Source organism: Carassius carassius, chromosome 12, assembly GCF_963082965.1.
Source record: "Carassius carassius chromosome 12, fCarCar2.1, whole genome shotgun sequence".
NCBI lineage: Eukaryota > Metazoa > Chordata > Actinopteri > Cypriniformes > Cyprinidae > Carassius > Carassius carassius.
In genome coordinates this window covers 18,236,930-18,381,108 of record NC_081766.1, presented here as the reverse complement: position 1 = coordinate 18,381,108, position 144,179 = coordinate 18,236,930, and the positions used below count along the sequence as shown (strand labels likewise).

The window sequence follows — 144,179 nt, the reverse complement described above, 5'->3', positions numbered from 1 at the left end:
GAGGGACAAAAGCACTGATCCACAAGTCTAGGCATTTTCTGTACAATTGATCAAGGGGAATGCAAAATTTAATTACAATTTTAAAAAATATTATTAAATTAATAATCATATTTTAAAGTGTATTTAATGAATGAATGAATGAATGAATGAAGTAAGTAATGGTGTTTAATTTCCCATGCCCATGGCAATTCTGACACACACACACACACACACACACACACACACACACACACACACACACACACACACACACACACACACACAAACACACAACCACTGATCGGTGTACTAACATTAGAAGTAATTTTTTTTTCAATGATCTCATGATCACCATGAATGCATTTTGATCAAAACATTAATGTTGTGAAATACTAAAATTAAAATACCTCTTTTCCCTTTGAATATGTTTTCAAATGTAATTTATTCCTGTTATGGTAAAGCTGAATTTACTCCAGTCTTCAGGGTCACATGATCCTTCAGAAATCCCATAACATGCTGATTTGGAGGTCAAAAAACATTACTTATTAATGCAAATGTTGTAATAGTTGTGCTACTTAATATTATTGTGGAAATCATGATACTTTTTTCTTTTATGAATAGACATATTAAAAATAGAATGCATTTGAAATAGAAATGTATCAATGTAATGTGTCCTTGCTAAATAAAAGTGTTTCATTTTTAAACTGGCCTCAACTTCACTGTAATATATTAAGTCATCTGCAAAGTTATTGTTTTGTGGAAATCTAATTATGCGCGTATAGTGAGCAGAATAACAGTAAGAGTGGAATAGAAGATCATTACTATTTCCTAATGCTGAATCTTCATCTATGATGTTAAGTGGGCAATAGTTTCCTAATTCTCTAAAGAATCAGCTTCTGATAATAAATGGATATTCACAATGAAGCATCTGACTGAGTCAGTGGAATATGAGGTAGAAATGTCAGAATGACAGATGAGAGTTGCACACATAACAATTAGGAAAAGAAGCATTTACTAACTGACTTTAGTTCATTTGACCAAATTGAGTGCAACAATGCTCCAAAGGTCCTTGTGAGAGTTTAGTGGATAATTAATGTTGGTGTGGTTTGTGAAGACCTTCCCTTTTAGGTATGAGCAAAACTGAGCGAATGACACCACAGAGACACAACTGCTATTTAATATTATATATTATCCCATGCGTCATTTATCACACAGTACAGGTCTTCCCAAGTGTCTAAATTGTTTCTGTCCCACAAATGCAGATTTGGAATGAAAATTTAATAAGGTTGTCCTAACAGTGGACACTCCCCTTGTTAATAATTTATGACAACAATTTACAATAAGTGATACTCCCAGAGATTAATCCTAGATATTACTGCGCATGAGGGATGAAAGATATCACTGCATATGCGGGATGAAATATATCACTGCGCATACTTGTGGTGCTGTCACTGGTTTGAGTTTGGAGCTCTGTCAAATTAATAGTTAATCCTCTGTTTAAACTAAACTATAACCTGCTCTTTCCTTATTTTAGCATGGTCCCTGGCTACCGTTTGTCTTGTTTACAAACTTTTTTACTCAGATAATGTTATTTGTTTTAATGGTGAACGTGTCTGATGTGTGTCAGATACGCAATCTGGAGAAGCAGGCTCAGCAACGAGAGCATACAGAGAACAGTGCTTGAGACAACCCATGCTGATGCTCACAAATCTGCAGTAAGCTTCCTGAATTACAGTATGTTAATACTCCTATCACCTCTGCTCCGTGTGTTTCTCTACTCAGTGCCCGTGCACCCAGGACACGATCGTCCCAGGTCACTTTCACTCTGGCGCTGGGACACCATGGATCCTGGGTGCTTTAGCAGCAGAAGACCGAGCCAAGCTCCAGGTGAGGACCTCCCCCCTCCGCCACCCCCAATTTTAGAGATCTCCACCTGGAACCGCTTCACCCCACTTCGCGGCTTGTAACACTACACTGTTGTCATCGGTGATTGATCGTCTGGAATGTCCATGCTACCTCAGTTTAAGATAAGGCACACGTTCATTGTTTTCTGGTGCTTGTTTTCTCGATGTTGCTGGTTCTATCGAGGTACCCGCGATCCTGAAGTGCGATGAGAACATCGGACCTGTTGTGCTGCATGCGGGGGTGAATGACATCAGGCTGCGGCAAATGGAGGTCCTAAAGCAAGACTTAAGAAGCCTGATCGAGACAGTGAGCAACACATCACCCATGACAAGGATCATCGTTTCTGGACCACTTTCGAGGGAGAGTGTTTTCAACAGAACCACATGTCACGTAACTTTTTTTAACACCATGTCTAATGATGATTTCTCCCAAGGGTAACATGTAAAGTGTGAAAAGCAACAGTCCTAGTACTGTGCCTTGTGGTACTCCATATTGTACTTATGATCGATATGATACCTTTTCATTCACTGCTACGAATTGATGATGGCCAGATAAGTGATTTGAACCATGCAAATGCAATTCCTCTAATGCGACATTATTTTCTAGTCTATTCAAAATAATGGTGTAGTTGATAGTGTCAAATGCAGTGCTAAAATCCAGCAGCACTAATAGATAGATAGATACAACCATGATCAGATGATAAGAGCAGGTCATTTGTAACTCTGATGAGAGTCTCAGTACTGTGATAAGGTCTCAATCTTGACTGGAAATCCTCACAGATAACATTCTTCTCTAATAAGGAAGATGGTTGTGTTGATACTGCCTTTTCTAGTATCGTTGATAGAAAATGGAGATTTGAGATTGGTCTGAAATTAACTAATTCTCTAGGAGTTTTTTTATTTTTTAAATGAGAGACTTAATAACAGCCAGTTTGAAGGTTTTTGCTAAATCCTAATGACAGTGATGAATTAATAATATGAACTAGTATGAACTACTTGAATTGTCTGGATTCAGTCAGATTTACTGAATACAAAGTTTGCCACTGTGTGTAGAAATTGCAGATGTATTCCTTTAAAATGTGGGTGAGCAATTCCAATCTAGTTTTTTTATATTGGTTCGTAATGGTAATGAATGTATTTCTAGTACATTTTTAATTTACTTTCTGCTGTGTTCAGCATGATATTTGTGGCAAAAATAGGCTCAAAATCAGAAATAAATGCGCTGATTAGACATGCAGTGATAAACAGGCTAATTCATGCTGCTGTTTGTTGAGCTCATCTTATCAAGTTTCATTCATTCTGTAAATTGTTATACAATTTTACATACAGGTAAATTGTAGAAACTTATTGTAACAAATTAAAAACTCCATAATCATCGGGAAGAAGGAGGCTGGAACCGGCGGACAATCAATTAAATACTTTAATAATCAAAATAAACACAAAACAGCACAAATAAAAAGTAAACACAACTAAAACCCAGGCCTGGTCCTCTCTCGTCCTTCACTGTCGTCGCTCCTGTTTTATATCCTTCCATCTCCTCCGTGGGACTCGAGACCGGTGGGTCGAGCAGGTGTCGCTCATCTCCAATCACTCCACCGGCCTCGCTCCTGTTCCCACGGCTCTCGGCCCAGCTCCACTCGTCACATACCCCCATCGCCCCTCGCAGGCCGGGGGGTACCCTCGAGACTGCGCTCTACCCCCCCCCCCTCCCTCCGGGGGGGACCGATCACAGTGACCTGCGGGAACCTGGGGGTAGGACAGACGAGGCGAGAGAAAAGGAGATGGAAGGAGGAGCGACAGAGATGAGAGAAGAGAAAAAAAAATCTGGTTCCCAGACGCACTGCTGCTCGGCCCTCCACCAGCTGGGTGATCTCCTCCGCGGTGCCTGGCAGTGGCACTAGACGGCCCTCGGCGGACGGCACGACACTCCTCCGCCGCCCGGTGGACGGCGACGGCTACTCCGGTTTTGGGCAGCCGGCAGGAGTCCCCCGTTCCCTGCTCCTCCCCATTCAGGCGGACGGCAGCAGGCTCCGGCTCTCTGGCGCCGACTCCTCCACTCCCTCACGGACGGCAGCCGCCCCTCCACATCACGGGCGGTCGGCAGCGAGCTCGCCCGTCCCCGGCAACTCACTCCAGCCCACCCCCTCGAGCGTCCATGGCGGCACACTTCCTCGCCTGCTCGATGGCACCGCGGATTCACCACAGCGGCGAAGGATCTTCAGCAGCGCGTCCCTCCTTCTCCCGGGTTTTGGCACCACTGTAACAAGTTAAAAACTCCATAATCATCAGGAAGAAGGAGGCGGAAACCGGCGGACAATCAAACGGAAACTTTAATAATCAAAATAAACAAAAAAACAGTGCGTCAGCCCCTCACGGACGACTGACACGCACAAATAAAAAGCAAACACAACTAAAACCCAGGCCTGGTCCTCTATCGTCCTTCACTGTCGTCGCTCCTTTTTTATATCCTTCCATCTCCTCCGTGGGACTCGAGACCGGTGGGTCGAGCAGGTGTCGCTCATCTCCAATCACTCCACCGGCCTCGCTCCTGTTCCCACGGCTCTCAGCCCCGCCCCACTCGTCACACTTATATTCAAAGACTGTAGAAGAGTATTTTTTACCTTGGCTGCATTGAATGAAAGTGTATTCATGAAAAGCAAAATGAATGCTTTACTACATATTGCAACATTAAGTGTGACTGAAGAATATTCATTTAATCGACATAGCTGAAGTGACTTAAATTTGGTGTGATGTATATCATAAATCTCTGAATTTCTCTAAACTGTTGGTCTTTAAAGCACATAAATATAAAATGCACAGACAGAAGTACAGACATATACATTCACACAGAGAGCAATAAAAGGACACATTGAGCACATTGGTGTTTGAGCCCCTTTTGGAAAACATCCAGTGGCACTAATTAACCAAACTGAAATATCCCAATTCTGCTGTGGATGAACTGTGTGACCACAGACCTGTCAACCCTTGCACTTGGGTCAGCACGTGTGGACCCACATTTTCTTCACCAGCAGCTTCTTTGTCTCTGTAATCAATGAATAAAAAAGAGTTGACAGAACTCCTGTCCTGTTTGGAATGAAAGGTTTTAATTAAAAAAAAAACTGTCACCTATTCACTGCCATCTGAACCTCTTTTTGGCATTCATTTGTTCTGTCCATTACTTCAAATGGGCAACGAGCCAGACGCATTAATGAACCAGTGCTAAGTATGTCTCCACTTACTAATTCTCATTCTTTACACTGAATTTGGCTGAATAAATGAAGGGGTGGGTGTAACTAACTCTAAAGAAAGAGTAAATTAATAATTACTTTCGAACTTTATTTTATTAGTCTCCTCTGTTAATGTGGCGAGTCCTTTATTTCCGTCTCCATAGTGGAACGTTAATTTTGCATCTAGAAAGGTGGGACTTGTTAGAGAGACGCACACACGGAAGGAAAGGAGAAAAAATCTCATGTTGCTCTAAAACACTCTGAAGTCGAAAACACTAAAGAAAAGGAGGGTATAATTAAGCACCTAGCTGGAACGGGAACAAGGTATTGTGTTTGGTTTGTTTAATGTTTGTTTGCATTAATATGTAGGATAATTTATTCGACTTGAAGTGTTTAAATGTGTATCCGCTTATGTTATGTGAAGTTATGCTAACATAAACCTTTCAGCATTGTTAATACTGACTGAGGTAATGTCATAAAAGGGTTTTTATGAATGGCTATTTGTAATGTTGTTATATATTGTTATATAATATACAATATATTGTTGAATGTGGCCTTTGGCTATGTTTGAGTTCGTAAGAGCTAATTTTATGTTATTTATCTGTCCTAGCTCTTACGGTGTTTCAAGGAGAAAAAAGGTTTAAGAAAATAAAGACTTTTTGAAATATCAGTAAGCTTCACCATTGTCTGGCTGGGGTTTAGCTACAGTAAGAGCTTGACCCGCATCGATACTGACGACGTGTTGTCTACGACGGGCCACGGAGGATCTTCAAAGCGCCGGCTACAGTTTCTGCTACATCGTGTCAGCATGGACGCATCAAGCTGCATCTTCACGCCTCGCGCCTGACCTACGTTGGACAGCGGTCTCACAGATTCGGTGCAATGGTCAAGTACAGCCTCATTCACGGACATTGATGCAGGACTGTGAGTATTAACCCACTATTATACAGTCTATAGTACAGTAATAAGGCGAACAACGGATTAACGGCTTCTTGGACTGAACATTTAATACTTACCGACTCAGCAACGAGAGCAACAAAAAGCTGTGGTTACATTTGCACTCATGCCTGCGTGCATCCACATGGACTCTTTCTAATTAAGGACACATAGACATTTTTTTATATTTTATTTTTTGGACTTTGCGTTTATCCACTTAATTAACTGTGTTTTTTGAGGTCTTCACATTTTCATTTCTTGCATTTTGGATTTAAGAACTTTGATAACTTTGTTTATTGTGGTATTTTCACTGTCAGTTATTACAGTTATTTGAGTGTCTATATGTAAATGCATATGTGCTAACCACTTTAAACTGATGTTCTGATATTTTATGTTCATACAGTTCATAACGAGGGCTTTATTACATCTGCTAAGGGGTCTTCTGCCGTTAGAGTTTAAAATTTTAGGTGATAATGTCAGAGTCAGGTAATGAGATAGAGGTGGAGGAGCAGATGGCTGGTTATCAGCATGAAGATTTACAAGGTGAAGCCGACATAATGGTAGACTCTTCAGAGAGACCGTGTCTGAAGGAAACAAATGAAGCTAAACAACAAAGTTTAACTGATCTCCAAGGCAAGCTTAACAAGGATGACAATGCTCATGAAGGTCCAAGACGCTCTGAACGCACACGCCATCCTACAGAGAAGATGCGCGCACATCAATATGAAGAGGCCAAGAAAAAAGAGAAAAGGCTGTATGTCATGTACGAGCTATGGAAGCTCCACACACGGAAGGCAAGAGATCAGCTAAAGACTTATATGTCAGAGAGTCAGCTCTGGCCTCTCATTGAAGAGCTTAAGAAAGATAAAGAAGATGTAATGAACATTTATTATGAAATTCGAAATCTCACTACACCCTCCACCGACATAAGAAGAAGAGTTGATACGTGTGAATCGGTGACCACAGAAATCATCAACATTGCCTACAGCAGAGCTATAGATGATGAAAGCGGGTTTGATGAGCAGCAGGAAAGACAACGCCTTCATGAACTGCTCCGCCATGACTATGCAAAGTCTGTCTATGGATCCGCGGCTTCTTTTATAAGTCACAGCCAGTCTGACCACTACTCCATAACTTCAGTTATGACAGCAAAACGTGCAGATGCTGCTGCTGAACTAGCAGTGAAAGAAGCAAATTATCAGATGCTGCTAGAGGAAGAAAGGCAAAAGGAATCCATAAGAGAGTTAGAGGAACAACAACGCAAGGCTCTAGAGGTTCAAAGGCGTGAGTTGGAGCGACTGCAGGCAGAGAAAGAGATACGGGCAGCTCAAGCCAAGTTGAGGATCTATGAAAAGGAGACAGAACACAAGGATGCTAACTATGTTAAAAAGGAAAGGAACATGGAAGCAAAGAATGTGCCTGTAACTACAGTGCCCCTCTCTCAAGTTGCATCGCCCCGTTGTACAGACATTTCCTCTCTCGCTCAGATCCTTCAAGACAACATAGCCTTAAATAGGCTTCCTGTTCCTGAGCCATTTGTCTTTAATGGCGATCCCATACAATTTATTGAATGGAAGTCAGCATTCACCTCACTCATTGATCAAAGGGCAATCACACCAGCTGAAAAACTATATTACCTGAAAAAATACGTTGGTGGCCCAGCACGGCAGGTTTTAGATGGCAACTTCTACCGAAATGACAATGAAGCATACCAAGACGCATGGGACAAACTGAACCATCGCTTTGGTCAGCCATTCACCATTCAGAGAGCATTCAGAGAGAAGCTTACCAACTGGCCGAGAATTCCATCAAAGGATGCTGAAGGACTGAGACGCTTCTCAGATTTTCTAAATGCTTGTCAAGATGCCATGCCTTATGTCAAGGGTCTCGACATATTAAATGACTGGGAGGAGAATCGGAAGCTGGTTCACAAATTACCAGACTGGGCAGCTTTAAGCTGGAACCGACAAGTCACGCAAAGCCTAAATGAAAATCAAGAATTTCCAAGTTTCAAGGAGTTTGCTAGATTCACGTCAAACGAAGCTGAGATTGCCTGCAATCCCATTACGTCCTTTCATGCCCTTCGTTTATCAGATTCTATCACTGAGAAGAGAAATCTCAAAGACGTAAAGAAAAACAAGGCTAGTGTTCTTACCACTCAAACAGTCACTGACAATGAGAACCATAAGTCAGAACAGAGGAAGGTTAAGATTTTATGTATTCTTTGTCAAGATAATAGACACCAGCTTCATGCATGCTCCAAGTTCACTGAGATGGTGTTGGTTGAGCGACGCAACTACATAAAGGAGAAGAAACTCTGCTATGGATGCCTGAAATCCGGCCACAGCGTGAGAGAATGCTGTCATCGTCATTTTTGTGACCACTGTAAGGGAAAGCATCCTACAGCCCTGCATGATGACAACTATAAAAGAGAAAGGTCTACAACAGAACCAGAGACAAATCGAGGCGCTGCTGCAACGTCACTCAGTGTAGCAGGTGAAGGCTCATCCAACACATCAATGGTGATACCGGTCTGGGTTTCATCTAAAAATGATCCAACGACTGAGAAACTTGTCTATGCACTACTCGACACTCAAAGCGACACTACGTTTATTGACCAAGAAGTGAGTGATGGTCTTAATGCTGACAAGTATCCAGTGAAACTGAAGTTGACGACTATGAGTGGTAAGGATACAGTGCTCACAAGCGAAGGTGTTTCTGGACTTCGTGTTAGAGGATATAGTTCCGCAGTTCAAGTTGATCTTCCGGTCGCCTATACAAAGGACTGCATACCTGTTAACCGCTCTCACATTCCCACTTGTGAGACCGCTAAACAATGGAGTCATCTTGCAGAAATAGTGGATGAAATCCAACCACTGAAGGACTGTGTAGTAGGTCTTTTGATCGGCTACAACTGCTCAAGAGCTATGGCACCAAGACAAGTCCTTTTAGGAGAAGACGAGGAACCCTACGCTGTAAGGACGGATTTAGGATGGAGTATTGTAGGGCGCTCACTACAGACCCATGATGCGTTGAGCACACATCATTTGTGTCACAGAATTACAGTTAAGGAGCTACCTCCGATAACTCCTACTGACGTCATTCGCATTTTTGAGTCTGACTTCAAAGATGGCAGTGACGGCAGCAAAATTGTGTCACAAGACGACATCAAATTCCTCAACATACTGGATGAGGGAATAAGGAAAAATATACATGGCCATTATGAGATGCCTCTGCCCTTCAAAACCAGACCCAGTTTGCCTGACAACAAAGGCTCAGCTATGACACGCCTCCTTCACCTTAAAAGGAAATTGCAACGGGATGAAAGGTATAAGAAGCATTATGTTGAGTTCATGGAGGAGGTCATCGGAAACGGAGATGCTGAGCAGGTCAAGGATGGTGGGAGTGAAGGCGAGAGATGGTACATTCCCCATCATGGTGTGCACCATGCGAAGAAGCCAGATAAACTTCGTGTAGTGTTCGATTGCTCTGCCAGATACAAAGGAACAAGCTTGAATGATCACCTCCTCTCTGGGCCTGACATGTTGAACAACTTAAGTGGAGTTCTCATCCGTTTCAGACAGCACCCCGTTGCATTGATGTGCGACATTCAGAAGATGTTCCATCAGTTTCACGTGGTCGAAGCTGATCGCAACTTCCTGCGCTTTCTTTGGTGGAAGCAAGGAGATTTAAACTCACAGCCCAGCGAGTTTCGCATGAAAGTGCATCTGTTCGGTGCAGCTTCCTCTCCAGGATGTGCAAATTATGGGATGAAACATCTAGCTAAGGAGAATCGTGACATATACACTCAAGGCTCGAGATTTGTTATGAGGAACTTTTATGTAGATGATGGGCTCGCAAGTGTTGAAAACACTGAAGATGCTATTCAGCTTGCCAGGGAAGCTCGTGAACTCTGTGCCATGGGTGGGCTCCGTCTACATAAGTTTGTGTCTAACGACAGAAAGGTATTAGAGAGTATACCACAATCCGAACGAGCAACCAATGTGAAGGATATGGATCTCGCATTTTATGATTTGCCACTTGAGAGAGCTCTCGGGATTCAATGGGATGTGGAGTCTGACTGCTTCAGGCTTAACGTCAGCCTCAAAGAACAGCCTGCAACTCGACGCGGCATTTTATCTACAGTGGCTTCTCTGTACGATCCTCTTGGGTTTGTGGCGCCAGTCGTCCTCAGAGCGAAGATCATTCTTCAGGAGATGTGCAGACGGGGTACTGGCTGGGACGATCCTCTCACTGACGAGCTTCGCCCAAAATGGGAACAATGGAGAAGTGATCTAGCCCACTTAGATAATTTCACCATATCCCGTACCTACTCACCTGCTGGATTTGGAAGGGTCTCAAAGACAGAGCTGCATCACTTTTCTGATGCCAGTATGAAGGGTTATGGCCAGTGCTCATACCTGCGACTCCAAAACGAAGAGGGTGATATTCATTGTGCCTTAGTTGTAGGAAAATCACGTGTCTCTCCAACCAAGGTCACAACCATCCCAAGATTAGAATTAACAGCAGCAGTTGTTTCAGTGAAGATAAGCAACATGCTTAAGGAGGAATTGGGATGTATTAATGCCGAGGAGTTCTTCTGGACCGACTCTAAAGTGGTCTTAGGTTATATAAGAAACGAAGCACGACGATTTCACACGTTTGTGGCTAACCGGGTTCAGAAGATTCAGCTCAGCTCAGCCCCACAACAGTGGCGAGATGTCCCAACAAATGAGAATCCTGCTGACCATGCTTCTCGGGGCTTAACTGCCAGTGAGTTTTTGTCATCCACGTGGCTCACTGGGCCCAAGTTCCTATGGAACAAGGAAATAAAGCTGGTTACAGATGAAATACCAGAGTTAACCGTCGGAGATCCAGAGGTCAGGAGTGTTCTAGCGCTCAGTACCAAAACCACTGAATGCGTGAACCTAGTTGATCGCTTGTCTAAGTTCTCATCATGGTCGCTAGCTACGCGAGCAGTTGCACGCATTCTCAGGCGTATAAGCAAGAACAGATCAAACAGTCTCACCACTGTAACAGAACGAGAAGAGGCAGAACATTGCTTAATCAAAGATCTGCAGAAAAATGTGTATCAAGAAGAGTTGAAACTGCTGAGCAAAGGGATCCCTCTACCACATCACAATCCGTTACATGCTCTTGACGCTTTTCTCCACGACGACGGTGTCCTCAGGGTGGGAGGGAGGCTGTGCAATTCCTCTCTTCCCAACTTCATCAAGCACCCTGCAATCATTCCCAAAGATCATCACATCACGAGGATGATTATTGCCTATCACCACGAGAAGATGAAACATCAAGGTAAAGGTCTTACCATTAATGAAATAAGGCGCAGCGGCTACTGGATTACAGGAATCAACCGGGCAGTTGCATCCTACATTCGTCAATGTGTCACCTGTAGACGGCAACGCAAACCTATGGAAGAGCAAAGGATGGCCGATCTACCCCCTGAACGGTTGGAGCCATCACCTCCCTTCACTTTCTGCGGCATGGACTGCTTCGGGCCATTCCTTACAAAACAAGGAAGAAAAGAGAACAAAAGGTACGGTCTTCTTTTCACTTGCCTTAGTTCCCGTGCTGTTCATATTGAGGTTCTTGAAGACATGTCGACAAATGCCTTCATAAATGGCCTTCGATGTTTCATCGCCATACGTGGTGCTGTTCGTCAGATCAAGTCTGATCAAGGAAGCAACTTCGTAGGAGCCAAAAATGAGTTTAGAGAAGCTTTAAGGGAAGTCGATGCAGACCGTCTGGCTGTATTTCTTGCAGAAAAGCAGTGCGACTTCAGCATGAATGCACCCCATTCTAGCCATGCCGGAGGAGTGTGGGAAAGACAAATAAGGACAGTGAGAAGCGTTCTAAGGTCCACTCTTGCCCTTTCCTCTGGTAGACTAAATGATGCTTCACTACGGGCCTTTTTCTATGAGGCTATGGCTATAGCCAATAGTCGTCCTCTGACTGTTGACAATCTCAGTGACCCCCATAGCCTCGAACCACTCACCCCTAATCATCTTCTGACGATGAAATCTGTCCAAGCCTTGCCTCCTCCTGGTGAATTCGTCAGAGAAGATGTGTATGGCAAGAAAAGGTGGAGACATGTTCAATATCTCGCAGAACAGTTCTGGAGTCGATGGCGAAAGGAATACCTTGCCAACATTGCTCTCAGACAACGCTGGCATGCTCCAAGAAGAAATTTACAAGTAGGAGATATTGTAATCATGAAAGGAGAGGATGTGCACAGGAATGAGTGGAGATTGGGTAGAGTTTCAGAAACCACTACTGACAAAGATGGACTTGTACGGAGAGTTAAAATTCAGCTTGGTGACAGTAAGCTTGGCAAGAAAGGTGAGCGTCTTCACAAGGTGTCCGAAGTTGAGCGCCCAGTCCAGAAGCTTGTTCTGCTGCTGGAGACTAACTAAATCTGCTCCTTCCCTCCATAGCGCATAATATTACATAGTTATAGTTAAGTTTCCAACTTTGGCATAAGTTGTCTTTGTTCTTATACGGCTTAGGGAAGGCAATTTTCAGTTAAAATCATTCGTGCCTAATGTAATCTGTGTACCGTTCCATTATTCACTCATGATTGGTGGGAGTGTAACTAACTCTAAAGAAAGAGTAAATTAATAATTACTTTCGAACTTTATTTTATTAGTCTCCTCTGTTAATGTGGCGAGTCCTTTATTTCCGTCTCCATAGTGGAACGTTAATTTTGCATCTAGAAAGGTGGGACTTGTTAGAGAGACGCACACACGGAAGGAAAGGAGAAAAAATCTCATGTTGCTCTAAAACACTCTGAAGTCGAAAACACTAAAGAAAAGGAGGGTATAATTAAGCACCTAGCTGGAACGGGAACAAGGTATTGTGTTTGGTTTGTTTAATGTTTGTTTGCATTAATATGTAGGATAATTTATTCGACTTGAAGTGTTTAAATGTGTATCCGCTTATGTTATGTGAAGTTATGCTAACATAAACCTTTCAGCATTGTTAATACTGACTGAGGTAATGTCATAAAAGGGTTTTTATGAATGGCTATTTGTAATGTTGTTATATATTGTTATATAATATACAATATATTGTTGAATGTGGCCTTTGGCTATGTTTGAGTTCGTAAGAGCTAATTTTATGTTATTTATCTGTCCTAGCTCTTACGGTGTTTCAAGGAGAAAAAAGGTTTAAGAAAATAAAGACTTTTTGAAATATCAGTAAGCTTCACCATTGTCTGGCTGGGGTTTAGCTACAGTGGGCAATGCTCAATCAAGTGTATACTGAAACAAAGAGGGCAGAAGCTGTGATAAATAGCCTTTTTTACAGAAAAAATATAGTCTTATTGACCTCTTTTCATTTACCAAATTTTTGTTGCAAACCCATTCTATCATTTGGATAACACTGACATTCAGCCTTTCCTGAGTTATTATGTGCTCTGGGCTCTCATTTCTGTCAAAGTGGCCTGTAGGAGCCGTCCTAAGAACAGCATCTCTCCGGGATCACTCAAGTCCTCAGTTAACCTCTAGCCTGCCCCAGTTCCCTGCTCTCCTTCAGAAGCATCTTTTGAACAAGGAATGACATAACAAAAAATGTCTGAATGTTATAGTGTCTCCCTGCTTATATAGACATATAGATCACAGTTGATTGGCTAAAGGGGTTGATCAAATTGTTAATTTTTAATTAACTGGATGCTGCATAACTGGATGCTGTTGCATCTGAATGTTTAGTGAGAGCATCTTTAAGGTGAGGATCTCTTTTCTATATGTTTATATATATATAAACACTATATATATATATAAATATATATATATATATATATATAGAGAGAGAGAGAGAGAGAGAGAAATAAAATCACAGTATTTTACTTGTATTGTGAAATATGCTTTGCATAGAACACAATGTTTTAGGGTGAAGGACATCATAAAAATTACAGAAAATGTGCTGGTAATTTACTAATAGGACATGTTGACAAACATATTGGTCAAATGGTTTTGAATGTTTAAGGTATTTTAATGTTTTTAAAAGAAGTCTCTTATGCTCACCAAAGCTGCATTTATTTGATTAAAAATAGAGAAATATTATTACAATTTCAAATTGTTTTCTATTGTAATATATCTGTAATATTTTTAAACAAATTAATTAATATCTTGATTTGTGTTCCAAAGATGAATGAGGGTTTTACGGGTTTGGAACGAAATGATGGTGAGTAATTAATTATTTTATTATTATTATTTTTTTCATTTTATATATATATATATATATATATATATATATATATATATATATATATATATATATGCATTTTTTGTTTGTTTGTTTTTGATTCTTTGATGAATAGAAAAGAACAGTATTTATTTTAAATATAAACATTTTGTAAAATTATACGTCTTTATTGTTAATAAATTGAATGCATTCTTGGTGAATAAAAGTTTTTTATTTATTTTTTTTATCTTACTTACCCTAAACATTTAAATGGTGTATATTGTGGTTTCCACAAAAATATTAAGCAGCACGCTGTTAATAAGAAGACATATTTTTTGAGCACCAAACCAGCATATTAGAATGATTTCTGAAGAATGATGTGGCTTATTTGTCATTTAATATCTAAAATATTTTATATTAAATATTAAACATGTTTATTGATTCCAAAACAAATTTATTAATGAAAATTTGGGAAAGATTTTTTTAAGCTATTATTACCACTTATTTGGGCAGTTGTTATTCATCAGATTCATTGTCTGTAATTGCAGGCTTCATTCACAGATCTTCAGGACTTGAGCGGAAGGATTCATAGCCATGAGATATGAAGGGGTGAGTCTTCCAAAGCATCAGGAAATAAAATACACAATTTTATAGTTGTCCCATGGCAAATTGTGTTAAAACAATTGATGCTATTGATAATATACACATTTTGGATGACATACAACTTTAGAGAAACCTACATTTAAAAGTCTCCAAACTGCAATTCCTGCAGTCACGAACTGGAGAACTGGAAGAGAGCCAGAGGGAAGAGATTTATGGTTTTGGCCTCAGGTATGTGGGAGCCGCTTTGTAGTTAGTATGTTTTTTCCCCCAGGAGGTGCTGTATCTGTGTAAAGATGACCACATTTCTTCCATGAAAACCACACAATTTATTCTGCCATTGTAAAAGCCTTAATTTGCATGCACTCATTATTTAAATCTCTTGATTACCTAATCACAACAATGAGCCTGAATGAGAGAGAGAATATCCTGGGATGTTTTACTGTTTACTTTGTTTAAATATATTTTCACACCTCACATCCTCTAACATTTCACCTTTTGTCTTGAAATTGAAAAGACCTGATACCGTGAAGTGTTTCTGTACAGATCAGCAGCACAGGAAAAGAGCGTAACCATTTCCAGGGGCGGACTGGCACCAAAAAGTGGCCCTGGACTTTCTGGCCCACAGCAGCCCACCACATCAAAACGCAAACGCCCCTGTTTTGATGTAATTTATTTATTTGATATTTAAGTATACTGTTTGGGGATTTTAACCAATAGGGCAACTGATCCTCCATTGAGAAAAAAAAAAAAAAAGATAACCTGCGTGCTGCAGCTGTTCATTTAGCGACTCCTAGTGAGCGATACATGTTCATCACGAGACAAACATTCTCCTAGAACTCACACTTTGCATTCAGATGCATGAATATATGCGGTAATATAAGTTCATGATCCGATTCGTGAACAGATTATTCTCTTGAGTAAATCTTTTAAAATAATCATTTATTTTGTTTAACGAAAACATTGTGGAAACCAGTGGTTCACAAACTGGATAGATCTGAGGTTCAGGGCTCGCAAAATCGCTAGCCCGATGTCCAGGGGCTATTGTGTTTTGCAGTCGGGCTCCAAAATGTATCACTGCTCTTCCCGACGGGCTATCGTGAATAGTCATGGGCGTCAGTTTGGTTTGAAATGTGGTGGGGACAGAGACGCATTCAGAAGTGCATTTTCAGAAGTGCTGGGTACAATGATGCATTTTTTTTTCTCTTTCGCGCAGGTCATGTTTTAAAGACGTCCTGTATCTTATTAATGTAAATAAATAAAAATGTATACAAAAATGTGATGTCCGACTCGTTTTATGAAGAAGAAAGCCGTACAAAGCATTAGACATATGATATATGACCCACTAATCTGCTTCATATCATCATATAAGTACCATGTTGACAATATGACATGGCCATGACGTGGTTTAATGTACCTAAACAATGATTACCAAATTTCTCTTTCATGTTGCTTTGTTATAACCACTGAAAACGGGGAAAAAAATCTAACCCAAAATCGGGCCTCGCTCTACATTATCCCGCTTATTACATGGCTACCCACCAAATAAATCAATAATTTGACACAAAATATTGATTTAAAAAAATAGTTGATTGATTTAAACACGATTGTATTGCTTCCGCTAAAGAAAATAGTTCCGTCTCTACGATTAGAATCCTGCCGCGTCCAAAGCAACGCTCTGTTTTTCATGGCAACGGTGTTATTATCAAGAAATAACAGACTTTATTCTACAGTGGAATTCAACCAAGCCATGTAATAATTTGATTTAATTCCCAGTACAATTTACCATATCTACACACAACACAACTTAAGCACTACAAATTTTATCAAGATTGAAAAAACAAAAATACGTGTAGCACAGATGAACACTATTGACTATCACACCATGATCTGACTGCTCTCAATTCACAACAACATGCATCCATCCAATCTACATAAGGCATTTTGACTAAAACTTGATCCATTCCTCATCATCATCATCATCATCATCACAACTTTCCAGAATTCATTCCAGAATTCAGCAATAGATTCAAGCATTAATTAAACAAGATACTGACTACTCAACAATCATCTCCCCCAATACTTGCTGTATGAACGCAAACCGTAACTAGCTAATTAAGTTGGTGGCTAAGGAAGTCTAACGTAACATTAATTGCAAGAGAAGAATTAAAACAGCCGATCCCTTGTGTGCAAATGCACAAGACCTAGCCATAATACCAGCAAATCTTAATAAACATAAGTTATCGCGTCTTACCTTTGTGTCAATGGTCTGCAGACCCATGCTGTGTGTACAACAACGTCCATTTGTTCTACAAGTTATCACTTTGATATGTTATAGTCCATGGCACTAGGATGCAACCTTGTGATATTGTATGAAGGCTAAATGACTTGCTCGTCTATGATACATTCACCAGAAATTCTGGCCAATCCCAGCAAAGACTAGGTAGCCTCGTTCCCGCTCGTTCACTGTCCATTCCAAACTGTCAACTCATTTGAAAAACATTCTTTAAAAAAAAGAAGCGCGATAGTCATATAGAGAAAATAATAACAGCATTATGTCAAAAAGAAGTGGACAGGACATCAGAGCTTTTTTTAAAGCCAAGCAGACATGCACAGTAAGTGCCGGTATCTTATCGGCTAAATGAATAACCCATTCTGTCACTCTTTTTGACAAACAATGTTATTAGCTAGCTAGCTAGCTAGCAGTTACGCACGTCAGCTGAGCTGCACCTGCCTCAGTGACACGATGACTCCCCCTACCCCAATCTAGAACGTATCCCAAAGTTACAGTTGTTGCAGTTTTAATGAACAGAAAAGCGTGTAGCCAGCGCAGCAGCAGAACGGCTAAATTGAACTCGAGGTTTTAAAAAAAAAAAAAAAAAGTGGTGGGTACAAAATGACTCATGACGAAATCTGGGGGGGACGCGTCCCCACCGCCCCCCCCGAAATCGACGCCTATGTGAATAGTGATTTAAAATTCGCGTTGTTCACTCGCTTGGAGGGGTGAAATGTATCGTAGTTGATCGTTTTCACTTGTTTCTAAATCTTGCTGATTCAACTTTATTAAACAATTTGCGCGCGTTCGAAGCTTGCGCGCACTCGTTCAAAGCACGCGCTGTGAGCAGCATTTCAGACAATGCGCGTACAAAGAATTAATTCATCTTTTGGGTATCCTAACTTCTGAATGAACAAATAAACACACAATTATTTCAAAATAATTGTCTCTGCAAGTATTCTCGTAAACACAGTCGGTTATGTTTTAAGTGAACGTATACAGTGGCCTGCTGCTCAGAGAAATTCGCTGTACCAGATGAATCTGTCTCTCTCTAAATTAGACGAAAACGCGCTTGTTGGCGGTGCGATCGACTCACTCATCCATTTGCGTAGAAAAGAGATGTAATAATATGATTTCTGTCAATTAAAAAAAAAAAAAAAAAAAAAAAAATATATATATATATATATATATATATATATATATATATATATATTGTGTACCGGGTGGGCCGGCCCACATTGGCTAGCGGCTCACCGGGAAAAGTCCCGGTGCTCCAGATGGCCAGTCCGCCCCTGACCATTTCTGTTAGCTGTTGAAACTTTTTTCACTTAGATCTCCCTGTGAATTTGAGCGGTTTTCCAGGGATCTGAAAATTGGCTGCTGTAAAGCTGTAGAAATCCCCTCTCACGTACACTTATATTTTCTCATTCGCTGACTTTTCTCTTGTTAACTTTTCTCTTTTTGACAGGAAACAAGGTGTTGGTCATTCATAACTGCATATCACATCACTACAAAATTGTCACAGTGTCTGGGTTGTGTTCCCTGGGTTTCCACTAGATGTCCTCCTTTCCCATGGTGTCTGTCACTTTATGAACTGTCTGTTCCCTTATTTGGTCACCTTCCTCCTTGTTTGGGTTAATTGATTAGTCCCCACCTGTCTCCAGTTCCCTCATTACCTTCTGTGTATTTATACCCGGTCTGTCTGAGTATGTGTCACGGAGTCCTTGTTTAATGTTGAAAGTTTATTCATGTCCGTCGCCTTGCCTTGCCTTGCCTTGCCTTGCCTTGCCTTGCCTTGCCTTGCCTTGCCTTGCCTTGCCTTGCCTTGCCTTGCCTTTGTGTCTTGTTTATGTTTGGATTTGGATATTCTGGTTTTGACCCTGCCTGGACTGTTTACCCCTTTTGGATTACCCTTTAATAAATGACTTACCTGCGATTGGTTCCTTCTCCTGTGTTTTCTGTAACACCGATCGTGACAGAAGGACTCCGTCACAGTAGGAACCAGCGGTATGTCATTTTTCCGTTCCCCAGCCAAGATGGCGGAGCGGCGAACCAAGTACCTTCGGTTGATCGCCCTCCGCCAAGAGGGCAATGAAGTGGGTGCCCTGGCTCAGGTGTTCTGGTCCCTGGCCGAGGGCATGGGCTACAATGATGCGGCCCTCAAGGACTATTTCAATGGCGGGCTGGATGATCCAGTGTCTCAGGAGAAGATGGCGCAGTTAGAGACACTGGAATTCTGGGAATTCGTGCGCTACCTGCAGCATCGGCTTCGGTGGGATGCCCCAGCCACTTCTGTCTCTTCCGGCGGGGTGGTCGTCAGCCCACCACCACTGCCCAGGATGGCAACCAGCCAAGCGCCACAACCCAAGATGGCCGCCAGTCCAGCACCACTGCCCAGGATTGCTACCAGCCAAGCGCCACAACCCAAGATGGCCGCCAGTCCAGCACCACTGCCCAGGATGGCTACCAGCCAAGCGCCACAGCACAAGATGGCCGCTAACCCAGCGCCAATGCCCAAATTGGCCACCGTTCCAGCGCCACAGCCCAAGATGGCTGCCAGCCCAGCACCAATTCCCAAATTGGCCACCGGTTCAGTGCCACAGCCCAAGATGGCCGTCAGCCTAGCGCCACATCACAAGATGGCCGTCAGTCCAGCGCCACAGCACAAGATGGCCGCTAACCCAGTGCCAATGCCCAGATTGGCCACCGGTCCAGCGCCACAGTACAAGATGGCCGCCAGCCCAGCGCCAATGCCCAAATTGGCCACCGGTTCAGCGCCACAGCACAAGATGGCCGTCAGCCTAGCGCCACAGCACAAGATGGCCGTCAGTCCAGCGCCACAGCACAAGATGGCCGTCAGTCCAGCGCCACAGCACAGGATGGCCGTCAGTCCAGCGCCACAGCACAAGATGGCCGCTAGCCCAGCGCCAATGCCCAAATTGGCAACCGGTCCAGCGCCACAGTACAAGATGGCCGCCAGCCCAGCACCACAGTACAAGAGGGCCGCCTGTCCAGAGTCATGGCCCAAGATGGCTGCTTGCCCAGCGCTGCTGCACAGGATGAGAGTCTCAGTTGACCCTCCGGAGTCGAGTCAGGTTCCAGTTGACCCTCCGGAGTCGAGTCAGGTTCCAGTTGACCCTCCGGAGTCGAGTCAGGTGCCAGTGAACTCTCCAGAGTCGAATCAGGTGCCAGTGAACTCTCCAGAGTCGAGTCAGGTGCCAGTGAACTCTCCAGAGTCGAGTCAGGTGCCAGTGAACTCTCCAGAGTCAGGGCTAGTCACCGCTGATCCTCCAGAGTCAGGGCTAGTCACCGCTGATCCTCCAGAGTCAGGGCTAGTCACCGCTGACCCTCCAGAGTCAGGGCTAGTCACCGCTGACCCTCCAGAGTCAGGGCTAGTCACCGCTGACCCTCCAGAGTCAGGGCTAGTCACCGCTGACCCTCCAGAGTCAGGGCTAGTCACCGCTGACCCTCCAGAGTCAGGGCTAGTCACCGCTGATCTTCAAGGACTGAGTCAAGTCACCGGTGATCTTCAAGGACTGAGTCAAGTCACCGGTGATCTTCAAGGACTGAGTCAAGTCACCAGTGATCTTCAAGGACTGAGTCAAGTCACCGGTGAACTTCAAGGACTGAGTCAAGTCACCGGTGATCTTCAAGGACTGAGTCAAGTCACCGGTGATCTTCAAGGACTGAGTCAAGTCACCGGTGATCTTCAATGACTGAGTCAAGTCACCGGTGATCTTCAAGGACTGAGTCAAGTCACCGGTGATCTTCAAGGACTGAGTCAAGTCACCGGTGATCTTCAAGGACTGAGTCAAGTCACCGGTGATCTTCAAGGACTGAGTCAAGTCACCGGTGATCTTCAAGGACTGAGTCAAGTCACCGGTGATCTTCAAGGACTGAGTCAAGTCACCGGTGATCTTCATGAGCAGTGTCAGGCCAGCACCAATCTTCTGGAGTCCAGTAAGGACACCAGGGAATTACCAGAGTTTCGTCGTTCCGTTGGTCCAGCCACACGGAGGTCTGCTCCGCCTTGGGGGGCTCTGGTCCTGACCACATGGCTGTGGTGGTCTTCTGCTCCGCCCTGGGGGCCTTCTGCCCTGACCACACGGCTGTGGGGGTCTTCCGCTCCGCCCTGGAGGACTCTGGCTTCGTCCACAAGGACGTGGTGGTCTTCTTCTCCGCCCTGGGGGGCTTCCATCCTGACCACACGGTTGTGGTGGTCTTCTGCTCCGCCCTGGTGGGCTTCCGTCCTGACCACACGGTTGTGGTGGTCTTCTGCTCCGCCCTGGAGGGTTTCCGCCTTGACCACAGGGGTGGGGTGGTCCTCTGCTCCGCCCTGGGGGGCTTGTGCCCTGACCCCACGGTTGTGGTGGTCTTCTGTTCCGCCCTGGTGGGCGCCACGTGATGTCCTTATGGACTTATTTTTTGTGTTTCTTGTTTCCTGTTGTGTTTTCTGTCGGTTCCCCTCTGTTAGTCTGGCCCTCCGTCCCTCCTCCTGGACCTCCTCCGGTCCTCCTCGCTCCTGGTCTCCCTGTTTTGTGTTTACACTTCTGGTGTCTGTGTCCCATGTTTCCTTTCTGGCCCTCCGTCCCTCCCCCTGAGCCTCCACCTGTCCGCCTCCCTCCTGGTCTCTGTTTTGTGTCTTGTCGTGGAGCGTCTGGGAGCCGCTCCGTAGAGGGGGGGTACTGTCACAGTGTCTGGGTTGTGTTCCCTGGGTTTCCACTAGATGTCCTCCTTTCCCATGGTGTCTGTCACTTTATGAACTGTCTGTTCCCTTATTTGGTCACCTTCCTCCTTGTTTGGGTTAATTGATTAGTCCCCACCTGTCTCCAGTTCCCTCATTACCTTCTGTGTATTTATACCCGGTCTGTCTGAGTATGTGTCACGGAGTCCTTGTTTAATGTTGAAAGTTTATTCATGTCCGTCGCCTTGCCTTGCCTTGCCTTGCCTTGCCTTGCCTTTGTGTCTTGTTTATGTTTGGATTTGGATATTCTGTTTTTGACCCTGCCTGGACTGTTTACCCCTTTTGGATTACCCTTTAATAAATGACTTACCTGCGATTGGTTCCTTCTCCTGTGTTTTCTGTAACACCGATCGTGACAAAAATATAAAATTTTTTAGGAACAGAAGTTTGGGGTATCTCCTGAACATTATGCAATTCTTTTGGCTGAAACTTTTCGGCCAGTTAAAGAAATAGTTTACCCAAAAATGAAAATTTGCTAAATATTTACTCATCCTCCAGTCCATCATTTAATGTCTTATAAAGTGAAAAGCAGCAGGATTGTAAAAAACAAATCCATCATTCGACTTCAAACTCTTGCTTCCTCTGCTTTCTCCTGTGAAAAAGTAATCTTGTTGTGGCGAGTGGGGCGGGGCCAAGGGACGTGGGAACAAGGAGGGAGGCCGGCAATGATTGGGAAATCAGTGACACCTGCGACCCACTGCCGGTCTCGAGTCCCACGGAGGAGATGGAAGGATATAAAACTGGAGCGACGACAGTGAAGGACGAGAGAGGACCAGGCCTGGGCTTTTAGTTGTGTTTTGGTTTTATTTTGTGCGCATCAGTCGTCCGTGAGGGGCTGGTGCGCTGTTTTGTGTTTATTTTGTATTATTAAAATGTTTTTTGATTGTCCGCCAGTTCCCGCCTCCTTCTTCCGGATGAATATGAAGGTTTAACTCATTACACTTGTCTAAATTAGGAGAGAAACATGCACAGATCAAGCACCGTTTACTTCATAGTAAGAAGGCCCAGGGTTTTGTAGGACATGACAGAAATGAAAGCAGTTTGCAGTTGATAAGTTTAACAAGATCAAATGTAGGTTCAAGCTCATGCTATCAGTTTACTAGTTAATTGTATCCATCTGTCACATAAAAAACACATACAGATCTAAAATCTTTTAATCTATTCAAATCCCAGTCTGTGAATGATTAAAATGCAGATGTATGTGGCACAGTTGCTAATTCTGTAACTGATTCTGTGTCATGTGAGTTCTGTCTTCATCAGATGTTCTTACATTGATCACATAAAGAGCTTCTCAAGTCAAGTCAAGTCTGCTTTATTGTCAATTCTTCTACATGTACAGCACATGCATACAGAAAACTGAAATTGCGTTACTCTCAGACCCTTGGTGCATAGAGATAACATATAAAATATGTGAACATAAACATAAAACAGAACATAAAATACAGTTAAAATATAAAATACAACTACACAAATATGCAAATAAGGTAATGTAAAAAAATAAATTAAAAAAAGATAATTATAGAAGCACATGGCAGATAGAGTGCAAAACCAGTGAAGTAAACAAACAATGCAGATATAATGACTGTAGTGCAAAACAGCTTATTCAGACTGATTAAAGTGACAAAAAGTTCAGAAAGTATTTATTTAAAGGAAAACGCCACCGTTTTTCCATATTCCAATATGTTCTTCCCTCAACTTAGATGAGTTTATATGCTCTCCCGTCTCAGTTTGTGCTCTTATTCAGTGTAGCGTGTGTCACCACTATGTTAGCGTTTAGCTTAGCACCACTCCCCCTCCCCCTCCCTCTCCCTCTCCCTGTCCCTGCACACCTGCACTATTGGTAGTAGTTTGGGGGAGTTTTCAGAAGTGATGATATTACTGCACCAAGGTCGAAGTGCTGCAAAGTGCTCTTCCACCATACATTATAATTATCATTTTTTATCCGCTTAGAAAATCACCATGTTTTATTTGGCTTCTAAATTCATCCCTGTTTGGATCCTAAGGAATGAATGGTGCTAAACTAAATGCTTACATAGTGGCGCCACGCGCTACAGCGATTGAGTGCATGCACTGAGACGGTAGAGGTACGTATCAACTCGTCTAAGTTGAGGGTAGAACATAGTGGAATATGGAAAAACGGTGGCGTTTTCCATTAAACTGAAAGAAGATGTAGTTGAATGAGGTCAGTTAAATACTGAATGAGGCAGTGAGCAGACCAATGCTGCACAAATTGTCTGGAGCAGGTCACAGTTTGTTAGTAGGATAGGGGAGTGGGGGGGGGGGGGGTGTCTAAGCTTCAGAGTTCAGTGGTGCACTAAAAAGCTGTGTTGGGTGGGTGGGATCACCTGCGATGCAGAGGGCTTTACACATTTAAACATTACATATTTAAAATTAGGACTTAATTTATCCATGTTTTTCAAGACCTGGATGAATTTTTCCAAAAAAATAAAAAAATAAAAAAGCAGTTTTTGAAGGAGGAATTAATATAGGTCTTGTTTAGTTCTGTCTGGCAATTCCGAGCGGTTTTCCCTGTGTTTGTTCCTTCCGTGTTTGACTTTGGATTGTGTATACCGACTTTGATTCTCTGCTGCCTGCCCGACCTCTGCTTGTTACTGTTGCTGATTCTGGATATCCCTGACATTGTTTTCTCCAATCATTGCCTGTTTGACCATTCTTAATAAACTACTGCATATGGATCTGAACATCTCTGACTCCATGTTACAATAGGAAATTTCTAGATTTTTGAGGCAGACTTTAGGGCCCTGGCCCCCGAGTTAAGAACCACTGGTCGAAATAAATTTTGTATAAAATGCTTTTCTTTTTCATATATATTGGTATATATTACATTTTAAAAAGTATGACTTTTGTCATTAAAAATATAATGCAGTACAAGTATTTAGTGTCTGTATTACTTGGGTAAAGTTCAAATTTAGCTCAATTTAATACACCCCGATTCCATTTAACCAAAAACCATCTGTCATATTATCCTCCAGCATTAGGGATCAGTATATTTCTCCCTTAAACACGTTTCCAGAGGTCAGGCATCACATGTTGTTTTAATGATTTTGTCTCTGTAATGTCCACAAGACTATATAATAAGAAAAAAAGGAACAATACAGCACATAAATACTGCATTTGTTACAATTTGCCAATCATAATAGAATCATAAGAGACATCAACTGTTGACTGCAAGGGGGAAGAGTTGAAGCTGGGAATGAGTTTTCTCAACAAAGAGAAGTAAAGAGGACTTTTCAAGAGTGGACAATGTGCATACTTTCAAACTTGACTGAAACCACATGTCTGAAGCTCCATCAAATGGAAATGTTTTCACATCTGTTGCTTGGAAAAAGCCTGTGAAAATGAATTAGGATCTAGCAGATTTTCAGTTCTTGTGATAGATGTACATGCAACAAGCAAGTCAATGAGAAATTGAAGTCACTGTATGTTCTGAAAGTTATTTCTTACATTTCTTACTGCATGATTAAACAAGTTAAAATCATCATGAAATCAAAATGAACAATTAAGAATATTGCAGTATTAAGAATGTCTTCATGATAGATTTGTTGTTTTCTCTTCATAAGGCATTCACAAGATGGATGGACTGGAATTGTATGAAGAACTTGTGAATTATTGTGATGTTTTTATCAGCTGTTTGGACTCTGATTCTGACGGCACCCATTCAATGCAGAGAATCCATTGGTGAGCAAGTGATGAAATATGAAATTCTCCAAATCTGTTCCAGTACTCATCTTCATCTTACATTGCCTATGAGTGAGTAAATTTTCAGCAAATGTTTATTTTTGGGTTAACTATTCCTTTAACAGTATCAATTTAGTTTCTATGCTATGCATTAGCATAAAAAAGACACAGCATCACAGATGTCCAAGAGTTGCACTGCTTTGTCACCATCATGACGAACTAAACACCAGGGAGCAGCTGTTTGTGTCCCAGAGGTCACCTTGATCTAGAGATCAGGAGGCTGGTGGACGTCAACATCCCACCACATGAAAAAGCCTATTGATTGAAGAAGCTACCTCTGATGCCTCTATGACTCATCCATAGGAAAGGAGCGATAGGAGCCACAGAAGATCAAGGGGAATGAAAACACTGCATTAAACATGGAGTTTTTCCTGTTAATTCTGCTTCATTTTGTGTCGCTCTCCTGTTGTACCACTAAAACCTAGAGCATTACTCTGATTTTCATGTGAAAGTTTGTTTACTTATCACATCAAAGCATATGAAATAATTGTCACATGGGATACACATTAGCCTATCATCTTGCTGACACAGCCTACTGATCTGGAACCACTGAGGAAATTAGCTTGTTTATGACTTGCATTTACATTGCTTAGTGCATGTGGCCAGCACATTTTCTCCAAATGGCTGCAAGTATATGCTCTTTTTCTGAGGTCATACAGTTGTGTTTTGGATATGGCATAAGCGTTGTGAGCGTGTAACTTCACACTTCTCTGTAGCAGGTTTCCAGACTCCAGAGGGAGCAGCATGGATTAATGCACTTTCAGGGTGAAGACTCTTCTCCTCTCTTCTTGTCAGCTGTGGCTATCGCTGCTTTGGTAAGACACACGTTTTATACAGAGGTAATGAAACGTTTACAGAAAACAGGTGGACATTAAATGAGTTCCACAGTGTCAATCTCAACTGTGTCCCATTGTGTGTGAGTTAAAACATCCAAGACATCTGAACACATGAGCTCCTAGTAAAATGTCTCTTCATTGATTTACGTTAAGTCATGGTGTCTGTATCCCTTACTACAAATATACCAAAGTTTTGTTTGTTTCATTATGAACAAGTCACTAATTAGTGGACTAATTAGTTTTTTTAGTTTTTTTATTATTATTTTCTTTTTTTGAGTTTATCAGTTGCACTCGAGCTAAATTAAAATAATGATTTGGTATATTGTGAACTTGTGAAAGGAAAATGTGATGAGGAAGAACATTTGAAATCAGACATTGCCTTACCATGGAAATGGTACTTTAACCCCTTTTAGTGGGCTCCTCCCCCTAGTGTGCGGTGGCAAGTGTCATATTACAGAATTAAAACAATATTTCATAATCGAAATTTTTTTTTTCTAATCTCGACAAAACACATATTGTTGGATAGGTCTGAATCTTAAGTTATTTATTTATGACCATATTTATGAATATTTTGTGATATAAATAATATTGAAATAATATTGTGACCAAAATTTATGACTGAAAATGCATTAAAATTAGTTGAGTTTGAGTGTCAATCAGTAGGTATTTTTGGTATGCCATCTAAACAAATTCTCACAGTAACCTCAATTTTTGTGATATCAACTTCATATTTGGAACATAACTAGTTAGACATATGGTTTTGAGTTTATTAGGTTCCAAAATATTTAGTCGAATATTTGTTGTACAGTACATCTTCTTTACAGTAAACTAAAACTTCAATAGCTTTTTTACACATTCTTTTTTTTCTGATTGTCTTCTTTAAAAATAGATAAACCGTAGGTCTGTATTGCAAAGCATTAATGAATTTAGTCATTTGAATTCTGATACATTTTCAAATCTATGTTCAAAAAGTGGGGCAGGGGAGTGACAGTTAAGTGGCTAATAATCTTGCAATACACATAATAGCAGTGTTTGTATGTTTTTTAATGTATGTTCAGTGTACTTGGACACAATACAACTGGTGACTTATTAATGATTATGACCACATCAGATTAATGCTTTGACCATTGAATGTAATGACATCTGGTCTTTAGAATTTAGAATTAAGTCCAAATAATTTCTTAGGAGGACTTTCACAGGAACTTGTTCTTCATGTACTTGCGTTGTACAAATTACCTCCTGAAACAAAGAACTTCATGCTAAAAAAGAAACTGATGTCATTCTATTCTTGATATCATCCAGAACCTTCACTGTGACGTCACAGCTCAGAGAAGAGTAACACCTCCCACCCCATGCTTTTTTTTTCTTTCTTTTTTTTTTACAGCGGTGCGAGAGCAAAGTTGTGAAAGAGACTGCACAGAAGGAATCCCCTCTTACCTCACTTTATCTCTTTCCCACAGATGAATAATTATTGACACAGTGAGATGTGTGGGCAGCTCAGTTAGAGGATGTCTGCATACGTGGGTGTTTGTGTATGTGTGTTTATACCGTTTTGCGTCCATAACGTCCCCTTTTGAGCATGCACGAACACGTCTGTGTGCATCTCACTTCTATGTGGCTAGATGTAATGGATGAAACATTACTTGACCACACTATGTGGGCACTATCAGCATCATTATCATCATCCCTGAGACATGGAATGGACGGCAGGGTGTAGGTACACACAGTGTGAGGGCCACTAATATGAGAATGACACCTCTCTGCCCACACATGGCCTGTTCCTCACCAATCAGAGTCACTCACAGAGGCATGCAGGGTGGGCGGTCGTATCACGCAGGCTAAGTAATGAAGGTGTTGATGGAGAACACCACCGTTTTCACACGTCACGCCGGGCAGATTGGTCATATGGTGAAAATAAAATGACCCGTGTCATCAGTACACATATACAGAAATAGATCACATGAAATGGTACCATTTTAATTAATCAACATGCTCCCCGAAGGCTGCCTACCGGTGTCCACAAGGTCCATTTTTATGATTAAGCCTGTATTTCTATAATGATTACACCCGCTCCCAAAACACACACACACACAGAACCACATGCCCAATTACTAGGTCTCTTATTAGCTTTAGATTAATGATCCCCTGAGGCTTCTCTTGTGTGAAAGTGCGCAGCCCTACCAACCCACACACTGCTCACACACATGGGCATTTTAATTGGCAGCAAAATCCAACCATAGTAATGCTCTTACAAGTCTGAGTCATCCTCACAGAAATGTAAAACACAGCACTATTAACTTTCAAGTGCATTTGTGTGTTGATAGTTAAATATTCTTTGTAATGTGAGGATCAATAAGGACAAATGACTTGTTTTTAATGATAAGTAACTTGGTATGGACCATCTCTGAAAAAGAGTAATGTTATGACAAGTGCAAATTTCCATTAACTCTTTAATTGGACCTGTAACCAGCCTTCCAGGCTCTCTATCGCCATCTCTGGATGAAACAAAAAATTGTAAGTTACTTCCTTTGCTTTTGGACATTAGGTAAACACGTGAGCACGAAGGATGAAGATAAATTTAACCTGACAGGTCGGAGTATGAATTATTATTGTAGGCTTACGGTAGAGATTTGCAAAGCAAGTAGGTAGGAAAGCAATTCTAACATGTTTTGAAAAATTAAACAACAGTTTAAAGGCTTATTTATACTTCTGCGATGGACTCCCTTATGCCGTAGCCTGACGTGCACCTCTCCAAAATTCTAACAGCACGTCAATTCTAGGCGGACCATAAGCGATGTGATTGGTCTGCTAGAATCCCTCCCTCCATATGTGCTTGAGTTTTGTCTGTGTTTATGTGCACTTTAATATATTGTAATGTTACAACTTTTTATATAAAATAAAACAAAGCAAAGAACAAGTGTCTTATCATTTATTATACTACAAAGCATTATAGATCAGTAGTTGTCCCCAACAAACAGTGTTGATCTGCCGTGGTACAAGTCCTTGTGGAGATTGAAAGAATGCCATCTTCTCCTGTTCTGATCTCCTTTTGTAGTTTTAAATAATGATTTAATGATTTGATATTTATTTCTCCAGCAGCAGCTTCTTCTTCGACTTTTGTCATGGTACTGCAGGTTACACCATCAACATGCCAGTGGACACTGCAGACTAGCGGTCTGTATGTGTACTGCACGTCAACGCGGACAACGACGCAGAAGTATAAATGAAAACTGATGCATAGCCTACGGCGTAAAGGCTACGGTGTAGTTCCGACGCAGAAGTATAAATCAGTCTTAACTTTTTAGGAAAATAAGTGTTTAAAAAAACAGCTTCTAACTGTATATTTATGCTAATATATGTATGCCGAATATTTATGCTAGTATACCAAGTTACATGAGCTACCAAAATCTTACCTGATCTACCTTCATAAAAATACAGGTGGTTCAATAGAAAAACACATGATGAATCAGTGTTCATCGTAAATGATCGCCTGTCACTTTAATAAAATATAATTTATGTAATGTGTCACACTTTCACTGTTTTTCACTGTAAATTACATAATTTATAGTTTTTAATCTCTAAAAATGTACGTTTACATTTACATTTAATCATTTAGCAGACCTCATTTATCCAAAGCGACTTACAAATGAGAACATTAGAAGCAGTCAGGTCAACAAGAAAACAACAACAGTATACAAGGGCCATGACAAGTCTCAGTTAGTCTAGTACAGAACGCATAGCCAGGATTTTTTTTTTTAAATAAATGAAAAGACAAGAAAAGAAAACAAGGAAAAGTGCTAGTATTAGTTGCTTAAGTGCTGGCGAAAAAGATGAGTCTTTAGATGTTTCTTGAAAATGAGTAAAGACTCAAATTGAGATTGGGAGGTCATTCCACCAGCTGGGGACAGTCCAGGAAAAGGTCTGTGAGAGTGATTTTGAACTTCTTTGGGATGGCACCAAAAAGCGTCGTTCACTTGCAGAGCGCAAACTTCTGGAGGGCACATAAGATTTAACCAGTGGGTTTAGGTATGTTGGTGCAGTGCCAGTGGTCGTCTTGTAGGTAAGCATCAGTACCTTGAATTTGATGCGGCTACTGGTAGCCAGTGTAACCTGATGAGGAGAGGAGTAACGTGAGCTTTTTTTGGCTCATTGAAGACAACCCTCGCTGCTGCATTCTGGATCAATTACAGAGTCTTGACAGTACATGCAGGAAGGCCCGCCAGGAGAGCATTACAATAGTCCAGTCTGGAGAGAACAAGAGCTTGGACAAGAAGTTGGGTGGCTTGCTCTGACAGGAAGGGTCTAATCTTCCTAATGTTGTATAAGGCAAATCTGCATGACCGGGTCGTTGTAGCAATGTGGTCTGTAAAGCTTAACTGATGATCCATCACAACTCCTAGGTTTCTAGGTTTCCTTGAATGAGTAATGGTAGACGAACCCAGCTGTATAGAGAAGTTGTGATGAAGTAATGGGTTAGCTGGAATCACCAGGAGTTCTGTCTTCGTAAGGTTAAGCTGAAGGTGATGGTCATTCATCCAGCTAGAAATGTCACTCAGACATGCTGAAATGCGAGCAGCTACCGTCGGGTCATCCGGTTGGAATGAGAAGTAGAGTTGAGTGTCATCAGCGTAGCAGTGATAAGAAAAGCCATGCTTCTGAATGACAGATCCTAATGACGTAATGTAGATGGAGAAGATAAGTGGTCCAAGTACTGAGCCTTGAGGAACCCCAGTAGCAAGGTGTTGTGACTTAGAAACATCACCCCTCCAAGACACACTGAAGGATCTGTCAGAGATGTAGGACGTAACTCACAGGAGTGCGGTTCCAGAGATGCCCATCTTTCTGAGGTTGGACAGGAGAATCTGGTGATTAACGGTGTCAAAAGCAGCAGACAGGTCCATTAAGATGATTACTGAGGATTTTGAAGCTGCTCTTGCCAGTTGCAGGGCTTCAGTAACCGAGAGCAGAGCAGTCTCAGTTGAGTGGCCACTTTTGAAGCCAGATTGGTGGCTGTCCAGGAGGTTGTTCTGTACAAGGAACATAGAAAGCTGATTGAACACAGCTCGCTCAAGTGTCTTTGCAATGAATGGAAGAAGTGATACCGGTCTGTAGTTTTCAAGAAGCGTTGGATTTAGAGATGGTTTCTTGAGCAGTGGGCTTACCTGAGCCTGCTTGAATGCTGAGGGAAATGTTCCAGAGTGAAGAGAGGAGTTGATAACGTGAGTAAGCAAAGGTATGACTGGAGAAGAGATCGCTTGAAGGAGGTGAGTGGGGATTGGATCAAGTGGACAAGTAATAGAATGATTGGACAGGAGAAGTTTGGAAACGTCCATCTCTGAGAGTGGGGAGAAGGAGGAGAAAGAGTGTGCATCGGTCATTATGAAGTTGTCCTCAGTCTGCGGTGTGGAGAATTGGTCACTGATGGTTCTTGTCATATTTGTGAAGAAAACTGCAAAGTCGTCCGCTGTAAGAGTCGATGGAGGAGGTGGTGGAGGCGGCTTAAGAAGAGAAGAGAAAGTTTTGAAGAGGGTCCGAGCGTCACAACAGCTGTTAATTTTGTTGTGGTAGTAGGATGTTTTAGCCGTGAAGACATTTGCAGAGAAGGAAGAGAGACTGATACACACTGAGGTTGGTAGAGTTTCTTGATTTCTGCCATTTCCTCTCTGCAGCCCTGAGTTTAGATCGATGTTCACGGAGAACCTCGGACAGCCAGGGGGCAGATTGGGCGGTAATAACTTGTAAAGTATAAATTTACATATAATGTTATGTTAAATCATTTAAATTTGTTCACAGTATATGGTATGGTAACTCACAGATAATCTATTAAGATGATTTTAAAGTAGTATTTGACAGTGTGTAATGTTGTGAGGATCTTTTTTGCTTCTGTTTTACCATTAATGTGATGAAGACTCAAGATGGTCTCTGCTTAATGACAGTCAGAGTGAATGAGTCAGAAAATGAGCAAATCAGAGCCTGGTCTGACTCACAGTGGGGTTTTTTTCTTCTTCTTCTTCTTCTTCTTCTTCTTCTTCTTCTTCTTCTTCTTCTTCTTCTCACTTTTAATGTACCAAAATATGATCTATATTAGTTTGAGAGAAAATGTTAAAAGGTTAAGGTTGTTTGCTGCTTAATTTAGTGCATCTCCACTCATTTCTTAAAGGCATAGTTGTTGACATTGCATATTGTCATTTTTACACCAACTCCCTATTGAGACCTGTTCCGTTGTAAATACACTACATTTGAAACAAACACAAAAAATTGGATGAAACATAAAAATGAAAGTCCACACTGCATATGTTGTCAAAATGAAGTTGTGATCAAGAAACTATGTGGTGCCAGAGACCTTGATGGAGAACAGGTTTGGAGGATCAAAGGCGGATACATTTACCCATTTCCTTCTGTGCATTTGTGAAACAAGCATATGTGCCAGTAAGTATGGGATGGAGGATGTCTGAAGGGAATAACATTTTTCAGTTTTTGCTAGGGGGGAACTCAAATAAAACCACTCTGCTGACTCAGACGCCCGTCCATCCACCAAAACAATCTGTTGCCATGGATCATTAGAGTATTACACCTGTGCACACAACCACAGATTTACAGTTTCACCCCACCAGGATCTGCAGCCGTGTTACTGACCGCAAACCCACTGGCACCTGGGAATGCCATATTTTGTCTAACTTACTGTCAGTGTGAGTAAGTCTCCTATAGTCATCTCCTGGCATGATTGTGATATCGCACATAATGAGGATTCTGACAGAGCCTGAGCATCATGTGCACCTGTTAGGACTGTCACACCTGTGATCGTAAGTGATGAATTCTCAGCAAATCACTCCATAGGGGTTTGAATAAGGTCCTGTACTTGCCATTAACATGCAATCAGATCAAGTCAAGCAGATCATCACCCAGTCAGAATACAGAGAGCTACATTAAGCAGTTCTGTATGCAGGTAGAGATGCACAATTAATTGTGATTACAGTAAACTGGTTATGAAAACTGACGATTATACAGCATTCTATTTAGATCTACTCACAATGCACCACATTATTCTATCTATGACATGCTCTTGCAGCATTGAGCTTTAGAGCCAATCATAGGTGAGCACATGAACACAATGGCCAATCAGTAGCATTTAAATTAGTCGCTACACAGAAGAATGCCGCTCATTTTTTGTTCAGCACGGACAGACTTTCTGAATTCTTCCATTTTAATAAATAATTTTTAAATACAACATTGGTTGCACCATGTAAATAGCTTAATTGTTAATGGGACTTTTTGTTGAAAGTGCATAACTCAGTCATTGAGCTCCTGTTAAATTTATGTGAAAAGTGGGGTGGGGGTGGGGGGAGTTTGTGTGACATTAATCTTTGAATTCAACATATATAGGACACAGACTTCAAAGGCCGAGCTGAAGGTCAAAGGTCAAACTGAGCATTGTTAAATGGGGTGGCCGAGTCTTGTTGTATAGTTTTTGTTTTAAAACGCTCTCCATCCACATGAATGTTTTCAAGCATTTTCCAAAAGTTTCTCATCCACACTGAAATGTTGGAAAACGTCAAATTCGCCTTACTGCACATGTGTAAAAAAAACTCACTGAGATGAAACTGAAGGAACAGGCATAATAAGTTTTCATGCAATTCCTCTGGCAGGATCATTTCATTTTAGTAAATATTTCATCATTCACTGCTGCATCCATGCTCACTCATGTTTAATCTAAAATACAACTGCCCTCATGTCTTGCCGCAGAACAGCAACTGTGAGTAAATTTTCTGTCATATTTTTAGGACTGTAATATGAAGAGTGTACAAAGTAAATAAAAGGGAATAGCACATAACAGGCACAATAACCGGTAATCATAAATGTCTATTGGTACAATATGCGTCATATGGCGAAACATCCATTATTGTTTTCAAAAGCCTACGTTTTCACAATCCACGCTACAGCGCAAAAACTGCATTTTTTAAATTTATCTACTTTGGACAGCAGTTTCAAAAAGCTCTGTTTTCCTTGACAAAAAAACACTGTCTCAGTGTGGACGGAAGGGCAAAACTGAGATTCTTTTTGGCACAGAAAACAAAGGATGCATTTTGAAGGAGCGCTAGAAATGGGACAGGCTTCAGAAACAAAATGTTGTAAAACAAAATGTTGTAACTGGACCTGGTGTTAATTAAGCTTCTCTCTGATGATTAGGCAGGACACTCGACAGTAGATCTGTCACTACTTCAGTTTCATTGTGTTCATTGTTTTATTCTTTGCAAATGTTTAGTCAATGTTTCATCCAACCAATTCCAGATGGATACAATTAGGCTAAATGGCATTATTATGAATTCCCTATAAAACTGTAAATAGACTACTAGTAAGTAACATGGAGCTGCACTGTCGATTTTGAAAAAGTCAATGTAATTGTTCAAGTCTGAATATAAATGACATTAACAGCATTTCAACATGACAATGAATGTAAATTAATGAATAGCACCTGTTTGGCCAAGAATTGTGTCCAACAGTAATGTTGCTAAACTCATTTGTGACTATCTCTTGGAGAGCAGTGATGAGTGTTCAAAATTATACAATACAACAAAGAAGTGGAGGGAAACGTGTGGTCCAGGTTTTGACTCACAGAGGAACCTGAAGAGACTGGCAGAGGACATATGGCTCATACCCCCTGTAGTTGGGCCATAGCGTTCTCTGATGTGGCTGATTACACATCAACATCCGGAACAAAGAGAGCAAAACAGAGAGAACTCCATGTGGTCAAGCATGCGTGACAGTCCTTAATTATCAAAGGTTGGATTTGGATGTTGGATTGTTTATCACTGTACGGTCATTGAAAGTTGGAAAAAACATCCCATATCTGTGAGTGAAGCCCTGTTTATGCATGGCAAAGGGATGGCACATGGCCCTTGCCCACGGCACACAATGCAAAATTGTAAAGGAAAAGCTTTTACAGTTCCTGCATCCACATGTAAACACTGTGCCCAAAATATCAAATACCAATATAAATTGCTAACTTGTCCTGGTAAGATGAGGACACCATAGTTCCCTCTGCATGGCTGTCCACAATGTGCATTCAAATTTCTGTATTGGTTAGTGTCCAGCTGGCACTGACATCTTCTAAATGATGGTATGACCAGAGGGAATTAAGATTATGAGTAAACCTTATCAGGAAAATAATCAAATGTAATGAAACACAAAGCTGGCAATTCTTTCTCAAGATGGCCTGAAAGGGCTTTCCTCAATCTCTCTATTACGTAAAAACATATTTGGGGTACTTTATCATGTTTAAAGAAAACACATGTCTGGAAGCTGTTCAGGGTTACCGGTCTGAATATTCAGCTCAGCTGTATAATCTATCATGCAGTTCATTTATGGATATTTTTTTAGGGCAATTCCATCGCCATGGAAACCAGTATAAAACACCAGCACTGGCTTAAAGGTGTAGTTCATCCAAAAGTTTTTATAAAAAAAAATATCTTAATTTGTGTTCCAAAAATGAACAAAGAATTTTCATTTTTGGGGGAACTATCCCTTTAATAGTTAATTTCTATAGCACGGCATCCAAAACCTTAACTTCAAATATATATATAAAACCTGTGTACACTGGGATATATTAAAGCAAGGTTCAATTATATTCTGAAGGTGGTTTATAATTAAAAAGTTGTACTGTGTCCATTGTACATTGTTTTTCAGGGTGGGTCAAGTTGTGACATGTTTCCATTTAATAAAAAATGCCTTTCTACTTTGTTTTGTTTGTCATTATTGTTTTACTGTTGTTTTGCATGCATGTATTTGTTCATAATGCATGAATAAAGGCATTAATAAACATTCTATGATAGGAAGGACCCCGAGTTGATCTTTTCCTTGGTAATAATGTAAATATAGGTATTTATGAATGAATGAATGAATGAATGAATGAATGAATGAATGGATATATATTCCATTGATAGAAGTAAACTGATTTACCTTTTTCCTGGGTTATATGTACATATAGCTTTTGTTTATTCGAGGTTGCACAGATATTCATTTTCATTAGCATATACAGAAAACCTCTATCACCACTGCCATTTGAATACAGACTTTTCAAAACAACACAAATGAGACTCAGTTCTAGGAATCATGTTATAGCTCTGTGCCAACCACACACTTCATTATAGAAGAGGTCAATAATGGATTCAGATCAGCGAGGCTATTCACGTGGAGCATATACATGAGACAAATGCACTGCAACCAGATCACACTACATGTAGAACTCTAAATGAGAAGCATCAACACATAATAAGTTTAGCTGAGAGTGTGGGAGACGGAATAGGTGTAGGTGAGCTGTAGGGTAACCTTTTGAGGCAGATCTATAATGAAGTTATTATTTTCGTTCTCTCTATGCAGTGAAGTGGGCAGAACCAGCATGAAAGTGAGAGAAAGAGAGAGAGAGAGAGGCCTGGCTCTAAGTGGGATGCATTTGAGGGTGGGCATGTGGTGGGGGGGACAGGTCACCACCACAGGGACGAGAAGAAACATGGTGCTGCCTTGTGACAGATGTGTCATCATCACTGCTTCAGCCGCAACCAGTGTCAGCCTTGTATTGTGGATGTCAAAGGTGGTTAGCTTCTTGATCACTAAACTCTTTTATACAATAAGGTCCAGAAATCTGAAAGGGACAGACTTTTCAAACAACCATTTCCAAGAGGTTTATCTCACAAAAATCCTCCTCAGAACAACCACGCCTGCGATTGGCTGCGTCATCTTCACCAAGCCATCCGCAGACAATCGCAGGCCAGTATTTGAATCCTTAAAGGAAGTGGTTAACCCCTTGATAGGTATACAATAGGATTCAGAAAACTGACAGGTCTTTTAAACAAACCTGGAGCAGAAGTTTATTCCAGAGGAAGTGTTCTCAAATCCTCTAACATTTAGAGGTAATTGGGACCTGGAACTCATTCATGCTGTTTACTTCAGCCCTTAAAATCTGACGAGCATTTGACAAAATTGTAAACTTCTTAACAGAGACCCAGGTATGAAATGTACCCCTCCAAATTGGCTCACGCTGGTGTGAACACTGAGATCCACATAAATTCAAAACAACATGTTTGGCTTTTTAATTACAGCATATCTCACAGTACAGTGTCGTTACAAAGCTCGAGATATGTGAGAGACTCTCCGTTTGGCCCATCTGACATTTGAGAAAATATGTCGGTGAATGTGTATGTAGTCTGTGGTAATTAGTGAGGGAGGGACCACACAACACACTAATTTTTTTGTAATAATTGCGTGACATGTTCTTAAGAGTAAAAAACCAGAATGAAGACGTATAAACGGTATAGCCTCCCCCTCTTAGTCCCTCTTCCAACAGCCTACATCCTTCACGAGCCCCCACACAGTGTGTGCCATGTCCTTAACCGGCATACGTTACTCACCGTGAAGAGAAGTGTGGCCTTCAGGAAAGTTACAGCTGCGGTTTGATCTTACATTCCACACTCTCTGACAAATGCTGACAAACCAGCATGACAACTTTGGTTTGTACATGTGCAGTTGTGAGTGTGAGATTTGTTTCTTTTGCATGACCAGTCAGGCTGTGTGCGTGCGTGTGTGTGCATGTGCAGCATGTGCAGCATGTGGAGGTGGCACACATGGCATTACACTTTAATCACCCACTATAGCTGTAGGAGTGAGTCAGCATCTCCAGTCTCATCAGAGGAAGGATGCATCCTGAGCCCAGCTGACACTCCACCATACACAACTCCGTAAACGACTCGCTGCTTCTCCCTGCTACTCGGTACAGGCTGTGCTGCTGCTCAGTACACAAATCCCTGAGCGCCAGGGCTGGGAAAATTGGAATTTGAATTGAACTAGCCATGTTCCACAGGATGCTGAGTTGAAATGGCTGAAAGGGGAAATTACTCACCTGCAATTCAAAGAAATGAAACACAGTCACACATTTTTAAAACAAAACACAAATAAACATGACTAATTGTTCCAAATTATCCGTTGTATTTAGGAAACAGATTAGACATATTGTTCAAAAGGCCAGTAAATGACCAGTTTAAATGTCTTTGAATTATACCATAAAATACCACAAAATGTCCACCACATTATTATTTTTTTCAGACAAACATATAGAAATAATAAATATTGACCTCAGAACTATCCTTTATATAATAAATTAGTAAATTAGAGCCCTTTATTGAATAAATTAAATAAATTATAGTACAACCCGAATTCCGGAAAAGTTGGGACGTTTTTTAAATTTTAATAAAATGAAAACTAAAAGACTGTCAAATCACATGAGCCAATATTTTATTCACAATAGAACATAGATAACATAGCAAATGTTTAAACTGAGAAAGTTTACAATTTTATGCACAAAATGAGCTAATTTCAATTTTGATTTCTGCTACAGGTCTCAAAATAGTTGGGACGGGGCATGTTTACCATGGTGTAGCATCTCCTTTTCTTTTCAAAACAGTTTGAAGACGTCTGGACATTTAGGCTATGAGTTGCTGGAGTTTTGCTGTTGGAATTTGGTCCCATTCTTGCCTTATATAGATTTCCAGCTGCTGAAGAGTTCGTGGTCATCTTTGACGTATTTTTCGTTTAATGATGCGCCAAATGTTCTCTGTAGGTGAAAGATCTGGACTGCAGGCAGGCCAGGTTAGCACCCGGACTCTTCTACGACGAAGCCATGCTGTTGTTATAGCTGCAGTATGTGGTTTTGCATTGTCCTGCTGAAATAAACAAGGCCTTCCCTGAAATAGACGTTGTTTGGAGGGAAGCATATGTTGCTCTAAAACCTTTATATACCTTTCAGCATTCACAGAGCCTTCCAAAACATGCAAGCTGCCCATACCGTATGCACTTATGCACCCCCATACCATCAGAGATGCTGGCTTTTGAACTGAACGCTGATAACATGCTGGAAGGTCTCCCTCCTCTTTAGCCCGGAGGACACGGCGTCCGTGATTTCCAACAAGAATGTCAAATTTGGACTCGTCTGACCATAAAACACTATTCCACTTTGAAATAGTCCATTTTAAATGAGCCTTGGCCCACAGGACACGACGGCGCTTCTGGACCATGTTCACATATGGCTTCCTTTTTGCATGATAGAGCTTTAGTTGGCATCTGCTGATGGCACGGCGGATTGTGTTTACCGACAGTGGTTTCTGAAAGTATTCCTGGGCCCATTTAGTAATGTCATTGACACAATCATGCCGATGAGTGATGCAGTGTCGTCTGAGAGCCCGAAGACCACGGGCATCCAATAAAGGTCTCCGGCCTTGTCCCTTACGCACAGAGATTTCTCCAGTTTCTCTGAATCTTTTGATGATGTTATGCACTGTAGATGATGAGACGTTGAGGAACATTGTTTTTAAAGTTTTCCACAATTTTTTTACGCAGTCTTTCACAGATTGGAGAGCCTCTGCCCATCTTTACTTCTGAGAGACTCTGCTTCTCTAAGACAAAGCTTTTATAGCTAATCATGTTACAGACCTGATATCAATTAACTTAATTAATCACTAGATGTTCTCTCAGCTGAATCTTTTCAAAACTGCTTGCTTTTTTAGCCATTTGTTGCCCCCGTGCCAACTATTTTGAGACCTGTAGCAGGCATTAAATTTTAAATGAGCTAATTAAGTGGATAAAAGTGTAAAATTTCTCAGTTTAAACATTTGCTACGTTATCTATGTTCTATTGTGAATAAAATATTGGCTCATGTGATTTGAAATTCCTTTAGTTTTCATTTTATTAAAATTTAAAAAACGTCCCAACTTTTCCGGAATTCGGGTTGTAGTTATTATTATGATGATTATAACAACTTCTACTTCTACTACTACTAATAACAACAACAACAAATTACGTTTTTAAAAGTTTTATTTATAAAATGCCTTTCCCAAGCTCAAAAATATCCATTAAGCATTATCGTTTCATATTTTTATACACACACACACACACACACACACACACACACACACACACACACACACACATATATATATATATAATATGAAATGATAATGCTTAACGGGTATTATTTATATATAAAATACACAATAGACAAAATACACAATAAGTGTGTACAGATATAATTATCCATATAGTATTATTTGTTGTTATCTAAATGCAAATAGAATTAATTTCATAGACCATTTAGTCCATGTCAGTCTGTGATTCTTTCTGTAGATTTCATTGTCACACCATAGTGAGTCACTGAATCATAAATTGAACTGATTCGCATTCCATTTTGCTCGTTCACAATGCATCGGCGCTGCCCAGCGCTGATTCATCTCAAATGAGCCTATTCACTTAACTGATTTGTTAAAAACACGGATTCATTTACCGCTGCAATGTGTTGCTTAGAGAATGACTTTGCTTTCGTTTCGTGTGGAACTAGCCGAGCAAAAATAGTAAGTCACTATCAGTATTGTGTCTAAAATGTATGTTATACAGTATCACGTTTTGATTACTAGTTGTCATGTTTTTTAAAAGCAATATCACGTGAGAAAGCTTAATGTTGTTCTGAATATCGTACTTGCCAACAAGTGTACTTGCCAAAGCCATATAAAATTAATGAGAACACACAGTTACAAAGCACTAATTCCTGCCGTACAGCAGCAGCCTCTGCTGATGAATATGGATACTCTTTTGCTGTAATTTAATTTGTTGCAATCCATTGACAATAATCAGGACAATACAAGCAACAATTCATAAACACTCAGACTGTCTTACCCTGAAGAGCCTTATTATACACCAGATGAACACTGACATACACACAAGAGAAGCAGCACACAATGCTGTCATACTGCAGGGTAGAGAGGAGACTGTGTGAAAAAAAATCATCAGTGCTTAACATTTTTGCAAGAAATAATATTTAGACAGTCCCAGAGGGAGCATGAGGTCAATGCATCAGGAGACAATGGCTGCCTATTCTATCCACGTCACTTCCCTATGCCTAGAATAACATGAGGACAACACTGGCCCTCAATGAATAAGACTCACATCAGAGCCTGTCCTCCTGTCCGCTATCCCAACAGGCCAACTCAAGCATGAACATCCTAAGCTTTAAAGGGAGGCATTCTCTCACTCTCTCTCTTAAATTATCTCCTGACAAACTCAAAACTGTACCCACCTATTTCTTTTTTCAGCTTCACAGAATTTTTTCATATACATATATATATATATATATATATATATATATATATATATATATATATATATATATACAAAATTTTTTTTACATATTTTGTTAAACTTGTGAAAAAGTCTACTTATTTAAAAACTCAAATTAATGTTTACACATCTTAAAGGGTTAGTTCACCGAAAAATGAAAGTTATGTCATTACTAACTCACCCTCATGTCGTTCCAAACCCGTAAGACCTCTGTTCATCTTCGGGACACAGTTTAAGATATTTTAGATTTAGTCCGAGAGCTCTCAGTCCCTCCATTGAAGCTGTGTGTACGGTCTACTGTCCATGTCCAGAAAGGTAAGAAAAACATCATCAAAGTAGTCCATGTGACATCAGAGGGTCAGTTAGAATTTTTTGAAGCATCGAAAATACATTTTGGTCCAAAAAATAGCAAAAACTACGACTTTATTCAGCATTGTCTTCTCTTCCGTGTCTGTTGTGAGAGAGAGTTAGAAAAACAAAGCAGTTTGTTATATCCGGTTCGCAAACGAATCATTCGATGAAACCGGATCTTCTTGAACCAGTTCACCAAATTGAACTGAATCGTTTTAAACGGTTTGCGTCTCCAATACACATTAATCCACAAATGACTTAAGCTGTTAACTTTTTTAAATCAGTTATAATCATCAAAATTAAAAGAAATAAACATTTAAAATATATCAGTCTTTGTGTAATGAATGAATATAATATACAAGTTTCACTTTTTGAATGGAATTAGTGAAATAGATAAACTTTTTGATGATATTCTAATTATATGACCAGCACCTGTATACATATGTGTGTGTGTGTGTGTGTGTGTGTGTGTGTGTGTGTGTGTGTGTGTGTGTGTGTGTGTGTGTCTGTCTGTGTTTAGAAAATTACATGGCATTTTACAATCAGAAATAACATTGCCATAAAAAGGCAAAATTAGAAGTGACATATAGACCTACACACACATTCTGCAGGGGTCATCTCTAAGGTTATGTTGTTGACTCACGTGGTACATATTATGAAGATTTCTCCTTTTTATTTAATGGAGTTGTCCATACAGATCCACAAAAGCTTGTTTTTCTCAATGTCTTAGCTTTGTTCAAAGACATTGCTTATTTGAAGTCATAAATAATTACGTGGTATAAGTGCTTTGCTGAGTGATGTTGAGCAGTCCGGCAAAGCGGGACTTGCATGGGATTTTGATCAGTAAATATTGCACCACATGCTGAGCTGCCTCAGCCACTCCGACCAAGTGTTTCCGAAAGAAGCACTGACTAACCTGTCAACAGGGTCACTGCACTTTGTCTGTTTGCAGAAACTTTTCCTTATTTATCTTCTTTCACTCAATCCACTGGCTCTGCACTCTCTCTTTGCACCAGTATGGTCTTTGCTCATACAGATAAGATCAATGTAGCACACAGAGGACTGCTTGTGTAAACTTTACCCATTTGTGACATGAAAAGAGAGTTTGCTATAGTTTACTATGATATATAAACTAAATGTGTTAGGAATGCAGATTCATCAAACGAACAGCATGCACTGCTTCCTTTGCCTGAAGTGACTCTGTTGTGTTGTTTACTTTTGGCACATGAGGGAAACAGAATTATTATGTTTCTCGGAGAGGACAGGGGATTTTTAATTGCCAATAGTTTGCATTAGATTGCTGGTGTCCTTTTTTAAATTTTGGGAAATTTACAATATTAAGTTAAAGCAAAATGCATTCAAAACAACTATTAAACAAACAGGAAAAAAATAGTAACTAAAGAAGACAGACGTGCAAATTCTCTGTGGGAGGACAAGAAATAACAGTGGAAGAAATCAATGTTATTTTTTTTATCTTGTATTTAATAACTAAGTGGCCTTCACTTATTGGATTTTCTTCAAAAATATCTGTGGCATTCATTGCTGTGGGATATTTACACTCTAGCTGAATGACTTCTGTTAAAAGTGACTGAAAGTGTTGTATCTTTTTTTGATGCAGTGACGTAAAACATAAAAAAAAATGAAGAAAGAAAAGTGTCAGAATCAAAATCTGCAAGCTGAAAGGTAAATTACATTACAAGCTTTGATATTGTGCATGTTTGTTAAGCAGGGATTGGGATTTGGAACTGTCAAAGAAAGATTAGTTAAAAATCAACTTTACATCCGTCAATTTACTTTGTACTACATGACTTTAAAATTGGCAGATCATTTTTCAAATGTCAATAAGTACTAAGGCAGTTTGTTAAACATTTTTTCCCCTGAAAAAATAAAATAAAATAAAAAATACCAAATTACTTGATATAGTAACCTAGTTTTCTTTTCCATAATGCCATTCTCTTAACAAGGCTTCTTCTTTGCTATAATAACAGGACACTTGTATCACTCTGACATTTTTGACTTTATGCTCCAAAAAGTCATTAAAATGAATAAATTGAAAAGTCTTATTGTATGTATGAATTGCGTTTTAATATATTTTTAAATGAATTCATAGATATGACAATAAATGTGTGTTATTGGCCCCCATGGGACTTTTAGAGGATGTTTACACAGCACCATTTTCAACAAAAAATGGGAAACTTTTTATGTATTTTGGCCGTTTATTTACACGTTCATTTACACAAAAATGCACACTTCTGAAAAAGGGTTCCACATGTCATTCCTGTGTGTATTATGTGTTCAGTTTATGGGTTTGGTGCAGACCATAGTGTTTCTTTCCTGGCATGCATAATACAGAATTTTCAGTAATTTTCGCTGATGTGTGTGTGGGGGGATTGTTTTAACAACGTTGTTAACTGTACACAAAACCTTTTTAAAAAAGCAATGGTAAAACATTTCCGTTTTTAATGCATAGTTATTGGGGTAAACATAATGTACCCTTAGAGGTCAGAGATGTTAGGTATAAAAATTATACTTTGGTATAGCACTAATTAGAATCTGCAAGACACCCTTTGTTTTCCTGCTAATGACATGATAAAACCATTGATGGGATTTTGGGTCAATGCACAAATGGACAGATACGTGTAGGGCCGTGCCCTCCATCGCTAACCGGGGTCTTATCTGCCCTTTTTCACTTGTCCTGAATGCACTTTCTGTGCCCTCTGCAGGTATTACTTTACCTGCGTCCATGTTCAAGCCCACATACTATGCAGTATAAAGGAGTTTATGTCTCAGCGGAGAGAAGAGGAGTCAGGGGTGGAAATAAAGGGAAGAGGAGGTTTGTAGTGATAACACAGGAGCCGTGCAGTCTGTAGGCTGCCGTTCTAGTTTTTCTCCGCAGACAAAGAGATGAGTGTTAGATTTCCCAGTCACTCTCACTCTTATTGTCAAAGTGAGAAAGCTGACCAGACCAGCAGACATGATACGTTGTTCTCAGCCTTGAAAACAACAGACCACCTTGTGTGGACTTCTACTTTAGGCCAAGGCAGCAAGACCTCGTTTTTTTCTACCCCTTTTCTACCTTTTAGTCTTTTTTATCGCCCTGAAAAGAGTGTCAAGATTTGCACAACCCCTCAGAAGCCTGGCATGAGATTAAGCTCTTGACAACCATGAGATAGCTCTCCCTTCACAGGCATTCCCAGGAGGGAGTCATTGTCAGAGCCATGGTACCATTGTTGCTTCTGAGAATTGAATAGGCAGACTGGGCTGTCTGAAAAAGTCAAATGCACATCAGGTATTAGATTAACATCCAGACACACAGCATGTGTCTCTAGAATGTTGTCATTATGGTTGTTAAATGAATATTCCGGGTTCAGGACAAGCTCAATTGGCAGCATTTGTGACAATGTTGATGACCAACAAATTACAGTAGCTGCGTTTCAAATTTTGGGATATTGCATTAAAAATGCTGGATGGAAACCCCAGGATGTGCATACAATCTTATAATGCACATAAAAACACTTAATTGAGGCAGATCATTTTTTTATTCTGTATAAAATGTGCGCAAACTATAATTAAAACACATTTAACAAATAAATTCCTGGATGTGTAACTAAAATCGTGACTTTGCCTCAACAGATCCTGTGATTGGGCACTGGACCAGTAACATTTCAGACCATCTAAAATATTGTTTTAGTCAATCTGAAATGCCTGAGCAAAAATATGTCATCAAGATGATTTGGTATAATTACCTCCCAGAACTGTTTCTCATTGTTAAGTTCTCTAACACTGGTATGAACACCAGACAAGATGATAGCGTTTTTTTATTGCATTATTACATCTGTGCAAGTAATTTATTATGTAGGGAAAAAATAATCACAGACTTCACTGGCTGCAGCAATTTTTTATCACCATATTACGGATACTTTGTGCAAGTTTCATAGGAAGTTGTTCTCTTGAATAGGGCCAATCTGTAAATGTTAAAATGCTATTTAAAAAAAAAAATATATAGCCATAAGATGTAAACGATGTGTGATAAAAATTATTTTAGCATGAACAATTCCGAACTCAAAGGCCTCCCCTTGGACAGCATGCAAAAAACGCGAGTAGACGCTTCTATAATTATTCATATAAATCCATCAAGCTGACTTAAAACTTTGATACAACTTTTGCTATTTAATGCGGAAAAGTCTAATAACCAAATGGCACCGAAAAAGAAGAACAGAACTCAAGAAAAAGTGAATAATGAGGCCCAAGAGATGTTGCAGGATTCTGAATATGCAGACGAACAAAAAGAGATAGAGGAAGAAGACGACAGCGAATCTACTAAAGTAACTAGCTGAACCCCAGCAATGCAGATGTGATACAAGCTATTAAATAAATGGACAAAAGAGTAACAAAAAATTGACAATTGACAATGTTATGTCAGCGATCAAAGAGGTAAAGGAAAGCGTAAAAGAGGCAGAGGAACGCATTTCTGGAGCAGAAGATGAAATCGTTCAACTCAATGCCTGTGCAAATTCCCTTGAATCACAAGTTAAAAAACTGACAGAAAAGGTTGATGACATGGAAAACAGAAACAGACAGAACACCCTGAGGCTGGTGGGTTTACCAGGAAAAAGAAGAAGAAAACGAAACGTGAGTGTTTTCAGAGGCCTGGATTCCAAAAATATTGAAAATACTCGAGCACATTGTTAGTTATAGAGTGTGCTAATAGAGTGAGCCCACAACAAAATAAGGATGTTTCTTAGACGGGATGCCAGAACACCACAAAGAACACTAATGAAGTTCCTAAACTACAAACAAAAAGAACAGGTCTTTAGAGTGGCCAGGTCCAAGGGGGTGATTTCTTACAAGGAACACACTCTTCGCTTTCATCCAGATGTTTCGGCTGATGTTCACAAGAAACAAAGAGTTTATAATGGAGTGAGACAGAAGCTGTGAGAGAGAGGGATCGGTAAACACAGGATCATATACCCTGCTCGTCTACTTCTTACGCACTAGGAGAAATCAAGGGTGTTTGACACAGAGACGGTGGTTGAAAGCTTCATTTAAGCATTTGACACAGAATAAAGGTGGGCTCAATCCAGCTGCACTTTTAAAATCCTGAATATAGGTTTAAAATAACTCTCAAATAGTTTATAGTTCAAATAGTTCAAATAGTTAATAATAATATGTGAGAGTAATGTTAAAAATAGGGTTGTGATGATAAATATAGACAGAAGTACCTGACAGTTCCTCATGGGTGTGTGGACCAATCAGCATTATATACGGAGTGTAAGTGGTGGGGGTCAAACGCAGTAGTATGGACGCTACTGTGGAAATCGGGGATGTTGTTGAATGTTCTTTAATAATAAGTGTGTTGTTCATGATTGTTTATAGTTTTATTTTTTGCTTCTCAGTATTTAAGGTGATTTAAAATGATGTTGAGTTTGATGATGTGAGACAATTAGGATTCATCAGAGTTTTCAGCAAGTTTTTGCTGCTTGTCATGTTAATTACGCGAGAGGAGTAATAACTTTAATTTATAAATCAATCCCAATACATGTTCAGAAAGTAACTAAGGATGCATTAGGAAGATATATAGATAAAAAAAAGATAAATTTAATTAACATTTATGGTCCAAATGTTAATTAAACATTTATGGTCCAAATGATGACAGTCCTAAATTTTTTTATGATTTGTTTTTGTTAATTGCTAATTTGCCTGGATGCTATCTTATCGCAGGGGGTATGAATTGTGTGTTAGATCCTACTAAAGATCGTTCAACAGGGATTGATAAAACACATATTAAAACCAGGAAGGTGATACAGGAATTTTTCTGACCATGCAGCGGTATCTATTGTACAAAACTACAAAATTCATAAAAATTTTTCAAATAGAATGGCTTTGTGACCTGGAGTTTGTAGAATATGTGGGCAAACTAATTTATTTGTATTTTGAAATGAATAAGTCTGAAACATCTGCTTGTATTAGATGGGAAGCATTCAAAGCTTTTATTCGAGGACATGTAATTGGGTTTTGCAGTTCAAAAGCTAGGAAGTCTAGACAAGAAATGAAACAATTAGAAGATCAAATTAAACTAGAGAAAAAAGTTTGTCAAGTCAAACTTTAGGTTGGCTTAATAAAGCCTAGCCTGAAAGTTTAAAGCAGTTATAAAAGCCTGACATTTGAAAATTTGATGACGTTTCTAGCATGTTTTTAGTGCGATTAGCCTGTTACTAGCATATTGCTGGCATGATTAGCATGTTACTAGCATGAATAGAAAGTAAAATAAAATAAAAAATTTGAAAATAATATTTTCCAGAAAACTACAGATACAGCAGTGTCTCAGGTCTCAGGTCTCAATATAATGGATTGTCAGCAAGCAGAGCAGCTTCAAATATTTATGAATATGGAGATAAAACAGGATGGTTACTTGCTTGGCAAATACGACAACAACAAACGGAGCGTACTATCACAGTAATTGAGAGTTCAACTGGAAATATAGTTGACCCAGTAGAGATCAATGAAGCGTTTAGAACTTCTTATGAAAAACTCTAAAGCTCAGAGTGCTCACTAAATGTAGATATCCAGATGCAGTTTTTAGATAATCTAAATATACCTCCGATTTCAACTAAAGAACAGAACAAATCAGATGAAGATCTAACATTACAAGAAATTGGAGAAGCCATTGAATCAGGAAAAGCTGCGGGCCCAGATGGGCTCCCTATAGAAATCTATAAAACATTTTTGGAAAGTTGCTAACTCCGTTTATGGAAATGATAGTAGAGGCGTATCATCAAGAAATTTTGCCTGCATCAATGAGAGGAGCTTTAATTACATTATTACCAAAACTAGGAAAAAGCAACACAAAGTGTGAAAACATGTGGCCAATTAGCTTGTTAAATTCAGACACAAAAATATTAAGTCAAGTTATGGCTAAGAAGTTAGAAGGTACATTATCAAATTTTATATGTGAGGATCAAAATAGTTTTATACAATGTAGGTAAGGATTTCACAATGTTCGAAGAGTCCTTAATATCCTTTATGAACGAGATACTGCTCTACAATCATTGGATGCCGAAAAGGCCTTCGGTGGGGATGAATTTGTTTGATTTATTGGTTAGATTTGGTTTTGGTGAAAGGTAGGTGGGTTAGATTACTTTATAGTTGTTCTACAGCAGAAGTGTTGACAAATAATATTGTTTCAAAACCAGTTAGCTAATCAAGAGGGTGGAGACAAGGTTCTCTTCTTCTTTTTGCCATCTCCATCGAGCCTTTTGCAACGGCAGTAAAAAAAAACCTGGAATTAACAAGCATTAAGATTGGACAGATACAACATAAAATTGCGTTATTTGCTGATGATGTCATTCTTTTCCAAAAGCATCTTGATCAATACCTGCTTTATAAGATCTTATCAGTACATTTGGAAAAATTTCTGAATGCAAAATGTACAATTCTAAAAGTTCTATTCTGTCTAAATATTGACACACAGCAACCTAGTAACTGTGTTGTAACCTTCAATATAGATGACCCTTTTACATACTTGGGTATAAAAATTGTACCAAAACTAGAAGATGTTGTGCAAGTAAATTATGATCCAATTCTAGTCTAGTTTAGCTCTATAGAAAGATGGATGTCCTCACCCAAATAAATATTTTGCCAAAGATGTTATATTTATTCCAGAACATTCGTCTGCCTCCCCCTAAACATCTATTTCAACGATGTGTTCACTAAATTAATTTGGAATAACAGATGTTCCAGACTCTGACACTATGACACTTCTATATTTGCCATATAGAGGAGGTCTACAGTGTCCTAATTTTCATTGGTTTTATTTGAACTGTGCAACTTATGTTTTATCTCAGAACTGCCCATCTTGGGTGGATATGGAATCAGTTGGCTTATGATTGCCTTATGGTTTGATGTGAAAAAATATTTAGGTGCCTTATATTTCGGTTATTTAGTATTTATAAAAAAATAAATTTTATCCTCAAATCACAAAATAATTCCCTATATATCCCATCATTGTCTATTTTGGAAAAAGAAGTGACAAGAAACAGTTTTAGTAAAGGTTTAATTTCTTCATTATATAATATGTTGGTGTTAGGATCGAAGGACTCTTTAAACTATAAATTGGAAGCTTGGAAATTGGATCTTAAGGATGATATTCAGATGGAGGACTGGATGGAAGCATGCCAGGAAGCTCAATCACTAACAATGAAAACACGACTGAAACTGCTACTAATATAAGTGGTGGATGAATATTTACATTACTCCAGTCATATTGCATAAATATAATGAAAATATCCCAGACATTTGCTTAAGATGCAGCGACTTTAAAGGAACACTGTATCACTGTATATGTAAATATATGTATTTTTCAAGCAAAACGGCTTGTATAAATATATATGCACCAAAAATAGGATGATGGCTAAAAGAAATGGTAACAGATATGACAATGGAAAAAATAACTTGCATATTAAGAGATACATAATTTATGATGGATTTTGGGGACCTTTTGTCACGTGGCTCCTAATTAGGCGTTTGTTTTTATTAAATTTTTCTGTGTTTAGAGTAACTTGAAGGTCTGGTAGTGAGTGATCCTCTGTCATTTAGTGAGTTCTATATTTCTCTGTAACCGTTTACAAATTCAACAAGTATACGACGCCTGGTGTTTTAAAATCTCTTCCGATTTTAAAAGTCATGTACTGCATTCCAGCCTTTAATGGAAGTGCATTTATAAATTTGTAAGCTTCACATTTCAGCTTTTAATTCCTAAAAAAATTGGCCCATTTTCTACCATTGTAAGTGCCTTACAATAAGCTACAAGGAAGAGTTTAAATTCATTTTTCGGGTATGCCACAAATGCTGTTACTTGTTACTTGAGGTCTTTAGGGCAACTGAGAGAACACATCAGGAACCTTTTGTTAAAACGATTTGTGCCAAGTTGTTTCACAGTGCTCAGAAAACCACTGTCCTTCATGTTTCAATCTGTCCTTCAGAGAGTTTTTCAAAAATACCTCTTTTACATACCCTTTGCAACAGACTACCAGTTTTCACAACTCTTAAATGGGGAACTTATCCAATATTGATTTTAATGTAAACCAGCCATTGACACTCTCTATATATGAATGGAAGGGCGCTGGCCAGATTCAAGGCCACCATTGTCCGATTCAGGGGTTTAAAATGTTTCATACTGTCAGAGAGATGCCATATACAGAGTCCAAGTTTTAGAAAGCATGTAAAACACATCCCCTGTCTTCATTTTGACAGATGAGGTGTTAAATAAACACCTTAGCCCTTATAACATATACAAACACCCTTCCAAACACATTTATTCCTGGAGGACTGACAATGCTTAACACCCACACAGATTCTGTAGATCCAGCCCCCTCCGCTCACCCTTTATTCTCCTGTCGTGGGTATTTTGAGCTCTCCAAGCTCTTGTCTTTGAAGGACAGGAATGCATGTGATGTTTACACCTCACAAACTCTACTGATGATATTCATCGTCAATCTTAGATGGCAGCAACAGTTCTTAATTATAAATCATTATATGACATTAGTAAATGTAGATTAAAATCAGTGTTGGGAAGGTTACTTTGGAAATGTAATAGGTTACAGATTACAAGTTACCCTGTTTAAAATGTAATAGTAGTGTAACTTTTTCAATTACTTTATTAAAGTAATGTAACTAATTACTTTTGAGTACTTTTGATTACTTTCTAAATTTGTGAAAATTAAAGAATAATAAATAAAAGCATATACATCAACTTAAATACAGATATCTAATAAGCATGTGACGTATTCTGTGTAATAAACTCCTGAAACATTGGTGTTTTTTTTAAACTGCTGTCTCTGTATATGATGATAGTTTTCTCAAAATAAGTAAAATGCACATGAAGTGACAGAGCAGTTCTAGAAATTATATTTATGTGTTCGTGTACTCCTATATTGAGGCAGCAGAGGTTGAAAACACTGCGAGCTTCAGTAGGCCTATGTGTAGTAAATGAAACCATGTCTTTGCCATTAATTTACCGGAGGGGCGGACTGGGAAAAAAATTCATACTGGAAAATTCAAACTCACACAAACAAATTCATGGACAAAACTATTTTTTTGTATGGACCTGACATAAAAAAGGTTTAAATCTTTAATTTGGGGACATGCAAAATAATTAAAAGTTCTCTCCTGAACTGCACCTTCACTTCCATTTTTCTCTTCAGTCTCTTTATTTTGCCCTGTTATCCATCTCTCTCATGACTTTAATACTCAAGATTGAACAAAACTATACTTTACAATACAATACTCTACAATACTACAATATCTTTATAGAAAAATCCTAATACTGTACACGAGTCATGTTTTTCCCTTACAAAAATTTACCATGCTCTTATTAGCCTATATAAAAGTAAAATAACCTTGTTTTTTTTTTGCAAATGGATTTGTATTTATTTTTAAATAAATACATTTGTAAAATAATTTTACATTTTTGGTTACCACAGTTAAACAATAGTAACCATTTTCCCTGGGTTTATAGTTAAATATTAAAATGTTAATTTTCGTAAGGGTTGTGTTGTTGTCTGTCGTAGCTCCCCCTAAACCTATAAAAAAAATCTGATTTTTTTTTTCAGCTAAATTACTACTGTAACATTACAACAGATAATAATGATGTCCTTTATATAGTATTTTGAGTGATGACCGATGAGCAACGTGCTGCTGCTTGATTAAATAAATTAAAAAACAAAGACAAAAAAGCATCTTTACAGATGAAACTGACCTGAAACCCTGAACAGGAGTTCTGCTTCTCTGCTCCAGCTGTCCACTCTCTCTCTCTCTCTCTCTCTCTCTCTCTCTCTCTCTCTCTCTCTCTCTCTCTCTCTCTCTCTCTCGCATTGATTACTCTGAGTCTAATCCAAACCGTTTTGCGGAGGCGCGGAGAGCGCGCGAGTCATGACTTATTAGAGATTTAATTATCAAATGGCGGATTCGCAAATGATCGCTTTAGTACATTCGGCAGGCAATTATACAATAATGATATTAAATAGTGGGGCAAAATCGGCTGCCAGGCCACCGGGAATTGTCCCGGTTCTCCCGGTGTCCAGTCCGCACCTGATTTCCACAGATACGCAGAATGTGCAAGTCATATATTGCATTTTTGGGGCTTTATATTCACAGACACTAGTCGATGTCATGTTTTGATTCAAGTGTACTGACCTACTTTTGATTTAGTCATCCAAAATGTGGCATATTCCGTCCGCGTTAGGCATTTCGTTTTTATGACTGGATTCTACAAACTAGACTTGTGTTTCCGCATCCCGGAAATTATTAGGGCGGTATGTCTCAGAATAGTCAGTGCAATTTGGGAAATAAATCAGTTAAATCTGTATGTGGATGTGTGTAAATATTCAAATGTAATCCCCTTTGTAATCGTAAAAAATTTCATAAGTAACTGTAATTTAATTACTCATTTTTTCTTAGTAACTGTAACTAATTACAGTTACAATAATTTTGTAATTAAATTACGTAACGCCGTTACATGTAACTAGTTACTCCCCAACACTGATTAAAATATACAAATGATTCAATAATATTAGAATTAATTGATTTAAAATTGCTGTCTTTATTTGTCTGGAAGACCGGACCATCGCAAAGAAATGAATTTGAACTCAGCAAATGTTTGTTTTGGTTCATCGTCCCTTTTTTATGGTCCCTGATGAATGTTACCAAAGGATGTAGCGTTATCAACACAATTAGACCCAGAAAAGATGTGAATGCCTTTTAAGGCACTATAAAGGCACACATGCATGTGTGACGCATTGGATAACAGTCACCAGCAATATTACACATGCACTATTTCAAAGCATGTATTGTTTGTGTATATAGGAGGATAATTACAGACTCATGTAAACACCCTCAAGCCTCAAACGTCAAGATGTCCAAGCAAAAAGAACGTCTCTGTAAAGTTTGCAAGACTAATTCAAAAGAGAACTGACCTTGACCTTTATTTCTTACTGGATCTTCAAAGGCAGAAGTCATATGAAAGTACTCGTCACATTAATTATAATGGAGGCAGCTATGAAAAGAGATACGATTGGTAAGCATGTGAACTCTGATCATCTTTTTGTGCATTTGTGTGCTGAGAGATTTATATCAAATGATGATTAGTGATAAATCAGCTGTGTGTTCTGTTGCTGTGCTCTAAATGGCATGAAGGGTTTATGGGGAAGAGATTATGTCCTCCTCTGAGAGAGGCTCTTTTTCACAGGACCTGTAGGGGTTGTATTTGCTGAGTGATTATAGCAGTAATTACCTTTCTACCGCTGGGTCACATCTCTTGTACTGACACAGCATAAAGACAAGGATCTCCTGTATGTGCACATATTTCTTATTGAAGGCCTTTTATGCTTTGACTACGTTAAATAGAAAAACATGTATTTCTAATGCATAACGGTTTGTGACTTCCACTACTGTTCAAAAGTTTTGAAAATAAATTAAATATTTTATTTAGCAAGGACGGATACATTAACTTGATCAAACATAAAGACATTAATAATGTTACAAAAGATTTCTGTTTCAAACAAATGCTGTACTTTGAACTTTCTATTCATCAGAGTATCCTGAAAAAAAAATGTTAAGCTGTTTTTAGGATTGCTAATAATATCAGAAACGTTTCTTGAGCAGCAAATCGGCATATTAGAATGATTTCTGAAGAGTCATGTGACACTGAAGACTGGAGTAATGATGCTGAAAATTCAATTTTGCCTTCATAAAAATACATTTGAATCAAAAATATTGAAAACTTATTTTAAATTGTAATATTGTCAAATTTCACTATTAGATTTCACTGTATTTTTGATCAAATAAGTGCAGCCTGTGATGGGCATAATTTATATATTTCAAAACATTTCAATAATCTATATTTTTTAATTGTAGTGTATAACTTCAAATCTGAGCCATGACTATTTATTTATTTAATTAATTAATTATTATTTTTATTATTGTTGTTGTTAATGTAATGGTAAATTTTTTACTGGAATTGGAGTCAGATTATGTAATATATGTAATCCATTATTAGATGTTTATTTTGACTCCTTATAATTGAAACCTCCCAACAGGCTAAAACAAGACAGAACACACGTTTGCATCTGCTTTGGCTGTGTAGTGATAATATTTGGGGTTACATGACAGATTTGTCAATTGATGTACTTAATTGGACTACATTTAGTGAAACCCAAACTAACTTGCATTTAGTGTTGAAACACAGCTTATCATCTGGCCTGGTAAACACACACTGCTGACTTAAACCAAAAGGTGAAGATGAACAATTCAGCTTTAATAGTGAAGCAAAGAATATGCTGCAAAATAAATTAGATATAAAACATGACAAGCACATATTTTAATTTGTACAACATGGCAACATATCACCCGTATGTTGCATAACTCTACATAAAACACAGTAAGTTCCTTTAGTGTCTTGCACTGTGAATCTGGCAAAGCTGATTGTCATTGCCAGGACATTGTTTCTATCTCTCTCTTTACTGAATATTTCTGTCGAGAACAACGGTTGAAGGCTAGGTTTCAGTTCAGGATCTAAGAGCAAAAAGTATCTTAACATTGATGCTGTTGCAGGAAAAAACAAACCAACAAAAAATTAAGTTATTTTATTTGCTATACTGAGTTAATGGTACATTATGTTGGCCATACACAGTTGTTCCTAATTTTCATAAATTCACAGAGCTGGGCATTTTGGGGATTTGCTCTGAGAATGGGATGTGTATGGTCTTTGGTTTACTATGTGTAGGTTTCAAATGCTTATGGTTCTAGACTCTGATATGGCAATTAGAATGTAGCCCATAATGCTCTGAGGCTCACATGGTACTAATGTTGGCTTAGTGCAAAATGATATTAGTTTTCATCAACATTCAGAATGTTTAGGAGAAAAATAATCATAAAAATAATCATAATAACGATAATAATGTAGTTTGGCTCCAGCAGCTGGTCAAACTAATTTTTGTTCAAGTATTTCAAGAGAAATGAAATAAACACAATTTCTTCTTTTAAGATGTACTAAAAAAAAACGACACATTTTTGTCCGTGAAAAAAGGGATGACAATAAAAACATCATTAAACAAAAGCTAAAAGACAAATAATAAAAAAGAACGTCCTGTAATAATACTTAACTTGCATAGAGTTGCTTGTTTTTTTTCTTCTTTTCCTCCTCAGAATATATAATTCCACACTTCAAAATAAATCTCTTTATTGCAGTGCAGAGAATGAGGGCTGACACTTTGCCTCATGCACCCGTTCCCTCTCAGTCTCCCTTCATTAAAAAAAATATATTATGCTTGATTCTCCTCCGTCATATTTATATGAAAGTGCCACAAAGACCACTCCAATAATCAGTCCTTTTGGAATGATCTAGAAACAAACAGGCTGCCCGAGTTTGCAGTTCAAAAGTTTGTGGGAGAACACAGACTGCCAATCCTCTGATATGTGCTTTGTACCAACATTGAAGTGTTCGTTAGGAGTTCATGGCGTCTTATGAGCAGCCACACTCCTCCACTATCATGTTCTGGATGTCTTTCTTAATGATCTTCTGCTCCTCATTGTAGTAGAGCATGGACATGGCTCGTAGGCGCGTGGGTACGCAGCACGATTTGATGTTGTTAAAGGGGCTGTATCCGCGCATCCGATAGTGATTGATGACGGTGGAATGGAAGGAGAGGGCAGAGCCCATGATGCTGGCCACATGGCTAGGGCAGTCGCCCTCGCAGTAGTTAGCATGATATCCAGATGGAGCGATGATCCAGTCACTCCACCCGATGTCCTTAAAGTTGACATAGAACTGCCGTTTACAGCAGACGCGGATTTTGCCGTCACACTCCAGGCCACGTTTGCTGCGCCGGTGCTGATGCTCCTCGGCTGGCTTGAGCACGACCATGAGGAAGGGTCGGTGAGATTGTTCTCTCTCTTTGACCTTGTTGCCCTCTGTAGGCACCAGGATGGGCAAGGCGCCAGCTTCGGCACACATTGGACAGGAGACATGGAGACTGAGCAAGCTGCTGTCCCCGTCCAGCAGGGTCTGAACCGTGCGGGGCACTGGTAGCGTTTGCCAGCCGCTGCGCCGCGTGTCCACGGTCTTCTCGGACACCACTACTTCTTGGGGTCCGTCCACAGAGCCTGGGTCAGCTTTCCCATGCTGCAGTAGCTGAACAGACACCTTCCCCTTCCCTCGGCTGCCCTTGGCAACTTTGAGGAACAGCCACACGTTGGCCTGCTCCACCACAGACAGAGGGCTGCCCTCCTTAGAAATGTCAAATTTCATGATGTCAGGGGCATCTCCTGTGGATGATACAGATGAGGCAATTGGTTAGCTTTATATATGATATTGCATTGTTTTTAGATATTTTTAATATATTTTTCGCTTAAAAACAACAACAAAAAAACTTTTTTAGTTTAGGATGCATGGCATGTTATGAAACTTTTGATGCGCACCTGCAGTAAACATGAAAATATTGCTGAATAGCAATGGCAATAAACTGAGCTGAGAATTTTAACATTGTTTAAAAATTTTAAAGGACACGTATCAGGAAATTAACTCTGCTACAAAAATGAAATCTAAAAAAATAATAAAATAAACAACTAAAACTAATAAGAGATTTTCAACTAAACTGAAAATAAAATAGAAAAATTATATTATATTATATTATATTATATTATATTATATTATATTATATTATATTATATTATATTATATTATATTATATTATATTATATTATATTTATTAATAAAACAAAATCCCGGTACTCCACTTTCTAAAGGTATGATCAATTTTACCAAAATAACTAATAAACGTAAAGGTAAACGGTGCGGATAATTTTGTTAATGGTGGCTGCTCCAATTCTATTTTATGCAGAGATTCTGTGTGGATCAGTTTATTAATGACAAACTCTCTTTGTTTGAGTCACCACATGAAAAGCAGCTCAACATTATCAAAGCACATGAATCGCCTGCTACACTCAACTGTTTCTCTCTTTCTGTAAGAGCGGATATTTGCTTTTTGCACTCAATCTCCACCATCTGCAGTCCATTGTCAACACCTAGCCTCGGTCCATAAAAAACATTTCCTGCTCTAAAATCCTGGCACTCCATTTGTGTTCATAAAGCATGTAGGTTATATTATGACAAGGGCCTTCCCTATAACTTGCACATGACTGTCTGCTATAAGCCAGCTCAGCATCAGTAACCATTGCTGATTCAATGACCCACCACACTGACTCTCTCAAATGACTCTCTGCCAACCCTTCCTCAAAAGGACAGCTATTAATTCAACAGTTTAGTTCACATTAAATAAATCCTGTGTTATCTGATATAAAGGACAGTCTAGCATAGCTGTGAAAGACCATCTATTATGCTCATCAATGTGACACTGAGATATCTATCTAGACAAGTACAGTTGCAGGTTTATCTTTACTCAGTCATCGCATATGACACTGTATATAATACAGATCTATGAAACTGAAGAAGGTTCAATACTCAGGGTGCATTTAGTTTGATTATTTGTTAATATTTTCTGTATTTTTAATTAACCATAGTCCTTTTATCCCTGCACATACCAAACCAAACTGAGACCCAAAAACCGTGTATCGAACCAAACCGTGAGCAATATGAACCGTTACACCCCTATTCAATATAGTGAATTGTGATGAGTCTGACTTTTTTTCAGTGTCTCATGCCATGAGCACTGTGTTTTTAAGACGTCACTGCTTTCTGTTGCGTCTAGCTGCTTTTGAACACAAGAGCAAACCCTTATTCATTTGGTCCACGATTGTCATGCTATTATGAAAATCTGCCTGGATGAATTACTATTTAAAGCTCACGAAAGCCTCTGAGATCTCTGAGTAACTTTACTGGGCAGTCTGATCTCTTTAATAAATCTCACATTGTCAGAAAACTCCCACGAAACACTGAATGGACTTAACACATAACAGGAAGAAATATTTTAAAATCTGAAGTGTGTAGTTTGGATGCTGAAATATTTTGTCCTATTCCAATTTATCACAGCAGTTGATTCACCCCCCAAACTATAAACATTGAGAGTTTTGGAAAAGTCGACTTTTGTCGACTCAAACAATGGCATGAGTTTGGGGCGACCAATGGCATTTGTTTGGAAACATTCACTATTTTGTGAAATTCTGTTTGGTGAAATTACCCACTTCACCTTTAAACTGAAATGAAAGCCAATATTCCATTGCTCTGTGGATTAAGTTGTCAAACAGATCAGTGAACAATGCAGTGCCACCATACTAATGTGGAATCTGTTTGAAATTTCTGTCATGCTCTTATAGAGCCGGTTAATTTATCAGTGGCAACACCTTTTTAATTCTGCTTTGAGAGTTGTTGATAGTAGAGACTGGAAATTCTGCCAAGTAATAAAAAAACAAGAATACAGCACTGGTTTCTTATTTGCAGATAAATGTGTCTCTCTATCTTTGTGCCACTATATACCCTGATCTCTTATCAGAACACCTCTTAAAGGGATAGTTCACCCAAAAATCATCTTCATCTTCATCTTCAGTTCTCTCTTCACAGCAGTTCAGTCAGTGTACTGTTTGAGTACATGAATTACTCCGGCATACTGGTTTATTCTGACTCAGAGGGAGTGTCAGCCATATTAAAAAAGTTAACAGCTTAAGTCATTTGTGGATTAATGCGTATTGGAGACGCGAACCGTTTAAAACGATTCAGTTCGATTTGATGAACTGGACTAAATCTAAAATATCTTAAACAGTGTTCCGAAGATAAACAGAGGTCTCACGGGTTATTAAAAGTCAGCTACTCTTATCCATTGTCATTTGGTTCCTGAGTAAGTTCGCTGTAGTTGTTTTGTCTTTCGTGTAGGTTTAAACACATGCCACGTGTCTCTGAGGTGATGAGGTCTGGGTACAGTGGACACTTCAGAAGCTTGTAAGCAGTACTGCAGTTTCGGATCGAAGGTCACGTAACAATTCTGCATACTGTCAATATCAAGGACAAGACAGTTTTTAAAACAGCAAAGTTGCATTAAAAGCATGTATATAATCTGCATAATGCACAATGAGCACAACTAGTTAAGCATGTCGAACATCAGAGTTGATCAAAGGATTATTTACATGTTGTTACATTCTTGCAGTGGGTCTTTTAATAAATGAAACACTGCCAACCAAGTAAACACTTTCTGATAACATCAGGACTGAAAAAAAAAAAGAATTTCTCAACTGTTTTTGGCTTAGTATTGCCTTTATCAACATCGAAACAGATACCTGAAAACTAAATGTTTGAACTTTATTAAACTAAATTAACTTTATCAAACATAATTGCACGTTTTATTTAATTTTTCTCTTTGACCTCCAAGTACCAACTTATGCACCCCTGAGGTGCATGCACAATACCATTTAAAAGTTTGGTGTCAGTCTCATATGTCTCATATGCTTCCTTGCAATTTTTTGATCAAATATACAGTAAAAACAAATACTGTGAAATATATTTATATTTTTGAAATATTATTAAGCTTAATCCTATGATGACAAAGCAGAATTTTCAGCAGCCATTGCTCCAGACTTAAATAAAATGATTAATATCTTTAAAAAAAAGTTACTGACCCCAAACTTTTGAATGATAGTCTACCACTGGTTGGGAATCACCAAACTAAAGGTATTCAAAATTGTTGTCAGATCATTGAATTACTTTATAAATAGACTAAAAATCAATTGCTTTTGTGTTAGATAAAAACAGCATCCACCCAAAACTGGTGTTGACAAAAAGCCTTACTGTAGTCGGATGTATTGTTGTACCAGGATGTAAAAGTGATATCACAGTCCCTGCTCACTACAACAATCACTTGATGACCGCAACACAAAACATGTTCATTGCATTATCAAGTGCTATCTTGCTTTTACCTATGATACTGTCTTGCACTGCTTTGTCTCATACAATACAAAACTATCACCTATCTGTCCCCTAATAATGAAGCCTCAGGTATGAATCGTCAGGAGACAGGTTGAAACAAGGGTCAGAAGACAGGAAATAAATAGTTAATAACATCCCTCAGAATAAACCTCAAGGATCTGCTGTAACCCAACTATTAAGCCATTTGAGGAAGCTGCTCGGAGAGGCAATGAGCCAAGCTAACCACACCAGATCAGCAAAACTCCACATAAGTGATGATTCAAGATTCAAGATTTTATTTGTCACATACAAGTTATACGACATACAACAAGCAGTGAAATGTAGGTGAGCTGCTAGCTACTGGTAACAAGAGCTATTTATGATTAACCTGAATTCCTCCAGTGTGTCAGTCTCACTCTTATCCCATATCTTCTGACAGTTTAGAGAACGTTATGAGTGCATCACAACAGATACAACCATCTATCCTTCCCAGAAGACCAGAACTGGCACTGGAATGTGGGTAAGGGATAGTTCACTTAAAAATAGTAATGTTCTCATGTGATTCCAAACCTGTCTGACTTATTTTTCTTCTGTGGACCCCAAAAGAAGAAAGTCAATGAAATGAAAGTCAGTGGGCTCTAGTGTTGTTAGCACACCAAACGTTCTTCAAAATATCTCATTTGTGTTTCACAGATAAAAGAATGTCTTACAGGTTTGAAATGACTTGAGGGTAAATGACTGAATTTTCCTTTTTGGGTGAACCTATCCCTTTCACATTTCAGAAAACTTTTGTTGATCTCTCCGTTTCGCTGAGATACTTTCAAAGAAACCCCGACCATTCCACACACCAAGAGAGCAGCCCAGAGTAATTACTGGGCCCCATATTTTGATGAATGGAGCAATTATGGCCAGCTAACAGCCGTGTGGGTTTTGAATGGGATCGAACCACCCTACCCGTCTACCCCCACTCCCTGGAGCATCATTAACACCCCTGCAATCACATAAAGGCTCAGAGGGGCCTTTTTTAATCTTAGGTTCATTCAAAAGGTCTATTTATAGCATCAAAGCATAATGCACATTTATGTAAGCAAACGTGCACAATAGACAACATCGTCAAGCGTTTGCTGGCTCCTTCTTGAACTCAGTGATGATAGCTGCAATTAACAAGCCATGGAAATCGTCCCATTAAGCCTGTGTGGTCAGTTTATGTATAAGAATCAGATGTGACTGCCAGTCCACATCATGGTCAGTGCTGGTCTAAAGATAGGTCAGCCTTGTTATCTTTAGAAACACTGCTATATTGTTTTTTGCGGGAAAAAAACCCCAGATGCCATGAGATTGGACCTTTTCAACCATCCGCTTCCGCACCCCATTCAGACAAATATTGCTAGCTTTTTTTTTACAGCAGTGTCATGCTGATTTGTGGATCAGTGACATTGTTATAAATAAGTCATGAGGAACCAATTAAAAATGGAATGTACTTTTGGATTTTCCCATCCCAGACTTAGTTTATTGAGTCAACTGGGATGGAGTGTCTGTTACAGGCGCCCCCCTAAGCGTATTCAATAAGGAAAAGCATTGGTTTGTCATTTTCAGAGTTAAAAAAAAATATTTAAAATTAGATGGCTGTCTATTGGCTGCTCTATCATTTGACAAGCAACATGGCATGAATAGAATATCATCAGGTCAGCGGACACACTTTTTTTTTTTGTCAAAAGCTCAACATTAGCATTAATATGAACTGTATGTCATTTAAAATGAGTGATACCTTGTGAAAAAGAGAAAAACTGTTCACCCAAAATGAAAATTCTGCCCTCATATCATTCCAAAGCTTCATGACCTTCATGAACACAATATAACACTTTTAAAGAACATTGGGGTCCAAAAATATTGGACCCCATTGACATTCTTCAAAATATCTTTTGTGCTCTACAGAAAACAGAAAGTCATGCGGGTTTGGAACAACCTGAGGTTGAGTAAATGATGACAGAATAAAAATGTATGGGTAAACTATACTTTTAAGTAGATTTTAAGGGAATACTTGACTTAGTTTGAATGCATAACTTGATAAAGTGTTCATTTGATATATAATCACTGTCTCTACAGTTTCCCGTTGCTTGGCAGGACTGAAGATGTTTAGGGGACTCCATTCAATAGCTGTTAATAGGGGCATAATTTCCTAATTTCATATCAGGAGCACAGCGCTGAGAGCCTCCTGCAGCAGCATGCAGTCAGTGTTAATACTCCACAGCTGCAACGCATGTGTTCCCCTTAAGATGACTCTCCCTTCCTCCCTCCGACCTCCGCTAACACCTACCTGAGTGCTTTTTAAAAGCACTCCTTCGAAACAGTAGTCTGAGTGGAGCCATTTGAGGTGATATCCACTGTACATCATATATACTGCAAGCGTTGCGGTGCATATCTTAAAGAGGAAACCTGTGAACGGTGCTCGAGCGTAACGGGTTTAATTATGCAAACATTTCAAAACCGAAAATGACAGAAAAAGTACTTTTTATCCATTTGAATTCATAGTGGAGGCATGGATTTAGATATAAAAGTCCCACTTTACAATATCATAAATTAATGCATTATTGAACCCTATATAATGCTTCAGATCAATTATATTGAATTCAATTATAATTAATATTTGGAGAATACTTTACAATAAGGTTCAGTTTAAGTTAAAGCATTAGGTTAGGCATTAGGCATACAGCATCTAGATTATATTAATTTATAAATACACTATTCATTGTTAATTCCTATTTGTAATAGATCAACAATTGTTAATGTATACGATTTCAAAAAGTGAAATCTGTAAATCTGTAGAAATTACTATACTAGGATGTAATGCATTACCTAATTTTAATAAATGTAACATTACTATAAAATGCTAGTATATCTGAAAATATAAAAGAAATCTATATATTTTGTATATTTTATTTATATATAATAACTATATTTATTCTTACAATATATATATATATATATATATATATATATATATATATATATATATATATATATATATATATAAAGTCGTATATAATACTTATTACATAATTACATTAAATATATGACTGAAATTTATTATAATGTGACCAAGGTTTTATGTCATAAAGATTCATTGTACTTAAGCGTTTCTCCACCGTCTCACTCAACAGGTGAGAGTTCATCACTTAGCACCACAAACAAGCTATTAATGTCACATTTCCTCCAGAGGCACGAAAACGTCCCTCACCTGGCTCAGCGAAGGTGATGATCTCAAAGGGCTGCTCCTCAGGTTGCTCTCGGTGTTCCCCCAGCCCCCCTCCGTCTTCCTCCATCTCAACCGTGCCATCCTCACCAACTCGTCCCACGTGCAACTTGCGAATGGCATTGAGCAGAGCGGCGCGGGGCACTGGGTGTGTGACATTGGGCCGGGTGTTCAGATGCAGCATGTTGAGGATGTGCCTCTTGACCGCCTCCACCATGTCGGTCTGCTCTTCTGAGTCTTTCTGCTTCTGGGCTAGAGCGCAGGATGGGCAGGGGGTTACGGGATCATCCGGCCGCCCTGCACCTTGCAAGCCACTCTCGGCCGGTGTGGGCGAGCAGCCCCCTGACAAACAGCCAGAGAGCAATAGCACCCCTGTCACAAGTGTGAGCGAGGACATCCTGAGTGACGGCAGACTCACACTTTGGTCCTGTTCTGCTCCACTGCCAAGATCACAGTTGCCGCACTGGCTTGTTTGTCAAACTGATGAGGAAAGCGGGAGCCAGTCCAAAATAATCCTTATCTGAATGGCACGGTCATGGTGATAAAAGTTGAAAAGGACTGAACGAAGCACCACTGGTCTTTCAGTGAGCTCCTCCTGCAGGTCGATGATCTCCGGGTCGCTCTGGAGAAGCCTGATGGTGCACGGCTGCCCGTACTGGAGTTGAATGGTTGAGTGGAAAGTGGGCAGGGTTAGACAGTTCTCTTACTCTTTCTTTAGCACTCTTTCCCTCTCTGGCTTCTCACTATTTGTCCCCTCTCTCTTTCTCTGTCTGTAATTATACCTTCCTCCTCTTCATCCCTCCCTCTCACTTTATTACAATCTTTCTCACTACTGACTCACTGAATTTCATGTCCCTCCCTCTCTCTCTCGCACGCTCTCTTCTGTGACTCCTCCAGTAACGTGTACCATTTTTTCCTCCAGAGAATCTAAGTTGCTCTTACGCACTATCACTCTCTCTTTCTCTCTCTTTTCTACCGATAATTCATCTCTCCAGCAGTCAATCCATCAGCACCTGTTGTGCAGTCTGACTAACTGTGTGGTGAAATGATCTCCTGGGGAGGGAAAAGTTGAGGGGTCAACAACATGATTATCATGGCTATCTTTGTGCATAACACACGTGTAAACACATAGAGTCACTCATTCATGCTCAGTTAGGCGCACGCACAGCATTCAGACACGATTTTTGTAGAAAAAGACATGGGGAGGGAAGTGAGGCACTTCCTCTAGATGAAATGAGCATTAAAAGAAGACATTCAAAAAAGATATTCAATCATTCAGTTAGGACATTTATAAGAGGGGTTCCCCTATTTCAGTTTCCTAAAAACACATTTCTGCCTATTTAAATGAAGCTAAAATGTTACATGAATCACATTTTATTAAATGTAATTTATTTGCATTTCATGTCTGTATCTGTCACATTTACATCATTCATAGTGATGCATGGCAGTGACATCACTCGACTCCCTCTTGTGGTTATAACACGTACATTCTCATCATTTAAAATGATTTCAAGCAATTATCCCAGGAACAGCAAGTTAGGTGGATTTAAAAAATAAAACCATTAAGAGAAATAAAACCCCAGAAGGTGATTCAGCCGAGCGCAGGAATGTTCATGACTGCAGAACAGACATACCGCAGCGTTTCTCCAGATGTTTGTGAAGTTCAGACCTCACGCCTCTGGAGACCAATGAGGACTGATAGTCTGCTACGATGTGTGTATGTCAGACAGATGCATGCTGCTCCATACATGTGTCTGTGTGAGCTGGACCACATCTCACCTTTCATTCCTTGGCTCCTGTGAACAAGCATTACTCACAGGCTAACTCTTTCCTGAACCTTTAAAAAGTTTTTTTAAAAACACTCAGTCATGATAACTATAGATCAAAGTCAAGGCTGAGCAAATTTGACATTTTTACATGTTAATGGTTGAAAAGTAACATTAACCACTCACATAAAAACCATTCATAAGCTTGAGGTCTGTAAAAAAAGGCTTTTGAAATAAGTCTCTTGTGTTCACCAAGGCTGCATTTATTTGACATAAAGAAAAAAGTAATATGATGAAATATTATTAAAATTGAATTGTTTTCTATTTTAATATTTTCAAATGTAATTGTTTTTGTGATGGCAAAGCTGAATTTCTATCACTATCTAATAAACCTTGCACTGTGTACTACAATTACTGGCTTTTACAAATAGTTGTGTTCCTCTTTTTGAAAGCTGTTTTTTATAAAAGCATCTGCTGAATGCATATATGTAATCTGATGATCTGGTGCTCATGAAACATTTCTCATCTATGTTGAAAACAGTTTGTTGAAGAGAAAGTTCAAAAGAGAAGTATTATATCATTAATATCTTTACTGTCACTTTTGATCAATTTAATTTGTACTTTAAGACTAAAAGAGAAAAAAAAACGCACTGACTCCAAACTTTTGAACGGTAGTTCAAACTATGTTTAAACTAAGATCTGAAATATTTTCTCACCAAGACTCACCAAGTTTCTTGCTGATGGGCTCATCATCACTGCATCTATTCCTGGACTTGTTAACACTTAGAAAGCAACACAACTCTCCAGTGGATCATTCTCAACTCTTAAACCCTTATTCTTAGCACTGCCACATGTGTGCCTGGGCAGCGTGTGGTGAGTTTGCTATTTCTGAAAGGTGCCCATAAGGTGGTGTCATCACACATCCTACTGCCTGCCACGCTTCTTCTCTCTATAGATGACACACAGAGGGACTCTGGGAATGAGTAAGACAGGCCTCATCATCTGTGCATTCTCACGTGTTTTTTTCTTGAGAATGCTGTCTTCAGACAACATTTTATAGATCTCATTCGCTCAATTACTATTCTCTGGAAGTTGTTAAAAATGGCTTGTTCCTGTAGTATTTTGTGCTTGTGTTATGTTATGGTGTCATAACTGTGAGTCTGATGATGTAAGATGCTGTAAGGAGTTGGTGTGCGAGTGAGTTTTGGCAGGATAGTCCTCAGCACTACTACACTTCTGTATGACGCTGTGGTACTGATGGTACAGTAGGCGGGATCCCTTGCTCTTTCTCTTCATCACTCTACCTGCTCCACCAGACGCTGATCATCGCCAATGAATCACCTGAAGTCATGTGTGCAACTTTCACTGCCAGCTGCCTCTGCATCTCCTAAAGCAATCACGTTTTGACATGTGTCCTCGAGTTATTCTCTATCAAAATGAGTAACAGCTTTCCTCAAACTTTCTGAAGTCCTTGCTACATAAAGCAAACTTCGGGTGATTTTATCAATTATACTGGCTAGTTGTACAGCACATGTACAACACCGTTCAAACGTTTGGGGTCTTATTGATTGATTGTAATGAATAGTTTTATTTATACAGGATGTATTAAAATAATCAAAAGCGACAGTTAAGACATTTATAATGGTAAAAGATTTAAAATGTTTCAAATAAATGCTGTTCATTTGGAATTTCATTTCATCAAAGAATCCTTGGGGGGGAAAAAAATGTTTCCACAAAATTAATAATAATTAGAAATGTTTCTCGAGCAGCAAATCAGCATATTAGAATGATTTCTGAAGGATCATATGACACTACAGTCTGGAGAAATGGCTGCTGCTGATTTAGCTTTGCCATCACAGAAATAAATAACATATTCAAACATTATAAAAGTCATGTACATGGAAAAGGTCATAAAAGGTCACAAATACAAATCAGCAAACGTTACTTTCTTAGATATTTTGAAGAATTTTCTTTTGTCCATACATTGAAAATCAATGGGGTCCAAAACACTTTCATAAGATTGTCTTCTTTTGTGTACAGACCACAATGACGTACTTAAGAAAGTAGGTCTTACTGGATTGGAATGACATGAGGGTGAGTAAATGATGAAAGAATTTTTATTTTGGGAACTACCGTTTAAAGGGATAGTTAACCCAAAAATGAAAATTACCCCATGATTTACTCACCTTCAAGTCATCCTTAGTGTATATGACTTTCTTCTTTGAGTCGAATACAAACTGAGTTATATTTAATAAATGGTGACTCTCCCAAGCTTTATAATGGCAATAAATGGGTGTTGAGATTTTGAAGTCCAATAAAGTACATCCATTCATCATAAAAAGTACTCCACACAGCTCTGGGGGTTTAATAAAGGCCTTCTGAAGCAAAGCGATGCTTTTTTCACTTTATAAGCTGTAATCTTTAGCTTACACTAACTGTCATATGCACATACACAAGAGAGTGGTGTTCCAGTGATGACGTAGGTGTAGCATTACCTTCAGGTGAGAAGTGAAAAACCCAAAAGCACAAAGGTGAGAGCAAACAAAGCACCAGTCACGAATTAGAAGTACAAAATGAGGATTTGTAAAGAAAAATGTCGAAGGATTTCAATATAAGTCAAGTGGAGACTGGTTTTCCTTTGCTGTAAACAAAACTCGTGAGACTAACATATTCTCACAGGAGTTTATGCTACGCCACTCTCTCGTGTACGAAAGATAAAGATTACAGTTTATGACATTTTAAATATGGATATTTTTCTTGCATAAATGCATTGCTCAGAGGCCTTTATCAAGCCCCCAGAGCCATGTGGAGTACTTTTTATGATGGATTTATACACTTTATTTTGCTTCAAAATCTCGACCACCATTCACTGCCATTATAAAGCTTTGAAGACCAAGGACATGTTTTAATATAACTAGGATGGCTTGAGGGCGAGTAAATCATGGGGTAATTTAAATTTTCCTTTTAAATGTGAAGTGTAATATTGGTGGCATCTGACATTATTGCAAAAATAATGATTTCAAAAAAACTATTCAGCTGGCGCCAATAGCCTCATAGGCAGCATTTAATCATATTACAGTAGTGCAACTGTGCTTCCAGCAACCCGACATTGATTCCTGGCTTGAGGTCCTTTGCCGATCCTATTCCCCTCTCTCCATCCCATGCTCTCCAGTCCAATAAAAGCATATTATTCACTTCACTTTCAAGGAGGCTGATTTCACCGGACCAGGAAAAATGCTCAATTGACAAACCTCAAAATGTCCTGTCCTAATAGCTTCAGCACAGGCATTCTAGCATCATCCAGCTAACCGTCACAGAAAAACAGGACAGACATCGCCAATGGTGACTCAAAAGCTCCTTTGACTTTTTAAAGCAGTTTCAGTATGACTTTGACTCCAGCAGTTCCCACTTTCCCGAGGCGAGCTGCTAATCTATGCAGGTGATGTCACAGTGTGGGGAAGACTTTCATTTAGTGCTGAATCAGAGGAGACGAGGGAAGCCTCTTTATGTTTGCCTGGTCTAAATCTGGACATCCTCCCCAGCAAGCGAGCGGCTGATTCATACTGCTGTTTAAACTAAGCGCTCCAGCAAATGTTACGCCATTGAAAGTGGGCTGAGGTGTATTTTTGAACACTCATCACGAACGCTCGCTCGCGTGAATACACATTTAAAGTCCATGCTTTCTTTGAGCACGTTAGCAGATTCTCATGGGGGCGCTGCAACTGTTGAGAGAAATACTCAAGCATATTTGCTTCCAGCAACAGTTCAAAACAAAGAGTGGAATTTCTCCTTGAAATCTCAGTCCTCCAGAAAAACTCTCATAGAAGGAAGCGTTAAGGAGCCAAATGACTCATTTTTTTTAGTTGACAGATCATAAAATCACTCGAGAAAGATGGCTGTTCAGAAATGTCTGTTTATTGAGTTAATGGGTACAGACAGTAGCGTGCTGCACTAGATCTATTAAATATAAAATCTTGCGATTCTGACTATATTTATGTTATGTACTATATACTATTGTAGTATTTATGAATACTTTTATTTTAAAGGATTTTTAAAGCATTTGATGTGTTTGTGATTTTTTTATTTGGCTTTATTTTAATTTCAGCTTTATTTTTAGTCATTTTAGTACATCAACTTGTTTCTGTTAGGTGCAAAGGCAAGAATTTTATTATTTTTTTTTTTACACTTCATTCCGAATCAACATAACTAGTTACGGTAATTGTGAACTCCCAAATGAGTCTGAATTATTAAAAACGAAATAACAATCGAGATTAAGGACTGTTCCGTGAATCTGACTCAACAAAAAGAACCGGTTCATAAGTGTCATATTCAAAGCTTTCCTGTTCGTCAGTGCCACTAGATTTATATTTCTTGCTGCATTTGCAACCCTTTTTGTTGCATTCTTGAGCCAATGATCAGTGTATCCCCTTGCAATCTGAAATCCATGTCCTAAACAAGACAAATCAATTCATGCCACACACTTAAAAACAACTAAAGAGAAATCATTTGAAATTTATGTGGATTTATTTAGGTTTTCAAACATGTTCAAACCCCTTTTCACACAACAACATAGACATGTAGATGTAATATCAATCTGAAGTCACAAAAGGGCAATGCGTATTAGACTATGTTCCGTTTTTACCCTTAGAGCTCTGTTTGTGATTTGGATTTGCACTGGAGAATAAATACTGCTGTCAAAAGTCACACACGTTCATAAGCTGATCATTAACATAATGAACTACTTATCTGCATTTGTGTATGTTTGCATTCTATTTCATTACAAATGCAAATTTTGTTGTATGTGACTATTTGGAATTGAGCTATAGCTTAATCAGTCTGTACCATAAAGAGCGGTTGCCTGGGTATTAAATGAAGCAGAGGAACAGAAGAAAACATCAAAAATGACTGCTCTGTCTTTCAATCAAAGGACGTGATCATACACTGCATAAAATAGCATAGAAACAGAAGGGTGACGCTCATGCCCGTGCAAATCTGTGAGAGAAGAGTACGGTAGCTTACGCGAGTGACTTTGTGCACTGTAACAACATTCATGTATATTTCAGTCTTTCAGACAGCCAGTAAGCAAGAAGAACAGCAAAAAGACCTTTCAGAAAGGTCAGGAAATTGCGGCAGGTTTGAACTGGAATCGTAATGTACAGAAAGAGAAAACACAACCTGTGTATATCAGAGGCAAAGCCTACAGGTGTTTCAACATGTTTCTTGTTAGACATAAAGATGTGTGTCTTCTTGGTCATTGATAGGTAAAATTGTAATGAATAAAGAGATTTTTTCTTGACAAACTAAAGTGCTTTTGCCTTAAGTTAAACCGATTTTCTGGCAAAGCGCTGATGTGTCACGCAAAATACACTTCACCTTCAACAGATCATCTCGTGATCCTTTAAATTGTGCAGAAATACAAACTTTAGCACATTAAAGTTTATATTTCATAAACCCTACTTTACACGATATAAGTCCAACACTTACTATCAAGAGCCCTTCAATCACGGCTTTCGTGAAGAAGAGGGTGCTTGCCTCAGTGTCCGTCATGCAAGTGTTTCCCAGCTCTTAAATAAGTGCTCTGACCCTCCAGGGTCACGGTGAACGGGTGTCCTCAGAAGGGCATACCACCAGTGATCTGTCGGGCCACCTGCTCCTCCGTACTCTCCTCCTTCTCGCTGCCGCGCTCCTTGTTCCAGTCCTTCAGGCCCTCCGGCAGCGATGTGTCCTCGTCCATGCTTCCCGTTCCCTCCACAAACTCTTCATAAGTTGACTTTTCAGCAAACGGCCTTCGGCCCAGCAGCTCCACCATGTCTTTCTTATCCAGAACCTCTTTCTCCAGTAGATGTAGTGCCACCTAGTGGTGAAAAATGAGAGATTTACTGTTAAGTTTCACAACAGTTTTCTGTGCACACAATTGATGTGACAATGATGAAAACAAATCAATGTAAATGCATTGATCCTGATAGTGGCCTGCTGTACCTTCTCCACCTCAGCCTTCTTCTCAGTCAGCAGCTGCTGTGTGCGCTGATAGGCCATGTTGATGAGGTTTCTGACCTCTGTGTCGATGAGGCATGCTGTGGCCTCGCTATAGGGCTTCTCCAAAACCATCTCTCCCTGCCGTGGCAGGTCAAAAGACACCTGCCCTACCTTTTCATTCATGCCAAACTGCACAATCTGTAAATAGAAGAGTAACAGGGGTCTCTGGATTATATTGTAGGTATAACATGTAAAAGATACAATAATTATATATATATATATATATATATCATTAATAAAATCATTTTTCCATCTTTTTTTACGTTTTATTTATACCTTGCTGGTCATGGTCAATATAAATCTACATACAAATAAAGTAAATATATATGCACTGCAATTATTGGTCAAAAATATTGTAAAAATTATAATATTCTAAAATATTTTCTATTTTGAAAATATAACTATAGGACTATAATTCCTGTGATGGAAAACTGAATGTTCAGCATCATTACTCCAGTCTTCAGTGTCATTCTAATATGCTGATTTGCTGCTCAAGAAACATTTCTTATTAGGATTATTATTATTATTATTATTTTAAAGAACAAAATACACATTTAAATAATGAAATAATTCAATCATTATTTAAAATAAATAAATCTTATATTGTCTTATCTCTCGGTCGCTCAGATGGTCTGTATCCATCTTATCTCAAAATGCATTCTGTTCATTATTAAAAAAACTAAACAATATATAATTATTTTTTTAAACATTTACCAAAGCAGCACAAATTAAAAATCGAAGGAAAATCCTATCAAACTGTCAGAAGTCATCCATTAACTATTCATGAACCACCAATGATATTTTCTAAACAGCCAATGAAGAAATCATATGAATATTTGAGTGACCTGTGCGTAGGCACTCTGTGTCACTTTCTTCAGGTCATCCTGTGCCCCTGTAGTAATGCGGCCAAAAAAGATCTCCTCAGACACACGTCCACCCAGCGTCATACACATTCTGTCCAGCAGCTGCTCCTTGGTGTACAGGTACTGCTCTTTAGGCAAATACTGGGCATAGCCCAAACCCTTCCCACGCGGGATGATGGATACCTGAAATGACCAATGACATGACTGAGTACACTGACAGAGCAAAGTATTACAATGCACGTGAATACGTGGGGGTTTTACTTTAAGCAAAGGGTCAGCGTGCTCAAGGAACCAGCCAGCTACAGCATGACCGGCCTCATGGTAAGCCACTGTCTTCTTCTCCTCTGGCTGCAGCACCTGCGTCTTCTTCTCAAGACCTAAACATGCAGGGAGCTTATAACTATCTGAACTTCACACCAAAACTATGCATCCACTCGAACAGATTAATATCACAGTTTGCTATAAATATGTTTAACCAAAAACAAATTTAAATTTCACATCTGTCACTAACCCCCAATGACTCGTTCGATGGCTTGCTCAAAGTGTTTTTGGTTGATGGCATCAGAAAGGTGGCGGGCTGCGATTAGCGCAGCCTCGTTGCACACATTAGCGATGTCCGCACCTGTCAGAGAGAAATCAATAAGCGGTGAAATTTAGTTCACATCTCATAAACAACTTTTAAAACTGAAATGTATAAAAAGTCTTTACTTGCCTGAAAAACCAGGTGTTAGAGCAGCCATTTTCCTTGCCAGAGATTCTTTATCCAACTGTGCTTCCATCTTTAGTGGTCTCAGATGGACTTTGAATATAGAGGCTCTGCCTTTGATATCTGGTGGCCCTGCACTCATCATGCAATATACAAAATGCACATATAGTTCAAAGGTTTTCTTTATTTTTTTATTTATTTATTTTTTATCAAAAGTGACACTTAATTAAATTGATTAAATCACACTTAACGAGTAAAGTGCTTTTTAATAGCCTGCAATTAAAGTTCCCCTACAGTTTAAAGTATGTTAAAGGATATAACTATTTAAAATATATATATTTAGATAAACATAGACAAAAAATCATACCGATATATATCTGTCTATCAAAGCGTCCGGGTCTCATCAAAGCTGGATCTAGAATATCTGGTCTGTTGGTGCCTGCCAGCACTACAACATTGGTAGCCGTGTTAAATCCTACAAATGAGAGAAAAGGAAAATACATTTGCATGTATAAATACATCACAGAATTTTTAATACCAACTTTAAATATTGTGTGAGGTTCTGACACACGAAGGATCTGGAGCTTTGACCATTAAATACTCTTATTTGTATTACAAGAAATTCTAATGAAATTCTAAGAAGAAGTTAAGAAATCTAATATCAGATCGCCACTTAATCATGGAAGCTAATGTTTTCAAGATACAAACCATCCATCTCAACTAGTAACTGGTTGAGCGTGTTCTCTTGTTCACTCTGTCCGCCAAAGTTGCCTCTGCCTCTCTTTCTTCCAACAGCATCGATCTCGTCTATGAACAGAATGCATGGGGCATTCTTCCGGGCCAATACAAAGAGATCCCGAACCTTCACAAAATTACATCGTTTTAGTCACACTTTGTTTAAAGTTTCCCAGAAAGCAAACTTAACACCATGAAGCTCATAATAGGATACAGAAAATGTACTTGCCCTGGCAGGTCCAACCCCCACGAACATCTCTAAGAACTCTGATCCATTCACAGTGATGAAGGGGACGTTGGCTTCTCCCGCAGTGGCCTTGGCAAGTAAAGTCTTTCCGGTGCCTGGGGGTCCAGTCAAAATAGCCCCCTAAACCAGAAGATTAAACCTTCTGTTGAAATCTCAGCTGACTTACTAAAGCCAGTTATGCAATGTTATGTAAAAGTCTTGTGCTACCTTTGGAATCTTGGCACCCAAATCCTGGTACTGCTTTGGGTTCTTAAGAAAGTTGACAAACTCCATGATCTCCAGTTTTGCCTCCTCACAGCCCGCCACATCTTTGAATTTGACGTCAATATCATCTCGTAGTACTTTGGCAGTGGTCTCGCTGACGCTGAAGAGCCCACCCATTCCCCTCCCTGGCCTCCCTGCCCCGGCAGGACCTCTCCTCACCATGAACAGTAAGAAGCCAATGATCAATATGGTGGGCAACATGCTAAGGAGGAACGACCTAAAAATGACACGGGAAAAAGACACAAATGTGCACGACATTTCAGCTTCTTGTTTGATTGTTGATACTGCAAATTTACGTCAATGTCTCACCCATCACTTTCAGTGGAATAGACCACCGGCAGTCTGTTCTCTCCTTCAATACCCATCTCTAGCTGAGCAGTTTCCAGGTTCCGCTCAAATGTGTCCACACTGCCGATGTTGAACCACACGTATTGCTGCATGAAGAAAGGATCACATTGTGTGTCATGATTATGCATAGTTTTTAGGGAAAAGAGAAATATATACTGTACATAGTCTACCATTCAAAGGTTTGAGGTCGGTAATTTTTGAATGTTCACCAAAGCTGCATTTATTTGATCAAAGATACACACACAAAAAAAAGAAAAACAGTGCAATTTTGTAAATTTGTATTTTCTTTTTTAATCTATTTTCAAATGTCATTTATTCCTGTGATGGCAAAGCTGAATTTTCAGCATCATTACTCCAGTCTGCAGTGTCACATGATCTTTCAGAAACTAATATGCTAATATGCTATCTAATATGCTGATTTGGTGCTGAAGAATAATTTCTTATTAATATCAATGTTGAAAACAGTTGTGCCTCTTAATATTTTCGTTGAAATCATGATACATTTTTTTCAGGGTTTTTTATAATGGATAGAAAGTTCAAAAGAACAGCATTTATTTGAAATAGGAATTACATGTAACATACATATCTTACCTTTCAATTTTGACCAATTCAATGCACCCCTGCTGAATAAAAGTATTAATTTCTTTTTTTTTGAAAATATATCTTACGGGCCCCAAACTTTTGGACGGTAGTCTATGTAGGACTGACCTGGTTAATGGATCGTCTTTTTAATTATATGATCACTGGCTTGGTTACCAGCAATGAATATCTAAAAATAATAAACATAACTAAAATTGAATCCTTGTAAAGAACTCACCCCATCAACTGGAGTTTTACCCGGAGTAAAGATGACTTTTACATATCGCTTGTTTATAACCTCCAACCTGTCAACCTAGCAAAGATAAAATACATAACTTCCTGGATAAAAGTTAAAGTGGAAAGAAACATCGAAGAGTATTGATTGAAAATACCGATAAAACGGAAGTGATTACATACCACTCCTTTTGCAAGGTAACCATTTACAAAGTCTTTCCAGGTGACCTCTCTTCCTCCATCTCGGAAGAAGAAATAATATGTGACAGCGGTCCAGAAGGCTGTTCCACACAGGAAATAGAGACGGAATTCTTTATCGTCCCACGGAACATCGCCCTGCATGAGAGTGACAGAGAAATAAAGGCATGTTACTATGCATGTTATTGATCTTATTGTGAACGATTCATCCATGCAATATGTTTCTTTTTTTTTTTAAATGCATGAAATAATGTTTTGACCTTTTAATTTTTACTTTTTTTTAATCAAAATGTTTACTTCCGAACTTTGACTCTTGATCTTCCTATTAGATGTCAGACTTCTCTCTGGTGAAGTATTATTACATCTGCCACGTTAAACAGTAGTAACCAAGCTTTAAATGTTACAATAAGCCTAATATTAGTATTAATAATTGCTAGACATCTTTTAACCTTTTGGAGACGGCTGTACCAATTGGATTCATCTTTACGCCCCCCTCTTTTTCCTCCTCCACTACTTCCACCTCCACCAGTGCTCTTCTGAGCATTGGCTGGTTTGGCCTCTGGGTTAAAGCGGATACAAAAATGACATGACTATATTGAATGTAATATAAATGGCAGTTAATTCGCATTATAAGCTTATGAGAGATATTACCTTTGACTTCTGCATTGGATGGCTTGGGCTCTCCATTTTTTGGAGCACCGTTTTTATTATTAGGGAAGTATTTTTCAAATCCTTTAGTGCAAGAAGATAAAACACAATTAGAAGAACAGTCCAGTTTTGAGAAACTCAATGTAATTGTATAATTTCTGTAATTCACACCTTTGGGAGGTTTGGAGCTTAATCTTCTATACGTGCCCAAGACCTGAGAGAGCAAGGATCTTCGGCCTAGGGCAATTTGCCCAACACCCTGAACCTTCAAAAGCAAATACATTAAGATGATCAATAAAACACAAAAACAAATTACAACTGCTGTGAAAATTGAAAAGCAATACTCAAGTCAGTGTTTGGTTGCTTAGATCACCACACTGGAGAACCTCTGGAGAACCTTTAGGATCCTCAAATATCATATCTCAAAGGAGAAACTTACAGTTCCTGCCCTTGTCGAAGTCTCCAGAGGTTCTTGAGAGGGTTTTTCCAATAAAGCCCAAAAGCCTCAAACATCTTTTAGCCCATTAAGGATTATGTAACTACTGTTTTCAACAGATACTATGAAAACAAGTAGGGAAATGCCAATGTTTTTATATCTATAATAAAGATGTTTACAAAAAACATTGAAAACGCACAAACTGATGTTTTGGTAAGTCTAATGTGAAGAACTGTGACATAACACGAGCTAAACGCGTTACTCAACGCAATGTCACACAGGCCGACTTCTGTTTCCTATCCAACTCTCTTTGATCTATTACAATGCAATCTGCTGCAAGCAAAAGACAAACGGATGACAAACACGATAAATGGCAAATCTGTGAGCAGATCACAGCGTATGGTGACGGGAGTGATGAAAGATCCAGATGAATACAGTCAAGCCGCACATTTACCGATTGCACACGGTTTGTTGATCTGACATTTGGCAGCAGCGCGTGAAGAAAGTTCCTGCAGCCTCTGGACAGATGCAGATATCGGTGTGCCATTATGGCACTGTGCGCTTGTTACTATAATCAATACAGAAAACAAGACATCGGACGAAAAGTTTTGACAACATGAACTTGAAATTGACTGCGTCCCATTATGTTTTACTTCCGGTGCACGCTGGTGACGCGCTCATTGTAAATATCCATTGTTAACCCTCTGTGGTTCAGTGATATTTTTCTGCACTCTCATCTTATTCAAAATAAATAAATCGTTAACATTACATAAAATACATTAAAATTTAGTTTTTCTACACGTTTTCAGTTGTTGAATTGAGATAGCATTTGGGTATCTTTGTGGTTCATCAAGTGATAAAAAAGTCCAGGTATAAGTGTAAATAAAGAAAAAATGAAGGTGTAAGGAAAATATTTGATTACTTTTTAGAATTCTAAAAAAAATTTGTCGACAACGCTATAAATGTTACATTTCTAAGATCTACATTTCTAAGTAATTTCTCATTTTCTCCGGCTTAGATGAAGTAAGAAAAAAAGTGTTTTAAAGCTTGTTGTTTTGAAGAATATCACAGTTATATATTATATGATAATAGTAAGGCCTTTACATAGGGAGTATGTGTTATTTAAGGAAAATATGATTGTAGTTTCAGAATGACATTTAAAAAACAAAAAACAAGTCTATAGGGTAAAACATCCTACGCCGGGGGGAAATGGATTAATTAGGCTACTGTAGTAAATCTGTTCCTAAACATCAAATTCTATTTTTGTTTTTCATCAAATGTATACTAACTAGTTGATTGAATAAAAATAATTCAAAATTACCTCAAGTTAGCATCAGGTTAGTTAGCTAGCCAGATAGCATCATCAATATTTTACAAATAGGCTATTATAATTTTGTAATTCATAATTACTGATTATATTATTTTAATTTGAAGTTAAAACTGCATGTACTCTGATTTTGCTGTAAATGTATAAAGCAAATTGCTTTGTTATACTGGGGGCATATTACCGCACCTGTGGAGCAAAACGCCCCCTTGGTGCAAATGTAATTTTTGTTAAAAATCTACTTGGTTTATAATATATATGTAATTATCACTAAAACGATGATAACTATTCTGGATACATTTAACTTTTGATTCATTAAAATAATAATAATAATAATAATAATAATTACACAGTCCTCAAAGGTGGTAGTTTTCCTCCACTATACCCTATATTGTAAGATGAAGTCATAAAAAAAATTAAGCAAAGAACGTATTAAATAAATCATAAGACTTAATGGTGAAATAGAGCTTGGAGGATTTTGCAGTTATGACGTCAGAATTGTATCTATGGGAAATTTTTTAACTCTAAAATGTCCTTGGGTGTTTTGAAATGAAAATTTCTTTTGGACTTTTGAAATAAAACTTTTTTTGGCTTTCATTATTAGAGGGCATTATTTTCACAGAATTACTCATTTTTTTATTGTTAAAGAAATCTGCAATTGTTCTGTCTAATTCATGCCAAAAGTGAATAATTTGGGGAATTGTTTGCAGCATATACTTCTATTTAGGACAATTATGGATTGATTTTGTTTCTTTAAGAGAATTGCCACTTCTTCTTTCCAATCCATTTATTATCTGTATAGACTGGCCAAATTTACACATGGTCCCAGTGTTTCTTCAGGTGACAGTAAAGAACAGAGCAAAACACTGTCAGTAATGTGTACATTACATGAAGCAACATGTTTCCCTCTTTCCCTCAAGTCTTTGACATGGCACTGTCTTGCCCAACTGGAATGATAACATTCTTGTTACAATGTTAAGTTGCCCCGTTTAAGGGGCTAAATCCGTTATGATCATTAAAAATATGCTTTTTTTTTACAGGCCATTGAAAATGCCTATAAACATAAACAATCAATGTAAAAAAAAATATTCTAAAAACAACAGCTGGTACTTTACACCATGCAATACACCATCTAAGTTAAACAAACTTGTGAACAAGAACATTTTGTCGACTTATTAAAACATCAACATTAGTAGTATAGTGAGTGCTAACAGTGCAGTGGAGGATTTGCAGGTGTTAAATTATATGAAAGAATCTGTGCGGGATGATTATTTTGAGCATTCCATGCATGCCCATATCCCACAAGCCCTTATATGTCTCTCTGTTCCTCAGTATCAGTAACATGTATTTAGAGTTTCGGTTTCTCTAAATGCACATATAGAAATTTAAATGAAAGTGTGACCTGCTGTGGCTATTTCTTGTGTGTGGAGTTTTTTATTAAGACACAGTCTTAACATAGAGGTTTACTTTATGCAGCTGGCCACTAATTCAACAATTAACACTTTCAACACTCAATGTGTTTTAAAAAGTGATATTGTGTTTTGTTTTTCTAAATCATTCAAAGGTAGGGATTACTTTAAATGTAACTTTATTATATATAGATGCGTGGGTGTGTGTAAGTCTGAAAAACGATCATATGATGTATGATCTAGTATCTTTTCTGTTTATATTTGTATACAAATTTAGTTACCTTTATTAAATGAGTTTTAATTCAAAGTAATCAGACTGTTGTGACCAAGGCACAAAATGCTGCCTTCTGCCTGCACTCTTATCCTGGGCCCCTTCAACATAAAGATGGATTTGGGGAATATGGCCTTTTCCTGAGGCTGCAGATTGGCCTAATGTTAAAATGCACTCATCCCAGAGCTGACGCTGCCGGGAGGGTAAGCCTGTCATGAATGGGACTGCTGATTGGCACAACAGCACACAGATATACAAACTACTCCATGACTATTGTTGTATCAGGGCCAAGCTAAATCATACACAGAGGGTAAGAAATGACAATACCTTCACAATAACCTCCTAAAATGTCTGAAGAGTTACTCTTTTGACATTCTTCTGTAAAATGTTTGTCCAGGCATGTATTTTATCTTTGATATCTCAGATCTCAGCTTTGCCTAAAAAGGCATTTACTGTACTCTGTGTGACATGTATGGCATGTCGACAACAGGATATAATAATGACCAATCACCTGTGACATGCAGGCAACAGGTCGTTTTTAAAAGCTGCATGCTTTATGAGCTGGAAGAAAACTTGCATGCATACAACATACAGCATTTTCTCTAAGAATGTATTCTAAAGTAACTGCTAAATCACAATGACTTGTCTTGCAGCCCTTCGTGGAAATGAGCAACATGAAATAATTTTCTGCTTTTTCAGTCTTCCTTTTGAATCCAGTAGGGTCCACCGTAATAAACCACACACACTTCTGTAAACTTTATACTTTTTTGGAGGAGACTATGTGTACATTAATTCCACTTTCAGTGACATTCACACACACTGACCCAAATTACACATATCATTTTCTTTCCTAAACCTAAAAAAATAAATAAATAAATAATCACAATTATATATTATTCATAGTTTTCACATGATGATACACCCTTACAGCAACACCCACATAGAGAGCAAAAGAAGGCTTTCCTCTACTGACTGCCAGTTATTTTAATGAGGTTTGCATTAAGTAGTAATGTAGTAAGTCATTTAATAAATATATTATATTTAATAAAGGCCAAATTCAGTATATACCTTATTGATGATGCATACTTTATACAGGCAAGCAGATGTATCCAAAAATATAAACGCAATGCACAAAGTTTAATATCACATTTTTTTTCATAGAAAACCATTATAAAGAAGACGCTTAACCATTCAGTGCATTGCGTTCATATTCCGGCCTAATTTGCTTGCCTGCATAAAGCGCGCATCATTAATAAGGTGTATACTAAATTTAAACTTTTAAAGTGTTTTCACATTAAATGTTTTAGAATGTGCCACTGTTTTTATTGATTGAAATAATGTGCCGGGTGCTTTATATGGATTGCTAATGGATAAAACTTGCATTTTGATCACATATCTTTGTTTTATTCTTTTGAGAGGTGATGTAAATATTTTTGGATTGGAACATTTAGAAAATTGACAGACTTGTGCTGCAGTTCTGTCGATGTTTTGCCCGCTAGGTCTTCAAGCCAGTCACATGACTGAAAACTATGAATTGACAGTCTTGATATTTTAAGGTTGTAATTTGCACTTGTCTAAATCACATCACAATGAAATACTTCACTAGAAGCTGACACAGTATAATACATTGTTAAGTTCCTTAGGAAATAGCATAAAAGACTTGAATACAGATGACATTAATCTTTAAAAGTTCCTTATGAAGGCGAATAATACTTATATAGTGATTTAATGGAGTAGATTTGATGTATTGTATCTCGGCTGTAGCCTAAATCATAAAATACACAGAAACTACCACAGCCTGATAAAAAAAAAAATATATATATATATATATATAACTATTTCTTATCTTAAATATTAATTGTGATTACAAATAATTTCATATGACACTGACATTTGTGAAATTGAAGACCAATGAAAAACATTTGAAGGCACACATCTTTTTTCTTCTGACAGGTTGGTCTCTTTTGCTTGAGTCTGTCTTTTCTAGCAGTGATTAACTGATAAGTTGTCTTTTAAAAAACTTGAAAATTACTATAAACACATACTTATATTGCATTGCCTGTTGGCTGCTCACAAATGAGTCAAGAGCAAGGCTTTACAGTGGCGGCTTGTTCAGAAAGCATCTGATATATTTTATGAATGAACACACACACACACACACACACACACACACAAAAACATCTTGAGGAATGTATGCTTTATACTCAGCTTTCACACAGCAGATCTGAGAGCTGAGTTCCTTGATTGCTATCAATCTGCAAAGGAATTCTTCAACAAAAGCAACGTTTCAATCAGATAGTAGCAGCAAAAAAAAAAGATTTTCATTAATAAATCTCATAAACAAATATGTATAAAAAATATTACATTTGTATATATACACACACACACACACACTATTTTGCATGTTCATTATCATTATTATCATGCAAGGAATTTTTTTTAAGGGAAAGTTTACCCAAAAATGAAAAGTGCCCCATGATTTAATTTAATAAAGGTCCATATTTAAAACTTCATAAACTGTAATCTCTAGTTTCCGCTAACTGTTGTGCATGAGAGAGTGGCATTCCATCGGATGAAGTAGGATGTTGTCGTAGTGTAAGCTCCAGTGAGAATATGTTTCCACGTTTTGTTTACAGAAAAAGAAAACCAGTTTCTTATTGTCTTATATCGAAATCCTCCGACAATTTTCTTTACAAATCCCAGTTTGGTATTTCTTATTTGACTGGTGTTTTGTTTTGCTCTCTCCTCTGTACTTCTGCGTTCATCACCTCTCACTGGAGCTTACGCTATGGATATGTCCAACGTCATCCACTGGAACGCCACTCTCTTATGTATGTGTGTACGACACTTAGTGGAAGCTAAAGATTATGGTTTATAAAGTTTTAAATATTAATATTTTTCTAACACAAACGCGTTGCTTCACAAGGTCTTTATTAACCCCGTGTAGAGTACTTTTTATGATGAATGGCTGCACTTAATTGGTCATTATAAAGCTTGGAAGAGCAAGGATATTTTTTTTTAAATATATATAACTCCAATTGTATTTGTCTGAGAGAAGAAAGTCATATACACCTATAATGGCTTGAGGGGGAGTAAAGCTTGGGTTCATGTTCATTGTTGGGTGAACTGTCCCTTTAAGGTGCATAGCCTTGAAAAATTCTATATTTCCAATCTATATATCAAATCCAAAGTAGCCCCACACAGTAATGCAGTCTTTCTCTGTATATCCCTTTAAACAACTGCCTATGTATCTGTTATGTGACTCAGGGAAAAAAAATGTTAAATAGTTACGCATATGACCAGTTCACTGCAGTGCTTTCCAGCCTAAAAGTTATTAGCGCCGCCTGGCAGATAAAATCCACTTATAGAGCATAATTTTCTCTCAGCTGACATGACAATTGTCTACAGCTCTAACTACAGGTGCAGCACATAGTGGAGTGGAGTTTTGAGAACTGTTTCTCCAGAATAAAACAAACCTAACATTCAAACTCAGTCTGAATTTGCTTTAGTGTTTGAGCATGATTTACCATGACACCTATAGGCAACTGAAAGCACAGCATGCCGTTATAAGATGCTGAAGTGATCAGTGGGAGTGGCTCGTCATGAGATAGATACCTTACCTTTTACTGAGACGTTAGCAGCCACAGGCAGGTAATCTGTACCTGTGCAGAGAAGGTTTGGAGGAATACAGCGGATCTCAGTTTCGTCTGTTTTGCGCCAGCGGGACTTCTGCGTGTGAACTACTGGAGTCGAGAATTTGGAAATATTGTGCACGAGAAGGATTTAACAGTCTGCTGTATTTACGAGAAATGGATTCCAACGGCATTGCTGAGAAACAATGTAAGTGTTTAATGAAAACTAAAATGGAACTTTTGCTGCAACTGTATTAAAATGATTCGGAAATGGACACGCGTGTCACAAAAGTCACTCGACAAACTTTTGATGTTCAGCTTGAGAGCAGTGAATGTTCAGACCTGTTCACTAAAGCTGCACGCGCTCTTGAGTTTCAGCCACGCGCAACTGAATGTTAACCATTACAAAACAATAGTCCTCGCACTGATTTATTAGATATTAGATTTAAAGGTCGATGTTGTAATGTAGAGGGAAACAAACAGATGATAAACCGAGTTTATTTAATATGCCATATATTAGATATTGGATTTAACTTGTACACTAAGTTTGAAAATACTTTTAAAAATCACACATTCTTTGTTTTCAGTCAGCTATTTCTGTGGATGTCGTATGATAAACGCATGAATAGGTGGTGTATAGTGTAAATTGAGTTAGAGGACATAATATGGCTGCCACACCCTTAGAAACTTTGTATTGTCGTTTGTTGGGTGTGTTTGTCCCTCTCTAACAGTGCTCCAATTTTGCAGCAATATAATAACCTACTAGACTTCCTATTAAGGATGGGGCACAGGAGAGGTGTCATTGGCCTGGAGCAACATTCCGTCGACTGTCTCACATAACATCCCTTTCATTACTTCAGTTCCTCTGCCTGAAACGTCTGTCAAATTATGGGTTTACTCGCTTCTTTAAACCAAGGCTTAAATCATTTTAAAGTGTTTGTCTACAGATCAGAGTTTTAGAAAAAAAAGTTTAAAAAGAGTAACATTTGTATTTGAAAAAATATGCAAAACCGTAATCGTGACCTATGTTTGGGTTCTAAAAAGCCTAAGACCTCTAAATAACTGCATGCTTGTTGTGTACACACCTCCTGAATCTCCAGTATCTCTCTCACCCAGGCGGATATGAATAGGATCTAACTGTCCTCTCTTTTACTGAAATGACAAGGGTTTGTGGGGGCAGATAGACCCACTACAAATTGTCGTCTTATAAAAAAAAAAAAAAAGCTGTCATTCTGTATGTACATACTTTTATGAATCTGAAACAAACATAATGCTATGTTGAAAAAAGACACTTAGGCCAGAACTTTTAAAAATAGATGCATAAAATAACTATTATGCAACTTCTCAAGTTTACAGTGAAAGTGAGGCATAGAAATGCAGAATTATGTTAAAAATGTTTATAAATTAAGCATCAAAGTCACTTGAATTAACATGATCTTTATCTATTTTATTTGAGCATTATTACTATTGTAGTAATTCATATTTTGAAGCAGATTTTATTTTTTATATTGAGTTTTCATTTGAATTTTAGTTTGTTTTATTTTTAATTGAAACTTTGACATTGCAGTACAAAAACACCACTCTGAATAAAATGCTCTTTGCCGACTGTCTACCTTTTATTAATACAAATGTAAATTCTGAAACGGTCATAAAACAGCACATCTAAATCCACCGAAGATCGTGGGATGAGGTCTGGAGTGTGGCTGCTGTGTTTTGGACCGGAAGTGCAGCCACTAGATGGCGCCATTGCCTCTGCACAGAAAGACAAGCCAAAGCCCAATACTTCAGCAGCTGTCACTCACAGGGGGGTTGTTGGGGGGCTATAGACGCGTCAGAATTTTAATAGCCCCGGTTTAGACCCATTTCTTCATGAAGTAACTCTGACGTAATCAATATAATTTATTTTCTTAGCACCCCCACATATTGGGCTAGACCCTCTTAGCACCGGTAGAGAGAAACATTCTGGCGCCGTGCCTGGTCACGCATGTGTAGTATTCGTTCTTTGCGCTTTTGACAGTCGTCTCAAGTATACTTTTAATAAGTATACTCGTTAATTATTTATTTAATTCAACATTATAGTCGTCTCAAGTATACTTTTAATAATATACTCGTTAAATATTTATTTAATTCAACATTACTGACGTGTTGTTAGAATTCGCAAACAAATATACGTTAGCTATTGGATGAGATCACGTATCACTACAGTGTTTTCTAGGGATGAACTTTGCATTAGTACACGCCCCGAGGCCGCGGACAAGCGAGTGAGACTCAGCAGCAGGTCATTGGGATGTGTTTGCGGCTCGCTTATTCAGAAGCAGTTTTAATTTCTGTCTCGGAGTATTCACAATATGCAGTGTGTACGAAGACAGCCAGCGCGGAGCCAGTCTCGAGAGTCCTTACACCACGCGCAGATCAAAACAACAGCGAGCAACAGCTTGAAGCGTCTAGGTAGGACAATAAATAAAACGATAATCTTATGTGTATCTCTGCAATAAGCTTGCCTTTACATTGGCATTCAGTTGGCCATATTATGTATGCAGTTAATTGCAACTAATAAATTCTCTTTTTTCCTTTTGTAACTTGCCTATCTAGAATACAGTGTTAGTAGGGAGCTATTATAGTAAATAGAGCAAAAACACATCACACCTATTGATTCGTGGTTGTGTTTAAAGTATACACACCACGCCTTTGTAAATAACTCATTTGTGCTATGGTAGTTTGACCTAAAAGCTGGTCCTGGTTGGTGTCAGGTGTCTCTTTTTTAGGCAGAGTCTTTTGTGTTTTACATAAAAGTTTAAGCCACGTTTTCTTCCTCAGCAGCTGGACTCATAAATGGTTGGGTTCCTTCCTCAATTGGACCAGAGAGAGACAATACAATCCTTTTTCTTTGTTCTGCCTTCCTAAAAAGGATTTTGTGATGTGGGAAATAACCCACAAATCTGTCTTTCAGAATGAGCTTTGAAAGAATGACAATGTGAGCGCTCTTGCTCTTGCTCTTGTCCTCCCCACAGGTTTGGAGGATGACAAGGACCTGCAGTTCTTGATGAATGGTGGAAATCTTTTGAAAGTCCGCTCGGGTTCATGGAAAAAGCCACGCTACTACAAACTCCAGGAGGACTGCAAGACCCTGTGGCATGAGTCCAAAAAGACCCTGAAGTCCAAACAGACATGTGAGTCACAAAAAAGGGATGTGCACAGGCCAGGGGTGTGTCGGAGTCAGCCCTTTCTTTGCATATGTGCGCTTGTGTCCTGGACTGACCCACAGTGTGTTTTGTTTGTTAATATGAATGTTGATGAGTGTCTCTCAGAGAAGAGACTATAGCACTTCCCTTCTCTATTGGATTTAAAAGCAAATCCTAATTTGTAAGTATAAACATGGTAAAACTAATGCATACAGACAAAATTAAGTTATGTAGTGCATAATATGTATAGGAAGTATAGCATTAATGTCTTTGATAGTAAAATTATCTTGCATATTTTAATATTAGAGCATATTGAGCATAAGAGACTTCAAAAACGGTGAATACCACTACATCATTACATCATAATAATGAATGACTGTCATAATGATGCATTTTTATAGATCTCTTGTCTTTGTTAAATGCTTTAAAGCGTTGCCTAGAAGATTAGTATATAATTTATAAATGTAATACATTAAAATGGCGAATGATGAAACAAATGTTTCACCAAATTAACTATTTGTGTTCAAGTTGTTTTACTATAGCAGATTAACGTTATATTGTCATTTTGTGACTGGTGCTGTATAGGAGACCTGGGGCTATGTTTAAAATGTATGTATATTTTTATGCAAATGCATAAAATCAAGCTTACAGTGCTATTTTATTATGCATGACCTCTTCTACATAGAATTTCCATATTCATATTACTGTGATCCAGCATTTAACAGCAGGCACTATTAAAAACTAGGGGGCAAAAAACTAGCTTTGATGAAAAATGTCTTGTCTTGCAGTTTATTTTTACACGTTTTAAGCATACATCGCTTTAAACATACTTTATTTTCTTTATCAGAAAAAAATCAAATTGAGATCCTGATTAACAACATTTTTGGATCAGTGAATCAAAAAACAAACAAAAAAAAGATATAAGATATAAAAAAAGATATAAAAACATCCAAAATATATGATCAGTGTCCGTGATCAGTGGGACCCACATTGTTACACATTACCCCATTGTGTATTTTCTGTATTTCATTTTATAAAGTACAGTTATGCTCATGTTTGTGTATCTTTTTCTCACTCAGTCTCTGTTGAGGACATCGAGGAGGTGCGAACAGGTCGGCAGACGGACAGTTTGAAGAAGCACACAGAGGAGTCTGTGGAGGGTCGAGCGTTCTCCATCTTGTTTAAGAGCCAACAGAAGAGCCTGGACCTGATCGCCAGCTCTGAGGAAGAAGCCAAGAAGTGGGTTGATGGTTTGGAGAAAGTCATCTCAAATATGAAGAACCTCACTCTGCAGAAGAAAACGGAGCAGTATCCTTTTCAAACGCCTGTGATTCTGAGGTGCATTTTGAGCATTATTCTTTCAGATATCCTTCTAATTGTCCTTGCATCAGAGTTCTAGCTGGATCTACAGCTGTATGCGTAAAGCAGATAAAAACTTTGATAACAAGATCAGTCAGAAAGAGCTGAAGAGCTTTCTACGAGACATCAACATTGAGGTGGATGAAGACTATGCTGCAATGCTCTTTCAGGTAATATCTGATTCTGCAGGAATCTAACCCAGTTTACCCATCTATAATGTTGTTCTCTCAGGGCTACAGGTACATCTCATGCATGCATTAACTAACAATGCTCAATACATTTCATACAGTATTCATTAAACTTTAAGGTAAGTTAATAAAAATAACATCTTAGCACAGATCCATTAAACTTTATTAAGAGATACAACTTTTGCTTTTTTTAATATGTTAGTAAATTTCTTAGTTAACATTAACTAAGAAATGGAACAGTATTAGAACGTGTTACCTACACAAGAAATAACTCGACTAGAAACACCAGTTTCCTCTCTTTCAGAAATGTGACAAATCAAAGTGCGGATTTCTAGAGGGCGAGGAGATTGAGCATTTCTATGAAATCCTGACACAAAGAGAGGAGATTGAGGTCATCTATGGAGCGTATGCAAAGACAGACGGTCTTATGAGCGCCTCTGACCTGCTGAACTTCCTGTTGAACGAACAGAGAGAGGACGCGTCTCAGAATGATGCCCTTCAGCTTATTGAGAAATATGAGCTTGATGAAAATGGTAATGCCTCAGAAAAGACACTAAAGACATTTTAAATGTTACAAAATATGCTCTGATCTTTTAAACTTTCTATTCATCAAAGGGTCCTGAAAAAAAGCATTTACGTTTTTAACATTAATCATAATAAGAAGAAATGTTTCTTAAGCAGCAAATCAACATATTATGAATGATTTCTGAAGGATCATGTGACACTGAAGACTTCTGAATGGCTGCTGAAAACTCAGCTTTGCCTTCACAGAAATAAATCACATTTTAAAATGCATTTAAATAGAATGATGTTTCACAGTTTTCCTTTTAGTATGTTTCTTTTAAAAACATAAAAAAAGTAAACGAATGCATTTATTTTCAGTATAACAAATTGCAAGTATAGCTTCTTTGTAATTGCATGTCTGTGTTTGCACGTCTTGTAGCCAAAGCCAAACAGCAAATGACAAAAGATGGCTTCCTGATGTACTTGCAACAGCCAGAGGGGCTGATCCTTAACCCGGCTCATAAAAGTGTTTACCAGGACATGAACCAGCCTCTCAACCATTACTTCATCTCCTCCTCTCACAACACATACCTGCTGGAGGACCAGCTCAAAGGACCCAGCAGCACTGAGGCGTACATAAAGTAATGATGTCAATCATTCAACATTTGTTTGCATTTTAATGAAATAGTTTAAAGATGAATCACCCGATTTAATTTGCTAGTTACTAGTTTCATAATGAAAGCATCTGAATGAATGAACCGTTCGAAAAGCAGGTTTTTATGGCTTATTTTTGGAGTACAAGTTGCATTATCCCTCCACAGAGCGCTTCTTAAGGGCTGCCGCTGTGTGGAGTTGGACTGCTGGGATGGATCAGATGGAGAGCCGGTCATTTATCATGGATACACTCTCACCTCGAAGATCCTCTTCAAAGATGTGATAAAAGCCGTTAAAGAATATGCCTTTAAGGTGAAAATATTATTAACATAATGAATGCAAACAGCTGTCATTTCATCAAGATAATCTAGTGATTGATTTTGGGACTTGTAGAGCTTGTCCTTCTGGTGTACTTTCGGTCAACAGTGTGTTTTTTACTTTTCCCCAGACGTCCGAGTATCCTGTGATCCTGTCTTTGGAGAACCACTGCAGTGTGGAGCAGCAGAAGATCATGGCTCAGCACTTGATCTCCATCCTGGATAGCGCTCTGGTCACCAAACCCCTCAGAGATCAGATGCCCACATTCCTCCCTTCCCCAGAGGTTAGTGATTACTAGATGTAAGTAAGTAATCTGTAGATGTAAGGCGCAGTAATCTACTTGGCCATGTTATACAGGCATATTTACATGCAAGATTATGTAAGGGATACCGTACGTTAATTTGGTTCTTATAAAATACAAAATAAACCTGACAGGGCGCTCAGGAAACCAAGCCTAATAGGGTTTTTGTAATAATGACTGATTGATTGTATGTCATCCTGCTTATTACACACCCAATTGCAGTATTTTTATTTTTACTTTTTTTATGTATATTGTATTTATGATATTATTTTGTTGAGTGTGTAATTTGTATCTGCCATGCAATAGCCAATGAAGCTGATTTAGCAATAAATTTAAATACAACCAACCAACGATACCTGGAACTGAAGATTAAATATTTCATCAGAGGATATTAGTGTTGTCAGATATTAAATAACTGATATGGTACCAGTGTTCATTGGTTGTAATTAAAAAAAATAAAGCGGTATGTGCCAGGTATAGCACTGTAATATGTGCCATTTATTTGTGTAATCTAAATTACAAATTGAAAATTTACTTTTAGCAGTTTAAAATATAGAGATTGATTTAATCCAGTAGCAGTGGCTTCATACGTGAGACGCAAGAGAATTTTCCAGCCTGTCTGAACTGGAGATGCTTTCAGGATGGAATTCTGTATGGAATGTCTGGAATTTATTCAGCAGCTCTCTACTTGAAATCATCGCTGCATTTCAAACTCTCTTTGTTTAAACCATTCACACGATTATAAAATGCCAGCTCTTCAAAAGAAAAAACAAGACTGACACTTCAATTATGTTCACATGCAGCACAGATATGAAATGAGGAAATGGCAAATGCAGAGTTCTGTGATAATGTTGGTCCATCGTGGTTTTGTGGTGAACTGCTTTTAAAGAGCATGCATTGGATTACTATGGTGACTGGTGCTTTGTCTGCTGGGGAGCAGGTGATTATTATAGTTTACATAAGTGTTTTCCATTCCCCTCCGTCAAGGTGTGGCCTGTCCTTGTCACTGTCACAGTCAACAAAAGAAACCCTGCTGCTCTATGGCAAAAGCTTAAATACAAAATCAGTAGTCTAGTTGTTAAATGCACCCTTAACTGCTAAAAAGTGAGTGAAAATAAAAGTGACGTGACATTCAGCCAAGTATGGAAATACTCAGAATTCGTGCTCTGCATTTAACCCATCCGAAGTGAACACACACCCGGAGCAGTGGGCAGCCATTTATGCTGCGGCGCCCGGGGAGCAGTTGGGGGTTCGATGCCTTGCTCAAGTGCACCTAAGTCGTGGTATTGAGGGTGGAGAGAGCACTGTACATGCACCCCCCCCCCCATCCCCCCCCACCCACCCCTTTGATTGCGAGTCCGACTCTGTAACCATTAGGCCACGACTTCCCCATGAATGTCACGTCAGCAGCACATTTATCATTTATCAGCAGGCTCAGATTTAATGGCTGTGTTGTGTATTCTTTAGGAGCTCAAAGGCCGGTTCATAGTCAAAGGAAAAAGACTAGACAAACTTGAGGACATGTTTTCAGAGGAGTCCAAAACAGCAGAGGAAGGCAGTGTAACAGAGGAAGAAGATGAAGGTGACGAAGAAGACCAGGAAAAGAAGTCTAGTGTAAGCTGATTTCTGTGCTCTCTTTCTTGCATACCTATGTGACCATGGAAAGAAAAAAAATCTTTAATTAAATTATTTATATAGATTTTATTTCATTAAATAAATACACATACCTAAAACAGAAAACAAAGTCGCTGAAGTTGGCGAAGGAGCTGTCTGATTTGGTGATCTACTGCAAAAGTGTCCACTTCCGAGGGTTTGAGGATTCCCGGGACAAGCAGTCCTTTTATGAGATGGCCTCCTTCAAAGAGGGAGAAGCTGTGAAACTGGCGGAGGAATCAGGTGTGATGTCATGACTAACACAGGCAAACACATATGAAACACATAAACACATGCCGTAGGATGTGGACTTGCACAGATTCATTACTCTGCAAAATAGTCAGAAATGTGCATAAGCTGACAGATGATGGTTCTGCTTGAGGGAGAGCTTTGACACAACTTTGAATATGGAAACGAGCAGGTGACTAACAAGGAAAAGAGCCATTCAGATTTTTTTACTTTCATTTAGACTTTACTAGACAGCCAAAAGAGAGACCGATTTTATTCATAAAATTATCTATTAAAATAAAATCTTCAAGTTTAGTTGTTTAGTAAATTAAGTAACGTATGGTAATTTACACAGAAAATAAAATGTTGAATAAAAGTGGTAAAAGACTTGAAAAGTGGCTGCCGGTTACAGCATCTAAAACAATATACACTCGTGTTCAAATTTGCGAAGTCTCTAAGATTGTTATTTAAATGTATTTTGCAGAAAATGCAGCCTTGGTGTATATAGCAAGTATATATGGTATATGATGGTGGACATTTTGACCTTTCAAAAACCTGCCTATGTCTATTCGTCAACTACCCAGACACATTTCTCAGCTAATAATTGTATTTATCTGTCACAGCAAATGATTACATCCGTCACAACACAGACAAACTGAGCCGGATTTATCCAGCAGGACTGAGGACGGACTCCTCAAACTATAACCCTGTGCCTCTGTGGAACACAGGCTGTCAGATAGGTAAAGAAGATGTGCATTTTTATACCCACCATACAACTGACACGTGGCATTCAAATCAAGCCATCGTCGAAGTTGATGTTAATGTCTCTGTGCTAAATTCACAGCCATTTTAAAGCTTTCTGATTTTTCCGATTTATCTCTCTTTTCTCCAGTGGCCCTTAACTTCCAGACCCCCTGCCCAGAGATGGATCTGAATCAGGGGCTCTTTCTCCAAAACGGACAGAGTGGTTATAACCTCAAGCCTTCTTTCCTACGAGACCAAGACACTAAGTTTGACCCCATCACTCTCCCCGCGGGACCGTGGTTAAAGAATAAGTCTCTTCATCTGATGGTAATTGATCTGCACCTTTATTTTAGCACATGGACTGCGTCTTTGTGTAATGTCAGTTGGATATATTTTTTTAATTAGACTTTTGCAGTTACAATGCTGGGTGTGTTAAATGTTCACTGCTGTTCCTGTTTGTCTAATAGGTGATCTCAGCCCAGCAGTTGCCTAAAGTGAGCAAAAGGAAGTCCTCTATTGTTGATCCCATTGTGAAAGTGCAGATCTACGGTGTGCCAGCTGATACGACTGCGGTGGAAACGCAGTACATTCAGAATAACGGTACAGTAGCGCTCTAAATGTGCTCAGTCAGGACTCTCCTCGCGATCAAGATGTTGCCTAATCGCTCTCTGTTGTCTCTCAAGGCTTCAACCCCATGTGGAATGAGAACTTCCAGTTTAATGTGCGTGTGCCAGATCTAGCCCTCGTGCGCTTTTTGATTGAGGACTACGACTCCAGTTCCAACAATGAATTCATTGGCCAGTACACACTTCCCTTCAACAGCCTAAAGAACGGTTAGTGTGTTGAAATACATGCTCATCTCTTTGTGATTTTTTTTTTTTTTCAGTTAAAACTTAAATTGCTGTTGTATGTATGATATATATTATTATAGCCACATAAGCAGACAATCAATAGTATTGCACGTGGTGTATTGTGTTCATATTGTAAGTGGTGTATTTTTTGTTATACCACAGGATATCACCACGTGCCACTGCTCACTGAGAAAGAAGACCACCTTTCCTCCGCTGGGCTTTTCGTTCATATCATGGTTGTGGATGCTGAATAACACATGATGGTGCGGGTTTTATACTCTGTCTGAGATGATCTTATGTGACTTTATTCAACAGCGCAGAAATCTCAAAAGGTCAGCAAAAAATGAGGCAGCTTGAGTGATTCTTATGGGTAAATGAGAAACTGTGGGAATAGAGCAACTTTTCTAAAGGTGCGAAATGATGGTCTCCCCTAACAATAACACTTTTGTACTTTTTACAATTTGTAAAATACATTTATATTTTTTAGTATGCCAAATAGATGACTTAATATTGAGTGTCAGCCTTTAGTCTTAGTTAAACTGAGCACTGTTTTTAGTTATTCAGATTTTAGCAGAGGAATAATTTGATTGGGATTACAAATAAACAAGACCACTCCATCCTCTGGGTAGTTTCTCTAGATAATGTTTTAAGCCTGCATTAGAGGTTGTATTTTCGTCTCATGTAGTTCCTTATAACATTTGATTTATGTTTTTATTAAATGAGGTAATCAATTGTCGTATTTTTGGCTGATACTAATAAAATCAGTGATTCTGATAAAATTACCAACTGTATGCATCCATGTAAAGGTGAAATAAATGTAAGTTATTCAAAACTGTAGTGCTCAAGTACTTTTTGTTCGGTAATTGCTTCAACCAGATAAGAGGCATGGAGAAATTGTAATACAACATAATATTATTGTAATAATCATCAGGATCAGTCCTGCCAGATTTGGCAGTTTAGACATCTACAAAGCTGTAAGAGTAAGCTTTATTAGCGTGGACATCCAGGCCACATGAAAGCAGAAGAACCACCACATTACTTTGGTAACATCACTGAACTTCCTATTTGGCAGCAGCTGAATTGAGAATTTGAAAGAGTATCACTTCATATTATGAATATGTCCAACTTTTTAAAACATGCTATGATAAAGCACATTAAATATTTAAGATTATGCACTTTTTGATCTTGTGATTCCTTTGTATGGGTGGTCTGTCTTTCTTTAAATCGTCACGCTGAAGAATGGGATCATCAGGATTTACAAACTTGGAGTTCATGCAGCTCTGCCGCCATTACATCTAAAGAAAACACCACAAACTAAAGACATTCAAAATTCAACCCCAATGTACTGAAATCGTAAAGCTTTTTTGTTACCGGCATTTACACTCTTTATTTTCTAATATAGAAATTACAAAGTTTTAAGGTGACAAACTTGTTTACAGTAATAAAACCCAACTACTAAGCAAACTAAAACTAAACTAAAATCTCTCAACCATTTAAGATGTGCTAAATTACCTATTTGCTTAGGCAAAATAGTAAGACCTGAGGATACTTAACCTTTAGCACACTGCAATATAAAAGAAGTCAAATAGAAGTCATGGTGTTGTTTTTTAAAAAGGTGCTTTAATATAACACGTCAGAGTCCGGAAGAAAACTTACGACAACCATGAATCAATTCAGCTTGAAATATAGTCCAAACATCAGCACTGTACAGCCTTTCCAAACTGATTTCAAACCCCAGAGTCAATCCGTGGCCCATTTAAAGTGTCTCGTATGGCTTACTGAAAAACATATCAAAGAAAATAAGGCATCATTTATCTGGATGTAACGACTTGAGATATTTAAGAAAACATGGTGTATTAAAAACAGTACTTGACAGTTCAGATGTGAATAACACAGAAAACAGAAGCAAACATAATCAACTGTGAGCAAAACCGATAGTGTTTCAATCCTGTCAGATCACCGGGAGTCTACCGTGTTCAAAGAAAAAAGGTGAAATTTGCACATGTGAAAAGTATTGTGTTTCACAATTAGAAAGGAAAGCTAGAAATCCAAAATATTAGCAGGCAAAATATCCAGCAGATTTCAAAGCGCCGACGATTGATTGAAGAGGCTGTACAGCACTTCAAGCAGAAAACAGCAGGTGTGGGCTAACATAAGCATTCGTCTCAAATACTGACAGAAGACCAGAAACGTGAGAATGGATCGCTCTCCGTCACAGAACAGGATGAAGAGAGAAAGAGAGGTAGATGATGAAAGACTGGAGAAAAAAAAAAGAACAACGTGAGGTGACCAAACTGTGACCGAACGTGGTGGACTCTGGGCTGAGAGAGAGAGAGAGAGAGAGAGAGAGAGAGAGAGGTTATTGCCTGTTCAGCAGCGGGACATCCCGCCACTGCTACTCTCATCTTAGGCACTGCGGTGATGGAGAGTCTGCACAGCTTTCGCAAAACACTTTCAAACCCCCTCAGAATCTCACTGGGAGAAAAGGGCTCTGCTTAGCTCCTCAGGAGAGGACAAGAACAAACCCTTTAAGGTCCTACTGTGTCTGTTCTGCCTTTGGACGATGCTCTGGCACGAGCAGCACAGTGCTCTAGTCCCTGGGCTGGTACTGGTGGTACCCTACAGGGAGGTCTTTTGTAGTGTAGTAAACCGTGGTAGCAGCAGCAGGGTATGGTGTAAAAAGTTAAAACTAATTAAAAACGTAAAGATGGACCTGTATCAATTCTCAATAACTCACGACTCAAACAGAAAAGAATTAAAAATGATAAAAGGGATACATTTGCAATTGTGCATCTTGGTTTCCATAAAGGACACTTCCCCTTAAAAATACTACCTGGGGGGAACAACTGCAGTGAGTGTCTACGCTACTTCACCAAAGGCATTTAGATCAACGTAAAGTTTCAAAAAAGACAAGCGGCTAAAATTCGATGTTGTCAACCGGCCAACAGTTTTTGAAATGTTCAAACATTTGTCTCTGGCACCAATATTAGTTTCAGGCCTGTTTGCTGAACACAAATGTAATTCAGCCTCAGATTGCGAGACAAATATTAGCGATTGGCACGATACAATATTCAGTTTAAGATTGTTTCTTCTAGGTTAGTTGGCAAAAGAGGCTGTGGCATAGGAGACGAGTAACCCAACAAGTGCAAATGCATTCCTTTGCGCTTAGAAAAACAAACTAAACATATACAAGTCTAGATAATAGTCTGTCTATATAATGGCACAAGCTAAAGCAAAATAAAAGGAGCACAAGAAGAACAAAGATGGAGACGTGTACCCAGCTTTACATAATTAAAAATCTCTGGCCTCTTTAACAGTGCTTTTATAAAAAAGAGTCCGACCTGCCTCCGTTTTAAAGCATATAATTCTTGTAAAGATTAGGTTCTCTGGAAATATGTTGTGTACAAAATGTTAATTTCCCCCGTAAAAATGACATTCAAAAAAGGCACTTTGTTGGGTTGGAGAGGAAACCCCACAGTCCTTTAACCCTACGGATTTCTACCTGCATAGCAACACCTCAGAGAATGGTTATGACTTGGGATATTTCATTTCAAAAAAGGGAAAGAAAAAGCGGTTGTTGATTTTTTTGGTTTATCATAAGCACTTTTCAAAAGAGAAATATTTGAGTGTCCATTAAATGCAAAGTGCAAAGTCTGTTTATGTCCTGGTGGTATGGGTGAGGTGAGGACTGCAGGCTGGAGGAGAGAGGCGCTGGGAGCCGAAGCACTGCGGCTCAGACTGCTACCTGCCCCTCAGGTTCTGCAGCACACCGTACACATCCTCCTCTTTGCTCAGTCCCTCAAAGAAAGGAAGCAGGTCCAGGAGCTCCGTGTCATTCATGTCATCAAACCACGACAGCACGGGAACCTTCACAAGACAAACACACACACAGTTATGACCTGAAATTATATTAGCTGGTTATAAGACAATCTCATTCATGTTCTCAAATGTCACTGGTCCCCAATATTGCTGTATTTTGTCACACTGTGCAGCACTTTCACTATCAGTGTGATGAAAAGAAAAAATGTTGCCAGAGTGTAGTTGTACTGGTTTAGGGAATGGAATATCCAAATTACAAGATTATAAAATTATTTAATTTTTTTTATATATATTTATATAATTGAAGTAATGTTTCATCATTTTTGTATTTGAAAGTTGAGTTTTTTTTATTTGTGGCATAAATGCAATCTAAAAATGGACCTCGATTACATATGAAATACTTAAATTGAAAAATGATCCTTATTTTGCAATTTCTTCACTTATTAGTAGTCAGCTTTTTCTAAAATATCAATGATTCTCATAATGTGTGCAGTCTGGTGTACACTAAAGGTACTCTATGTAACTTTTGCCAATTTTGTGCCAAACTGTGGAAGATCATTGTTTTGGTTGTGATTTTTCTCTGCAGATTAAAGGGGTACTCCACCCAAAAATTTACATTTTGTCAAATCACTTACCCCTCGTCTTCAGAACACAATTTAAGATGTTTTGGATGAAAACTGGGAGGCTTGTGTCATAACGTTACGGTTGAACCACTGATGGCAGGCAGATAGACTATTCTGACGATGTCTTTCATATTTTTCTGGAGCTTGACAGTGTAATTTACTTGGCAGTCAATGGGACAGTCACAAGCCTCCCGGTTTTCATCCAAAATATCTTAAAATGTGTTGTGAAGACGAATGAAGCTTTTACAGGTTTGTAACAACATGGGGGTGAGTGGTTAATGATAAGCTTTTCATTTTGGGGTGGAGTATCCCTTTAATGCAGTTTGTGAATATGGTTAAGACATGGTTTTTTTTATCATTAATAACATTTTTTAAATATCAAAAAACAATGTAGCTTTAACTAAACATTGTCATATGAACAGTCAGTTTAACCATGAAAAAAAACACTTATTTTAAACTGTTTGATTCACTAAAAAGAATCATTTGGGAGACTACATTGGCTCTATATGGTTGTGATTCGCTAAAAGAAACTGACTCATAAGAGTCAACCATGACTCTGAATTCCATAGTTGTTTTTTGTTTTTTTACCCAACACTACTACACACAAGAGTAACCAAACTACGTTTTGGTTTAGAGTTTCATCAGTAATCAAAACTCACAGCATTTTCAGGATGGAAAATGTAGGAAGCAGGGGAGTTGTCCACAATGATGACGTTCCTGAGCTCTCTCCCGAGCCGACTAAGGTCTTTGACGTAGTTCCCTCTGTGGAAAACGCAAGATTCCCGGAAAAGTCGCGCCCGAAACACACCCCACTGGTCCAGCAGATCAGCAACCGGGTCAGCATACTGAAGCACACACAGATACAACAGACACTTACAAACAAGCTAAATGAGGATCTTCAGGCTACTCATGCACCGATTAAACAGTCGAGTCACTGTAGAATCATCCAGCTGCTCCCTGCAACAAATACAATTATAAAACGGAGAAAAAGCAAGCTACTAGGGCAACGTAACACTATTTCCATGTCTATGCAAATGAAAAGGTCTACAAAGAGGACTGCAAGGAAACCTCAGTCAGATATGTGCCTCTCAGTAAGAAAGCTTGGTATTAAAGCCAATGAGCCATTATGTTCTCGATATAACAGACACGGAAGCAACCAAGACATGTGATCTAAACTACAGTGGGCCGCATACATTCTCAACAGCTGTTGTGCCACTAACATCTACGGGAAGAACAAAACACATCGGAGACATCAGCTACAGATACAGCGACAAATGAAACTTCACAGCGTACTGTAAAAGCGGCCAAACTGAAACAATGTGAGCTTTCAAAGGTGAAGGCAGCAGCGACTGCAACTACTGGTACACGGCACGCATTCTGGAAGAGTCACAGTGGCCATAGAGACACTTACCCATGCATTAGCGGCTAAAACAAACGCAGGCCACACAGAGATAGAGAGGGGGGTCAGAAGTGTGCATCACAGGATTTTCTCCCTTTATTAACATTTAGACTGTTTCAGCCAGTGAGGTTTTGTGCACGGAGTTACGAGACGCTGAGTCTTTTGACATGTTTGTCGACATTTAACGAGTCAGTGTCACAGTGTGGTGGACAAACCTTGGCTAGACTGGCTGTGAAAAGCACACATTCAAACAGCTCGCCCATTTTCTGCAGGAACTCGTCCACGTGAGGTCTTTTGAGCACATACACCTACGAGGGGAGATATTGTGATACACAGAGCCATTTGAGTCAGTTTAAATGATAAAGTGCTCAATGCATATAATATAAAAAGTTATTAAAAAAAGTATTATATAAAATAGAATATACTGTATAATACAATAATGTGATGTCTGAACAATTGAAGTCCATTTTAACTGATAATAAATGTTGATAACACAAATAATAAATATTTTATAAAAATATAAAATAATACAGTACTAAGCAATTTAAGTCAAATTAAATCCTGGTACATTTTTATAATACATCAAATATTTACTAAACAAAATAACACAGAAAACATGGTGAAACACAGCTATTTGCAATTAAATAGGTAAGGATTTTTAAATATATTCCTAACAAATATTTATAATATAAAACAATGGTTTTATTATATATATATATATATATATATATATATATATATATATATATATATATATATATATATATATATATATATATATATATATATATATATATATATGCTATAAAATATAATACAATAATACAAGTCATGTTGTTCCTCAATCTGAATGTTCAAACACTAAGCAGGCACAAATCAAGCACAGATGATTTGCATCAGCTCCATGAAGACAAACGGCTGCCACCTAGTGCAAGTAATCATGAATAGGCCTCCCAGGACAGCCAGCCTATCCTGGATTACTTGAACAAGGGTACAGCCACGCAGCCATGTTCAGCCCTCCATCTGATGAAGCCGACACTGACATAAAACCCATAAATGGCTTCATAACTACTACAGAATACACTAGAGCATTTATAATTGAGCAGACGTTCACATCTTCAGCAATCTGATGTCACAGTAATATGAAACCTGTGCATGTTTCCATCATTACTGTACCTGATGCACTGTACCATCGATCTCCACTGGGACGATGAAATCAGCGTTGCTAATGGGCTGTGAAAAAGAAACAAATGTTATGACAAGCAAGCCAACTAAACCCACCCAAACTTTCACATGCTTTCTAAAAAAATCCATGCAATAAAGTATGCATTAAATTAAAGACTAAACACTTATCTTCTTGCAGGCATGCACTTGCTATTTCATGTGGTCATCAACAGACTTTTGTTTTGAGCATGAACTCAATCTTTTCAAATACAGAATGTTTAAATACCTAGAATAAACCATATCAGGTTGCATTTGATTAAGAATCCATTCATTTTAAAATTCTTGCACTACTCAGCCAGTTTTATCTAACAGTTTTAGTGACATTACCTATTAAACATTATTCCAAACAACTTCTACATGACAGTTGCTAACATCCATTTTCTGTGAATCGTAACTTCTCTCATGCTTTGTCTTTCTTAGAAATAAAATAAATCCTCGAGTGAGCTTGTCACTTCTACTATCTTAAAATATTACATAACAATAAACGAACAATAGCTGATAAACATGACGACTGCAATCAGAGATTATTGATGTGTGATGAGCTATATTTAGTTATATTCTGCATAAGCAAAATGAAAGTGCAGTGATGAACAGCAGAGGGCGCCCGTGCTCCAACAACACAAACCTGCCTCATCAAATATTAATAATCAAGTGTGAGAGAAGTTTGAGAACTGCACACTTCAAAAATGATGCACTTCAAGGCAAATTTAGCCAACAGAGCCTGACATATAAAATAGTCCGAAAAATCTTTCTACAACAAACAAACCACCCCATACCAGTATTATTGTAGTAACACTGATACTATTATATTTTTATTAATAATTTGATTACGTTTTTACTTTTATAGTTTGGATTTTAATTTAGTAATTTTGTTGTGTGTTTGTCATTTTTAGTAGTTTTCGTTTTTTTTTAAGTCCATATAGTTTTTTTAAAACTGTATTTCTGTTTTAATGTTTGAACTGAAGGTAAATAAAATGAGAAATTCTGCCTTGGCAACAAGCTGAAATGAAAGTTTATTTTATTTCAATGAACAAAAACAGTTTTTCATGGTTTTCAGTTTAGTTTCAGTTTCATTTAACTAAAAACCCTGCCCCACAGCAAATGTCCGAGCTTCATTCACAGATCAAAATGCTGAGAAGCACAATACTGAGTTTCACAATTAGTGTTGCTCTTCAACCCTCCTCCTACTAGCAGCAGAGATAAACGAGCCCTGACCGAACCATCACCAAGCATCACAGGAAGCTCTGCCCGGATGCACATATATCCCTGACACAAAATAGGTCACAGTGGGTCAGGGTCACTGAGCAAATTACAGATAGAAGTCACAGTTACATTACATCTGTAGTCCATCCCTGGTTGTTTTCGTTTGGGAAATACCTGAAAAAGATCTGAACTAGTTTCTACAGACAATAGTTTATGAATTACCTTAAACGAGCTGTGCACCAGAGTCTCATCCAAGTCTATTACCACACACTTCTTCCCAAAGTCGTTTATGTTAACTTCAGGGAGGAGGTACTTCTCTGGAGGCTGTGAAAATGTAAAACAGAGAGAGTGAACATGATGAACATGGAGTAACTTCAGTGTAATGAGTGAGAAATGAGGCATGAGGGGTTAAACTGTGACGTGTGAAGACTGTTATCAAGCAAAATGAGCTGAAAGACGGGGAAAAACAGCACGATTCCCAATCATTTACACATTTCCTCTAGAAATTTTAAGGGAAAGCTTCTGGCATTTTAGGAAGTGTGTTTCCTGAGCTGCACAGATGAGGCTCACACAGCAACATCCCAGCTCTTCTGAGCGGAAGTGGAAAGGATTACAGCCGTGCGTGGGGATTAAAAGGCTTTTCACACATGTATCCGAGATGCAGGATGGGTAAGGTTAGAGAGTGAGAGAGTGACTTCAGCACTGGCTGCCTTTATGAAATCTCATCACTTTATTCATAAGCTGTGCGTGAATGGGTCCCTCTCTTGATCACTGCACCGTCTCAATACAAGCAGAGGCAATCTTGTTATAGAGGGAGGCAGTTTGCCTAATCTAAATCCCTGTCTCTTTAATTAAATGAATCAAGCTTAAGAGGAACCGCTGGAGTGCAGTCATGATCCTGGTCCGAACTGCTGAATGAATGCAAAAAGACACTAGAACACTTACAGTTCGGCTCGACGTGAATTCCTAGTCAGCACACAAAAGGCAGATCAGTAAATCAGAATATTCATTGTGGGGATAGGGGGATTGCTCCTAAAATCTCATGGCAAAATCATTAAGGGACAGCTCAGGAGATCTGACCTTCCCAACTGGACTTAAACAGTCATAGTGAGCCTACCACTGAGATTAACAACCGAACAAACACACTAATGATGATCAATTAAAGACTGAGCCTTTTGAATGGAGACGTGAGTCTCCCTAATATTGTAAAAGAAAAAGCTACAAGAAGCCATTTGTAGGTTGATTTCCAATCAATTTAATAATAAGGTTGATTTAATAATAAGGCAGGCCTAGTTGACAGATTTTTGTACACTACCTTCAAACGTTTGGGGTCGGTAAGATTTTATAAATGATTTATAAGATTTTATACATTTTATAAATGTCTCTCAACCTCACCAAGGCTGCTTATTTGATCAAAAATACAGTAAACACTAATATTGTGGAAAAAAATGTACAACTGTTTTCTATTTGAATATATTTTAAAATGTAATTTATTCTGCAGAATTTTCAGCAGCCATTGTTTTTTATTTTTCAGGATTCTTTAATGAACAGAAAGTTAAAAAAAACAAAATAATAATAATTTATTTAAAATTGAAATATTTGTGTATCTAAATACTGTCACTTTTGATCAATTTAATGCATCTTTACAGGATAAAAGTATAAATGTCTCGTGTACTTTTTGTACTTTTTTTTCTTTTCTTTTTTTTTTATCTTACTGACCTCCAAAATGTTTAACTTTTGTTGAAAATTAGGAGGCAGCTTTGTTGAATTCTTCATAACATCAGTAACATTATTTTAAACAATGAACCAACCGGTAATATTTTGCATCGTATGGCATAGTTTTCCAACAAACATGTTTTATGAATTTATTTCGCTACATTTTCAGCTGGTTTCAAAGTTTTATTCTGAAATTTTTTATGAAAAAAAAATAAAATAAAATAAAATTGTGAAGAGGAAACTGAAATTAATGAAAATATAATTATTTCAAACAAATATAAAATGGATTGCTAAAAATGGGCAAGTGAAAATATTGACAGGGCAAGATTAAATATAAAACGTACCATTGTAAATACTTTAATGCTAATGCTGAAAAATTTTCCCAGCCCCTTTAAACAGCCTAGAATACAGTGGAAAAACATACTCCCAATAGTTTAAAAGGAGTAGGGTGGGCATAGCCAACACATGTTGCTAAATCCCATAACTGTGTGGAAAAACAGAGCATGCAAGCATCCTTCAGGCATCCTTCAGGCAAAGTGCATCTCTGTCCACAGGGCCGCTTCAAAAGTCGATTCGAGTGTACAGTGGTGCAGCGCTGCATGCAGCATGCGAAGGCACACAGACAGATGTCACGAGTGGAGTGGATTCATACATACACTGGGGATAGGGATGACCTCAACCTGGTCACACTGGGACACAAAGAGATGAAGACAGACGAAACAAACAGGAGAAGAAATGAGGTGCTAAACCACAAGACAAATGGATAATAATTCAGAAAATGTGATACAGTCTGCACAGAAAGAGAGAGAGAGAGCTGTGATGACTTCTGTTTAACATCAGCAAACCACACAGGACACCTCGAATAGAGTGTCGGAATCAATACGCATCTGACTGACTGTAATCACTCCCCGTGTAAAGAGGATGTTTGGGCGTCTCACCTTTGGTGGAGCTCCGTTCTCTTCCACAGGTGGGGGCAGAGGGCTGCTGCTGTTGTTGGGGGTGGTGGGGGGCTCGGCATCGTAGCTTCTCAGGCAGCAGAACAATGAGCTGAAGATGCTGCGAGTCCTCTTCTTCTTCAGACTGCTGTTAGACAGCGAAACTGACGAAAGAGCGGGCAGAGAGAACGGTTTAAACGTATGACTACAATAATAATTCACTAGTCACTAATAACTCACTATTGGCAACACTGGTGCATTAGCAGCTTGTTCATTTCAGGTTGTCATTTATAATAAATTCATGTCATTTACATGAGTTAACTTTTTACTGTACATTAATGATTAAATTTCAAATATTTACAATAATACCACTAGTTACTGGACAATCAAAGATTTTTTATTTTATTCTGAACGACACACTGCTAAATAAACTCTTTAAACATTTGTTATATTGTGAATTATTATTGCAGGTTGAAATAATGTTTGTTTTTTTAACATTTTTAAATGCATTTTATAAATGTTCAGTATTCTGACGATGTCTTTCATACTTTTCTGGAGCTTGACAGTGTAATTTACTTGGCAGTCAATGGGACAGTCACAAGCCTACCGGTTTTCATCCAAAATATCTTAAATTGTGTTCCGAAGATGAACTAAGCTTTCACAGGTTTGGAACCACGTGGGGGTAAGTGATTAATGACTAAATTTTCCAATTTTGGCGTGGAGTATCCCTTTAGGATGCTTGGTGGTGGGAACGTCCAAAAACCCTTTAGAGAAATGGCTTTTTCCCAGTGCAGGATATCACATGGGATCTTCAATTAAACGTTTAGATTACTACTACTGATTATGGACTGGCTTTACACCAAAACATGGCACATAATGAGGGGACATCAAAGACCCTCACAGTTCTCCTCTCCTCATTCACACACTAATAATAATCTGCCTTCATTCCAGCGCCACAGCGGAGGCTCTAAATGTTAACACTGAGGTCACCAGCAAGTAAAGGCCCTTTAAAAATAGTGACAAGCAGGAAAAATAAATGAAACTAGACCCCACTCGCTTACAAACCCCACCCCATCCCCTTTAGGCTCTTAAACCCCCGTCCCTCCACTCATTGGCTGCCGACTCCAGAACCATTTTAAGGGACAGAGGCTATTTTCCCTCGTTCCTGAAGCTTCAGTGACGACTTCAGAAGCATAGCTGATCGGGAGAGGGGGGAATTTTAAGGGAGAGAGGGAAGAGGAGAGGAAGAGCTAAGAAAATGAACAGCCTATGAGAGCCGTGCCTTCCTCTCCCGCCCCTTTAGCCATCTCAAAGCTTCAGCCGAACATCTCATGCATTCCTTCTCAAAACCTCAAAAACTCTGCAATACTTTACACCCCCATTAAGTATGAAATCGAATGCCTTATCAAATGCATCATAAATTAAGGCAACTGGAAAGACTCTGCTGACATTTACCAAACGGACTTTCAATATTCCTGATGGAGAAAGCAGCTTCTAAATATGCATTATGAGGTGTTATCTTGAGTAGATCATTTTTTCATAAGTGGCAGGACAGCAGCGTGGCTTCACTCAATAATACTGTAGGAGTTTACCTGTTTAGCATCATGCTTTGAGGTGTAAAAACATATCTTGAAATCAAGGTCTACTTATACACTAAGATTGAGACATTGAGAGACATTGATCACTGTGGCGGACTTCCTCAGATACCATCAGAGCTGAAGGCATGAGAAGCAGCAGCTACCTTAAAAAAAATATAAATGATAATAATAATAATTACTACTGGCTTAATATTAATGTATCTAATCTACATGTTGGAAAGACTCATTAAAGGCTTTCTAGACGGATGCCTGGTCTGGATGAGATCAAAGCAGTATATGTGAGTCGCAAAAGGCATTTAAAGTGTTGCCTAATAGGCCATCAAGAGCACAAGTACAATTTTAGATGGTTCAACTTAATTCTGTGCTGTTTTGAGAGGGCAGCTGTTGAAGAGCTTCTCTACTCAGCCACCCAGAGGTCAAAGGTAAAGCCCTGGAAGTGCTCAATCCAAATGCCTGCTGTCACAGAGCCGGACATCCTCTGACGGGCAGCCAAAAGCAGCCCAGCAAAACAGCCTTCATAGCTGCATATCTCTGCAGTAGAGACATATGAACTCTTTTTTTTTTTTTTTGTCAATCTTCATATAAAATATTTATATTTTATTTAAGGTGATACACTATAGGCACACCTCAATTTATTTATTTTGTATTTTTTTTTTAAATGCACAAGGGCTATTTTACTTTCATATGATTTTTTTTTTTTTTTTTTTTTTTTGGAAACGACTAATGGAAAGGAAACAGTGTTTACAGTGTTTTAGGGGTGGGCGATATCTCGATATTTAAAATATATCGAGATATTTTTTAAACACGATATGGATTTTAACATATCGTATACATTGATATATTGTTTATATTTAATTATAATATAATAATATCTGATTCCGCCACTTTGCTTGTTTTGCTTCTCTGTGCTGTGCTCGCCCCCCGCCTCCTTGATTTTGTCCCCCCCCTCGCGTTGAACATGGCGTCGTCCGCAACCAGCCCGGAGGCTGCAGAACTAGAATTAAAAAATGGAGATACATCGGTTTTTAGGCGTCGGGCGAACAGCAGGCAGATGACTACTGTAAGGTCCTATGATTTCCGCGATGCAGAAAACGCGGAGGGAATCGCGGAATCCAGTCATAAAAACAGAATTTACAGTTTTACGTGGAATGTCACGGAATTTGTCAAATTTTAAATGAATTACCAAAGTAGGTCATTGCACTTCCATCAAATCGCGATATGGACTAATATCTACAAATATTAAGCCGGAAAAGTCTATTTAAATATGCGTGTCTGTGTTAATGAATGGAGCAGAAGCGCTTCTTCGTTTTATTACACACCCTGAAGCGCTCGTGACGCTCCGGTGATTTCAGCTTCTGTCCTCTCATTAAATAAAGACGTGAACACATGAAGAACATCTCCAGAACTGCACTGAGACTCACTTCATGAGCATCTGGCCATTTGATTTGAGTAAATCTAGCGTCATATCACATCATAGACTGTAGTATCACATGCACAGAACTGTAAAGGTAAACCCGTCAAAATAAAAGTATTTGCCAGAAATCTATTACTAGCCTATTGTTCAGCAGAATGTAGAAAGACTACTACTATTAAAATGAAACGAACATAATTTAAGGAATAATCACACAACATTTCTTCCATGTATTATTTTTAATAGTGAATCCCCTTTGTTTACCCAAAAAATAAAGTTTGCTTAATTTTCAATAATTAAAAGATAAATTAAATGAATGTTTTATGTCTTCATTTGATAACCAGAAAAAATTGAATACACAGAATTTCAGAGGGGAAAAAACATTTCACATAAGGCTATTTTAAATGTAACAAATTAAGTTGTTTTTATGCATTTAAATAATTACACTTGCTTAAACACAGAATTAGGTAACAATAAAACATATGGTGAAGAAAAAAATAAAACATTTCATAGGGCCCTAAACATGTAATATTTTGTTTTTACAGTAGTTTTTGGGGGGTTATTTTCCCTGTATAGATAGAGATATATATCGTATATCGAGATATAGCAAAATATATCGAGATATATTTTTTGCTCCATATCGCCCAGCCCTACAGTGTTTATTTAATAAAAGGGGCTCAGTAGATATCAATTGCATATGTTTAAAGGTCATTTTCTCAAAATTAGTTTCTCGTGCACTGAGCCAGAAAACTTTAGTTTCCCTTTAGTTATACCCAGTTTCATTCCTATCATCTATAAGTGTACGATTTTTACAAAGGGGTTTGTCCCTATATCATTTGCCTAATTTATATAACAATTAATGTCTAAACATGGCGAAAATGTCTTTTTTAATCATATTGTTGACAGTATTTTCTGAATTAGGGAGTGATAAAAAAAAAGATATTCAAACTCAACTCTGTAAAATTCTTTGACTCTGACATGTCAACAAATGAAACAAGAATTTTTTTACCTGGCTTTATCCAGGGTTTCAGATTTATTTTCAGAATTATTTAGCAAATTAGTGCCAACATAATTTCATTGCCTCATTTGCACACTTATACATTTAAATGACATTTCTGAAAATGTGTGCCCTGTTCACCTGTGGTGTCTTGCTGTAAAATGCATGAAAATGTTTGTTTACCCCCTGACAACCTGAAGCATCACACCACTGACTTGCCTGCTGATCAAGAAAAATGTAGGCAAGGCAACTGAATGGCATCCCTACTTGATTCCTGTTGCTGGCTTGGCTGAAAGAACAACAAATCAACCACTTCTTAAAATCCAACTAAAAGTGCCCTTTAAAACACTCTACTTGTGCAATTCTTACTGAGTACTCCTGCCTTGAGACAGAAAGAAACATATTTGTGTTGCTCTCCCTGCACATCACGGGCGACGCTGACAGAGCCCAAACTTTCAGTCTCCAGCAGTTTACATTGCGCCTTTACCGCCACTCCGTTATATAAACACATAGTTCTGCTTCAACAATAACACACAGTCATATAAAAGCATATTAAAAGTCATAAAAAATTGCCAAATTCTTGCTTCTGTTAGTACAAACGGTAAGGAAATGCCTGAAATGTTTCTTGTCCGCGGACTGAGGCTCGCAGCCCGCTCGTTTAAAATGGTGGGTAAAGCTAACAAAACGCGCTGCAGCGAGCAACTTCAACACACGAAAACACCTCTCACCTTTCTCAGCATTTGACGAGAGTATCTCCTCCTCCTTGGGGTTCGTCACCTGCGTTATTATGGACGTGCTGTCCATGGAAACGAGATGTTAGCTCCTTTTTCCAGCGAGTTGTGGCCGTGTCCGTGTTTGAGGTTGTGCTAACAGCTAGTCGAGTTAATGGCAGATCTCCAGCCAGCAGCAGACTGCTGTCGCTCAGGCTAGCGTGGGCGAACGGACGGCACCCGACCACTAATCTTTGCGTTTTGTTGCATTAAAATAGGCGTCGCGGACACACATTTGATCAATCAGCCCGTACTGATGCGCATAACAAAAATCAATTGCGCCAGCGCCAAATGGCTAAACAAGTAGTTGGAGGCTGGATTGCTAATATAAGATAGCGTTAGCGAGCTGACCATGAAGCCTCAAAATTTAGGCTGAATAAATGACCTGTGCGATTGGGTTTAAACTCCTGGAGCTATAACGTTAGCGGAGAACGCCGACATCTGTGCGTTTAAGCGAGCGTCAAAAACTGCCGTGTTTTCCCGTGTTTTGCGATGTCTGCTTCCAATATGGAGACGGCGACTGTTTGATATTCACGAGATAGAGCTGAGGAACAGCAGGAGGAGGTATTTTCTGGGAACCCCCTCCCTCATATTAAAAATAAAAGCACGGCCAGCGAGGCGCGCGCAGTCGCCCAACGGCAGAGTCCGAACAAAGTTAACGCGCTCAAATGTGGAGTTGCGACATTCATTCATCATAAGTCAAAAAAATAAAAAAATACACAAAACCTTTAGTCTGGTTTATAGTTTTCAGCTCTGCTTCGTAATCATAAGAATGAAATGGAAAAATACAATAAGAGAGGAATAAGAGTGAGATTTAGAGACTCATGGAAGTAGCTCTCTACTGTCTATATTGACCAGCTTTAATATGTGAATAAATAGTGGAATTCTGTTATTTACAGTAAATAAATTTATATAGAATGTAAATAGGCATCAGCATCGCACCGTGAAACTTTTGCTAGAGCTTGTAGGCTCTTATAAAGTTGGCAGAGGGCTACATTTCTGTCTGTGAGGTTTAAAGGTGCTGTATGTAATTTTTTGACTGTTCCAAAGCATAAAAACAAGATCACATACTCGTTTCACTGAAAAACAATGCCAGTTATTCTACTTTTAAAAATGTGCATTCCGTGTTTGTGTGATTCTGCCCACTGCCAGTTTACCCTAAAGTATTTCGACACCCCAGGTTGCCAGAGAGCGGAAAACATTGTATCACAGCCATAGAAGCGAGCAAACTGGGGTCAGTGATCGCAGATTCTACCCGACCTAAAAAGCCTCGGCATCCATCTAAAAAGCTCTAAAGGTTGATGATACACAGGGCAACTTTTTGAGCAATGTTGTTGGTGGGTGATACATATGCCCTTTACGAGGAACACAACATTACGTGTTAAGACCACAGTTTTTAAGACCCATTCACACCAAGAATGAAAACTATAAAGATAATGAAATTAGCATCCACACCAGCTAATGATATTGTCTGTTTATTCTAAGTGCCAGTGGTCGATTTGTAAAAGCTTTCGGGGGGATGTATGGTCAATTTTCTATGGATGGGGGGGGGGGGGGGGGGGTCCCTTGGGTAATAATTTTACACAATGATTTCACAATTTGTCTAAAAAAGTTTTTATTTAATGAAAAGTCAACTATTACTTTTAAGCTTTATTTTCCTTATGGGGCGTGAAATGGAGGAATTTGGTTCAGTGCTGCTAATTAAACAGTATTTTGATGAATGTGTTTTTGTGCTGGCACCTTGGCTGGTTTAGGTCTGTCATGGATAAATAAAGATGACAATAAACCCGCCAGTAGGTGTCAGCAAATCCCTGTTTTAATTAATGATTTATTGAATTATTCAAATCAAAGGTTTCGTTCAAAACGACTGAAACAAATGAATGGACCATTGAATCACTGGCTCACATGATTCATTCAACAACAGATTTGCTTGTGCAATGAATATAGAAACATAAAAACTCATACATTATTTTTTCTTTCATTGATTGAATTATAAGGGCACTCTGACTGCATTCCAATGGGTTTAATCCTTTTACAGTCTATGGTTTAATCGCACAGTGAATGCTTCTGGACTCTCAAGATGTGTTTTAGTTTGTTCACTTGTCATCCTTTTTTTGCTGACATAGCTCTCCTGTCGTCTACCAGTCACTCAAAGTCACACATTCAGCACAATTACATTATGTCAGGGGCATGCCTGTAAATTCTAATCAAGAAAAAAATCGTACCATTTGTTGTCTCCTTGTTTAAAGAACTTAAAATGTTGCGCTTGAACCATTTTGCATGAAAAATTATGGAAACTTGCTTCTGCTTATTGCATCTTGTTACATACCGAGTTCTGATAAACCAAACGCCGTTATTTAGTTCATGAATTAACACAAGTAGAGAATTTGAACATTTAATTTGCATGATAAATGTTACATAATATACAACATTATTAATTTAAAGGGGATGGTTAGGGGGAACGGTGGTTTCACTGGGGGCATGCTTTTTGCCATTTTTTTCCAACGGGGATGATATAAAATTTTGTACATGTATGTAAACTCTATTCAAGTCCGGCTAAGTGCACGAGCTTGTTTTAGCAGGATGGTTTCTGATTGGCTGTCAATGTTTTTATCGTTTATCAGCTGAAAAAAATAGTTCTGGAAGTGATTCCAACAGTATCGTTTCTCTGAGCCTTTATCGTTATAGTTGTGGTGTGGATTCTGCTATTCTTTAATACTGAGAATGATTTTAAGAACTACTTTATCGTTAACCTTGTAGTTTTTGTTCTTGGTGTGAACGGGCCTTTAGACAACAAATCTTAGACAACTTAATCCAGATATTTTAAACGCAAATGCATTTTAATTAAATTAGCCAGTTATCACGATTAGAAGATCTGGCTTCTTTCAAATCATATCAGATGTGTAAAAAAATAAAGCTTGGTTTGAAGAATGGGCCCCTGTATGAGGAGGAGGGGGCGGGAAACAGTATTTTGAATTTGGGCTGCAGTACCCATTTCAACCGCTAGCTGTCAATATTACATACTGCATCTTTAATCCATATGGGGAGTCGAGGGCTTGCCCTGTAAGCAGTTAATTTCCATCGCATGTCTCCATCTGCTGTTCAGAGAAATTGTTGCAGTTTTGTAAAATCTTTTTCTGCCACTTTCAGAGTTTATAATTTCGCACGTGTTTCCCTGGTCCGCTGTCAATCATTATATTAAAACTGAAGAAAATAAAAAAACTACATAGACCACAAACAGCCTGGTCTGTATTTAATGTTGTGCCGGTCAGTTCAACAGAAGAGCAAAACATTTTGAGTAAGAGCACATATGAAACATAAATTGTCACATATAAACAAATAGAGCTTTTTATGTTTTGATTTTTTTTTTTTACGTTAAGTGTAAACAGATTAACATGTTGGCTAAGGTAAGCGATGTAGCATTGATTTATTGTTTTGTAATTATATTAGAGCAAATTGCATACTATGTAGAAATATTTTACAGTAGGATATGTGTGATTGTTACCCGTTTTAAAGTTTTCCAAACCTTTGACAGTAATTCACGTTTAACGTTATATGTGGAAAATTTTGACAGAACCAAGACTGATAGATATAGACTACTGATGTAATTGACTTGCTGATTAATGTAAGGGAACATAATAACTGACTTAAAGCGTTGTGAGAAGTAGCCATCATCTTTTTAACAAATGATGACGAATTAAACCTATAACAGATATAGTTTCTTTTTTTGTTGACCAGCTGGAAAATGTACACTAACGATAGTTTAAAAAAAAAGGTTTGGACTCATTAAAATTAATGCTTTTGAAAGAAATCTATTATGCGTACCAAAAATAAAAAATAAAATATTGTAAATCTTATATCAAAAACATTTAAAAACCTTCCGAAATATTCCGAACATTTGGCCGCTATAATGCCAATTAATGGCTGAAGTAAATGGTTCTCTGGATTAACTCGAGGCACTGCTTCTGGACAGTACTGGCTACTTCCCACAGACCAAAAGATAATAAAAGAAAGCATTTCTCCAACCGGCCATCATGCACCTGTCCTGTAGCCAACCATTTAGCGCTGGTTCTTAAAACTGCGCCTCTTTGATAGACAGTTCTAGTGCCACCCCTCTGCAGTTCCGATCCGGATTATAAATAGGCTACACTCTCTACACCCCTCCCGCAACATCCACACCAGCTACTGCTGCCTCGCTCTCACAGTGCACCATCGGCACTGGGAAACCGGGACGGATGTAGGAGAAGCCCCTTTACTCACCCCCCTTTATACTTTTCTTTTTTCAATTTTGTGGGGGTAGACATCTGTCTTCAGACATCTGAGCGGCTGAGAAAGGCACATACGAGGTTAGTACTGAGAAAGTGCACTTCTTTTTGAATTAGCCTACTGTACTTACTGTACACAGTGCTGTAAAAAGATAGGAGTCCCACGGATCATATATGAGGCGACGTGTGGGCGTTTAGAGCTGTGCAGCATCATTTTCATTAAAAAGGACTTTCGTTTTGCGTGTAATATATTAATTATTCGACACAAATACTCTGATTTTAATTGAGCAGGTGCACGCATGGTTTCCTAATTAATTCAGTGTTAAAATGAAACTAATTTGGGAGTTCTGTCGTTGGTTTTTCATACTCCTGAAGGATCTCCTGATGTGTGTGAGATCGCATTGCGCTGCAGCTGGCGCTCTGAACCATAAGCGACTGCTCGGGCTAAAATAGGAAGAGGTTGTACGGTGCAGCTGACTGTGCTGTTTCTGAGGAGCCGTGAAAACAGGCACTCCCATTTAAGTAACTGACTTACAGTCTTATCTTCTGACAATTAGACTGGGTGTCAACTCTGTGGGTGTCTTATTCTTTTTAGTTTTGTTATATCTGTATACTATTGTAAGTAGATTGCCTGGTTGAGGCAATGTTGGCGTATAATAATTTATTTCTTATGCATTAATTATTGCTGATCATTGTGTGTGAACTTCACAATAGCCTAATTATTGTAATTAGCAGCATTTAAGTAGTGTCTTCTCTGATAGAAAAATACAGCGTTACTTTTACTGTTGGTAGCGAAGTTACATGATTTAATACAGTATTTACAGTAACTAACACTATGGTGTTATTTCACTGTAACGAATGAACTGCGTAAATAAATGGGAGGCTATTTTAACATGTAAAAGGCTCATAAGGTAATATGCTTTTGCTGTAGCATACCATTTACACGTTTTAAAGCATTACAGATCACCAATCCTTTATAAATTGGATTTTGAAAACTAGTTCTGCCAGAAAACCTTGATTCTGGGTGTCAAAACCCGAAATCTTAACAACCATCAGTGTATTTGTGGTTGTAGTGACCGTGAATAATAATCATCATCAACGATATTAATAATTTTTAACAAATCATGAAATGAAAAAAAAATATATATAGCCTACAGTTTTGATTCCTAGCACTTTATTTATCTTCTAAATCATACCTTTTTAAGGCAACTGCAAATTTGTCACTTCATTAATATTAATATTCACTTCACGAAAGTCTCCTGTGATTGGACAGATATTTTCCCGCTGATATCATTAGGTGAAAATTTTCGCCGCCTTCTCAGTCAGCTGTTGCTTAACAGTATTTAACCGTGGAAATTAAAATTGTATTACAGTTTTAGAACTAAAATGTATCACTTCACCAAAGATATATCTTATTAAAATTCGAAAAGTAACTTTTGACCAGTTGTAAAGTACCTGAAAGAGGACAATCAGTGGATATCTGAGGAGTGAGAGTGACGTTTGACCTGTAACGGGCGTTAGTGAGTATGAGCTTGGAGCTAAAAAAAAATACTATACGAATTACGATTTGACATCCTAATAAATCAAGTTTTATAAACATTTCCCATAAAAACATAAAAAACAACCGTAACAAACTTGTGGTGGTAATTTGTATCAGCTTCCATTGTATTAACCTCATTTATATTCAGCAGTGGTCAATGGTTAATTTTAGTAAGAGTGTAACAGGATTTTAATGTTAAGATGTCTCCTCAGGTTAACCATGGGGATCAAGACAGCCCTTCCCAAGTCTGAGCTGTACCTCTACACTGCTGTCCTCTCTCTTGCGCTCTTATGGGCAGGCAGCTGGATCATTGAAGCCTCCAGTGGTACACTTTATTTTTTATCTCTCACTTTTTCTTACTATATTAAGATCACATAATTATGTGAATCACATCTATCATGAATGCTGTAGAATACAATGAGTAAAGGTGCATTTGCTTTTGTTTATTGTAAATCAGAGCACTGTATTATTGTTTCTCTGTGGGCTGGGCAGACTGTTTTGCTTATTAACATCCGAGCTGGTAATGGAGCAAACCAGCCATATCCTGCCTCAACCTTTTTACAGATTAATTATGTCTAACGTTACTTTTCGGTTATGTTATACACACTGAAACATCAGATTAGACTTGGAGTTAAATGTACCAGTCCCTTATTGATAACCCTCAGCAACCCCTAACTCTCAAATAAGATCTGTTATGCAATTTGTGTTATCTTTGAAATTCATGATACAAAGGTTTGTCAGATTTCACAGGACCATTTCAAAATCTAAAAATATATTTGAGAGTCTGGATTATCACAGAGAAGCCTCTGAATACACAGGCTGGCAGAATTTACCTTATGTAATGCTATTAGGTTTTGCTCTGAAGCTCACCCTGTTTGCTGGTGAATTATGTGAATCTGATGTCCATTGTACACATTTCAGTAATACATTGATTACATGGTTAGCAGTCTGCAAAACTGGATGCTTACACAACAACACATATGTGACCCTGGACCACAAACAGTCATACGGGTCAATATTGAATAATTATTAAATTGAGATTTATACATCATCTGAAACCTGAATGAATAAACTTTCCATTGACGTATGGTTTGTTAGGATAGGACAATATTTGGCAACAACTTTTTGAAAATCTGGAATCTGAGGGTGCAAAAAATCATTTAGCCTGAAATGCACCTTGCTGTTTTTGTGAAACTTTTTCTTTCTTTTTTTTTCTTCCAGAGAATGTAAACAGGAAGGCAGTAAGGGAGAATGTGAAACCAGGATGGCATTACTTTGGCAGAAAAATGGCAAGTATATTAGATCCCTTACCTCTTGTGAACATGTTTAAAAGCCTTCACTAGATGTATTTCTCTGAGGCCTTAACTAGTTTTAATGCCCTGTAGGTTTAAGCAGATGTACTGCATTTGTGGTGTGGGTGTTTTTCCCACATATTTTTTTTTCTATAATTTTTACTGCACTCTATTTTTCTCTGTATTCTATTTTTATCTAATTTTTTTTTTTATTACAAAAATAAAACACTCTGTGGTTTATAATGCTAAGTGCTTTATAACTATATTTTGATTTGATGTATATTACAAAAATTACTTTGTTGAAATATAATCTGACTCTGTTTAATCGCTTCCTGTGACTGATTCTGTCTGTTCAGGATGCATCAGATTTTGAATGGGTGATGTGGTTTACCACTTTCCGCAATCATATCCTGTTTGCCCTCTCTGGTCATGTGATCTTTGCTAAGATCTGCTCAATGGTGTCTCCAAAGGTACTGTATGGGGTTATTCACCTTATGCACAATGATCAGGTCATTTAAGATTTAAAAGTGAAGATATTCTGCTATTGATATTTGTGTGTGTTTTGTGAATATTGCATGATTTTATGTATCGAGTCGGAATAATCAATAATAGAAAAAACACATTTTGATATTAACAATGCATGTGTTAAATGATCTAATTTGAATGTTGTGTGAAATGTTACATGCTTTCGTCTTTCTGTCTGCTGCCCAGGAAGACTGGTATAGATTTATTCAAGGTAACTCTGAAAGTACTTGTCATTTTATATTTATAACAGCTACAACTCAAGCTAATATTTGACTATTTTGTCATTTCTAACGCTAGAAACAGTAGCTGTTTAAGTCCAAAGAAATCCATTCAGTACTGTTGTGCCTGACATCTGGATTAATTAGGGATTTTCTTCCTTACCCACAGAACAGATCTTTGATCTATATGCTGTATGGATCTCTGGCTGTGCTGATTACCATGGGATGGACATACATCAGTCTCATCATGTCTCACTGCATCATCCTCTACAGCGTGGCCCTTGTCAAGAGAAAGTGGCTCTGCTTTGTGGCTGGACTTACCAGCCTGGCAACTTTCAAAATGGAGCCCTTTAATACCTGGCAGGTGAGTAGGTCTATAGCCATGAATAATCATCCCTCTATTATGATTCACAGTTGTTGAATTAAACTGAATCAACACTGAACTGTCTGGAGCTAAAAGTAATGTTGTCTCCTTAGAGCTGCTTTACAGCAGAATTTGAATTTGTCTCATTTTTGAAGAAGTTTGCAACATTGATTCTAATGATTTCCTGTTTACTACTGTGAAGCTGCTGTGAAGCTGCTTTGAAACAATCTGTTTTATGTAAAGCACTATATAAACAGTAGTATTTTAAAAATGTGAAGTTGTGAATCTATAGCATACATTCATAATGTGTGTATTTTTACAGCAGTTTGAATAATGTTTTTGTGTTTTTTTTATAACCCCTTATATAACATCTTCTTTTCCCCACAGCCTAACCACAAGTCCCCCTGTAGTTGTGTCCACGTGCATAAACAAATGAAGTTATTTTTGTCATTTTGATGTTCTGATGATTTGTATGTTTTGATGCAGGAGGGCTTTGTGACAGGCTCTTTTGATCTCCAAGATGTCCTGTTCTATGGAGGCTGTGGATTTTCCATTATGCGCTGTATGAGCTTTGCTCTAGAGAACTGTGAGAAGAAAGATGGGAACTACAGTTTCATAGATCTGATCAAATACAACTTCTACCTCCCCTTCTTCTTCTTTGGACCTGTCATGACCTTTGATCGATTCCATGAGCAGGTGAGACCTGTACTCCATTATTCTCAAGAAAACAAGCATTTTAAAAGTCCAGGGACCAGTTGCATAAACATAGCCACTGTTTAGGGACCGAGCACCAGTGGTGCAAGGGCCCTCTTGTTTAAGATTGTGTCTTAAGAACTAGTTTGACCAACTAGCAGTTAGCCAAAAAGTAATCAGTCTTACTTTTCTTGTTCAAACTGGGTCAATCTATCTTTTTATAACTGACTTTAAAAAGTAATGACCTGTCTTGAAGAAAACACACAAGATGACTAACTTTTTTAAGACTAGTCTAAGCAGTTAATGCAATTGGCCCCAGATTATGGAATCTTATAATAGTTTATAGAACAGAATATGTTATTGTAATAGTGTTGATAATGTCACTCTGGTTAGATATGCAATGTAATGATCCCTCTCTTATTTTCAGGCTAACAACCCTAACTTGACACGTAAAGAAAGAGAGATGTGGAACATCACCATTCATGCTTTGGTGCACCTTGGGGCTATTTTGGTGGTGGATGTCTTCTTCCATTTCTTGTACATTTTGACCATCCCTAGTGATCTGAAGCTTTTGAAGCAACTGTCTGACTGGTCTCTGGGTCAGTAAATAGCTAGAAAAAACATTAGACATTTAGAAATGATTTTGCAAGTATTGTCTAATTATTCGAAAGTACAATTTAGTTTGTTTAATATCAGTGAAGACTGAAATTTTTTATTATTATTATTTTTCTATTCAGCTGGTTTGGCGTACTCCAATCTGGTGTATGACTGGGTGAAATCAGCTGTCCTGTTTGGTGTCATTAACACTGTATCCAGACTGGACCATCTTGACCCTCCTCAGCCTCCTAAATGCATCACAATGCTCTATGTGTTCGCTGAAACGTAAGTATAGTCATCAACAGAAGAGAAATAGAGAAATGCAAGAGTATGTTTTTGGATGCAGTTGATGTATGAATAACCAGTTCACATCTTTACAGTTTCTTCTGACATTGACTTTTTCAGACACTTTGACAGAGGAATCAATGACTGGCTGTGCAAGTGAGCAAATAACCAATGCCATCTGTGTATCATCACATGTATCATTTTAATATACTGTATATATTGCCATATCAATCAAATACTCAGGAAAAATATTCAACTTTACAACATGTGTCTCCTGTATCTGTTAAAGATATGTGTATGACTATATTGGAGAAAACCATGATGCCATCTTCAAGGAGCTTCTTGCAACCATCTGCACCTTTTGTGTCACAACTTTGTGGCTCGGACCTTGTGAGCTGGTTTACATCTGGTCTTTCTTTAACTGCTTTGGCCTAAACTTTGAACTGTGGGTGGCTAAATTCTTTTCTCTGCCACCGTTCTCCACCATTGAGGTAAGATCCCAAGAATTTGAGCATTTGGGTTTTGAATCATTGCACTAACAAATGATTATCTTTCAATATTACATCATGACTGAATAGCCTACATTTCACTGATATGAAAATAACAGCATTCAGTTCTAAGTTCAGCCAAAATGTAATGTTAAATTTTTTTTCAGCGGAATCTTATGTCTGAGGCAATGTCACGTCGAATCAGGGGCTTGTTCAATGCTGTTAACTTCTGGCAAATTATTCTGTACAACATCCTGGCACTGAACAGTCTGGATTTTGCTCAGCTGGTCGCTAAGAGACTGCTTCTTAAAGGTAAGTGTTTTGTTTTAAACCATTATGTAATCTTTCTTACATATATAAGTAACTATATATGATGTGTGTCTGTGCGTGTATATATATGTATACATACATACATACATACATATACACAAAAATATTAAAATGTCAAGTATCGGCACAAAAACTCCATAGTAATAGCACCCTTGTGATTCCCTCAGGCTTCCCATTGTCCACTCTCTCTGTGCTGTTTGTGACTTACTGTGGTGTGCAGCTGATAAAGGAGAGAGAGAGAAGGCAGGCTCTGCTGGATGATCCGGAACCAGTGCCACCCCGAGAGGAGGGCAAGCAGAAGGCCGAGTAGAGGACAGAGAGGTCATTGAATCTGATCCGGCTCTTGAGGTCCCTCTTGTTAATTCTGCCCATGAGCTTTCATGCCAGATCGATGCAGTCCCATCACTATGGTGACTGCTTTGCACAAGTCTGTTTTAAAAACACAAGATGTTTTTAACTGTGATTAGTTCTAAAGTGCACTTGCTTTAGCCAAATCCAACCTGGTCTCTGACATACTCTTGCACAAACAAACCAACAAGTGCATTTTTTATTTATATTTTCAGTGGATATAGCTATTTAATGGATGGGATTGCCAAATATTTTATGAATAAATAATATATTGAACAATAAAATGAAAATGTACAATGATTTCAGGGTCGTCTTTTATTTCAGCCTTTCTCAATATTCTTAATGTTTACAGCAGTTTTAGTTGTTATTCTCTTGTTTTTATTAATTCCAATCTTAGTTATTTTAGTACATTAGTTTAGACAATGAAAATTAGAAATGTTTTCTCAGCAACTAGTTGAAATAAAGTTTCTTAAATAGTTTTTTGTATTTCATTTAATGTTTATTTTTATTTCAAGTAACAACTTTATCATGGTTTTAATTTCAGTTTTAGTTACATATGATAGCCCTGGTTTACATAAAAAAACATATATGTTAGGACCAACATGTTAAACAAACCTTTATTTTACATAGTTCTGAACTGCTTATAAAGGATAGTCACAATGGTACCCCATTAAACCACACAAAGCTTAGTCACTTCACCACATTAAACTTTGTGCAGTCACATTTTTCTGTTAGTGGTGTCACACTCTAGCAGATGATATGGTGTGGACACATTCCCCTATTAGGCTTTGTGCTACATCTAGCTTTGAGTGGCACACATTAGATTTGAGTTGAATAATGGGCTTAAATATACACTGATGAATACTGTAGGTCTGCTATGCTTTCAACAGCACACAATTACATATCTCCTAGTTTACTGTCTCCCTTTGGAGTTTTTTCACCTTACATGGGTTTTAAGCACAACTTAGAGTTTCCTTTGTCTTTATACCTAAAAATAGATTTATTATTATTTATATATTTGTATTATTATTATTATTTTGCCAAATGATTCCATGAAGAAAATTTATTATCCATGGAAACTTTCCATCACACAGAATGTTGAAAAAGATTCTTTGGATTATTAACATGTTCTATAGACTAAGAAAACTAAGAATTATTCACTTAAAGGTTCTTTGGGGAACTCAAAATTATTTTTCTACGTCATCACTACAAAACCTTAGCGTTTAAAACCTTTTTAAGAGTGTACCTTTAGAAAGTTTTATAGCTTTAAATTGGAATAATTATATTAAATGCCTCTGTACAGAAAATGCATAAACACATATATGTTTGTGATTAATTGGTTCAGGGTGAAAATGTAAACAACCTATAGTCTAGTGATTCAAGTTTTCCATTCTCGTTCTCCCTGCCATGTGCAGTCCTTCCTACCTGAATTTTTATTATCATTATTATTAATTCTATTAGAACTGTAACAAATAAAGCACTCTTGCGCTCATAGTGCCCAGGTTTGAGTCTAGCCTGGGAAATGTCCTGTTGACCCATCTCTCCCTGTGCTTTACTGTAAAATAGAAATAAAAGAAATAGCAAAGTAAATCAAAGGTTATCACTGCTTGTTCCTATGATTTGATGCTAAGAGATGAAGGAGCCCATAATACTGAGTAGCTCCACTAGATGGACATTATCTCCCAAAGCAACAGGAAGTCCTATTTCTGTTTGTCTCATTTTGAAACTAGTTGTAAATGGGTCAGATTTGCATATTTTCTTTCTCTCTGTAACAATCTTTTCAAGTTATTCACATTTCCCAACCACCTTGTGGTGCTCTACTGTCCTTCTCCATAAGATCCACAACTTCATAGTCCCAGTGAGAAACATGTCAGCTGTTGGCCTGATCTGTTTGGCCAGGGGGGGGGGAGGGACAGCTTGTATTTCAGGCCCTAAGTGTGGTTCATTTGTGCATTTCTATATATAGATGGACAGACAGTAGCTGATAGCTTGTGACAGCTGAGGAACTGAGGCCACACCAAATCATCACGTCCTCAGCCATTTCTCTTTTAGAGTAACAGTGTTAATACAGTCAGTTCAGTTCTGCACTGGGAGAGGATCAGGACACCCCTCCCTCCTACTGAAATATCACATCAAACTATAACAAGATGGCCTCCTTGTCAGTGGACCCAGTGACGGAGCCACGGATGTACCAGCAAACGCTTCTACAAGATGGGCTCTGCGATCTCCTGGATGCTAACAAGTTTGTAGACTGTGTTCTTAAGATCAAAGACAAAGAGTTTCCTTGTCATCGGCTAGTGCTAGCCGCTAGCAGCCCTTACTTCAAAGCCATGTTCCTTTCGGACCTGGAAGAGAGCAAAAAGCGGGAGATTGTTCTAAAAGACATTGAACCTGGGGTCATGGGGATGATCCTGAGGTACATATACACCTCTGATATCAACCTGACTGAGCATAACGTCCAAGACATTTTCATGGCGGCAAACATGTACCAGATTCCATCAATCTTCAGCGTATGTGTGTCATATCTGCAGCAGAAGCTGGTTCTCAGTAACTGTTTGGCCATCTTTAGATTGGGACTGTTGCTGGACTGTCCTCGTTTGGCTATGGAGGCGCGGGACTTCATCTGTGACCGGTATGCCCTAATCACTCGGGACCAGGACATCCATCAGTTGGGTCCTGGTGAGTTGGCAGCCATCATCACATGTGATTCCCTAAATGTGGAACGAGAAGAGTTGGTGTTTGAATCTCTCATGGAGTGGGTGGAGTATGACACGAATGAGAGACTGAAGGACCTGCCACAACTTCTACACTGCGTACGTTTCCGTCTTATGCCGACAAGTTACTTTAAAGAGAAAGTCGAGGGGCACCGATTGATCAAGACGAATCAGGAGCTCAAGAAGGAGCTTCAGATTGTCAAGGATGCACAGAAAGGAGTGCTACACAGGGTCAAAAGGGTCAAGAAGGAAGGCGAGACAGCAGATCCGGAGGACGAGGATGAGGAGGGTTTGCTACCGGGGATCCTAAATGACAATCCACGTTTTGGAATGTTTCAAACAGACCTTATATTGATGATTAGTGATACAGGAACGGTAGCATACGATGTTGGCGCAAACGAGTGCTATTTGGCGTCTTCATCCACTGAGATCCCTAAAAACCACTGCAGTCTTGTCACAAAGGAAAATCAGATCTTTGTTGCTGGAGGTCTGATGTACAATGAGGAGAACAAAGAACAGCCGTTCAGCTCCTACTTTCTTCAGGTAACGCTTGGTCAAGTCTCGTAAATGTTGCTAAATATGTTTGCATTACAAATCAATGACTCAAAGCATCATAAATCTCTGGTTCCAAAAATACATTTGTGAGAATGACCCTCAGGGTCCATTTAGCTTCAGAACAGCTGATAAAGCTTTGAACCTCATGTGTCATGTTTTTAATGTTGCCTGCATGATATTTTCCTCATGTAATTCAAGTGAAATCTTGGAAGGTGATTGGGTCACCAAATCAAATAATTGTATTTGTATGAGAAAGGAACAATGCTTTTAGATTATTATCTTTTAATCTGAGCTCTGCTTCATCCAACAGTTTGATTCCATGAGCTCTGAATGGTTGGGGATGCCCTCACTACCAGACCCACGCTGTCTGTTTGGTCTGGCTGAGGCTGAAAACTCCATCTATGTGGTGGGAGGAAAAGAGTTGAAGGAGGGAGAACGTGCACTAGATTCTGTTATGGTCTATGACAGACAGTGAGTACAATCATATAGTGCATGACATACATTCACAGAGCTTATTCAGTCTGAAAGCGGGTTGCACAAATTGTGAGAATGTTTGTGCGTTCATGCATGTCATGAATTCTCATTCAACAATCTGTTGCCATTAGTTTTATTTAAAAAAATGTAACATGATGCAGCAGATCATGGCAGTGTTTTCATCACATAGTTTAGTGTGACCTGTGTAGTCTGATTCATGAACAAATTACTCTTTTGAGTCTGTTAATTTAAAGGGGTCATATGATGTTGCTAAAAAGAACATTATTTTGTGTATTTGGTGTAATGCAATGTGTTTATGTGGTTTAAGGGCCTTACCAAACTATGATGCCGTGTGTCCCTACGCGATGAGACAAAAACATTAAAACCCATTACAAACGAGACATTTGTTGCATCCAGCAGGGACATAATTACTGATTATAATGACTTAGGGGCCGTTCACATATTGCGTTTTTTACATGCAGTTAAAGTTCATTATTTAAAATCTAGGTCCACGGTATGCGCGCTCATAATTGAAGCGACGCACGTGGTGCGAAGTGCTCATTTCTTCCAGGCGTGGCACACCGCATCGAGTTAAAAACATCTCAACATTTTAGAATACTCCAAGCGCACCGCAGGTCATGTGAAAAGAACCAACCAATCAGCTTCCTCACCTTTTTCGTTATTTTGAAACCTCAGCAGAAAAATGGAGGAGAAGCTCATCACTGTGGTCCAGGGATTTCCTGAACTTTATGACTTGTCAAGCCCTCATTAATGCCGCGCCTAGCGTTTTCCACGCATTGTTAGGTGCGATATGTGAACGGCCCCTTAAACTGTCTTTTTACACATTGAATTGCATATTGTGCTGCATAAACAAAAAACCATGTCTGCATTTTTGATCAGAGAAAATACAAACAATAAGCGCTACTCTGCACTGCTCAAAACGTTTGAATCATAAGTGGCAAATCCTTTACATATGAAAACATACTTACAGGCTGTGAGTCAGAAGCACCAGACTTTCCTTGCAAAGTTGGAATTGCCCCCACTTCATGGAAACAGACACCAGCATTGTAGGCCACCCTCTAATTTATTTTTTAGCTCAAATGTCATGGAATCAGACACGATTCCATGACATTTCATCTGAAAAGTTGGTAGTCAGATTGTGGGATATCACAGGCAGTGGAGAATATGTCTTTTATCTACTGTATGTCTTCAAACATCAATCAGATGAATGCATCTCAATAGACAGGATGTGACACAGTGATGGAAGTCATATGCGCCTTGGTGCCTTCCTCCCTTCATATGTTGCCTGTGGAGACCTGCATTTAGCTTTTGGACGCAGTCAAGAGTTACCAATTTGTATCAGTTTAACAAATCCTCAACTGTGAATGAACTAAGCGAATCAGCCAGAGCCACTACTGAATCAACATTTGACTTACTTTATTGAACTAACTCTCTATATCAATAAATCATTACTTCAATACAGCCATTAGGCAGATCAATTTTACTTGATGGGTCACTTTAAAAAAAAAGGTGTTCTCTGTTTAATATGTATACCTCACAATCATGTCTTTCATAACTGTTATATCTTACCATAAGCCTTATGGTGTGAACTTGATAAGCAACTTAAATAGAACAATTTTGTTTCCCTCTCATATTTCACATTGGTCGATCCTAGCCAGAATCCCTGATCAATTGGATGTTGTCTGAAATGGCTGAATACTGATAATTATACATTTTCTCACAGATCATTCAAATGGGGAGAGTCAGACCCTCTTCCATACGCAGTTTATGGTCATGGAATTGTTTCACACAAAGGACTGGTCTATGTGATAGGTGGAAAAACTGAGAGCAAGTGAGTGAAGAACCTGATTTTATCCTAGTTTACAAACACATTATGCCAGGTTGTCTTTGGTTTTCATAACCAGACGTAAATGAAATGTGATGCATAGGAAATGCCTGAGGAGAGTGTGTGTCTATGACCCCTCTAAGTTTGAATGGAAGGATATGTCACCCATGAAAACCGCCCGCTCGCTGTTCGGCACAGCTGTTCACAAAAACAAAATCTATGTGGTGACCGGAGTCACTGATGATGGCCTGACTAACAGTGTGGAGGTCTATGACATCGCCAGCAACACGTAAGTCACACTCTTTTGTCATATTTTCTCAAGACTCCTCAACTCAGGTAAGTTGCTCACTTGTTTGTCTCCTGCGTAGCTGGTCAGATTTCGTGGAGTTTCCTCAGGAGAGAAGCTCTCTTAACCTGATTGAACTGGGCAGCTGCCTGTATGCTGTGGGGGGTTTTGCTATGATGCCCAATGAGACCACAGAAAAACTGGAGCCCACTGAAATGAATGACATATGGAAGTGAGTATTTATGTTCACCTCAAACTGGTTTAATGAACTTATAGAGCTAACGAGACTTGGTAATACAGTGGGTATAGAAAAAAAAAAATCACTTTTTGTTGCTTTGCAGCCTGAAATGAAGATGGACACGATTTTTGTTTTATCTAGCTATATTTACTTTTATTTACAACTTAAAACATCAAACTGAAAGATACATTATAATACCAATGGTTAAAGACAAAAAACAAAAAACAAAAAAAAACAGAATCTCTGAACTGGAAAAAGGATCACCCCCTTGTGTCAGAATTTTGTTGAACCATCTTTGTTTTAATTACAGCCTTTAGTCTGTTGGGATATGTTTTCTCTACTAACTTTGCACATCTAGATTTTGCAATATTTGCCCTCTCTTCTTTGCAGAACTGCTCAAGTTCAGTTCAATTTGATGGTGATAGTTTGGAAGGTAAACCTTCTTCCCATTGACAACTTTCTGGTAGAGGGCAGCAGGTTTTCCTCAAGAATTTGACAGTATTTTGCCTAATCCGTTTTTCCTTCTATCCTGAAAATTGCTCCAGTCCCTGCTGCAGAGAAACCCCCTCATAACAGGATATTACCATCTCCATGATTTACTGGAGGAATGCGGTTATTTGGATGCTGAGCTTTTTTGGATTTCCTCCAGACATATCGTTTGGTGTGGAGGACAAATAATTCAGTTTTAGTCTCATCTGCCTCAGAATCTTAACGGTGCATTTTGGCAAAGCTCAGTCATGACTCTATGTGGCCTTTCTTGATGAGTTACCTTTTTCTTGCAATCGTCCCATACAAGCCACATTTGTCATAAATTCCTGCAGCTGCTTCAGAGTTGCTGTAGGCCTCTTGGTCGCCTCTCTGACCAGTTTCCTCCTGACTCTTTCATTCGGTTTGGAGCGACGTCCTGATCCAGGGAGGGTCTGTGTTGTACTAAATACATTCCACTTCTTAATAATAGACTTCACTCTGCTTCTAACCATTGATAAAACCTTTGAATTTTTTTGTATCCATCTCCTGACTTTATCCTGGGGATCTTTTGACAGCATCTTGCCACAGTTGATTATTTGCTTCAGTTGCACTACCAAGGACTAAGATGCTCCAGGAAAGCTCTTTTCATGCTGATCTAATCAAAACGACCACAGCTGATCACAGTTGAAAGCCAAATGGCTTTGTGTGTCATTAAGAAGAGTGATTCTGTTTTGTTTTTTCTGACATGTTGGTGTTATATCTTTCACTTGGATGTTATAAGTTGCACTGAGTAAATACAGCTGGATAAAACAAAAACTGCGTCTTCATTTCAGGCTGCTAAGCAACAAAATGTGATTATTTTAAAAGGGGTGATTCTTTTCTATACTCACTGTATATTTGAAAATAAAGTTGAAAATTGAGATTTAAATTGTGATTTGTCTGACAGGTTTGAGGAGGAGGAGAACTGTTGGAATGGGATCCTGAGAGAGATCCGTTATGCTGCAGGGGCCACTGTGCTTGGAGTTCGTCTGAACACCTTGAGACTCACCAAGATGTGATCTACTGTCATCTGTTGACAAAATACAGAGTAAAACAATGTTGCCCACATCTTCATACATAGGAAATGAAGCAATACATATTCCATTGAATCAAAAAGTCACTGACTTAGCTTGCTTAATGTTGATATAGTTAGTGATAGATCTTAAAGGGGTGGTTCATTGCAATTTCATCTTTTTTACATTAGTTAGTTTGTAATGTTGCTGTTTGAGCATAAACAATATCAGCAAAGTTACGAAGCTGAAAGTTCAGTGCAAATGGAGATATTATGTCTTTAAAATTCTGTTGTTTTCAGAAGTGGTTCTTAATACTGTTCCTTGCATCGCTCTGCATCTCTCTCTCTCTCTCGCTCTCTCATTCAGCTTAATTCCAACAATAAACTGTTCCAATTATACACTTAATTTCACATAGCTATGAGAAGCATTAAACATGAATGTGCTTGCAGTTGACATACTGTGTTAAAGCTTTAATTAGGATAAAACCATATATTAAAGAATAACATAAGCAGTAGCATTGATAAATAACAGTGTATCTAAAAGTATGAGACAACAACAAACAACAAACATAAGCCGACCATTAAAAGTCGTGCTTGCACAGGGTCTGCACGGTCCTCCTCAATAATATCCTTTGCTTTTCAATCGGGCTCCATCTGATAAGTGATATAAACAATGACGTTTTTATACAACAAGAGCACATGTGCTGAGGTGAGGGGCGGTTTAGCCAATCACAGCACACTGGGCTAGCTAACCAATCAAAGCCCATTGCCTATTTCTGAGGGAGAGGCTTCATAAAAGCAGGAAATGATCAGCATGTTTCTCAAACAAGGGACAGAGTGGTGTGGAATGTAGGTAAATTATGTGAAAAATAATGCATTTTTAAAAAAACGAAGCATTAACATGTTAGACTGGACCCCATAAACACAATCAAGCCTAGAAAAAAAAACAGTGAACCACCCCTTTAAGGTTTGTAATGGAGCAGCGTTTGATACTGCTATTCCAAGAAAACTCTGCAGATGGAGACAAACACAAGACCATCTATTTTTTTCATAAGAATGCGTTGATAGTCATTTAGGATAATTAGATTAGAGAATTTGACTTATTTAAATATCCATGTACACTGATTTCTATCATTCTGTTATGTTATTTTACATGACTACTACAATTGAACATTTTGCAATTATGACCAAGTACTATGTTCTGACATTAAAGAAAAAGATAAATAAATGGCAGTGACTGAACAATAACCTAATATACTCTAGACAATGACCAAACTAAAATCAAAACACAATTGTCTGTGGTAAATGTCAACACAAATATTGTCATGCACCCTCCAAAGCCACATGAAAATAAAAAAGTAAAGGTGAAAGAATCCAAAGACTTTTTTCTTGTTGATACTGCTCAACATCATGACTTTCGTGATGGGTCTTGGATGGAGCTTCAGAGTCACTTTTTCATCATGAATGATAAACACAAACACAAATACTCTGGAATGAAGAGATCCGGACACCTCTCAGGTTTTGGAATGTTGTGCATATGCCAAAATATTCTTAATTACATAGAAATTAAAATACTACAGCAATAATTAGGATTGTAATAGCCAATTAATAAAAAATATTGCTGTGTAAAAATATTTACAGATCTGAAACTCTAGGTTTCTTGTGCAAAAGTGGAAAAATGACCAGTTAAAAACAATAAAAAATAGATTTTTAATTCAGAAGATCAAACATTAGAGTGTGCATGAGACTTTGAGAAGGGGAAGAACACTAAATAGTGGAGAACTGACTTTTTCATTAATAATATAATACAATCTCTACTAATTGACCTGTTAAATGGCTGCTGTTGTTTTTATGACTCACAAGTTCAGCCTAAACACATTCATGAATCTGAACACCACCAAAAACACAAACCCTCGAGGATGTGAATTTATTTAACAAAACAAATGAGCCATATGCTTGACTCATAGATTTCCAGCTGTTGACAGCATACAAATAATAGTCATTCACAATTTAGAGAAAGATGGAGAAACCATTCAATTAGATCTTTAAGGTGCGTCTGAAAAAAGAAAACAAAAAAATTCCAACAGAAATGATAAAACTATCACAAAATGTAAGGGCTAAACAAATGTTTATGTAACCCCTTACACTGACAGGCCAGTAAAGTGCCAGAAACAGGATCTACTGACTGAACATTTTCACCAATAAGACTGTGTCTTGTATATATCCATATACGTATATATATCACAGGTCATCACCCCAAACACCAATAGTGCTATTGACCAAATTTGACATAAAATAAAGCATCTAAACATAAAAAAACAAACCCAAAGTTATATAAACCATATGCTTTTGTCTATGTTATTATTCTGTTAATAAACTGTACATAGAAGCACATATGTCTTACATTTAGTGTTCTACATCTAGGTAATAGTTTTTTAGTATTTTACTTAATACTTTTTGCCTCTTTAGGGATTATCATAGCATGGAGGACTCCGTCAACAATGGAAGGGATATTAGAAGGAGTATCAGAGAATATGATGTGAAAACTAAGACTAACATGAAATCTTAGACTCTTTGCTACATATAAAGTGTCTCTGCATCACAAAGAAACAATATTATAATACAGAGCAGTGGTTACAGGTTCCTGGAGTCTGTGCTTTCAGCGGAGTAGAGCGGCGTAAGGGAACGCAGCTGAGAATGTGACGGACCCCCGTCCACTGAGTGGAGCACAGATAATGGAAAAGAGACTACGCCATGCAGATGTGGGTTAATATCCCTCAGTGTTTCCATCCCAACTGGCAGTTCTTCCATTTGATTGGTTACACCAGAGGAGTCCAGCAGGGGAGGGTTCCTGTCCTGGGAACACTTCTCTCTGTGAGCTTTCAGCATGTTGGAGAAGCGGAAACACTGGCCGCATGTTTCACAGGGGTAAGGCTTCTCTCCTGTGTGTGTACGCCGGTGCCGCTTCATATTAGGACGACTTGTGAAGCTCTTCCCACAGATCTCACATATATATGGTTTCTCTCCTAGGAAAAAACACAGCAGACCTCTTAGACTTGCTGTATAAAAGTTTTCAAAGTGCTATAACTGTGTACGAGCGTCTCACCTGTGTGTGTCTTCATGTGCTCATCAAAATACTGTTTCATATTGAAGTCCTTCCCACACCACTGACACATAAACTGCTTGTGTCCGATGTGGACGCTCATGTGAGAGCGCAGTTGGTACTTGTACTGAAATCGCTCGCTGCAGACCTAAGACAAGGAGTGGACAAATTTCGAACAGGGCCAGCAACTGACAATGTGCACGGTTACTTCCTGGTTTCCGATAAGCCAGCTCAGTCATTTCCGGTTAACTGTCAAAATCAATTGTGCTATGAGTGGAATGCCAATGAATCCATTCAAAAATTTTAAGAAATGTTTTTGTTTGTCTACGAGGACCAAACGTCCATTTATATAGTTTCAAGAATAACAAATTCGAGTGTAAAAAATTAAGCGAGTGAATCTGATACACTGTGCCGCGCGAGTCACTGCTGTGATGGACAGTGATAAAGCAACAGACGAAACAAAACATCTGACGAGCCGCTGTCAGAAACAGAGCTTCGATTCGGACTAAAAGAGAGTAAAAAAACTACAGCAGCAACAAGTCTGTTAGCTGAATATATTTAACAGCTTCTACAGTTACAGATAAAACTTACAAATTTAATTAATCTAAAAATATTTCAAAATATTGAATGCATTATTATTTAACTGTTATGCCATTAAAAATGAACTTGTTTAATTTGTAGTTAACTAGTTAAGTATTTAAATAATGTACCTTCTAGGCAGTTGGTGTCTGTGCTTATATATTTATTTTTTAAATGGCATGAGACTTTGTGACCTCCTGCACTTTATACTTTAGTGCAGTAAAAGTACTAAAATTAGTTATAATAGTCCAAAAGCAAGAGGTGAAAAAAAAAAAAGTTTAAAAGGCTACTGAGCTAATGAGTGATCTTCTGCTGTCATCGACAGGTTATAATGGTCATTTCATGTCAGTTTCATCTTATAAGTCTTTGTTTTCTGCCAGAAGACGTTTTTGGCACATTTTTTCAATCCATCTTTATGAATGAAAAGTGAATCTTTATAGTGAATTTTATTGCACAGCTGTAGAGTTGAGAAATAATAAAGTCTTTAAAATATTATGTTTTAAAAATGTGTTCATGACTATGGAGGTAAGTGACTGATTCTCAAGAATACTGTTATGATGTTACGAGATAGCATAGTGTTCAGTTGTCAGCATTTATATTACATGTCTAGGTGCTCTCCTAGATGCTCGGCATATAAAACTATATGTTGTTAAATGATACTGTATGTTAATGCCGCTATCATTATTTACGGTGTTGCAATTATTTTGTTTATATATCCTCCAACTATGTAGTCAGATAAATCTTCGAAATAATAAAGTAAAAATAATTCTTGAGATTTTATGAATCGGAATTGTTCAAATCAATATAGAAATTATTCTGAAAAATGGTACTTTACCATTCCCTATTGTTTACTTACTGGCATCAGTGACTATATCTAATAGTAATAGAATGACACTTAATGAATTTGCTTAAAATATTCAATTAGCTGAAAAATAAATAATTGTTTCAATAAATTTTTATGTGTTTTTATGTAGAAATAATGACAATAGTCCCAGCTTCATCTACTTTATTGCTTAATTTGACCTTACCTCACACTGGAAAGGCTTCTCTCCTGAATGTTGGAGAGAGTGGACCTTCAGTGACATGCTCCTTTTAAAAGACTTGCCACATGTCTCACAGGTAAATGGCATCTCTTTTGTGTGAGCTGAACAAGACAGTGATTAGTCAGATAATTAAAGTTTACTGTTTAAAGTATAGACTATGAGTAAAGGTTTGAGAGAGAACATGGCAGTAACACAACTCACCAACCATGTGCTTGCGTACATGAGCCATTGTGTAGAATTTCTTCTCACAGATCTCACAAGTGTACTTCTTCTCAGCATAGCCATGAACAGTTTTATTGTGCTCATGGAGCGACCAGAGATTCCTGAAAGCTTTTCCACACGTTAGACACTACAAAATGAGACAAAGAGTAAAAGCAAATGCAATCAGCATTTATATGGGTTTGAATGTTCCTGGGTCAATTACAAATAAAAGTGTCTGCAATAAAGAAAAACATAAATGGGTAGAGCTGTAGTCAAGTCCAGCTTTGTCGAGTCCAAGTCAAGTCCAAGTCCAGGACTAGTCGAGACCGAGTCAAGACCGAGTCCAAAGAGGTTCGAGTCCAAGTCAAGTCCAAGTCCAAAAGTTTCAGGTCCGAGTCAAGACCGAGTCCAAATGAGAGAAAAAAGGGTCCTCTTCAAGATCACATACTTAACTACTGATAATGTATGTGATGCGAGAGACGGCATATCTCCATATCTTTCTAAGAAAATAATTTTACATTATTATTTGTAATGATCAAAAAGCATGTGCTAAGTAACAACCCTGTAGGACAGGGGTCTCCAAACTAGATCCTGGATGGCCAATGTCCTGAAAAGTTTAGCTCCAACTGGCCTTAACACACCTGGAAGATTAGTGTGTCTAGTAAGAGCTTGATTAACTGGTTCAAGTGTGTATAATTAGGGTTAAAGCTAACAGGGGCGTTACACAAGATCCCGGGCCCTGTGCATAGGCAGTCCTGATGGGCCCCCATGCCCCCCACCCATGAAAATATCCAGGTAAAATAAAATTTATTTCAGATTCATACTTTTCAAGGGCCCTCTCTTCCTTAGGGGCCCTAGTAATGAGTACTGGTTTTAATAAGTCCGACCCTGGGAGCTAAACTATAAAGGACACTGGCCCTCTAGAACAAAGTTTGGAACTGTAAGGTCAAATAATTTTTATGTACTTTATTTTCATTTTATTTACTTAATAATGCTGCTTTTGCTGACATTATGTCTGTGGTCAAAAATGTATATGACTGATGCCTTGGCACAGTGCACAGACACACGCAAAGCTCGGGATATGACAAATGCGCGCAGCATGGCTAGAAGGGATACGTTTGGCTCTACTGGGCATGCGCACATAAATACAGCTAAATTTTTGTCATACTGTACTAAGGATTGCATAGACTAGTCGAGCGCTGTCGGAAACAATCGACTAGACTACTCCAGCATGCATTTACCATAATGCATACAAAGTGTTTGCAAGTACGACGTGAATTTTAGGATTACAATATTGCGTGGAGCTGTTACTATATGACCTTATCTATGTTGCATGTAAAAATAAAATATGTAATGTAATAATTAGGGTTGTGCCTGAAGCCAAATACCTTATTCAGAATGGCTCGGATAATGGCTTAAAAACGAATAACGGACAATGAATAATTCTGCCTGAATACTCGGCTGAAGCTGACACAGTCTGGTGTTTGCTAGATAACAGGTGAGCCAGGGGATCAGTGCCAGAAGTGAATGAATGTAAACTTTATGAGTGAAAAGAGCGCAAATCAAACGCTGCATTGTTGTCGCCTCTCTGTGCATCTCTCAGAAATCAGAGCATTGCAAGAGTAATTTTACCTATAATAATACATCATACACATTATATTATTTGTATATATTTAAAAGGCAAATATTTAAAGCTTAGGCTACGATATGATACGAATGAATGGAATAAGCACAGCGCGCTCACCAATCAAACAGCCGCGCTGCGCGTCTCAGTCTCTCAAAAACCAAATCAGTTCTCTCTCAAGAGTAGGCTAATAATCAGGGTAGATACGGATATATTGTCTACTTGTCCTACATGTTTGCTGTTTACCTTTACCTTTTGCTGGTTTGCGCGGCACACACACATCTGTTTAGTGAAGTTCACCAAACATTAAGACTCGCTCAAAGAGTTCTGAGTAATGAAAATGTGCGCATTGAATGGATTCAGTCGTGTTCAAATGATCACTAAACGTTTGTCATATGGAGGTAAATCAGTAGCTAAACTCGAGAGGTTGAAGATCTGATTGTGAGAACTTGTCATATTAATATTTGTATTTGTAAGTTAAAATTTACACTCACAGCTCTGATGTGAAAAGCTGAATCTTTCAATTTGCACACACAGACAATGATCAAAACACTCGTGTTTTGAATTGGAAGTTGTAGATTAATAGTCACAAATGTGTAGAATGACATTCACACAAAGAAAATTACATACACACATGTTTACGACATATTTACTTTTGCACTTTACTTCAGTTTCGCTGCACAACGTCAAGTCGGCACTTACAACCTCTCAGATCTGGAAGTACAAGTTCAAATCCTAGCGCTCTGACTTTTGCTACTCTTTTTGCGGTATTCTGTTGCAAAACTCACTTGTGCACTTGTATATGCAGATGTGAGAGAGCAGAGCTGGGGGCGGGGCTTTGGTGCGAATGAAGACATTTTATTGGTCGATGCCCGACCAATGAACAACGCCAATTGTTTTCACTGAATATCCTTAGCTTTGACAGGATTTTAAGACACTGCATTCATTTTGCCATTCAGGTATTATCTAGTAGACAAATAATGCAACATATTTTATATGTATATCCCACTGCATATCACTCTACCAGAGTTGCAATATAATGCTGTTTTTATTATTTTTATGTTTTGTAAAAAATAATTTTAACTTCTTCATTGGGTTAAATTCCCAATTTGCTTGTCAGTAATGAACCTTTTTAAATGCAACATTATTATTATTATTTTTTTAATAAAAATCGAGTGTTTAATAATGTCTAAATGTACATTAAACAGCAAAACCTAAAAAATAAGCACTTATGACCAGAAATACTGTTTTGAGCAACTAGTAGAGCTAAATACATGTATTTATTAAACATCAACAAGGCCATCTAGTGTTTAAGCAATGGAATTGCATATGAATATTATCTTTCTGGCCACCAAATGCTTCTAATTTAAAGCGTGCCTCTTTGCACAGGAATTTAAACCTAAATACTGCAGTTATTGTAGTATCAATAATAACCATATTAGAAAATGTTATATTTCAAATGGTCATTCATGGATCATAATTATTGCGCATATTATTTAGTACCATGATTTCTTCAAATTAACTAAACAGGACTGAGTTAACATGCAGTACAGTTATTTTATTGGTTAAAAGTTAAACTTAATTGTTTAGTCACATTTAACTGCCAAGGAGGAGTATGAGAACATAATGCTGTTCCATTTTCCAGTATAAAATGCTATTGTAACGCATAGTCATTAGTCAACGTAGTTATCCATGCATAATCAATGCACTTTAAGTGTTACAAATTACTGGAAATCGCTGCAAATATAATGAAACTGCTGTCTGTCCCAATTAGTTCATTTCGAGCATATTGACAAAATGTGTAGTTTAGTACTATTGATAGCTCCATGAACCACGTGACCGCGTGGCGGTGAGATCAAAGCATGCGAGTTTACTCTGCAATATGCAGTGGGATATACATATAAAATATGTTGCATTATTTGTCTACTAGATAATACCTGAATGGCAAAATGAATGCAGTGTCTTTAAATCCTGTCAAAGCTAAGGATATTCAGTGAAAACAATTGGCGTTGTTCATTGGGCGGGCATCGACCAATAAAATGTCTTCATTCGCACCAAAGCCCCGCCCCCAGCTCTGCTCTCTCACATCTGCATATACAAGTGCACAAGTGAGTTTTGCAACAGAATACCGCAAAAAGAGTAGCAAAAGTCAGAGCGCTAGGATTTGAACTTGTACTTCCAGATCTGAGAGGTTGTAAGTGCCGACTTGACGTTGTGCAGCGAAACTGAAGTAAAGTGCAAAAGTAAATATGTCGTAAAAATGTGTGTATGTCATTTTCTTTGTGTGAATGTCATTCTACACATTTGTGACTATTTATCTACAACTTCCAATTCAAAACACGAGTGTTTGGATCATTGTCTGTGTGTGCAAATTGAAAGATTCAGCTTTTCACATTAGAGCTGTGAGTGTAAATTTTAACTTACAAATACAAATATTAATATGACAAGTTCTCACAATCAGATCTTCAACCTCTCGAGTTTTGCTACTGATTTACCTTTATATATATATGTCATAACATCTCTCTGCTTGCATGATGAATATTATTTTAGTTTAACAAGACATACTTGTTCAGTGATAACTACGAAAAAAAATCTAAAAAGTCATAACGGTCTTATCAAGTAACTGTACGATGTTGTATCCGAATGCAGATAGGAAAAATTTTGTGATTGTTACAGATAAAAATACTGGCTGTTACTTGAAAATGTAAATATGTAATGTCATAATTATAAAGTTTTTAAAATTTACATATGTAATTGTTGCATAAGGCTATACATTAATACGCGTTTATTGATAAAAAAAAAACTATTTAATGTGTTTTCATTTACAATAGCATGAACCACGAGTAGCCGAGTAACTCAGTAGTTTTGCAACCCCTATACTGTACAACAATAATTAGTATTTCATTATTGTAAAGGGTACATTTAAGGCTATCTAGGTGTAGACGTAAATAAAACACAATCTAACAGGTAGAAAATTAAATTAGAAACATCTAAACTTTTCAGGTCACAGTAAGTGCACCGCTGGTCATGCACATCCTTTCCCGGAACAATACTGAAAGCTAAGATGGAGAAACAGATGATCATAGCTGTACAAGGATAGCCATTTTTTTTAAATGAATCTATTAGCAGAGCTACTACAAGGGATGTTTAGTGCTGGAAATCCATTTATTCTTTGCTGAAACTTCTGCGTCTTCATGGAGAGCAGGTCATGGTTGCCCAGCAACAGCAGACGCCACTGGAGCGCAAGCGCAGATTACAGAGTGCTTTGGAAATAAGGAGAGCGGCGTGCCTAGCGTTTCCCACACGTTTTCAGTCGCGACATCATGCAAATGTGGTTTTGTTTTGAAGGAGAAATTTTTAATTTTATTTTTTTGCTGGACTCGGTCGAGACCAACTAGAAGACTTGGCGAGTCCAATGGCCAAGTCCGAGACAAGTCCGAGTGCAAATGCAACGAGTCCGAGACAAGTCCGAGACGACAGAAAAATGTCCAAGACCGGACTCGAGTACTACAGCCCTAGAACACTTTACAACAATGTTTAATTTGTTAACTATATTCAATGCTTTAACTAACATCAACTAACAATAAAATACATTTGTTATAGTATTTATTAATCTTTGTCAACATTAGTTGTAATAATAATAATAATAAAAATACAACTGTTCAATATTAATCCATGTTAGCTCAGGTCCATTTACTAACATTAATAGATATAATGGTTACACCTTATTTTAAGGTCTAATTCTCGCTATTAACAAAACATTAACTACGACATTTGACTCCACAAACTCCTAATTTGCTGCTTATTAATAGTAAGGTAGTTTTTAAGTTTAGGTATTGGGTAGGATTAGGGATGTAGAATATGGTCATGCAGAATATTTGCTTTATAAGTACTAATAAACAGCCAATGTGTTGTTTATAGGCATGCTAATAAGCAACTAGTTAATAGTGAGAGTTGGTCCCTAAACTAAAGTGTTACAGATACAACTTTCATTTTAATAATGCAATAGTAAATGCTGGAATCAATAAGATTAATTAAGGCTCTAGAAGTATTTTTCATTGTTAGTTTATGTTAACTAATCTGTTTAACTAATGTCAACAAATGTGACCTTATTGTGAAGTATTACCAAACATTTGACATTCAGAAATATGTATTTTCTGTATTCATGTTGGTGAATTAATTTATACCATTTTTAGGAAGAGTGTACACAACTTCATATATATATATATATATATATATATATATATATATATATATATATATATATATATATATATATATATATATATATATATACATATATATGTGTGTGTGTGTGTGTGTGTGTGTGTATATATATAATAAGGTTTTCAAATGTCATTCTGAATTTAAAAATACATATTTGTATATAAATATGACAAATTCTTAATTCCTAATATTAAGTTTTAAGCCTACCTGTATGTTCTTCTCACAGTCGGTCTGCTGATGCAGCAGTAGCTCGCTCTCCATTAGGAAGTGTTTGCTACACTTGTCACAGATATGTCTGCGGTTATGTGTCCCGTTCATGTGTTTCTCCAGGCACCGGCGGTTGTTGAATGTCTTGGGGCACCACACACAGGTGAAGCTCTGAAACTCTAAGCTATCCTGGTCCAGATGCTCCTCACTGTTCCCTCCATGAGCTGTCTCTTGCCTCTCTCTAACACTTTTTCTCTTGGAGACCATTGTGACAGCATCAGCGGAAGCTCGGGTTTGTCGTACTGGTCTTTCAGACATAAATGCAGGTAATGTGTATTCAGCTTCCTCTTCACTGCTGCCTTCAAGTCTTATATCATCATCATCTTCACTTTGCTCACATTCATCTTCCTCCTCCTCCAAAGCCACATTGTCTCTTGATTCCTCAACATTCTCATTACTCCTCCTTTCTTTGCCAGGAAGCTGTTGTCCTGAGGGTGACTGAACTGCAGCACTTCCCTCTAAACCTTTGGACACATTAAGTGTTTGGTTGTTCAGGTTCAGCTCTACAATAATTTGCTCTCTATTAAATGAATCAAGATCTTCAGGGTCCTTCAGGTTTTCTGTTTCCTTCCCTTCTACTTTACAAGCACCTACTTGCACTGGACGCCCATCGCCAGCCTGAACAGCATATGGGTTTGCTTCACTTTTCCCTCCATGGATCCTGGCACAGGTCGGGTCCTTCTCTTGCTTGATCTCCATGTGGAAGTTCACCGGGCTGCTGTTGGTCCTGCTCTGAGCACTGACTTCCTGTTGGGTTTGGTCCACAGAGGGACTGATTTCCAGCAAGCCTCTAGTAATGAGTTCCTTGCAGGAAGTGGCGATGTTACTCATCTGGAGCACTGTGGCAGCCTTGAGCACATCTTGGGCATTGCAGCTGGAGACCAGCAGCTTGGAGGTGTAGATGAAGTTGAAGATCTGCTGCAGGCCTTGAGGCTTGAGGGTCTCCAAAGAGAGTTCCACGCGCCGCAGCTCCTTACTCGACGCAAACAGTGAGTGGAAGAAGGGGCTGTAGGCTGCTAGGACACCCTTATGGGCCTGGAAAGAAGTCTGGTGGTGCAGGAGGACAATGTCTACGTCACATAGATCTGGCTGAAACAGACGCTGCTTGTTCAACCTGTCCATTAGAAAGGTGCAGTGAAGGGCCACATCCTCAACGAGGGAGAACTCTGCAGATGAATGCTCAGAAGTTTTCTCCACTATGAGCTACAACAGAACATCAGATTGAACTGGGATTCAATTGTTAGATATTGATTTACATTGCAATCAAACAACAGGCTGGTGTTAATTGTCATTTAAAAGGTAACTCTCAAACAAATTATACATTTTAAATTCTATTTCTAATAATATAAAACTTTTTATAAACAACATAATTTATTAAATTATTTTATTGATTTATTCACTTAATTATATTTAAATTTATAATGTTACAGAGCAACATTGCATTTGAATTACATTAAAATATCTATTTCAATCAATTTCATCAATAAAACAGAGATTTCATGAAACAATTGAACAGTAACAAGTAGTGTTATGACAACAGTTTAAAAGTTAACAGCCATTACATTTTTTATGAAAAATGTAACAATAACCTGAACAACTAGTGTGTGTGTGTGTGTGTGTGTGTGTGCGCAGATAAAGACAGATAAAGTTGTTGTCATAAAAAATGCCATTGTCTACACAGCAGTGCTCATGAAACCATGCACTACAGTTAGCACTACTATTATAATATAGTCATCCAATTATACAGACAAGCAAATATTGAAGATAATATATATTAATTAAAAAAAATATTCTCTTTTATTTCTTTCATAATGTCAAGTTTGATATTTTTATCTTTTGTTTAATTATATTATTATACGCCCCAGTTCTACTATATATACCAACATTATTACAAACAAAACATTATTACAGACAAAACAATAAGTCACGGTATTCTCTTAAATCATGAACTGGGACAGATAGCTACAATCTCATGAAACAATTTGCAAAAATTGTTTAAACGGACACCTTTGTTCCTTCTGTAGCCCTAAAGGGTTTATAAAAGTACCATACAAGTACATTTTACTATCTTTAGGGTACATATTACCACTTTATATTTATATCACCACCACATATTTACCACTTTTAGAGGTAAAAAAAAAAAAGTTACAAAGGTGTCCCTTTAGGGGCACTGCCCCAGACGGTTTTTCCCCTACAGTAAGTGTAGTTTTAACTAAGGTTTGTATAGAAAAATTTAACAGCTGTTTCGATAATAACATGAATTACACCAGCATCTTTTCAAAAAGTAGCAAAAAGTTGTCGAAGGTCTCGACAGATGTGGAGACTGTGCATGATATCAGCACATCTGCATGCCATGCACATCATCTTTGAGATGTGACTGACGTGTGTCAGGTTCTACAGGTCGCTCGAGTAAACAGTCAGAGATCTGTGAGAGAAGGAAGGGTCTTACTACCATGATGCTTCAGTGCTCTCTGCCTCGAAGGAGTGCCGTCTCGCCTCCTTAGCATTTCAATGCTTCGTTTTCAAGAAATTAGCTGTCTTATATCCGCTCTGCATTCTTCTAACCATTTTTGACATCTGTCCTTTTTCTTCATGTCCGCATGCAGAAGGGCTCGCACTCTCGTCCGGGGGAGTGATGATGATTGGAGGTCGAAAATCATATGGGTCGTTTTGTCTGCAGCTTTAAAGCGACAGGGACGTGATTAAATGGGGGGAAACCACAATCCGCTGCTTTCGAAGCGAAGTTATGGTTACAAAAGGCAGAATAATCGCTTAGGTAGAACACATTTTTGGATGTGTCCAAACGGTCTCCTTGAACACCTGGCGCCTGCTGCAGAGTCGGAGACCACAACGGCGGGGTCAGCGAGTCCACAGCGGAGCGGAGTGAACCGGTTCACCGCGGACAGAGCCACACTGCGGCCGCGCGGGGTCGCTAGAACACAGCTTCTCGGTGGACGCTCTTATCGAGGACATCGTTGCGCTCACAGCTGTTCCTGAGATGTTTCTATGACCCCAAGCCCCAAACACAATTTATTGCATCTATGAAAGAAAGTTACTTTTTATGTATTGAACATAAATATCTAGTTTATCATACCAAAGAGCAAAAGTGTTTATTAGTGTCAGACTTGATCCCAGATTTGGTCCCTGCTAGGGAAAAATCACTAACAAACAATCAAAAACGCTAAATCCAGTCTAAGCTGGTTGGCTGGTCTTAGCTGGTTTAAGATGGAAGTTGCTGGTTTTAGCTGGTCTCCCAGCCTGACCAGCTGAAGAAGTGGTCAAAACCCCTCTAAAAACCAGCCTGATGACCAGCTATGACCAGGCTGAATGATCGGTTAAAACCAGCTAACCAGCTTAGGCTATTTAGTATAATTTAGGCCTGTATAGTAGAGTTTAGTTTGGTGCTGTAATGTAGTGCAGCTGACATTAGCGCTGCTTGTTTTAGTTAATGTAATGTTTTTAGGGTTTGATGGGGAAGAAATCATAATCAGCTCGAAAACACTGTGCATGAAACACTTTCCTATATTTGAAACAACATCAAAATCTGCTTCGACAGTAAACTGTGCAGAGCTGTATTAAGGGACTGGATTTGAAATGTATCTCAACTGAGTGCATTATTTATGTTTATAGTTAGCCTTTATGAATTCTATATTTAATTGATGTCACTTTCGACTTTAATAGGATTAAACATATTATTATATTTATTTATTTTTGTAAATGCCCCACATATAAAGTCCCATCGAGCTTACTGATATTTAATTCATTCTAAAAAATATCTAGACTAAACTCGTGTCGTCTTAACCTCTATATGAGACTGTAGTTCTACAATGTACAAATAAATAAATAAATAAAAACGAAATGCCCTAAATATAGACATGCAAAAATCCTAAAATGTTTTAATCTTATTTTGTGCAATAAATTTATCCTGCATTCTATTGTCAAGATTTTTATATGTCATTTAACAGTTAGTTTTGCAGTCATTCTCTTTGTCTTTTGCGTTGTTTTATTATGCACGGTGTGTGCTGACAAAAAAGTAGTGGCTCTGCTTTAACACATTTAGTGTTAAACTCTGTCAAAAGATTAGAGCCGCTGGACATCAGAAAAGTCCTCAACAACATGGTGTAAGAGGAAGGTTGTAAACCTTACAGTGATGTTGACTAAGTGAATAAACATAAATCACAGGGTCTATAAAAACTTGTCAGTAAAGGGCATCTAAAAATAAGCCTCTCAAACAAAGATGCTTAATGAATTATGTGAATATAATTATAATATCCCATACAGTCGTTGAACATAATTTCCATTTGTAAACCATTTTCAAATTCCATTTGATGAGGCTTTTGGACATGAGATGGGGTTGCTTGCTTATATAATTAATATTTATATTGTCCTAATTAAAATGGTGTGAATCTAGGCTTAGTTTCCAGCCCTCCTCCGATGGGAGTCATTCAATTCATTTCAGTATAATCTTGGGAGACACTGCTCCTGTTGGGTCATCTGCTCACATCAATAAACATCATTTAGTTTATGTATTGAAGATCTCGCTGTAATTTTAAACCACGCTTGACCAGGCTGAGTTTGACTAATCTGTCTGGTGTGCTCACTGGTATTCAGACACTGAAAATGATGCAAGGAGATATACACAAAGGGGTGAAGAGAGAGAAAGTGTTACGAGAATAATTTAAAAAGGGGTTTGATAGATAAATGAATGACAGATGTGTTTTAGAATGAGTTCTCCTTTACCTTTCACTTTCTGGTTTCTCTCACTCCATCAGTCCTGCACAATATTTGATTTAAACTTCATGAGAAATCCACAATATAAGAAAACAAAACAGTTGCTACTGTGGATGAATTGCCAGAATTAATACAATCTGTTTAGTTTTTACACAGAAACAAGATGGATGGAACTTAGAAGGCAATTACCTGTTAAAACAGAAAATCTGTGGTGGTGATGATCGGTTAAATGTAAAATACAAATAATACATAATTTAATAAATAGTCAATCATTTCCTCTGACCAGCATATAAATTCTTTTATATAAAGAGAAAAGGCATACTAA

At 38.3% G+C, this 144,179-nt stretch overlaps 7 protein-coding genes across 10 annotated transcripts; 3 read left to right on the top strand and 4 right to left on the bottom strand.

Annotated features, from left to right (window-relative positions):
• Nucleotides 1-55,547: 55,547 nt before the first annotated feature.
• On the bottom strand, nt 55,548-64,914 carry inhbab (inhibin subunit beta Ab). The gene is made up of 2 exons (XM_059563773.1): nt 64,115-64,914; nt 55,548-57,290 (listed from the first exon to the last, which is right to left on the bottom strand). Exons 1-2 carry the CDS (start codon nt 64,524-64,526, stop codon nt 56,488-56,490), a joined length of 1,215 nt encoding a protein of 404 aa, XP_059419756.1. The 5' UTR covers nt 64,527-64,914; the 3' UTR covers nt 55,548-56,487.
• Nucleotides 64,915-70,400: 5,486 nt separating this feature from the next.
• On the bottom strand, nt 70,401-77,852 carry LOC132155008 (AFG3-like protein 2). Its single transcript, XM_059563772.1, has 17 exons — nt 77,644-77,852; nt 76,925-77,018; nt 76,757-76,837; nt 76,555-76,664; nt 76,091-76,243; nt 75,912-75,986; nt 75,056-75,180; nt 74,690-74,963; nt 74,465-74,602; nt 74,209-74,362; nt 73,868-73,975; nt 73,507-73,632; nt 73,306-73,416; nt 73,056-73,171; nt 72,777-72,977; nt 71,875-72,069; nt 70,401-71,749 (listed from the first exon to the last, which is right to left on the bottom strand). The coding sequence occupies exons 1-17, from the start codon at nt 77,734-77,736 to the stop codon at nt 71,507-71,509; spliced, it is 2,397 nt and encodes a 798-aa protein (XP_059419755.1). The 5' UTR covers nt 77,737-77,852; the 3' UTR covers nt 70,401-71,506.
• Nucleotides 77,853-83,925: 6,073 nt separating this feature from the next.
• plcd1b (phospholipase C, delta 1b) lies at nt 83,926-94,639 on the top strand. 2 transcript variants are annotated; one of them, XM_059563769.1, is made up of 15 exons: nt 83,926-84,033; nt 86,837-86,995; nt 88,087-88,315; nt 88,407-88,536; nt 88,859-89,087; nt 89,498-89,699; nt 89,880-90,024; nt 90,161-90,313; nt 91,799-91,945; nt 92,068-92,227; nt 92,836-92,952; nt 93,105-93,283; nt 93,424-93,556; nt 93,640-93,789; nt 93,970-94,639. In XM_059563769.1, the coding sequence occupies exons 1-15, from the start codon at nt 84,003-84,005 to the stop codon at nt 94,059-94,061; spliced, it is 2,256 nt and encodes a 751-aa protein (XP_059419752.1). In that variant the 5' UTR covers nt 83,926-84,002; the 3' UTR covers nt 94,062-94,639. The 2 variants fall into 2 exon arrangements, with proteins under 2 accessions (XP_059419752.1, XP_059419751.1); XM_059563768.1 differs by lacking the exon at nt 83,926-84,033 and adding an exon at nt 86,124-86,273.
• A 768-nt stretch (nt 94,640-95,407) lies between these two features.
• On the bottom strand, nt 95,408-110,107 carry LOC132155007 (CTD small phosphatase-like protein). Of its 2 annotated transcripts, XM_059563770.1 has the most exons (8): nt 109,461-110,107; nt 104,730-104,890; nt 104,448-104,480; nt 102,298-102,399; nt 100,825-100,881; nt 99,864-99,956; nt 98,909-99,094; nt 95,408-97,674 (listed from the first exon to the last, which is right to left on the bottom strand). In XM_059563770.1, the coding sequence occupies exons 1-8, from the start codon at nt 109,534-109,536 to the stop codon at nt 97,549-97,551; spliced, it is 834 nt and encodes a 277-aa protein (XP_059419753.1). In that variant the 5' UTR covers nt 109,537-110,107; the 3' UTR covers nt 95,408-97,548. The 2 variants fall into 2 exon arrangements, with proteins under 2 accessions (XP_059419753.1, XP_059419754.1); XM_059563771.1 differs by lacking the exon at nt 104,448-104,480 and having other exon boundaries at nt 109,461-110,105.
• A 3,553-nt stretch (nt 110,108-113,660) lies between these two features.
• Nucleotides 113,661-120,748, top strand: hhatla (hedgehog acyltransferase like, a). Of its 2 annotated transcripts, XM_059563766.1 has the most exons (13): nt 113,661-113,848; nt 115,520-115,632; nt 116,529-116,596; nt 116,956-117,069; nt 117,315-117,335; nt 117,512-117,706; nt 118,193-118,402; nt 118,827-118,998; nt 119,137-119,281; nt 119,402-119,437; nt 119,571-119,772; nt 119,937-120,081; nt 120,267-120,748. In XM_059563766.1, exons 2-13 carry the CDS (start codon nt 115,527-115,529, stop codon nt 120,407-120,409), a joined length of 1,557 nt encoding a protein of 518 aa, XP_059419749.1. In that variant the 5' UTR covers nt 113,661-113,848; nt 115,520-115,526; the 3' UTR covers nt 120,410-120,748. The 2 variants fall into 2 exon arrangements, with proteins under 2 accessions (XP_059419749.1, XP_059419750.1); XM_059563767.1 differs by lacking the exon at nt 117,315-117,335 and having other exon boundaries at nt 113,662-113,848.
• Nucleotides 120,749-122,111: 1,363 nt separating this feature from the next.
• LOC132155003 (kelch-like protein 40a) lies at nt 122,112-129,452 on the top strand. The gene is made up of 6 exons (XM_059563765.1): nt 122,112-123,704; nt 124,027-124,187; nt 125,935-126,042; nt 126,140-126,325; nt 126,405-126,554; nt 127,975-129,452. The coding sequence occupies exons 1-6, from the start codon at nt 122,595-122,597 to the stop codon at nt 128,084-128,086; spliced, it is 1,827 nt and encodes a 608-aa protein (XP_059419748.1). The 5' UTR covers nt 122,112-122,594; the 3' UTR covers nt 128,087-129,452.
• A 744-nt stretch (nt 129,453-130,196) lies between these two features.
• LOC132155002 (zinc finger and BTB domain-containing protein 47-like) lies at nt 130,197-142,056 on the bottom strand. The gene is made up of 6 exons (XM_059563764.1): nt 141,576-142,056; nt 139,064-140,326; nt 133,006-133,153; nt 132,790-132,905; nt 131,186-131,330; nt 130,197-131,105 (listed from the first exon to the last, which is right to left on the bottom strand). Exons 1-6 carry the CDS (start codon nt 141,576-141,578, stop codon nt 130,714-130,716), a joined length of 2,067 nt encoding a protein of 688 aa, XP_059419747.1. The 5' UTR covers nt 141,579-142,056; the 3' UTR covers nt 130,197-130,713.
• Between the last annotated feature and the right edge of the window lie 2,123 nt (nt 142,057-144,179).

Excerpts from the sequence above, each read along its gene's own strand:
- hhatla (XM_059563766.1), top strand. The coding sequence starts at position 115,527 with ATGGGGATCAAGACAGCCCTTCCCAAGTCTGAGCTGTACCTCTACACT. Across the intron at positions 118,999-119,136 it reads ACTGTCTGACTGGTCTCTGG|CTGGTTTGGCGTACTCCAAT; the intron begins GTCAGTAAATAG and ends TTTTCTATTCAG. Across the intron at positions 119,773-119,936 it reads CACCGTTCTCCACCATTGAG|CGGAATCTTATGTCTGAGGC; the intron begins GTAAGATCCCAA and ends ATTTTTTTTCAG.
- LOC132155002 (XM_059563764.1), bottom strand. Across the intron at positions 131,331-132,789 it reads AGAAGCCTTTCCAGTGTGAG|GTCTGCAGCGAGCGATTTCA; the intron begins GTAAGGTCAAAT and ends TCCTTGTCTTAG. Across the intron at positions 131,106-131,185 it reads GCACATGAAGACACACACAG|GAGAGAAACCATATATATGT; the intron begins GTGAGACGCTCG and ends GTTTTTTCCTAG.
- LOC132155008 (XM_059563772.1), bottom strand. The coding sequence starts at position 77,736 with ATGGCACACCGATATCTGCATCTGTCCAGAGGCTGCAGGAACTTTCTT. Across the intron at positions 74,964-75,055 it reads TATTCCACTGAAAGTGATGG|GTCGTTCCTCCTTAGCATGT; the intron begins GTGAGACATTGA and ends TGTCATTTTTAG. Across the intron at positions 73,976-74,208 it reads GTTACTAGTTGAGATGGATG|GATTTAACACGGCTACCAAT; the intron begins GTTTGTATCTTG and ends TCTCATTTGTAG.
- inhbab (XM_059563773.1), bottom strand. The coding sequence starts at position 64,526 with ATGTCCTCGCTCACACTTGTGACAGGGGTGCTATTGCTCTCTGGCTGT. Across the intron at positions 57,291-64,114 it reads CATCACCTTCGCTGAGCCAG|GAGATGCCCCTGACATCATG; the intron begins GTGAGGGACGTT and ends TATCATCCACAG.
- plcd1b (XM_059563768.1), top strand. The coding sequence starts at position 86,174 with ATGCAGTGTGTACGAAGACAGCCAGCGCGGAGCCAGTCTCGAGAGTCC. Across the intron at positions 86,274-86,836 it reads CAACAGCTTGAAGCGTCTAG|GTTTGGAGGATGACAAGGAC; the intron begins GTAGGACAATAA and ends TCCTCCCCACAG. Across the intron at positions 92,228-92,835 it reads GAAACTGGCGGAGGAATCAG|CAAATGATTACATCCGTCAC; the intron begins GTGTGATGTCAT and ends TATCTGTCACAG.
- LOC132155007 (XM_059563770.1), bottom strand. The coding sequence starts at position 109,536 with ATGGACAGCACGTCCATAATAACGCAGGTGACGAACCCCAAGGAGGAG. Across the intron at positions 104,891-109,460 it reads CTCGTCAAATGCTGAGAAAG|TTTCGCTGTCTAACAGCAGT; the intron begins GTGAGAGGTGTT and ends CTCTTTCGTCAG. Across the intron at positions 102,400-104,447 it reads AGGTCATCCCTATCCCCAGT|CCTCCAGAGAAGTACCTCCT; the intron begins GTATGTATGAAT and ends ACATTTTCACAG.
- LOC132155003 (XM_059563765.1), top strand. The coding sequence starts at position 122,595 with ATGGCCTCCTTGTCAGTGGACCCAGTGACGGAGCCACGGATGTACCAG. Across the intron at positions 126,326-126,404 it reads TATGACATCGCCAGCAACAC|CTGGTCAGATTTCGTGGAGT; the intron begins GTAAGTCACACT and ends TCTCCTGCGTAG. Across the intron at positions 126,555-127,974 it reads GAAATGAATGACATATGGAA|GTTTGAGGAGGAGGAGAACT; the intron begins GTGAGTATTTAT and ends TTTGTCTGACAG.